The sequence below is a fragment of the Mercenaria mercenaria genome, chromosome 2, assembly GCF_021730395.1.
Source record: "Mercenaria mercenaria strain notata chromosome 2, MADL_Memer_1, whole genome shotgun sequence".
Taxonomy (NCBI): domain Eukaryota; kingdom Metazoa; phylum Mollusca; class Bivalvia; order Venerida; family Veneridae; genus Mercenaria; species Mercenaria mercenaria.
Genome location: NC_069362.1, coordinates 105,307,075 through 105,431,918, shown reverse-complemented (window position 1 = coordinate 105,431,918; position 124,844 = coordinate 105,307,075). Strand labels below are relative to the sequence as shown.

The 124,844-nt window shown below is 33.8% G+C and overlaps 5 protein-coding genes across 6 annotated transcripts; 2 read left to right on the top strand and 3 right to left on the bottom strand.

Annotated features, from left to right (window-relative positions):
• Positions 1-8,224: 8,224 nt before the first annotated feature.
• On the bottom strand, positions 8,225-15,680 carry LOC128548712 (solute carrier family 22 member 6-like). Of its 2 annotated transcripts, XM_053524094.1 has the most exons (5): positions 15,573-15,680; positions 15,190-15,272; positions 13,862-13,979; positions 12,165-12,237; positions 8,225-9,515 (listed from the first exon to the last, which is right to left on the bottom strand). In XM_053524094.1, exons 1-5 carry the CDS (start codon positions 15,587-15,589, stop codon positions 9,303-9,305), a joined length of 504 nt encoding a protein of 167 aa, XP_053380069.1. In that variant the 5' UTR covers positions 15,590-15,680; the 3' UTR covers positions 8,225-9,302. The 2 variants fall into 2 exon arrangements, with proteins under 2 accessions (XP_053380069.1, XP_053380062.1); XM_053524087.1 differs by lacking the exon at positions 15,573-15,680 and having other exon boundaries at positions 15,190-15,517.
• Positions 15,681-16,729: 1,049 nt separating this feature from the next.
• LOC128549886 (solute carrier family 22 member 4-like) lies at positions 16,730-26,835 on the bottom strand. The gene is made up of 4 exons (XM_053527597.1): positions 26,645-26,835; positions 20,616-20,917; positions 18,461-18,885; positions 16,730-16,952 (listed from the first exon to the last, which is right to left on the bottom strand). Exons 2-4 carry the CDS (start codon positions 20,907-20,909, stop codon positions 16,730-16,732), a joined length of 942 nt encoding a protein of 313 aa, XP_053383572.1. The 5' UTR covers positions 20,910-20,917; positions 26,645-26,835.
• Positions 26,836-72,758: 45,923 nt separating this feature from the next.
• LOC123564799 (uncharacterized) lies at positions 72,759-75,329 on the top strand. Its single transcript, XM_053527594.1, has 5 exons — positions 72,759-72,941; positions 73,452-73,580; positions 74,179-74,307; positions 74,478-74,597; positions 75,205-75,329. The coding sequence occupies exons 1-5, from the start codon at positions 72,809-72,811 to the stop codon at positions 75,327-75,329; spliced, it is 636 nt and encodes a 211-aa protein (XP_053383569.1). The 5' UTR covers positions 72,759-72,808.
• Positions 75,330-85,231: 9,902 nt separating this feature from the next.
• Positions 85,232-93,281, bottom strand: LOC123564800 (solute carrier family 22 member 6-like). The gene is made up of 4 exons (XM_053527590.1): positions 93,022-93,281; positions 88,380-88,514; positions 86,774-86,856; positions 85,232-85,353 (listed from the first exon to the last, which is right to left on the bottom strand). Exons 1-4 carry the CDS (start codon positions 93,030-93,032, stop codon positions 85,232-85,234), a joined length of 351 nt encoding a protein of 116 aa, XP_053383565.1. The 5' UTR covers positions 93,033-93,281.
• A 1,585-nt stretch (positions 93,282-94,866) lies between these two features.
• Positions 94,867-122,380, top strand: LOC123562423 (adhesion G protein-coupled receptor L2-like). The gene is made up of 20 exons (XM_053537427.1): positions 94,867-95,477; positions 100,913-100,999; positions 102,435-102,546; positions 102,825-102,932; positions 103,280-103,352; positions 103,728-103,827; positions 104,045-104,088; positions 104,737-104,848; positions 105,026-105,129; positions 108,806-108,908; positions 109,381-109,531; positions 109,992-110,061; positions 110,751-110,817; positions 112,777-112,862; positions 113,318-113,444; positions 113,675-113,716; positions 116,240-116,320; positions 118,113-118,173; positions 121,396-121,451; positions 122,242-122,380. The coding sequence occupies exons 1-20, from the start codon at positions 95,208-95,210 to the stop codon at positions 122,275-122,277; spliced, it is 1,890 nt and encodes a 629-aa protein (XP_053393402.1). The 5' UTR covers positions 94,867-95,207; the 3' UTR covers positions 122,278-122,380.
• Positions 122,381-124,844: the final 2,464 nt, after the last annotated feature.

The following is a 124,844-nucleotide window of genomic DNA, read 5'->3' as shown; positions in this document are numbered from 1 at the left end:
AGTTTTAATGTTTGTATTCACAGTTGTCTTTATATTAATCGTATTTTCATAACCATTATACATTATATATACATGTACATGTCTGCCGAGGAGCTGGATTGAAATTGTCGCGCAAACTTTCACTTGTCGACCCGAAATTAGCACGAAAAGTAAGAGTTTAAAGGAGCTTACTCTAGCTTTTCGCGGTAACATAATACCTTGAGAAATTGAGTTCGACATTTGTCGTGCAAACTTTGAACTGTCGACTCAACAGTTTAGGCGGAAGTAGAATTTTTAGCTAACGCAAAAACTTGAAGTTATCCTAGATTTCCGTGGTTTCATATGGGTCGGCAAGTTGACGTTTGCACGAGAAATGTCGCGTGAAGAAACTTTTTGACTTTTCGATGTATTAACATACTGCGAAAAGTCGAAGTTAGCTCCTTTAAATTTCTACTCTTCGACCAAATATCGGGTCAGCAATTCGAAGTTCACGCGACAATTGTGGAAAACAAACTTAAGTTTTTTCTACTTTTCGCGGTGGATTAGCAAGTTGAAATCAACATGCCTTATTTCAAGTTGTCAAGTGTCAAGCAGGCCAACAAATCGATGGTAGAAACAGGAATCCGTAGCAGAGTCAGCGAGTAGGACTAACTGCAGTGGACAAAGCGAGTTGCTGAAGGCTACTATCATTTTGCAGAAATATAATTATAAATTGATATAGGTGCCATCAGTTTTAGAGGAATAACATCAGAATAAATATACACTTGGCGGCAGGTATTTTTGATGGTAACAATGGCTTTTCCCTGTTTTTAGTCAGGGACAACACCTAATGATTATTGAAAGTATCCCGAAATTTTTACAACAACCTTTAATATTGTACTAAACCCATATTCAGTTGAAGCATATCTCGAAATTCCTCGATAAGTATTTGCAGATGAAAGTGATATCAAAATGTCATTCATAATCATCCAACGAAAAGTTTAGTAGCTGAATTCAGCGAATATGTGAATGATAGGTTTTAACGACAAATAATTTATTACACCAAATTATTTTAATGTAGATAAGACATAAGTATATCAAATAATGATATTTATTGTATATTATCAAGGGTTTAAATGAGAACCACGATTACAATTGTTTTCCATAACTTGTCCACCATTACGTGACTCCAAATGATTAGATTAGATATATTTTATTACATTTATATACATGTATATGCAGAATAAAATGCACTTTATCGAAAACGCAAATGGACTGGATCATTTTTGTCCAACATGAGCAGTCAGCCCTTTCCTCAACCCCTACACCTCTCCCCCTCCCCCGCCCCTCCCCCCTAAAAAAATGAATGTTGTACCCAAATATTAATGGCATCGTCATGAAGTGTGTCTAACAGAAATACATATATGGCAAAAATAACTGAAGTTTCGAGTAAAACTTTAGCAGGTTCTTCTAGCAGAAATCAAAGTTACTCCAATAAAACGACTAGTATCCAGTACCGTTCTATCTCCCGCCACTTCTCCCCCGCCCCCGCCACTACCCCCTAGTCACGGGTCAGGGGATTATAACGGCAATGACACAGCTTTGTTATTCAAAGGCAGAATACTAAAAAGTAAATATTACGCCGATTGTAATGTTAGGTAGAGTTGAAATATTTTGTGTTTCACGAAGCTGAAAATACACAGTGTTTAATCTATAATTTTGTTATCTCAAAACTCGAGTTACTCAGTAATGTCAAATTGTACAAAATTTGCGTTAAGTGGATGAAAGGCTCACGAATGTGCCGCATTCTCAATAGTATACCAACAATTACGTATGGGATATTCTCTGAAGCAGATTTTAAAAAGGTCAACGTGCAAATAACTCCAACTCTTTCTCAAATGAACAACTAGAACTGATCATAAGGTCCCTCTGAGTAGAAAAATCGAACATTTCATTCTTTATTCTTTATTCAAATATTCAATTAAAATGGTTCTAGAGCTAATAATAGAGCGTAATATGTAAAAACGGCTTTGTTTTTGATGCACTTTACATTGAAATTTGCAAATTAAAAGTCAAAACATTCCTAATCGTCTTAAACGGTTTAAATTCGCCACTAGATATAAAGTAGAAACCAAGATTAATCCCTTATGATAGGAATACTATACTAGCTGAGCTGGACTGAATGTCGTTGAAAATGTAAACAAACTGACGCTAAGACAATACAGGATCGATCAAGAGCTAACTTAATTACTGACAAGAATGCATGAAAATACTGAAACACAAATGATAACTGGAGGATGACGGAGAGCTTCCAGGACAGAAGGATTTATCTTTGATTTATTTTTATGTCAACAAGTGTAGAATAGTCAGATATCATGGAGCAACTGTTTACCTCGCAAAATAGTATAGAATACTCATGGATGACTCGAAGTAAGATAGGCATAAATATTGGTTAATATTAAAGAAGCCAACGGGCATCATTACCTCAAGTTGTGAAAACTGTATATACAACTGGTGTACAATACTTAAAGTATCTGTATAACAGAGTTCCGCTCAATCTGATAGAGGGTGTAAGAGGAGCTTGAAACATTTCATTCCCTCTCATGAACAGATTGATTCAAACATAGTCTGTTGTCCTGCTTTGTTGCGTTCTTAGCTTCCAAAGGATCTTCTTCACGTATTTTATTGATTTAATATTATAGATTTAAAGATCTATGGCAGATAACGACTAGCTTGGTACCAGGAAGTCTAGTTTAGTAATGATTTAAATTGAAGATTGTTTGCACTGGTATTGACCGTGGAATGATACCAATTTTTATCAAGTATTAATCAGCTGTTTGTGGACTTCACGTTATTATGCTTCGGTAACATTTCCTCAAGAAATAACCAACGTTTGACGTTTAATTTGAGATTCATCTTAGAAAACGGACGCCGGTGCTGTCTTGATTTCAAAGTGTTCTACATAGACAATCAACTGTGAACATGTGAAAATAGTTATATAAAACAAAACGCGTATGTCGAAACACGTGCCTTTTTGTTATCAATTTTAGCAAATGTATAACTATGTGAACTTTAAAAACGAAATTGATCAATATTTCAAACATTCCACGAGAATTTAGTATACATATGTCTAGTAGAGACCAAAGCATTATACTTTGTTTTTCGTCCGTTTTGATTTTCAAATGCAATCATTAATGTTTATAATGCTTATCCACGAGGTTATTCTACTATTTTGAAGCAAAAATCAAAAAGAGAAGATGACAATTAAAAGCCATATAAACCTTCAGCCGTAACACATTAATCAGTGTGCTATCTGACAAAAACAAATACCCGCTATCTTTCGAAATTGGGCTGATCATTCGAATTGTACTTTATTTCACAAATTTTATCATGTTTATATTTAACACTTACTTTTTATTTGTAAAATGACAGGACTTACAGTTTTTCTGGGATTAACTGTACTATGCCGGTATTATAATTTGATTCACTTGACTGTCAAAGTTAATAAAAACATTTTTTTAATAATTGTCATAACTTTCGTTTTATGAAAAGTTAGTTTAATCATATTTTATTGTATATATATATATATATATATATATATATATATATATATATATATATATATATATAATACACACACACATACAATAAGCATACATAAATACATCAATGTAAATATACAAAAGGGTTGGGCCAGAAGTTGTAACAACATTATCGGGGGCCCTCCCCTGGCAAAGCAGACTATATGTTATTTAGAAATACTGTCGTTATGTGATATATGTGAACAATCAAATCAGGAATTGAAAAAAAGAAAAGAAAATGAGAAGTTAATTGATATATCTTCCATCCACCTATGTCAAACTTGGCGAAATTTTAAAGAACCTTACAATTTTAAGCACCTAGTGACTTGTTACTAAATCTTGTGATCTCTTCTTTGAATATGAAAAATCAAAAATAATTTTTATTTTCAATTTACGTTTCCTTTCCGTGTTACCAGAGGCGTCAAATTTTATGTCGGGTTGTGAGTAAATTTGTATTTAGTATCGATGAACATGTACAAAAAAGACGCTTCTAAATTCACGCAATATCTCCGCTGCAGTCATAATGCATATTAAAAAAAATCATATGAAAACCTGGAATAAAAAGTTACACATCGTGGTTAGTATAGGTTAAATCCGAGTGGAAATAATGAATAATAAATGGGGCATTACCTGGGTAGCGTAAAGTGGCTGTTCCTTGAAGTAAAATGTTTTCAGTCGTAATTGAAGAAAGTTCTTTATAACCTGTTCGTCGCTAGCCATTTCGTAACAAAGGTATGAAATAATTTAACACATTTGACAGATCTGCTTCACACATACACATTGATATATGGCATTGTAATGGGAATAATACAGAAAAGATAAGATAAGATAAGTTTTATTTTAAGTCGACAAGACATATAACAATACAACATAAGCTCTGACTCAGCTAATGAACCGACTACTATAATGTAATACCTATTACGAAAATGGAATTGTTTACTTACACTGTATACAACAGCACCAGTCTTGTCTCTTTCTTGTGCGCTTGTGCTTTTATAATAACCAGACAGGAAAGAAAATCACACACAATTCTGTTTCAGCAGGGACTAAATGAGGTGCATAAAGGATCGCATATATATAGAAACGCATACATAGAAAAAGTCGCTGTTTATTGACGTAATCTGATTAGCTCAGACGTTCTGCATATTTTGTTAAATAGGGAAGGGCCCACAACAAATATAAAAAAAAAACTTATAGACACTGTTTCTTATATGTATATTCTTGTAGTCTGGACTATAATAGACATTAAGAATCATATCAATCCGATATGTACATATAAGTTAAACTGAATTCATGAAGAAAAAATTGACCTATAAATGTGTCGGTGCGACGTTAACCCAAACAAAATTAAATAAAAATAAATGGAGAAGTAACTATGTATGTCTCATTCACGTATTATCTTTAATTTTTGTTACTGATTCTTTCTATCCCGTATTTTTATCCTTTCTAGTTTGATATTGACGCTGGACACTTATCAAACATGACACTGATATTGGTTTAAGCATATTTTATTTATTCAAATCAATACATAAATAATTTGCAATAACAGTGATAAGATAATTATCATTATTATTATTATCATTATTATTAAACCAGGTTTATGTAGCGCCCTTTTCATGATAAACACGTTTAGTGGTGCTTTACATAATAGCAAACGCAGCCACACATGGCGCGAAATTCATCCTCTACTAGTACAGATACAGAGAGATCTGACCAGAAGGACAAAGTGAGATAAATCCGCCAGAACAGATAGAGAGAAATCCTTTTTAGATACAGGCCTGTCCGGCTAACTTAGCCTAGGTCTTTGCGAATAGACAGCCTGGTTCTTTTAACGTACCCGATGTATAGCACCGATACACGCGAAGCCGTCTTTCGTGGGAATATCAAGTACAGGCCTCTTAGGTATGTGGAAGACACTCAAGAGCATCTAACAAATTTCCAGCGCCTGGACTAGGATTCGAACCCCGGACCTCTGGATTTACAGTCAAGCGTGTTACCACTAGCCCACCGGCCCACCTACAGTAATTGGACTGAAAGCTTATTAGCCTTTAGCCTACCGTTGTCCTTTTCCTAATACTGATTTTGCTTAGTTTAAAACGATGGACAAACATACATAAATGTTATATGGAAATATATATAAATGTATTGTGTTTTCTAGTGTTAACAAATATTGAAGCTACGGGATTATTTTTGAAACCCGATTTTGTAAGTCCATGGCACGATATGAAAGCTCAGGCTGGTACTAACACCACCTTACTATCTGTTGCACATGGACTTGGAGAGGCACCATTGCTGGTAGACGTACAGGTCTCAGTCACTTCTGGTGGTAACAAGGGATACATCTTTCCAGGGTCAGGTAACCTAGTTTTAAATCAATGATTTAATTAATTAAAAACGAACAGTTTTAAAACAGTAAAACAATATTCAGGAAAAAACGTATCGTTTTTTTTTAAAAAAACAAAATAAGTAAAGTTCCAATACCAATATTCACAATGATAAATGACAGCGTCTTCCAATTTGATATAATGTTTTGCCAGTAGTACTGATTTCAAACAAGTACCGCTTGTTTTGTTTAAACTTGTTGATTTTGGAAAACTACGATACGTGTTAAATTAAACATGAAATTAGAATATCAGTAAAACAACAGAAAATAAACTGTCCATATGGCAGATTGGTAAATATACGCAATAACACTCTACGAGATATGTTACTTTCTTGGCAACTGCATCGAGTTTAGTTTATTTTGGTATAACCTATGAAATCAGTAAAAAGAAATAATAATGCAGATATTAAGAAAAATGAATTTAATTAATAATCCATTTAGAAATGTTTCTGTTACAGGTTGTCGTGCTAGGGACGATGACCAGGATGATGGATACGGCGGTATTATTTACATATACAACGATGTTTATATCAAAGTCAGTTCTCCAATTCAGGCCAATAACCACCTTGGACGTTGCGTATACACAGATTGTATCAAGAAGGTTTTCAGTCTTAAAGTTACCGCACAATCATTTGATTGTGTTGATTGTCTGAACAAAAATTTACAACAAATTTGATCCGGGGTTTTTGGACACATTAATTTTGTATTAATTTTGACACATATTGTTCCTACATTTTCAAAAATTACCCCGATAGATGATAAACATTTAAAAAAGACTTTGCAATGTCTAACAATTGTCAAATTACTCCCTCCCGATACCCTTGGCAATCAAGATGATTCTACTGACTCGAACTTTTATATGTAATGTCTGCAACTTGTTTCATATCACAGACTGTAATCTGCATGCTGGCAGGTTTACTATAGAGTTAAGATTATATACATATATATTATGTGATGACATTGATTAATAAGTTCATAAATTAAACTTTAGGAAAATCACCATATTGGGAAGGGCCTTACAGTACTGACAGTTACACAGCAAAAGTAAGTGTCCGTGCATGGAAGAAATCTATCTTGCCGTCTGCTGATTTCACTGAAACTGGTATCTTAATATCAAGAGGTAATACTAAGTTTAAATTAATTAAGCGCGGAACCATTAGAAAAATGTTTTACGTACAATAGTTTGTTAAACTTCTAAAACATATGTTGACATTATACACACTTTTACATTGACGTATATATGTTCTTGATGGTAAAACCATATAACGAAAAAGTTGTATGTAAGTGGAATGTATTTTGTTAAAGGTACACCAAGTTATGTCGAAAGATTACATGGTCTTGGTGACTATCCTACTTTAGTGATATCAAGAACCAAGTTCCCGGCGTCATTGAAAACAAACCCTGATTGTTATTCGGACTCTGTCGGTAAATGTTTTTATATACCTCTCAAATGTAGCATGTAGTTTACTTACAAATACAAAACCTTGTAAAAACTCCTATATGATACGGAAAAAGTTCAATCAGTGATGACGTAATAATTACGTTTCATCGTTCGACGCGTCAAAAAGTTTACTGTTTAAATCGAGTTTTCAATCTTAACTACCTATAGTTATAGTACATTTTGTCTGATATAACACTAGAAAGATGTACATACATTGCATATCTGATATAATTGTCATTAGAACAATACCTTGATCTCCAATGCTGCTCTGGCCGGATCACACTCGGCGCATGCAGACATTTCAAAATCCTCTCAAGCCAAATTCAACATTGCAGATCTAGGGACAATTTTGATTTGTTTTTAATAAGCTTTATAAAGTAAAAGAATAACATATATCATAATAAGCAAATGAAACGTAACAGCTTAGTTTGCAAAATGCAAAATTTGTTGTTCATTGTCACCGAGCTAGAACGTCAACGTTTTCTGATGACGCTGATGACATTTCTTTCCAAACATTTGTTATAATTTATGTATTGTAAGGTCAGCCTTATTTTACTGTCATAGAAAAGAAAACAAGCAACTTATCATCCTGTCAATTAATGGAGATGTTAAACTTGGATGTTTTGCTCACCAAGAAGTTTGCATCATATCACACTGATAGCGGGCTCATGCTGCTAATGTACGTTTAAATTCAGTGCAATTTTAATACAATATTTAATAACATAGGCAATACTTTAAATAATTAAGTCCATTACTGGCAATATTTAGAATACTAAAAGTTATATCATATTATGTATTGCAAGCATATGTATAGACACAGTTATATCCATCATATGAGTTATTCTGAAATAGTAGTAAAGTTTTTTTTTGCAACCTTTTATTGAATCTGTAACAATTAACAAGGAAGAAAAAAAAACTAGTTTAATGTCTTTACACTTTTCCCGTTTTGTAGTTTCTTGATTTTCAAGATACATTGTAATGATTTTAATGACAAGCCTGAATACATGTACACTAATTGACTAAAGTAGTGAGCTTTTGCGAGGGTCAATATACTTTCTTTGTGTGAATATCAGATCATCTTCTATAGCCCGTTAGTCAACGTCTGATTTATAACATGAATGAAGAAGATGGTGATAAATGGATATAATGACTGATGATGATGATGATGATGATGATGATGATAATAATAACCAACGAAAACAATGAACAAGAATGATGATGAATGATGGTTGGATGAAAGATGTGATTAATTCAAATGATGAATGTTGCTCATGTTGGAAAATGGGTGATGCTAATAATGAATGGTGATTGATAAGGGTGATAATAAATGATGAAACGGATGATTCTGAATAATTATGATGATACTAATGACATTAAATAGATGATGATAATGACTAAAGGAATGATGATTAGCGATCCTTATGATAAATGCATAATCTATGATGATGAATGATGGTAAGAATTGCTGCTACTTCTGAGTAATAATGATAGTTAATGATGACTGGATTGATGATGAATTATGATGATGAATGCTTATGATAATGGCAGATGGAGATAATGATGATGGTGATTATATTGAATTAGAGTGACGATTGATGATATGATGAATGATGCTGATGAATGAAAGAATAATGACGACAAGAACGAAAGATTATAATGAAGAAGAATAAAGCTGATGAATAAATGATAATAATAATATGAGGATGATGAAGAAAGGATGATGATGATGATCAATGAATTATAATAAATGGATGACGAAGATAATGAGGACGATAGATGAAAACTGATAACTGATGATGAATAAGCGAGTATTGTTTAAGTAATGAAAACCTCAGTATTTTTGAACTTGCATTCCGCAGGGGAATACTAAAGACAACGTTTAATATTAGCTTTTTTTTGTCAATGGTAGCTGACGTAGATGATCTTTTTATCTATTTATTTACAAATGAGTAATTTCACTAGATGTCTCTCCTTCTATAACTTCTGGTACTTCTGAGATATCATTCTTCGAGACTGTAGATACAAGTGCATTATGGTGTATCTTATCCAAAAGGTATTTATCTTTAGTCTCCGGCAGCAGAGATGTACCTATCACACACAGGACAGAAATGCCACCACAAAGATATAGCAGCAGGCCTGGCACATATGCATTCTGCAAAGAAAAGTGGATAGTTCTAATTGCAATATCTATTTAAAGCATTTATTGTTCCAGCTTTATAAAGATGTTTGCTTCTTTTTAATCATATGTAGAAAGTAAAGTTCAAACTCGTATCTCGAAATCCAAGGAATCGAGCGTTTTACTTCTAGATAACCAAATCAGACATAAAATTATAATAATAATTGCGCAAGTGTTTTCGGGATAGGAATTAAGAATGTATTCGAGATATTTTGAGATAAAGGGCTCGAGATATCTAGTTTCAATTGTATAAGGAAAGATCTTTTAAATCTCTGAACAGGCAAAGCTAAACTGATCACATATCTTATGTAAACAGCAAGATAAAGGTAAATTTAGGGATAACGCATGTTCTTCGAATATTTATTTTGTCACAGTATATAATCTGCGATTCCAGAAAGACTGGTTGGTGTCCGAGCCCGGTACGACGAGGGTACCAATTCTGAAGATGTCATAACACGAAATGAATATATGCTTAAACTATTCTAGCACAGAACATGTAAACACTAATAAATGACTATATTATCCACCAACTTCATTAAATTTCCACGAAATGTCCCAGGAATGTCTGCATTGTTTTATCAAGTTGACGTCTTTACCTTTTGAAATATCTGTTTTAGGGCCGTAATAGTTTCCGCTTTGACACGGAATGCGCATATTAAAAAGGTGTTTAAAAGCATGTGATCGCGAGAATCTGTTGACACACGTTACCCCCTGCTTAGACAGCCCCGAAAAGGGACAACAACAGCACTTTTATGGGATAGAATATTTCATTCATCATCTACCTTTGAACAAGGTTTCGTTGTAACCCTCTGTACCGTAAAATTCTGCGTTATTTTATAAACTTTCTTCTTTATTAGGGAACACTGTTACAGATTTAGAGAAAAAATAATTTTGTTTATTTTACCTTTTTGTATGATTTAGGAAATACAAACCGCTGTTAGTGCACATATAAGGGCACACGATTAATTTCAATCTGTTGCAAGGTTCCTCAAACCGGACATAATTTATGAAGTACTGTAATACGTTTTTGTATAGGAAGTAACCCTTTATGGTAACACTTGATGGTTTAGACGTTTTAGTTCCCTTTGTGACCTATGTCTTTTTGTAGTCATAATACTATAGATAGTTTCATATGTTAAGAGAGTGAACAGACCTTTCCAGAAATGTATATGTTTAAATATTTTCTGAATATTATATAAAAGAAACGAATCTTTAAATATTGTAACAAATTCTTTTTTATAAAAGATAATAGGTGTAGGTAGATTTCTTGGAAGCGCAGAGCACTAAAAACTCAGCCTTAGAGCCAAGCATTTGTAAAGTAGACCCACAACAAAAGAAGCTATAATGGAAAAATATTAAAGACGGGTTGATTCAAAAATCCAACAAGTGCATGTAAATTTTATGCAATATATAGATGATGCGAAGGAAAGAGTAAGGAGTAGAAAGGGGAGAGGAGGTCGAAGGGGAAAGTAGAACAAGGATGAATATAGAAACGAAATGCTACGTTCCTTAATCGGACTATTTTAATCCTGATTAAAATATTTAATTATACGAACAATTTATACTTCATTCAGGTAATAGTTAATTTGGTGGTCTCTTACCTTGTTTATAGATTACAAATTCATCGATTGGATTAACTCAATATATGTATCAGATTATCTCATTGGTTATCGATTCTTATATATCGGAAATTTCAAACTTCACCGGTTACTGTTTTTCTTTGTTTGGTCGTGTCAACACGTAATTTTAAAACATACTGAGTAGTTTTGGCGGGCTTCACAGTGCCCACAATTATTTATAACATAGAGATTTAAATTATGGAAAACATCAGAAGAGAGAAATGCCATAGACAACTTCTTCAACGCAACGTCGGGAAAAATCCAGTGTAGAATAGAGAGAAAAATTTTCAAGTAAGACATTTTAATAAACTTTGTGAAAAGTGTACTCGTATCACGGACAAAAAGTGATAAAACTGGACAATTGTAAGTTGTACGATGGCAGACAGCAATCAAGATAAGAGGAAGGAAAGAAGGGAAAGAATAGATTACAAGCGATTACATGAAGGAAAATCGGCTGTAAAGTTAGAATACGAGCCACAAAGTCCAGAAATCGCTCGAGGTGAAGTTAATCAAAGTTACACTACAAAGTAAAACACAATAGCGCAGACATACATGTACCAAAGATAAATACACACAGCCACATCCAACTAACATATTAATAAAAAGACAAGTTAGATACGACAATACTGTGGGGCACCGCCTAATTCACACAAGCACACAAACGCACACATATAGGCAGAAGAAAAAAATCGTGTACCGCTTTAAAACCTAAGGTATAAAACAAATGTGTATTTACAAGGAAGTATCTACGATTTCAACAGTTTTTAAACATTGGATAGAGTATAGCAGAAAGAAAAACTTATTGTATAAAGTATACTAGAGCTTTTTTGGTCTATCACATTTACTGGATTAAAAACACCAAAGGAATACAACAAATAAGTAGTAAATGGGCGATTATTCTGTTAATGTTCAAAGATCCTTTTCAATGAAAACAGTACTTGCTGCATATATCTAAATCACGTTATTTGTTACATTTTCCTTGAAATGAAATATCTTAATAACTTACAAGATAAACAAGCTGCGGCCCGATCACTGAACCAATTGCTCCGACAAAACTTAGCATCCCAATACCAATGTTTCTAGAAGTTAAGAAGAACAAGATATCATTTGCATTTTAAACGTGAATTTGGTTTATTTAAAATGAATGGCACATAAAATATATGCAAATGCTTTTCTGGCAAAACCATGATTTATAGTAAAGTGCACGTCATGTCAATAAGTCCGCATTTGAAGTTCTTTTTTTTAGAATCGGATAAGAAGGAAACGTTGATACATATATTAATCATTTAGTTGTTTATATGGTCGTATACCAAGAAATTAAATCAAAATATATCTATGTAAAAGAGATCATCGTGTGATGTATTGACATCCATGACAATTTATAAATTTGTTTCACGATTCAAACGGCTACTGCTGAGAAGTCATCATGGAAGCTTTACAATTTACCCATGTATGAACTGCAAATGAAAAGGCGCCAAAATTACAATAACGCTGATTAGTAATAATACGGTATTAGTTTAAAGGTGGTTAATCAGATTTTGGTCAACAAACAAATATAACCAATTCATTATTTACACTTATTTGTGTTCACTGAGTTCTAAATACACATCAGATTTTCACTGGACGTATCTTTGAAATTTCATTTTTCTATCCTGATTCCCTAAGTAAGATGGCGTTATTTCGGCATAAGTATAAATTTAACAAACACATTTTACCTAAGTTACAATAATATGAATATAATCAATTTTGTTTAAAATTGTCAAATACCACCGACTGGATGAGCTCCTTCATGTGAAGAATTTTACACCTTAAGGTATTAGGCCCCTAATAGTAATGTTTAAAAAATGGCATTTGCTTGGTATATTCTTACAGTTGACCGTGCTTCGCACTTATATGCAAATTTTTAAAAACTTTTACCGTGCCGTTTTTTATAAATTTTGTGTAATTTATGGTATTTCCTAAAGCTCAAGTAGCGACAAATTTCAAAGTAGTGGTCTTTATCCAAAACGTTTTCAGAGAATTTATTATTCCATTATTTTTTATGAAAGAAACATCAAACTATTGGTAAACAATCATAAACCTTAAAATTAAAACTGTCAATATCATTTTTTCTAGGGTACCTCGAGTAAACGGATTTAATCGGACAGAATTCCAACTCCAATATTGAAAAATTATGGTCGAATCCTGCGGGTCTTTTTTGAATTTTGCTAACTTCATTCAAAAATAACCTTGGGGCAGAAGTAAAACCTACCTACATTTCTTCCACAATATGTAATCTAAAGAATAAAGGCAAAATAGAGAACTTTTACCGCATGTAACTCAGTATTTTTAAAGATGTCTAACTCTACCCCTTCTGTTTTAGAGGTAAATTCACTTTTAACAGCAAGAAATCGCATATCAAATGATTTTTTTTCCATTTTTGTACAATAAATCAATAACAAGTCTTGAAAGAAGTAAAAACTTATTAGAAAAAAAGGAAAACAAGGAAAAAAAATTTTGGTCCCAGTAGGGCTTGAACCTACGCCCCCCTGAAAATTACTGTCAAAGTAGGTTTATGGTAGGAATTGAACACTCTTCAAAAAGGAGGTACTCTATTATGGGCCTAATACCTTAAGAGAAGCTTTGTACCCATATTGGTGACAGTCAAGTGATTTGAAGTCAGTGACCTTTATTGATATAATTATATTGAAACATATTGAGTACCTAATTACAGTTGGATACAGCTCCACTGTCATTGTCTGCACAGTTCCCCATGCCGCCATTATACTTGCGTTTGCTGTTATAGCTAGCACAGTGGTCAGTATCTCTTTGTATTCCGCATCTGTTTAAAGACAAAGCAATTAATTTAGTTGTCTAATGTCAAGCTTTTTAATATATTATTATGATATACCGATAATCATATCCCAACACACCTATCGTTTTTCATGATTTAATCATTAAACATTTTAACATGTTTTTCCACTGAAAAAAATTAAATTTGGATATACACACATTTCTAACATAATTATACCAAAACACGTGACTTTTATTTCAAATTTATGAGTTTTAAACATTCATTTAGTATTACACATTTCAGCCATTTATATACTTCCTTATCTTACACATGACTAGAGCAAAAATAAAAAAATCAAGAAATATCAAAGTACCACCGTGTACTGTGTGTCTCTATACATGTATGAATTAAAAGTGTAGTGTGCTCGAGTAAATTTTGTGTGTTTCAATTCTGAAGTTTTAGTTACTGGTTTTAAAGCCAGTAAGAAATTACATCAGAAATAAACCCACAAAACTAGTTTTATTTTCTGCTAAAAATTGACTTGTTGGTCATGTCAATGGCAACACGTCATTTTGGTTGGTACGCTCTTGCTGTAATTACAGATCGAACTATTTAATGAAAAATATTTTTTTGAATAGGCAATGATGTTTAGTACCCATCAAATAATAAACTGTTTGTGTAAAGCGAGTAAAGCAGTTAGCTTTAATGTCAACGTGCTATAATACTAAATAATAAAAAAAATAACAAAAGCTTGTATGCAGGCAACAGAAGTTGGTAAATAATCTACCAATACAGTCAGATAATGATGAATTTGCTTTCCGCACATTAAATGGAGGTTTTAGACTGCCCCTTCCACTCACTGGATCATAATTCGACAAACTTTTACTAAAGATGCTTAGATTCGTGGAGCACATTAATATCAAAGTTGCCACAAACATATTTGCATTGAATAGAAATTCCTACGTAAAACTGTTGATTAGGAGCTCTGTATACGGAATTCTTGTTAAAAGACAAGTAATGAACATCGTATTACATGTCTACTTAAAAGTAAAGTTAATTCAAAAGTCATCAAAAGGATTATAAATTATACATATCTCATACTCGTAAACAAACAACCAATATTCTTTCCAAACCTATTTACAACCTTTGACTAATTTTAAGCAAGAACGAAGAAAGAAAAAGAGTAAACTTTAAAACGTTCAGTGGCTTTTGTTACATAAACACTTGAAAATGCCTTCCGATGTTCATGTAAACTTACCTAATGTTTGCAAAACTCCTCCAGTAATACCTGCTATTCCCACAATGATAAAACAAATGCCTGTTGCTTTCTTGCGACCAAGTCTGTAATTTATAAAAAAAAAAAATCTAAATTGAAAATAATTCTTTCGTACTTGTACCTTGTAATACATTCATTGTGCATAACTACGTTATCGCGTTATAAAAATATACAAACGTATTATATAACAGCTAGTGCCAAGTTAATTCAGTGCCTTACATTACAATAGAACTTGATCTTAATAATCTTACGTAGTCATCATGGAGGAGATGATTTTAAAATCATCACGAAAATGGAGGGAAAAAGATAACACGACCCTTTCAGATATAAAGCCCAGATACTTCTTGAAGGATCTTAACAATTACCTATTAGTAAGCCACATGCCGATTGCTTTCGAAGGAATACTGGCTAGACTGAATAGAAAAAGGTTAAAGTATAAGTCTCCTGAGAGAGTCTGTATCCCAAATGATAAACCGAATAATAGTGTGACCAGTTAAAAAAGGTTGTGTAATAGTGGACGTTACTTCTGAACATGATTTGCTTACTGCTTAATCGCAAAACATAGATACTTAAAAGTATTTAAACAGTAAGTGCAAGACAATGCGAGGCAACTCATATGCAATTAAAATAAACAGTCGATACATGATTTTATTTAAATGTCTGACGAAATGTAAACTATTCCGAACTATAGATAAAATACCATGTAACGTTTTCGCGGTAAAATTAAAATAACCTCATTGCATGATATACAACTGTACAAACAATACTCCTTAGTATGTGGTTTTAACAGACATGGAAAGATAACACACGTGCTCCTTGAGCTTACTTAAATTTTGAATGGAAGTCAACGTTTGGACAACAGTCGTAGTACAAAAATAATTCTGTCACCATGTTGGCAGTTTTCAAAGCATACTTTTAAAACATTTTTCATATATGTTTTATTTTGGGTCTAATTCAGAAGTAATTCATAGACATATATATAACATTTTTGTAAATTTGTCTTCACTTGGCATTGACCTTTGTCAAAGCTGCCATTACTCGTGGTCAGGTTCATTTATATATGTTACTACTGTTCATACTATTGTTCATACAGTTTAATTAGAAATTTAATATGATATTGTAGGTTTTCCGTTACTGATATAAGATTTTTACGCAGTTTTCTTGTTTCTTTCTCATTAGATATACAAGGTGTTTTAACCTTCCCCCCCAAGCCCCCCCCCCCTCCCCCCACCCTCCCTTCCCCACACAACACACACAAAAGTTGCTTTATATTATTTTTTGCAACTGAACATTGAAAGTCGAAGCCTCATACTTCGCTTTAAAACATACCTGAATCTCAGAAACACACTTTCGAAAGTAGGAATAGGCATTTTTTTAAGATAAGGCTATGGTTGCTAGAAGGAATTAGTTCTTGCTTCGTTATTTCATTTGTTCAGTGCAGTTTTTGTTTTGTTTCTTTCTATATTTTGTTATTTGGATCAGTCTGATAAAACAAATACTGTATCAGAGTAGACGCAGTAACTTACCAATTAAGCATTGACAACAATGTTATTTTAGCCAGTTCACATGTTTGAAACAGGTTTAGTAACGTATATCGCTGTTTGGCTGACGATTCGGGCCTTCCAAGGGAAATGTCCGTGTTAAAAGTATTATTGCGGTTGTACTTGGCTATTGATTTGACGATGTATTTTGCTTTGTCAAACTTCTCATGAGCTATGTACCAGCGGAAACTCTCCGGTACTATACTGAAATCAAAACATAATAATAACATGTATTATGATTATCATTATTATCATTACTGTCGTAAAAAGTACCAACCGAAACGTCGATAAAATAAACAGTTTAATTATTGTTAATATCATTTTGATATTTTGTTTCATATTATTATTACTATGATTACTATTATTTGATCTAACTGACATCAAGTTTTGCATGGCACGTGATGAGCTTGTTGGCTAGGAATGATCTAAAATTTGTTAAAGGGGCAAGTGTTTTGTTGAGTACATCGCATTTGCGAATTTTCAATCAGCTTTATTAATAATAAAATGTATACAAGATTGTTCATTTGATGTATACCAGATTGGTCATAAAATTTACACTTAAGGGGAGATAACATATATAATTATGATATCGAACAGAAGTACATATATATATATATTCCTTTTTTTTAGCAATATCAGCACAGTCTATTCGACCTTTGTTCTAACTGTTCGACCTGTTTTTCTTTCTAGCAGACATGGAAATTGTGTTTTGTAAATTAAATCGCAATATCCAGAATTCATTTGTGCCATGATTTGAAAAGTATTTCAAGGGAGTGGAAATGTATTGAATGGACAAGCGTTTCTGCCTATAACGCATTTGTTTTGTATGTACGGATCTGAGCTTGAACGGACATTGTAACAAGTTAAATTCATGTTTGCCGCCTGTCGGTCGGTAACGTTCATACTAAGTACTACAAACAAACTGTGCGGTTTTAATGGATAAGAAATGCAGTCTTTGACATTTGATCTCAACTAAAGATCTTGACCTAAAATCGACATGACTTATCCCTTTATTTCGTACTTTTTATAAATATGGTAAATATTTAAATGTTTGTATCAATTTAATTGAAATTCAATCAAGAGGAATTGATACAGAGCCGACACGATTATGCAGGTGACGGAATATCATACGGATGGCCTCGTCCCCGCAACGTACAGATACAATTAATGCCGTTGACAATGATGATGATGATGATAATGATGATGATGATGTTGGTTTGTGCTACCTGATGTTAACTTCGCATATTTAACAAGCATAGGACGAAGCCAGGAAAACAATGTCAGACCCGGTTTCATTGAGTCTATACATGAGAGGTAATGAAATTTGAAACACTTTTCACTGGCTTAGGCGGGAATATATTATACTGATACAGTAAGTAGCTAAAATGATCAGACATAATCTATAAGAAGGTCTTCTGGTAACATAGTACGCAGCTAGGTTGTCTCATCATTATTGTCAATGCTATTGTGAAGGCATACATGAAAGCAGCAACGGTAGCTTTTTTCATAGCTGATGGATACAATACTTTTTCAAACCAATTGCAGATTGTACATCGTTTATGTGGTATATATCCAAACATAATTGAAACTAATCGCTACATGTTCCACAATCAAATCAATAGTTCCTAGTATGTGAAATTAAATTTAAGATTGTAAAACAAATAAAATTGACCATGTAATACAGAGAAGAAACAAAACAAATATCTACTTACAAGTAAGTCGCAAAGAAACATGGTATTGCTAAAAGTGATGTCATTAGTAAAAGATAGCGCCAGTCTCGAATCAACCAAGCAATTAGTGACAGCAAACACTGATGTAAGGCTAGTGACGGGAACCCTATTACCAAGACTCGCCACTTTGATGGAGTATACTCTGACATAATGCTATGTTGTGTAGTTAAAAAATCACCTCGTCCAAATCCAGTAAAGAATGTTGACACTGCAAACATTTTCCAAGAAACGGAGAAAAATCCAACTAAATTGAAACAGAATACAATAAGAATGGCGATAAGAAACGTTGGTTTTCGACCGAACCGGTCTGCTACATGTCCCGAAATGACATAGCTGGTCAAAGTTCCTGCCATTTGAATGGAATTAATCGTACTTGGAATAAAGTCGTTTGTGCAAATCAGTTTGAACTGAAAGAAAAAATGAAAAGTAATTTTACACAATTGTTACACAATCAAGTCTGTTTACACCATATAAAACAAATCTTAGTGCTTGAAAATAAAAGAGAGGATATTTGTTTTCTTTCAGTGTTAGACTGTGAAAATACCAGATAGATTCACTGAAAAGCATGTTATAAAAGATTGTTATCTTGTGTATATGGTTTCTGTATTATCGATAATGTGTACAGTTAATATATCATATAACTGTAATTTATACGTAATATTGGTTTCGCAATTCAACAGTTTAATAGGCTTAATAGTTGAAGCGTCAGGACATGCAAAATAAATTAATAACTTTCAAACATTTACAAAAGAAAGCAAATGTGTCATAATTTACATTTAAAGGCTTACTTGTAAAGAATAGTTTTACCTGAAATGTGTGCGTATTATATTACTTTAAGACACAAATATTTAGAGGTGTTAGATAGTATCGTTTTACTTTAGCTATGAAAGTATATTAGACATATAAAGTCCAGTTGAAAAGACAACTTTCGATTTTACTTCGGAATCTCTTTCGGAACTGCCGGACATATACCCAAAACTGTCATTTGCTGCCATATTTAAATGAGTAAGAACGTTTTTCAATTTTTATAGTAACGGTATAATTTGCTCCTTAAAAAAGAATTTCTTAGGCATAGAAATTCACAACAATATATGTAAAAAATATAGTTCATTTACCTAAACGGTAGAGTTTTATTATTTTATAGTAACGGTATAATTTGCTCCTTAAAAAAGAATTTCTTAGGCATAGAAATTCACAACAATATATGTAAAAAATATAGTCAATTTATCTAAACGGTAGAGTTTTATTATTTTAATGTATTAATACTGTTTTAAGATGTTCTGCATAAAAATAAATGTATTTCCATTACTGGATTTTTTTCCAGTATTTACAATCAAAAGTATAATTATTTGTTTTATTTTCAATCGACATGCAGTTAATAAACTTACGGTAAATAATTTTGCGTTTAATGCGTCTTTTTTGCCATAATGGAAGCAAACTGGTTGTCCAGATTTTAGCTAGTTTTGGTAAGTAGGCCATATTTTAATTGAAAATATTTTGAGAATGTATAGTGATGAAACAACAGTATCGTTTAGTCCGGAATTTAATTCTTCTCATATTTTTTTTTTTATTAAATTATTATCGTTCGTTCTCCAAATTTCAATAAGAATAAACAAAAAGAAGTTAATATATTAATTCCAAAATTTAGATAATTTCTGTGAAAGAACGTACAAAAAAATAACAACTAGATAAAAAACTATATTTTACAACAAAAATATATCAAAATCATTTACACGTACGTGTATACGTCCACGTTAGAAATCGCAATAACGCTTTCCAACTTATTAATTTATGCGTGTACCCGATTGATATGAGACATATTGTTAGTCATGTATTGAACTTTCCTCTGTTTTCGAGTCACTTAGCGGCATACCTTGGAGTGACACCGATACGAACTCGTAGCACCCTTTGTTTTCTTCTTTTTATTTTATTTTAGTTTATTATTATTATTATTTGGTTTTGAAACAGTATCGGACTAAATTAAACGTGACTATGCACAACTGACAACTAGTTATATTTTTGAAAAAGTAGTCAAATATTAATTTAGTTTTTCATTTAATTAGATCTCAATGAATAGCAGGGTTCTGTCTTGATTTCGATGTCAATATTAGTAATATACAGTTAGAAACTTTTTTACCTCGCTTACTATTGTATTGGTCCCTTCTTCAAATGAAAATGAATGACATTCCGTACCATTTGTAGTTGAACATGACTGTGTCCCAGACGATTCCAGAAATGTACCATTGTTATAAATGTTTTCTTTACACCACCATGTCGGCACCGACGTCATTATTACCAGGCTTGTGTAGCTGAAACTGAACAAGGTTTTCACCAGGTGGACAGTGACACTCAGCCGTATTTGGTACCTTCCACAACCTCCCAAATCCTTAATTACTTCATCTGGCTTTGATTGGTCTACTGAAGCGGACATTTCGTCTTCTTAAATATATAAATTTCGGAGAAAACGATACCTAATGGCAAAAATAAGCGAACAAACAATTTTGCATAACATCCCTTACCTCCATCCTACGTTCTTTAATTTAAAATAGGTGGACCTGTTTACAACACGTATACTTACAAAATTTGACCAGCGCTTCACGCTTCTTATACCACAAATATCGCAGAAAAATGCCTAAAAGGATACTCATATCTGTTGCACCTAGATAATGATAATACATGCTTAAATTGAAGGAATTTAATGAAATCTCATCTGAATTTATCGTTGTAGTGTATACTGATCGGCCTGAACGTGGTCATTTCATCCATTACTGCCATAAAATCATGGTATATAAAACATACAACTATGAAATCACCCGAAGTAACCATTTAATGTCCTCATGTTTATCTATGGCTTACCATTGAATGCTCAGTTATAGCAGATTTACCAGGCTGTCGATATAAAAATCTAATTTCATTGTATTTCACTTCAAGAATATTTTCAATTTTTTTTTAATTTTCTCTAAAGTTAAATTATATAATTTCTTTATTTTGCTTATTATTTAACATAGACTACTAGAATTCTTATGAAGGTTGAGTACTTACATTATCACAGTTTCCAATTAACATCATAATAATAATTATCCGTGCTATATGTTGCATCGGGCAACTGCTTTTCTCTATAATTTCAAATAAACCCTTTACCCTCTCCTGATAAAAAGAAAAGCACCCAAATATATATCATGTAATTTTGTAAATTGATCTCTGGTACTTAAAGAATTATGCATATAATGTATGCAATGATACATGAGGCAATTTTTCTCTTTATGTGGCAAGTAATTATTGATATCAATATCTTAAAGACCCACCACAGCCTTGTGACCTACTTTTGCCTTCCAAATAAGCTTCATGAAGGTCATCCTGACACATGAATACATGTATAATACAGCCATACTACAACATAGCGCCTTAATTTATTAATGTTTTCACAACCTCAGGTATATAGACACTAAATAGGAAAATGGCAGTCGCATATTGGCGGATTGAAATAGTTCTTTTTGATCTGTAGAGCTATTTTCTTTATTTTCATTACAACATAGTTTTGCTGGAATCTCATGACAAATCTAAACTTGTCATCTATTAGGTAAAATTTTCATTGTGCAAAAATAGCCATGGAATCTTAGTTTATATACCGCAAGTACAATTTTGTTATCATTTTAATTCATTTTACAGTCTGTTCATTCAACTGTAAATATTTTTTTTGCATCAATATGTCCCCCACTTTTCTTTTGCTTTCCATCCAGCACCGAAAATATTCTTGAAAAAAATGTATGTTAAAGACATTTAAAATAGGTCCTTGTGTGAATTGCAGCCATTCGGAATTTCTCAATTTCATTTAGAATAATTTAAAAGCCAGCTATTTAGTGCGTTTATGCCTTTATCTGCAAACTTACTCAGTTAGTCTCTTTTCAGTATGGTTTTAAAAGTATTTTAAGATAAATAACTGTCTTACACTGTAGAAACACTTATCTAGATACATCAATTTACACGGTACTGTGCATAGTACATAATGCTACATTACATAAAAAGTTAACACAATTTAAAAAACATTATCTTGGCCTAATAGTATATACATCACTGCCAGTTTGTAAATAGATACTTGTTTTTGTGCAAAACAATTACGGAAACACAAAACAATATAAATTTATTCTCTGACGGGTCTTTAAGGTTCCATAAGGTAGAGTGCCCTATATTTTGGAGACTTGACCTATATTTGGGTGACCGAAGTAATTATGTCTCCCCCACTATTAAATTAGAGGTTATTTGCTATCGACCCTTTTGACGTCCTTAAATGTCAAATCAGTGATAAATGCCAATAAAATTAAAGCAATTTCTGCAATTTAAAATCACCACAAGGCTAGCTTTTTGTAAAAGGGACCGTTTATTGCACTAATGTTCAACACAATTGAAAGATCTATGAAGTAAAATCTTTCATTCATTCAGAGCCTCTTCGGGTTAATATATTGCATTGGCTGGTTTAGCTGCCAAACGCATCTGCAATTGCTCGCGCAGAATGCAAGGTATGAAAATTCTTCATGGTATTCGAAAGCTTCGGTTTTATTCGTTGTTTTTAAACAAAATCCTATCGTAATACCGACCGTCGAGACGTGCCGAATTTACTCCGTGAACAAACTTGATATTAATTAAGATAGAACGCGATTTTAAGTTGAAGTTATAAGGTTCCGTTTCGACATTTTCTTTAATAATAAAATGCAGCAACCTCCTCCACCCCCACCCCCACCCCGCACGACACACACAAAAATTGCTCATTTTACATTTTTTGGTTTTTCAGTAATATTTTTCTCTGCAAAATTACCAAACAAGCCTATTGACGTCCATTTGTGATGAACCGTGATTTCATGTCCATCAGACTATTTTCCTATTTTCACAAATCGTGAAAATTGGTGAAAAATTTGTGAAGATCATTTTTACAAAAAAAAATCCATTTATATGTTAAAATGACGTCAGAGCGTACAAATATGACTTTGCACTTTGAATAAAAAGTTACCTTTTTTTCTTGGCTTATGTAAAACCCAAGCGAGAGAAATTTGCAAAAAACAAAAGGTTAACCTGATGATGAAAACTTTATTGTCTGTTGATTCCAGGAATATAATGATGGGGTCGTTGAAATATTTTTCTCGTAGATCATACTACGTTACATCTACCCCGAATTTACAAAATGGCTTAATTTAGTATTTTACATATATATCTCTTTTCAAGTCATAGTATTTTACATTCTCATTCATCAGAGGTTCTACATAGACGCAGAGCGAATCCGAGGTTTAATTAAAAAAGAGGTGTTAAGAATTGTAGACTTGTGACTCCAGGGTGAATTGATTTCAATGCAGAATGTTTAACATACGACGAAGCGACAAATGTTGCATTATGTTATTTTTGAAAATAGCTTTGAATATATTTTCTATATTTTAATGATGTTTTTTAAAATTTGAATTCAAAGTACATGTACCAATAAACAAGTTTTCCGTTGAAATACTCAGCTAAAAATGAAGTATTTATGCATATGCAATTGTGTATATAGTTCGAAGTTTTCACACTTAAAAAAAAATAAACAAGAACAAAAAGAACAGAGCAGAACAGAGCAGAACAGAACAGAACAGAAGGAATAATTTATATTCGACTTGAACCACTTGGTTCCTCGTCTATACACACAATCAATATACACAGTCAAAGTCTATAAGTAAACTATCGACATATATATATATATAACAAATAAAGGACATTTCTCAAAGGAGAGTGTTCAATTATTACAAATCACACTGGATTATTAATTGTCATCGTATTTCAAATTTTCAGAGCTTTAGATATATATTTTGCTAACTTATTTAAAATATTTTTATTTTGAACACTAAAAATTTACCAAAAAAAAATAAACAAGCATCATATTATTTTGACTCGGAGTTCCGTCAAGATATTACTCGAAGTGACTCGGTGAAATTCCGCTGAAGTAATAAAACTACAATTGCCGGTACTTTAATTTTGAGGGTATCTAATCCTTTTAACTTCCAATAAATGTTTTACTATTGTTATGCTTATCAAAAAAAAAGCTGAAGTCTCACACATATATACGTACTAGTACAAATCCTAATATCTCCTAATTACGAAGCCAGGGGTCGCAGGTTTGAGCCGCCGCTCCTCCGCACAAAATTACGACTCTTGAGTTGTCCATACAGAAAGTGGCAAATACAATTTCGCCCATATAAATAATGGCAATATACAATTACACACATATTTTCTGCCATGTTTAACTTTCAACCGCTGATAAATGACATCGAGTCTTAATCACAACCCCTATGTTTTTGTTTGTTGTTGTTTTTTTCTTTCTTTTACACCACCCGCTTAGCTCAGTATAAGAAGCGCAGAACTATGTATGCTAAGCTCGATCATCTAGCTAGTATCTGAGCAATTTTGTTCCAAACGTTGCGGTTCTGACGGAGGTGTGTCAGTATTGGTCAATCAGAAATAAATTTTCAAAATACCAAGTCAAGTCAAGTTTATTTGCAAATCGGCAGTTATCTGCATACAATTCGTACAATATAAAATAGTTTTAAAGCGTTAACAAAGAAATTTCATACGTTACATCGAACAAATTTGTCAACAGTTGGAAACGCTGATGGTATCTTATGAAGAATTCTTAAATCTCTATATACTGGACAACATAACAAGAAATGAAATTCATTTTCAACAAAATTCTGTGAACATAATTTACGAAGTCTATCTTGTCTGTCCAAACCACTTTCAATTTCTAAGGAATGCGAACACAATCTAAAATGAAACAACTCTTTACGTAACTTATTGTATCCTACATTATCTAAATATTTCTCAAAACAAAAAACATCTTTGTACTTTCTGTATAAATCAAGTTTCGACATATTTTCAATAGAGCCGTGCCATTTCTGTACGAATTGGTCACGCAAACGTTGCTTATAGAGCTGTGTAGTTAACATTATTGTCGAAGTGTTCCATAACATCTGTATATCCTAAGTTATTGATAAGGTTATGAATATTAGTAGCCCAGCAATTGCCTCTTACATTATTCAGCTGATCAATATAAATGTTGAATAATTGTGATGTGGGTTGTTTCTTAATCTTAATCCAAAATTTCAAGGCTCTTTCTTGACATAAAACGGACAATGGAAATCTACCCAATTCTCCAAAAATCGCATAATTAGGTGTTTGTTTTTTTACCCCTAACAAATATTTACAAAATTTAATATGTATCTTATCTACTTCACTACAGTTGTACACTCCCCAGATTTCAGATCCATACAATAGATTAGGTGCAACCATAGAGTCAAAAAGCTTTAATTTTGTTTTAATGTCAAAATCAACGCAGGAATTCTGATCAATGGCGGACAATGCAATCGAAAGACGGACGGAAAAATAAAAAAAGTAAATATCGAGTGTAGCAAAAGTGAGAGACCTAAATTTACATTTTTAGTAATATTTGTTAGTAATGACAAGTGAATTCGACTCATACTCGGCTGACAATTATATTTTAGTCCTTGTTTAGTACCGTCTCGCTGTGCAGCATTTCTATCTACATTGGACTTGCAGCAGAAAGGCACTCGTTTTCTGATAGATATTTCATAAACGGGAAGCGCTAGAGACTTTGAGTCGGTCTCATTTTGTTACTGAATGCAAACGTGACACAGAGATATACAGCTTGTGTAATTGTCTGGAAAATTTATTTCGCAACGGCTTGTCAAGTGAACCCATTGCTCGCAGGCTCGAATCTCGAGATTCTGGCCTTCAGTAGACACTACATATTTTCACTCATTGGACTCATTTAGAATGAAACAAGGGTTTTTATCAGTCTGGTCATATATTTTGTTCCAGATCCGATACTCGTGCCTGTGCTTGTTTATCATAACAATATGAAAACATTTTAACTTCATATTTGTAAAAATAACTAAGGCTTTAACTGTACGTAATCCACTAGATGGTAAAACTGTAAAGAACTAGAGCTTCCTCGAAAATAATTAGCTCACGTCAGTTATATGTTTTTAAGTAATCAAAATCTGCTTCCGCGTACTTCTAAAAACAAACATTGAATATCGTGCGCTGAACGAAAATAACAATAAATGCTTCTTAGTGATTTTCTTCCTATAGAATTTCAAGCATTTTAAAATAGAAAAGTTTCGTACTTACATGTACAGACATAAATATCCTTACGTATTAATAATCGTCCATTAATTTTTGTCCGAAAAATATTAATGAACTGCTTTTTTACGTAGATCTGTATGTTTCACAACTATATATTATATATTGTACGGCTACATGTAAATGAGGCAAATATTTCAGAAACCTATAAAGTTCATTGAAATAATGAATAATATCATGAACTAACGTCTACCTTTAAAAGTATTAAAAAACAACCTTATATAATAATGTCGTATCGAACCAATAAATTCATTTAGCGCGACAATTACGCTTGCCATTGAATAAACCAATACAAATAACTTTAGCTTATCAAGTTTTTTCTGAAGTATTCATAATTCATTATAGCGTATAGGTTATAGGGAAAAAAGGTTTCTTTTGTAAAGAAAGCTCGAAACTTTGCATATTATTATTTTGAAGTATGCTGAATCCATAAAAAAGAGGAGACACGCCGTTAGCACCTCAATCAGTTTAAAGTGAGGCCCTAAAATGGGACCTATGTCATATTCATTTTAATCTTATATTTTTGAAAGCAATTTCCTAAAACGTTTAATTTATGACCTCAATAAGTAATAATTGTTGGAACAATATTTATTCAGTTACATAATATACACGTTTGATATTTAATGATATCAAATCAGTATTTAAACACTCATTACATTTTGAGGTTCATTAAGGGTATTTCATAAAATATGTATATACTGTAATTCATAATATAATCTGCATTCCTGTTCTGTACACGTTTCATTCTCACACTAATACTGTACATGTAGATTTTCGTTTGAATATGATTATTAGGCAATACATTTACATTCAAAGAGAAGCTAAATAAGGGGTTATTTTGTGTTTTCTTGTATTGCAACATCTCATTTAAATCCCCTGTAAATAATATTATATAAAACATGATTTTATATTTTTTCAAGACAATTAAAAGGAATTCCTATAGTTTTTTATGCGCATCTTTCTGCGCAGCCGACACTTTCTATGGAAAACTGAAGTGAAGTCAACATTTTTTAAAACATGTGACAGACAACCTTAAATATGAGGAATCTTGAATGAAATAACATTTTTGATAAGTTTTAGCAGTAATCAAATGTTGATACTGGATTATGTTGTATTGACAAGTACCCTGCCTGACAGGTATCTTGCCATTTTTGTGGTTGTGTTTTCACATCACATTTTAGTACAAAGACAGTGTCGTTCGTATAATGTAAGGCAATTGACTTAGTACTGATAAGACAATATCACCTTTCAGATTATTTAGTATTCAATTATAGAAAGAATTAAGAATTTTTAAAACTTTTTTTCACTTCTAGCAGATATACATGTAATCAATTTGGTCAGGTTCGCGCCATTTTTCGTCCGAACATGTGTTGTATTCAAGCGGTCTTAACATAAAATTTAGCCCGGTGACCCATACATTTTTAGCCATTTTTATGCTCACAATACGATTATTCATAAACAAGAAAAACAGAAAAAAATTCTATGAAACAGTTTTTTCAAAATTTAAAAAAAAATATTCTTCGCTATGGGTATTTTTCATTGGAAAAAGTTCGCATAAGTGAATAGGAAACAAGAATTTTTTAATTTGTACCCATTATTGTAAGGATATAGTATTACAAATATGACTATGATATCAAATAAGTATATAAGAAAGTCTGTAAAAAGAATAAACTTTATTGTGCTGTCTTGATGTATATTTTGGTTGGTATTTATAAAAAAGCAGAAAATTATGAAAATGTTGAAAAATCGCTTGCAGTTTCAGCAACAGTTGGTGTGTTCAAAACAATTTTTCACAAAAACAAGCCTGCTGACCCATTATTTTTATTTGTTCATTGTTTTCAGCACATATTTTCCAGTCATATATGTGAATTTTAAAAAAATCTATGAAAGGAAAAAAAAAACTATAGGAATTCTCTTTAATGACTTCAAGCTAAAGTATACCATCATCCTAATGCTTTCTTTACAACGAAAGAAAATGGGATGTGTACTAAATGTATTATTGTATTTATTATTGTTAGTTTATACATGTACCATATTTAATGATACAAATGATTCAGATTCCAAGTGTTATAATTACCATAATCTAAATTCCGGTTTCTTGAAAAGAACACTGGTAACGTTTGAGATTGACTTTTGTACGGTTTGAACCAACGACCTGTGTATTGAGCTGGCAACATCTTTACTACTAGACTGCCTCTTCCACTGAACCCCTCCATAGAACCATAGGTTTGTGTTTATAATTATACACGTATTATACACGTTTCTAAAATGCAGTGATATACTGCAGACACCACACAAGAAATCAAAAAGTTACATATAAAATTTGCTACAGATGAATACAATTATATACAAAATGTAATACAGACATAAAAAGAAGCCATACAAAGATTTAGATGTATATCATTGAAAATAAAGATTAATTGATAAGTTAATAAACATTATCTCCTTCACCTTTAGACTGCTGTGGGCAAGTGGTTCTGCCTTTGCAACCAGTGCAGACCAAGATCATGATCTGCACTGTTTGCTATTCAGTCAGTAAATTTTCAGTGAACATCCCTTTGATAAACAAGTGGTACTGCCCAAATTACATGATGGACCAATCCATTTTAGAAATTTAGCAGGGTAAGGGTTAAGATAACTGATGTCTCCTTAAAATAGCTGAGTTACACTTATCCTACATAAGCCTTTTGGACAAATAAGGAAACTGTATTTTATTTTAGGTTCCAAATCGGCCTATATATTAATATCATGTCTCTAATAAGATTTAGTCAACAAACGTATATGTTATCCTCCTCTTTATAATAGTTAAATACAAACTTTCATGCTTTCTTCATAAGAAACCTCTTTTCACACTCATTTTAAAATTCAACATACAGTAATTATCTGATTATATCCTTTTTTAGTATAGAAATATTTTGGGATAAACTTTATATATTTGTCAATATCAAATGGTTGTCGGTCTATGTCAGTAATATGTTATTCACGTTAAGATAATATGAAACATTACTATATAGATAAATTTCAATTTAAAGGAAAATATTTTTTCAAGGCATTTTACCTCCCTTTTTTAAAATTGATTTGAGACTCTTGTAGGATTTGGGATCCCTTAAAGTAATTTCATGCACAATTTAGTGCTTTTTTCACAAACGAGAACATCTTTGCCATTTTTTGTTCCATATCTTATTCGCTATTATCTACCCGTAATTGAATATAGGCATTGTAAAACAAGACTCAGTGTTTGATGTCTAAGACTACGTAACTTTAAAATGTTAAATAGGATGGTATTTCCTTGAAACTTGAGTTGCATGAATGTTAAATTTTAGAGGCATTATAAGACGACATGGTCAAATGACTTTGATGACCTGTAATATTGTATTTTTCCATCATAGCAGATTGATGAGATGTGAAATTGCTGTTACTGTAAAAAAAAAACAAAAGAAAAAAAATCATTTTCACTAAATGATAACACTGGTATTATAGCCTTACCTCAATTTCAATATGGTTCTTTATAGCTAAAGAAAGGCATATGTCTCGCGCGTAGAATTGTTGAAAAAGCTGACTGTATGCGAAACATCCGCAATAGTCCTCGTTATCTACAAGACAAACGTATATCGTCTCAGCTTAATAATTCTACCATAGTGTAATGTTTTTCATGAGCCAAATACATAGCATATCTAAAGATTCATCACTTTATTTCAATATTTTCTCTTGATTTTATTTGCAATGTCCAGCAATTTACATTCAAAAAGTAACTTTTATACTGTTCTACTTAAAATCTACATTCTAGAGACATTCTAGAGACATGGGAGGTGAGTGATGATGATAATACTTTGCAAGTTACATTTGTGATGAAACGGCAGAAAGTTAATTAACATATCAACTGGAGTTCCACGGAAATTTAAATTTGAATTGACTTTGATGACATTGTTAAGATAATTGAAAATCTGAAGCCTACGAGTAAAACCGGTCGCATGTTCTCTGTTGACGTGCTCAGTTGCTGTATGGATAGAGATATTCAGGAGTTGTTTTGAAGAGTTTCACACTTAGACAGGTTTAAAATTTACCCTGATTGCATAGCCAAATAAATTATCACCATGTAGTGTTAAAGGTGATTAGTTCCATTATTTTGTACATGTATATTCTCTTAGAAATTTATTGAAGGCACAAAAAGGACCAATTTCCAACAGACTGATACTGGGATATTGCAACAATTTGAACCAAACGGCGTAGCTTGGTTATTAACTTGTTTCCATTTGGTTGCGAAACCAAGATACGCAAAAGGGAAACACAATAACAAATTTGCAATTCTAAAGAATTTCAGCTTAATATAATAGTTGTAAATGAGACTGTTTGACAAATGGTATTGACAAATATCAAACCCTTGCCTAAAATGTTTATCAAATTTATAATTCTGCTAAAATATCTTTATCTTTTTTGCGCAACCAGGAAAGAGAAATCAAATTATAGAATTATTCACAGCTAAATTCTGATATAAAATAAGCCCCAAATTATCATGATCAGATGTTAATAGACAAAATTTGTTCAACCATATTTAAAAGCAAAAATGTGTGTGACTATTTTTGTACGTGTTGGTCATGAGAATCAAGATTGCAAAAAGTCTGTCTTGGCTATCTTAAATGCAAGATTAAACGTTCTTAATTTTCCAGATGTGTTTGCTGGCACGGACGGATGGAATTTCAATACAGTGGAAAGTGGTAAATTGGAATTCTACGCCTGGAGCCAAACGTCACTAACTCCAAATATCACAGGAAACCTTACACTTGGTCCGTCAGTCATTGGTTGCTCTCTCAAGGCAAATTTCTCATATATCGGGAACACTACTGGAACATATACAAAAGCTTGGGTACAGTCATTTATAATATTCATTCTGGTGCCAAATCGCGTTTTACAAATAATCTTGTCTTTAGAAAAGTGTCTTCTATATGCCGGTTGTAGTTCATTTTGATACCTTGTATGAAATCGTATACTGTCAGTGAATTATGTTTTAAGGTCCAAGCTTTAAGTGGTACAAATTCTGGATTTCAATTTGTTGGTAACGGAAACCTCGCCTACGACGAAACAGCCACGGCTGCTGGATGCAGTTTTGGTGGCCTTCTTTACGCATATTATGAAACTTCGATTCGTTTTTGGCAACCTGGAGCAGGTAATGGGAAGTCAAATGGTGCTTTGATCTGCATAGCCATAGCGGACAACATGAGTGGTGGTAAAAATGTACAAGCTAGTTCTGGAGGCGCTGCAGTGTACTATTCCTGGACACTTGGTAGCATTACTTCGTATTAGTCAATTTATATAAACTACAAGCCGTTTTATTATATCGTAATGCTATCCACTAATACGTTTGGCCCAGTACAATCAGTGAACATCTTAGTATATTGAAATTGAAAGAAAACAAATGAAAAAAGCAAAACTCAATCAGGCTGAAAATATGTCAGAAACCTGATTCAGCAGAAAATGTTACCATATGTGTGCTATCATTGAATCTCATAAAACGTGCATGGAACATCCAGTAAGTGACGTAATGTTTCAGCTAACGTCATGTTTCAGCTAACTGACGTAATGTTTCAGCTAACTAACGTAATGTTTCAGCAAACTGACGTAATGTTTCAGCTAACTAACGTAATGTTTCAGCTAACTGACGTAATGTTTCAGCTAACTGACATAATGTTTCAGCTATCTAACGTAATGTTTCAGATTCTGACGATTGTATCACTCCGCCCTGCGAAAATGGAGGAACCTGTAGCAATTATGCTTGGGGATATGCATGTTCATGTGCCACAGGGTATGAAGGGTATAACTGCCAGACAGGTAAGCAGACAATATCACTCAAACACACAATATTTAACCTATGATCCATTCAACATTTCTTCTGTAGATCAGGTTAAAATATCTGTCTTCTTGTCTTGCCGACAGCTTTATTCCATTAGAACTGATTTCCATTTTAATGGATTTTATGTGTGTATAGCATTTGCAAAATCACGTGCAAATTGAACGCGATTTAATGTAGAATGTTTTATCATATATAATTTATGTGATATTTTCACTGAAGAAATACAAAATCTATCTAACAATTCACTAAAAGACTTATAATAATTAAATTATCTTTCAAATAACAAATACCCATACCCCCTTCGTAGACTGTTCCCTTGTGTACAAATCAGCTTTCAATGATATGATAGAAACTGTGTGTATGATGAATAATAAGCTTCTCATTCCATACTCCAAACTTTACAGTAATAAATGGTTCCCAACTCCCCGGTCGTGGAGTAATGCCTTGTTCCAAACTCCCGAACTTTGGCGTTGTAACTGGTTCCAAACTCCCACACTTTACAGCAGGGACTGGTTCTAAATTCCCAGAGTTTAGAGTAATGACCGGTTCCAAACTCTCAAACTTTTGAGTAATGGTTGGTTCCAGACTCCGAAACTTTAGAATAATGTCTGGTCCCAACCTCCTATATTTTGCAGCAATGGTTGGTTCCAAAGTCCCAAACTTTGGAGTGATCACTGATTCCAAAGTCCCAAACATTGGAGTAGTGACTAGATATATGCTTCGAAACTTTGGAGTAATAGTTGGCCTAAACTCACAAACGTTGGAGTAATGACTGGTTCCAAAGTCCAAACATTAGAGTAATAGTTGGTTCCCAATAAATACTTCAAACCTGTACGAAATTGTACAGCTGTTAAAGGCCTGTATTCTGTAATATTGTTCACAATTACAGATCATTTCAAATTTACACCTATATATTTTATATAAAAACTTCAATTTATAGCAGTAAAACGAAGAATTACATACACAAAATACAGCTGTAAAACACCTGTTAAAATGATAAAGTCACAGCTGTAGATATACCTAAAAGTTACAGCTGTAAGAATGCTACAGGTGTTAAAAAAGAGGGTAATATTATTTTAAGAGGCAAAGGCAAAGTACAAAATGTTTTAGAATGAAATGTAATGCCTTTGAAATTATAGTAATTACTATTAAAATGGCAAAATAAATGATTTGATAATTAAAGAACAATATGAAATATGATTACGGTATAGCAATTGCAAAATTCAAGAGTGTGATAGAAAGTAGAAACTATGCACCAGATCTTGTTTATATATGTTTCTTTGTCATGAAAACATATGAAAATCATAAAATTATTTCTTTCAAACTGATCATCTTCAAATATACTGTAAACAGTTGATGTATGTACTTAAACATATCATTTTACAGCTACTTTAGATAATTAACTATTTGCACTTACTCCAAAAATTCAAATGCCGTACATTGGTGTCTCTGAAATTATCTGTATTATTTTCAGTTATATTCCGAAAAAAAAATGCATAAAAGAGATTTGACCATTTTACAGCTGTCAACTGTATTTACAGCTGTAATTTTGAGACCTACATGCTTCACACCTGTAAATTTCAGCTGTATTTCAAGAAATTTTCCACTTACAGGTCTTTTACAACTGTAATTTTAAAAAAGAAGTCTTTTAAAGACGTTTTACAGCAGTAAAACATGTCTTATTTTCATACAGGAACCTCCGAAACTTTGGAGTAATGACTGACTCCAAAGTCCCAAACTTTTAAGTAATGGTTGGTTCCAAACTTCCAAACTTTAGTGTAATGACTGGTTTCATTACATCTTCACCATTTCTCATTAACTGTAGGGGTGGATAAGATCTGACATGAATATCAGAAACATTAATTTATTTTTCTATAAAAATCTCATTTATTGTTTTCCGTAATTCTTCAAATTCATATACTTTCCAAAGGCTTTAGCAGAATCCTCTCTACTACAGATAAACAAATTTCTTTTGTATAATCCGAACAAGCATGTATCATTTAATGAATCGTCACTCACCGATGTACCAAGTTACCTTGCAAGATCCGCCTCTGAAGATTCAGAATCCATTTTATTTTATATGGCGTTGTTGGAAAATCGTGATACATTCGCATTTATCCTGGCCTATGTGCGGACATAGCAGACGATAAGCAAGTTAAAAAACAAAGAAAAATATCAAACAGGGAATGCCACGCACCAAAAACGCAGCCTCCTCAAAACGAAACTCCCAGCACGCAGAAGCGTGCACCACACACACATACACACACACACCCACCCAAAGCCAACACATAAGGACAAAACGAACAACACACACGCACACAAAGCCAACACACAAGACGAAACGAACAAACAAAGAACACAGTGGGGCACCGCCTTGGAACGGTCAGTGGCAAAAACACCACTGGGGAGCTTACACCGGTTTATGGTGCACCTAACCTCACTCTTACCCCCACCATGTTCCAAAGACATGGGACAGTGTAAATAAAAGTAATCCCCTCCAGGTGAATCTCTTACACACGTAATGGAAACAAAAAGGCATGGCATGTAAAACACAAAAATGCTCGTGTATAAATATATAAAAAACAAACCTTAAGAACCAAAAACGCATGTACTCAATGCCTTTTCAGAAGACAGAGCAACAAGAGAAACCCCCTTTAGGGCCCGACGAAACAGGCCAGAAGACAAATATCAAAACAGTTCAGTCCTGGTAGGATTTAAAAACTGCTTATCATAGAGTCCTCCCCCTCTTCCGTCAGACGCAATCAAAGAGGGAAGCGTAGTGTCCAACTGTAAACGGGTTGAACACTAAACATGCGGTATGTCTCAAAACAGTTGGGTCGTAACCTCTTTTAATAAAACGTTTGATAATCTTTCCAAATACATTTGGAAAATTACCGTGACCCAAGATCTTACGAAGTTTGTAAACCACATCCCCATAAAAAACGGTTTAGAAATACCTTCTCGCAGAAGTGTCTTTAAATTACTATTGAATTTTAAAACTAAATCAGAATTACGATAATAAAATTTAGCAAAATATTTACGCAATTTGTAATAACGGTAGCCTTGCTGAAGAAGTTTACCTGCAATATATTGATTACGTTCATTGAAATGCTTGACATGACTACACGCTCTGGCAAACCGAATTAATTGAGAAATATATACCCCATAAGATGTAGCCTGAGGTACATCCCCATCCAAATGGGGAAAATTTACAATACTAAAATTAAAATCATCCGTCTTGTCATAAATTTTGGTATGTATAAAATTGTCATAAATAGAGAGATGTAAATCTAAAAATGAAGCATCAGTATCCGAATTGTTAGTTTTAATTAACTGAAGCTCCCTAGGATAAATAGTACCCACAAATTGACCAAAAAACGGATTATCCATATTAAGAATATCATCTAGATAGCGTGATGTATTATTAAATGCCGTTATAATATCTGCCTGCGTATCTGGAGAGAGGCTCAACATAAAGTCTCTTTCATAACAATATAAAAACAAATATGCGACAAGGGGTGCACAATTTGTTCCCATGGGAATACCAACAACTTGTCTAAAAACTGCATTCCCAAACCTGATGTAAATGTTGTTCAATAAAAAGGAAAGGGCTTTACAAACTTCGTCACAGGTGCACAATTGTATAATGTTTAATAATATTGTTAGTAAAAAAAGCTTTATCAAATTGCAAGCAATAAATGTAGCATTCTCTCTGGCAAAAGTCTTTTGAATTAGGGCAGTTAATTTGTCATTTATTAAGTTATGTGGTAAAGTGGTATACAAAGTAGAAAAATCGTATGTACTGACTGTAGATACCTTGTAATTATTAATTTTCAACTTATCCAGGATTTCACCAGAATTTTTAATCGACCAAAATAAGTGTTTACCAGAGTTTTCGTATACTTTATCGCAGTATCTTTCCACGTGGGCTTTCACAGCAGTTAGACATGATGTTAATAGTTTTGAAATATTTGTAGTTGTACAAGAGCTTGAATTAGCGATGAAGCGAGCTTTATATGGCTGTTTATGCAATTTAGGAATCCAATACATGGTCGGTAGTTTAATTTGGTGATCGTCTATACGAACTTTTAAATTAGAAACTTCAGTGATGTGATCAGTAATCAACTTATTTTCAACAGAAGGACTCAATGTATAAGTGTTAGTGCTATTTAGTTCGTTTTGTAAAACATTAATATAATGTAGGCGTCAAATGATGAGCGTTCATAATGTCAGTGGAAATTTGCGTAATTAGGTTAGAAATGTCATAGATTTATATAATGGTATCTGTATCAACACAAAAAAAGTTGAAGAAAAAAGCACATTTGGATACAAGATGTGGATGATTAGGCTGAACTATTACTGAAATAGACGAAGTTCATGTAGACCCGAAGGTTGTGTTCAACTGTAATATAGATGAGGATTGTGTACAGCTATGGACACATGAAGCATTGAATGAGGAATGTGCATAAAATGTTTGGCATAATTATTGTGGTAAGTTTCTTTTTCTAAAACACTTTGCTTTCGGTTTACATGTCCATATGTAGAACATTTTTCAGGATCATCGTATATTTTAAATCATTTTGATTTCGGTTGGTAATTTATCTATGGTTGCAAAATGACACTTCGGGACATGATATTACACCACAGATTCCCATTCATTTATTTTAGGTCATGGTTACAATATTGATAATAGTATTTAAATGCATTATTTAAACTTTAAGGAAAACACTGTTCACATACACTGAAACGCTATAGATGCTTTCTAACAATTAATCGCCAAAAGTTATAAAAACAAAATGAGCACAAACCTTTGACGTATAATGTTACTCTTTAACATTGTAATCGGCTCGTAGATAATTTAATGCTTATATCCCGATTTCCTGTCTGCGATAAATTCAATATCACATATGCACGGGTACTAAACAGTGCCTGCGGTACTGACTGTGCCGACGAGGATTGAAGGCACTTCGCTTCCTGTACCGCAGATACTTCGTCAATGTTTACAAAACGAACGAGATCGGTGAGTAAGTTTTGTCATTTTGTTACTGCATGGAGTATTTTTTCAAAAATCGGGGAATGTAGCGGGGTGTAGATGTATCTTATCTACATATCCATGCTAAAATTTGTGGCAAATGATCAATTTCCTAGAAACGTAAGGATAAATAAGTTGAGAATGAAACGTGACTTTTTCACATCAGTGACTGTTTAGACTCGATTTCTTTTCGCTGACCCAAACGATGTCGTAAATTATATTTAAAAATGACATGTGATCTGTTAAATCATAAAATGTGTCCAGGAAATTCAGAATTTGAACGTTATGCCACTTTTGGAAAAGTGCCGCAGGCATTTTGACGATGCCGCAGTCCCTTCTAGGTGCCGCAGGCACTTTCAAGTAGTATCTGGACATAAATTTGGCCGGAACTAGACAAACAGACAAATGGAAGAACAGAGAAACAACATTTCTTTCGAGAAAACGAAAAGAAAAAGGGGTGTTGAATAGTATGCAGTGGAATGCAAGTCAACTGAAGTCAGGTACCCTCATATTGCCGCATTTCAGAAAGCGGTCCGCAGAATAAAAACCCTACTTTCGTTTTCACGTAAAACAACTCGAAAACAAGCGAATATTAGCATGAAAAGTGTCCTATTTTATGTAAAATTCATTCCACGAGTGGAATGTTGCCCATTTGGCTCCCGATTTATGCGAAAATGCGCGAAAAATAGAAAACTTAAGATCTATTTATTAGGGACTTCTTTCGACTACACCTACACCACGGAAGCACATTTTTGACCAAATTACTGCATTATAACCTCTGCCACGAGATAGGTAGGTAGCTGTCACGATACTTCAAGAAATTATCGTGATAAAGCGAAGTTTTCTAATAAGAGTCTCAATAGTCAAAAGTTTCCTGTAAATATTATTGCGATGATTCACATTATAATCTCGATACCATTTGTATAAGAGCCCATTGTGGACAGCTGACATTTACTAGCTAGACAGTTATTACGGTATAAAATCAGAAAATATATCGATGTTTGAAATTTTCTGTAGTTATTTTAATAGCCTAACGTTTCCTGGAAATATTAAGTATATCTACAAAAAAAAAATATTTTAAAAATGTTTTCAGAAAAAAAGAGAACTTAATAAGTATATCTCATAAACGATCAAACGGGATAATTTTAATAGTTTTTACATGTACGTAAAAACCTATTTTATTCCCTGCAAACAAAACTTTGAAAAAAAAAACATATCGAGCAGCATAGGACGGGCAGAGAAGGCAATTTTCAAAAAGCATAATGTTTGGGAAATACAGTTTGCTTCAACTGACCGGAACAATCGCGTACTATAGTCAAGATTACCCGCGATGATAAACCGATTGCTAAACTTTTTATATTTGTGAATATAAAATGTAATCGTACGAATGCGATTTATTTGAGATTTGGTTAGTTATGGGCTTTTATGAAACTTTTCGAAGTGCCTGCGGCACCTCGAAGGGGCTGCGGCATCGTTGAAATGCCTGCGACACTTTTCCAAAATTGGCGTAACGTACAAATTCAAAATTTTCTGGACACATTTTATATTTCAGCAAATCACATGTCATTTATAAATATAATTTGCGACGGCAGAGACGACATCGTTTGGGTCAGCGAAAAGAAATGAGCCTAAACAGTCACGGATGTGAAAAAATCACGTTTCATTCCCAACTTATTTGTCCTTGCGTTTCTGGGAAACTGATCATTTGTCACAAATTTTAGCATGGGTATGTAGATAAGATATATCTACACCCCGCTACATTCCCCGATTTTTGAAAAACAATCTTCATGAGTAACAAAATGACAAAAATGACAAAAATCACTCACCAATCTCGCTCGTTTTGTAAACTATGACGAAGTACCTGCGGTACAGGAAGCGAAGTGCCTTCGATCCTCGTCGTCACAGGCAGTACCGCAGGCACTGTTTTAGTACCCGTGATATGAGATCAGTTATGTTGAAATCTCTCGGTCCTAATTATTTTGTCTGTAAAAGATGTTGACTTGGCTAATGTCGACTTTTTAAGTCTCAATGCATATAAGGGGTGATTTTACGACACAAATTGAATATTCGAAGGGCCATGTTCTAACGGGGTGATGAATCCATCTGAAGTTAACCACGAAACATGATATTTTTGTAAATTCATTCCAAAGTATTCAAAATTTTCAATTGATAATGAATCGCTTTTGTTTACATCTGAAACTCAATGTTTATAAGCAAGCACTTGGTTGAGGTGTTTTGATCTTTAAAAAAATCAACAGGAATGAAAAATTCTACATTTTTACTGATTTGATCAGCATCTTTGGCGAACGCCTTTATAACGACGAATTTTGGGTTATTTTAAGTTTTATAGTATTATTCGATGAAGTATTCAGTTATGCGAATATCGTTTTATATTTGAATCCATCTTTACCACGGCTTTCTAGCTTTCCAAGACATCAAATTCACTTAATATTTTGTGTTGGGCGCATATCTTAACACCTTCGGTTTGTAGTATTATACTCAATTTATTATGCTTGATTTTGTTTCGGTTTCGATATATGTATGAAGCTTTTATTCCGTTCTGTCGTTTTTCAACATCGTATCGTCGATCGGTTAAAATTTAATTTGGGGTGTGCGAAAAGGCAACAAGCGCATATGGCAGTACCTGTGTTTCGTATTAATCCATAAAACAGGGTTATCTAACCTTCTTATCTGAGCAATAAAACACTTTATAAATTTTAATTACTGTAACGACCTTCAAGCAAGATAACAAACCCCACCGTGTCTGCAAATTTTTACAAGGTACATGACACGGTGATATAACTTTCGGAAGAAGGAAGAAAAAATGGAAATATTATTCTTTTTATTACTATTTATTTTTGTGAATATAGGTAAGACAATTTGTTCTTTGATTAATGTCATTCAAAAAGTATAAATTATACAATAATTTAGTATGAGACCCAAATAGTTTGAATGAAAACATAAAAAATAAAGTATGCTATTACTCAATTTATACAAACTATAAATTTTCTAATGTCTTTAAAACGTTTTCTTTTAGGCTTTTCATTAAAAACTCTTTAGAAAGTAATTGATTTGAATAAAATAATTACAGTAAATTGTTATCAAAATTACACAAATTTATCCTAAATGCATAATTACAACAATTTTCCAGGCCTTTAATCTACTGATTTCAAGGTTAACCTCTATTTAGTTTGTTTTAAAACATTTAACATTGATGTGTAGTTTTCCTTAGTCATTTTATTATAATGCTAATACAGATTTGAGGTAGACGGTACAAGGATTTTCATATAACAACAGGTCAAATGTACTCTATGTGTCTTTATGAAACTGGTTCGGACATGTGTCTGTTCGGTGTTTGAAACTGTAGCTGTAGTGAAATGAAATAGTAGATTGCTAGAATGTAGTGCAGCTCGCAAGTTTTTCAAATTCATAGAAGAATTAATCTCCTCACTCAATAAAAACTAGTCCCTGGCAGTGTGCATAGATAGAGGCCAATGTTTTAAAGTAGGATTACCAAACGGAGGGGACGCTCTAAGTTACAATTTCATAAAATAGAGCATGTCTTCAGTCGATTGTTATCAACCTTTTAAGATAGAGACGAAAATGCAATTCACTTGCAGTTTTTATTTCAATAGGAACTATTTTATGTTCTTTTTATCTTTTTAGTTTTGAATTTAGCGCCTAAACGATTTTCCATATCAAAGGGGTATGTAGGATTTTCGAAATTTTTGAACGCTAAGGGTAGCATGTAAAATAACTTGCTTTTATAACATTGGTGTATTATTTTAAACATAGATCTCATGAAAGCCATGAACACCCTGTTACGAATTTTGTGAACGATCCAGTACAATTGATCTTAGTTATTGCTACGGCTTCCAAGATAATTTTTTGTCTTATAGACAAATGATTTTACGAAATGTTTTTTACATGTCGCGTTTGGTTTACAGTTTGTAAATGTATACGTATAGTTTGAAAAGTTTTATCCGACTTCGTAGAAGTACGTAACTGTGTGTTTCTAATTGAAATATTCTTTACACCATAATGTCATACGATACATACTCATTGGCAATTACTGTATCAGGGTATAACTTATTATCGTTAAAATTGTTTTTGGCAAGCTAATCTAAATCTCATTGATAAAACTGCTACGTACTAAACTAATAAATTGATGAAACTAGTCAGCCGAACTTCTAAACACTTGCGGCATTGTTTGCACGGACATTTAGCAAAACAGTTCATAAATAGATATTCTAGCATAAAACTGCTGTTCTTGTCGCTTTTCGGGGATGTTTTAACAGGAGAGAAAACGTGTGTTAACAGAGAGATTCTCGCGCTCGCGTGCTGTTATAACACCTTTTTACATATGCGCGTTCCGTGGCAAAGCGTAAACGTCATTCGGCCCCATAATGGATAATTCAAAACGAAATGACGTCAACGTAAAAAAAACAACTCAGACATTCCCGCGCATTTCGTGGAAATTTAATGACGTTGAGTGACATTGTATTCATGTTTTCAGTTTTTACGCGTTTTATGCTAGAATAGCGTTAGCGCATGTTCATTTTGTGTTATAACATCTGCATAATCCCTTGGGATTCTGCAGATGTTATAACACGAAAAAACATGCGTTATCCCTACAATTTAATTATTGATATTGCTATCATTATTTGGAAAAAGATGGATGTATTATATTGTCGCATCTTTCCCGCGCGGAAAAAAAGCAAGGGTGTCAATAACAGACATCCAGCATTTACAAGTCAAGTGCTTTTCGACTGAGCAAATTGAATTTACACAGGTGTTACAAAACAATTGTTATAAAATGCATGCAACATATTTATACTCTGTACTACCTAGCTTCAATGAAAATGGTCGACTGGCTAGCTGCCACATCAAGTTCAGCCGGGACGCGCGTTCAATACAACATAGATAATTCCTACAAACTACGTGCTTAAATCCTTATTTATATTATACAAAACAATTAACAAGAGTCCAGTGTACCGCAGAAAATCGTTTTAATGCGATTTTTAAATTATACAACATAAGACAAAACTATATAAATGATATTGAATTACAAATGTATCTCACAATAAACGGTGCGGAATATCATGGAGTCGACGTCGGGGTGAAAGAAACGTCAATAAAATATAGAAAAAAAACCTATTCATATTTTGTCAAACCTACTTTTGGGCAATACAATGGTAATTCAAACATTAGGTATTGGTCCTAAAACGTGCAGGTTTTGGGCCTTAAAAGTGCCCCTCTGGCAATTTTAGGATACTGACTGGGCCATAAAAGTGGCCCTCTGGCTGTCTAGAAGTTAATAATTTGTTACTAGTTTTTGATGCGGATGGAATATCCGGCCGAAGGGTTACTGTTTTGGCGGTAACAGGTCTCTACCGAGAGCCAGACATTCCAATCTGTATCTACAACCAGTGGTAAATTATTTTTCTTGTATACCGTATTTGTCCAAATTATTGAATAAATAAAGCATAACCAAATACTTTCTTTGTAGTACTCTTTGTTCTGGGGGTGGTCTGTAAACGGAAATGACGACATGATATTTCATTGACACACGAAAGCAATGTTCTGGTTTAGTTCAAACGTTATGGTTTTTTTTTTTTTTCGTTAAAAAGTCTTATTTTGAATCGAGAAATATATCAGGAACGAAAAGCAATGATCAAGGTTTTTGATTTTCACCGCATTTTACATGAAAATATATAATTAACTCAAATCGCTAGTTGTCATATATTGCACTGGAGTTATCTACCATGCGGGTGCCAAATTGGTTTTGCCGGCATACTATATTAAGTAAAAATCCCGAAAACCCCAGTCCGGCCTGGAAGAAATACAAAAGCATTATACAACTTATACAATTCAATATTTATTTTTAAATTTTAACACTTACTATTTTGTTTATTAAGCATCTCCTTTTGATATGCTTTTATTGTTTTACAAATAAATATCTCCCATTTTCTGGTAGACAATGCAATCTTAGATTTAGTATTATTCCGCAGTTAATGAATAAATTGCAATTATGTAAGGAATCGTATTTGTATTTTATTGGAAAGACTTTAATAGATAATGTAAAATAGGTATATCGCGTATCAAAATTATTTTTATTTTCTCGCATATAATCGTAACAAAAATGGGCAATTCAAAATTTTCTTACAAATTTTGCAATGCAAATGTTCCTTCTAGAACTTGTCAGAAATGAAAAAAGTACGTATCGAATACGGAGGACGGCATATTCGAATCATGGTCATTTTTAGCTCACCTGTCACATAGTGACAAGGTGAGCTTTTGTGATCACCCTTCGTCCGTCGTCCGTCCGTGCGTCCGTCAACAATTTCTTGTCTGCACGATAGTGGTTTCATTTATGATTTTATTTTAACCAAACTTGCACACAACTTGTATCACCATAAGATCACGGTTCCTTTATTGAACTGGCCAGATCCCGTTATAGGTTCCAGAGTTATGGCCCCTGAAAGGGCCAAAATTAGCTATTTTGACCTTGCCTGCACAATAGCAGCTTTATTTATGATTTGAATTTTACCAAACTGGCACACAACTTGTATCACCACAAGATCTTGATTCCTTTCTTGAACTGGGCAGATTCTATAATGGGTTCCAGAGTTATGGCCCCTGAAAGGGCCAGAATTAGCTATTTTGACCTTGTCTGCACAATAGCAGCTTCATTTATGATTTGATTTTAACCAGACTTGCATACAACTTGTATCACCATAAGATCTCGGTTCCTTTCTTGAACTGGCGAGATTCCTTTGTGGGTTCCAGAGTTATGGCCCCTGAAAGGGCCAGAATTAGCTATTTTGGTATTGTCTGCACAATAGCAGCTTCATTTATGATTTGAATTTAATCAAACTTGCACAAAACTTCTGTCACTATAAGATCTCGGTTCATTTCTTGAACCGGCCAGAGCCCATAATGGGTTCAAGAGTTATGGCCCCTGAAAGGGCCAAAATTAGCTATTTTGACCTTGTCTGCACAATAGCAGCTTCATTTATGACATGATTTTAACCAAACTTGCACACAACTTGTATCACCACAAGATCTTGCTTCCTTTCTTCTTCAACTGGCCAGATTCCATCTTGGGTTCCAGAGTTATGGCCCCTTAAAGGTCCAAAATCAGCTATTTTGGCTTTTGCAGCCATATAGAGACTTCATTTATGGTTTTATTTGATACAAACTTCCAAAATATCTTCAGCAACAATAAATCTTCGATTCCATGACAAATCAGATCCAATCATTTGTTCCAGAGTTATTTTATATCTGATTATCTCCCCTGATTGTAATCAAAATGGATTTATATCAGTAAGTACTTACAGGACATTTAAAATTTCATTATTGTTATAAGTTGGACTGAGACAATCAGGGTCGATAATATGGATTGATTTTATGTCAAATTACCTCCCTTTAATTCAGATTTAAATTGTTATATCTCCATAACTTATGAAGATACTGATCTGAAATTTCATTTATGTCAACATATTTATTTGGCAGATCCTTCTTTTGTCCACTTACAATATATTTATTTTAATTACTTCCCTTTTATGTTACTATAAATAGCTTATTTTAGTAACTTTTTTATTACTGGCCGTAAGGAAAATACAAGACCAGTTTTCTGTGGTACAACATGGATGGTACCTCCAATTTTTAGGTGTATTTTAACATATCTATACCTTGTAAGATTTTTTTTTCTTTTTGGTTAAATTCCTTCCCTTTGTTGTTCCTGTCCTTTGGACTTAGATATTTTTTCTGAGGACCTTCTTGTCCTCAAGTGCAATGATAACAGGTGAGCGATATAGGGCCATCATGGCCCTTTTGTTAGTACTTTCATTGGAAATTTTCGTTTCATTTCTTTCCGTGAGATGTGGTCAATGTTTACTTTGCTATTGTTTTCATGCGTAGTATTTTTGTCTTGTTGTCACATTATATGATAAATGCAGTCAATGAATACTAAAATTGTACATAATACAATTGCCGAAAAGCTGCAATTGACATAGTATTTCAGATTTTTTTGCATTTCTCCTTGGTCCGTCAAGTATGTTGTGCTTTTTTCATTTTGACAAAACAAGGTGCGAATCGATGATTTTGGTAAAGCCTAATCTTCCCCACATGAATAAGAGACATGGAGGATAAATAATTTCAGAAACATTGTCTCTCAGAATATTGGCCTTTACCAGGGATTGAACTCACCATCCTGTGATCCATAAATCTGCGCTCTCCCTACTGAGCTTAGCGGGCGGACTTCAATTTCTAGAGAATAGTGGGGTAGAGGGTATACGTTCTGAAGTATATTCAAAGTTTGTAAATTTTCAAGAAAAGAAGCTTCTTAACAGCTTGTCATTTTGGCGCCGATCCTGTTCCATCACCTCAGCAATTATAAATACTTGTGATTTAAAATGTTACGAGAAAAACAAGACGGTTTCTGAAAAAAAATGATGTTTCAAATTTAACTTATCAAAATGTATGCTCCCCGGAATTTAAATGTGTGCTTATTGGGAGAGGGGAGCGGATGCAGGTGCCCCTGTCCCCTCGCCCTTGAAGCCGGTCTTGATTACGTAACATACAATTTAACAACTATTAAGAAGTACCAGATATTAACTATCCTTCCTACGCTTAAAATGTAAATTTTGTCTTATAAATTGAGATGCTTTCAAATTGATATAGTCATCGCACCTATGTTAGAAAAAGTCATCTATTAAACACAATTTAGTTTAAAGCATATATGAATACACTTTTGTGCTTATCCACGAAATATTTGTACAAATGTGAACAAAATGCCACGTTTTCTTGCTTATATGTGCTTTTCTTGCATGTCTGACAGGATTTTTCTGAGTTATTGCCTATGCTAGAAAACTCGTCTTACACCAGGTGTAAGGTGACTCACGAATGAATGCATAAATTCATACGCTACTACACTTAACAACCTTTCTACGCTACCAGTAGCCTTTTCAACTACCGAAGATAATTCCGTGAACAGTTAAAGGAATATAGAGACATAGTTTGATGGAAAATTTCCGTAACTTGAAGATTTTGTATTTTATTTGATGTAGACCCGATGATTTACACAGTCACAAAATTTATCCAATAAATACAATTAATACTGACACGAACGTCAACGTTCCAAATCTTGAAAAATTCCATTTGATTGCCACCAATATAATTCTTAGTCGATTTGATAAACATGTAAATTGTTATCATCATCAATGTAAAATTGCAACCATATGACGCGTGATATTCAGACGCATGAAATGATACAACACGCCGCCTGTCGTGTATTACACAATAAACTAAATTTAGTACGTATACTGAAATTATCAACTTTAAAACTTGTTTAAAGCTTGACTCTGCAAAAGGGCGTATACGTAGCGCCCATTACGTACAGTACGCACGTGCGTAATGTAAAAACATATAAGTATGTGTGTTGCAAAAACAAGCGTTACTAAATTATAGCATCTGTCGCGGGGAAAGCTATGAGTGTTGTCGCGCCCATCACCGCCTGGAGAGACCTTTGGAGAGGTCGAAACAGTTTATGTCATTGTTAATATTTCTCATAATCTTATCCACACTGGTATTTTCAGCGGTTAAAATTTTCGAAATATTGACCTTTTAAGAGTCCGAAGTCTCCTTGAATTATATGTCACAAAATGCATCAGAATGCACCATATGCTCCCCCGCACGGCACTTCAAAGCTCTGGACTATGCAGTGCATTATTGAATATTTAAAAATAACCAGTCTTGTATAAAAACTACTTTTTTCACAGGATCCGCCTATGTATCAAAGGGAGAAAAATCATGTGCAAACAAGAAAATTCACATGCTGTTAATACATGATGAGGACGTATGTGTATTTCTGCGCAGATTTACATCCGGTATCTGCGTCTTGTTTCTTCCATAATAACCTCTTCTTGTAGCATAAATATGCAGTTTAATCCATAGTATGTTTTGATGTATCAGTTACCGGCCCTGACAATGTACCTACTCCCTTTTTAAACTCGGCATCGTTTCAATTTTTGTCGATAACCGCGAATATATAAGAATCGCGTGTAATTTATACGATTGTTTGTTTAAAGGAATCATATTATGATTTTGGTAAATATCAGTCGGTTTGTTTTTGCCTAATTTCTCGGAGAATTGAAAGCATGTCACTATGTTCGTACTCATCCGTACTCGAAATGTGTTCGTACTCAAAATAACTCGAATGTTAAGTTATTATTTTTGAAAATGTGTTCCTGTTTACCAAATGTGTGAGTAATATGAAAAATTATGTAATATCATGTATGTAATAGCAACAGATAAAAAGGTCGTTTAAAAACCTTCATATAAATGCTATTGGTAGTGTTGTTGATTTCTGGGCCCTGGTTATGGATATTTAAAACATGTTTACCGTTTCAAAGAACAACAGAATGGTAATTAAAAAATGTACCGGAATCGTTAGATCACATATGAAAACAATACATTTAGTCGTCATATAATGTTTTTTATGCAAGAATAGCGACAATACACGTTTGTTTTGTGTATTAACGTCTGCAGAAGCACTTCGGCTATGTTTGTGACCTCGGTCTTCGTTGTCGGTCACAAACATTCCCGCGGGCTTCTGCAGACGTTAATACACAAAAAAGTGTATTATCATCTAGAGTGTTTCAATCACGTACTACCAGGATTAATTTAACTTGAATTAATGCAGGTGCGTCAGATTCTGTGGAGCTTTTCTTCTGACAGCCTTACCGAATACATCACAGATATGCTCAATCGGATTTAGGTCCGGTGAGCGGGATGTCATTGTCAGAACATTTACCCTGTTTGCAGCTAGAACAGCCGCTGTGCGACGTGCGGCGTGACAAGGTGCCCAATCCCGCATCAATCGCATGCCCCTATAATTCTGGGAAGCAAAATCTCATTTATGTACCTGTCAGCATTTACATCACCGCGAGTTCTGACAGCAACAGATTTTGTGTTCACTGATATCCCTTCCCAAATCAAAATGGAACCCCCACCAAATGTTTTCTTTCTGATTACACAGATATCTCTGAGTCGTTCATTTCTCATTCGGTAAATTCGTACACAACCATCTTTGTCGTACAAATTAAAGTGTGATTCATCAGTTAACAATACTACCGCCCAGTCCGCTCTGGTCATCCGTAAGATACGACCGGGTTTGTTTGTGCTGATCAGTTAAGATTATCCCATGAAATGGGCGTCTGCAGCGCACACCATTTTCTCTCAACATTCTGCGCACAATCTGAGCGCTTATAGGGCGATCATGCTTTCCAAATGTTACACTTGATTATCAGTAGCTCGACGTCGCCTGTCTTGAAGGTGTATATTCAGAATGTTTCTGTCCTGATTTCTGGAAGTAACACGTCATCTGGGTTGGTGTGGCAGGTCACGGATAGAGCTCTGTATTTACACAGCAGACGTATTACTGAGGTGCAATGCATGTTCAGCATTCTTGCAGCCTGGAAGCGTACAAAATATACAAATTTCTGATAAGTTAGATTTTAGATTTTAAAAAATCCGATCAGAAACAAAATAATCATTACTGGCGGAAAATAAGTAACTGAACACTTACAACATTTCAACTCGCACCACCTTCAACTAGACCCATCGCTCTTGCTCTTTCATGAATTGACATTTTCGCCATTTTTTAATATCAAGAAACTTTGCTGATAATTGCTTCAAATGTCAAAGAAGTTAACCGTTTATATTTTTTTATCTAAAAAAATACATGTATAACTTACCAGTCATCACTCGTGTCACTTGCACCGCGCCTCATCTAAAAACAATTTCTCGAAAAAATAAAGCAATGCTTTCATGAGCAGTTAAACAGTTTTTATCTGTATTTGGAAGCATGCATATAAATCAACACTAAAACTTTAATTTACTGACAGAAATTTAATGTATTATAAATTTGCAAGAATACGTTAACTTTTGCGTTAGTTACTACTGTAGCATAATTATTGGCTAAATTTGCGACTTTGCAAAACAGCGAGTTCGTCGAATTAGTAACAAAATCTGTTATTTTTAGACTTATTTCATTGTTTATTTTGCATCAAACGATGTCTTATATATTGTTCTGAATTGAAAAAATTATTCAGTCCTCTTTGGTAGTTTTAAAGTTATTGCGAAAAGGCTACAGGTAGCATTAGAAAAGTTGCTGAGTGTACATGTATAATAAATTAGTGCTTAAAAGAAACGCATTCGTTTAACATTATTTCTTTTATTGAGAGTAGAATGTGGCATTCAAGAAAAAGAATATATCACCAGTTGAAAGTGCGGATGGAGCCTTGTTACCGTCTAAACAGTTAGTCTTGAGCAAGATATTTCCATCCACAACTCCAACCAGTGAAAGTTTGTTACACTCTATGTTACTCTGAGTACAATGAATTCCAAATGTTTATAGGTTCGTCATCATCCTCAACAACATCAGCTTCACCTAGAACGCAAACGTCAACCTCGTCTACTTCGCCATTTTCGACAGTTTCAAGCCTTTCATCTAAATACCCCGATACGTCATTTTCTTCGACTGTGTCTAATTCATACACGACATCAAATAAAACAGCAAACGAATCGACAGTTTCAAGCTGTTCATCCACAATCTCCGATACATCATTTTCTTCGACTGTGTCTAATTCATACACGACATCAAATTTAACAGCAAACGAATCGTCAGTTTCAAGCCGTTCATCTACATATCCCAATACGTCATTTTCTTCGACTGCGCCTCATTCACACACGACATCAAACATAGAAGCAAATGAATCGACAGTAACAAGCCGTTCATCTACATACCCCGATACGTCGTTTTCTTCGACTGCGCCTGGTTCATACATGACATCAAATATAATAGCAAATGAATCGTCACCTACGTATCAGCTATCGTCTGCTAGTCCTAAATCTGAGTCAACTACAGTATCATATTTTCAACAACGTCAGTGACAAGCCCAAAATCTACATTTGGCCCAAATACAACTTCAGCTATGTCAACACTATCATATACAGTAAATACAACAACATCGTCGAATGGTACTAGTACAAGTTTACCTTTAACAAATTTTTTCTCAAACAACGAGCACTATGTCCTCGTCATCCACTACATTTTCATTTTTTTCTTCTACTTCTGTATCACCCATTTCAGCTTTTAATTCAAAGACAGAAGCACAACCTGATTCAACGGCAGCATCTGTATCATCGTCACTACTACCAACAAATTCTTCAGGATCGTCACAACCATCGACAACATCTACATCATCAACACGACCATCGACAACAATTATATCAACAGCAGAGACATCGACAACATCTACATCTTCCATACAACAATCGACAACATCTGCATCGGGAACACAACCATCGACCAAATCTACATCAACAGCAGAGCCGTCGACAACGTCTACATCCTCAACACAATCGACAACATCTGCACCGGCAACACAACCATCGACCACATCTGTATCAACAGCAGAACCATCGACTACATCTACGTCTTCCGCGCAAACAACGACTACAGTATCTACAGGACTATTAACATCTACATCAGCGACACAACCACCGACGAAATCTACATTATCGACACAACTGTGGATAACATCTACATCTTCGGCACAGCCATCGGCAACATTGACACCAGTGTCATCAGCTGCACCAACCACACCTATACCTGGTATTATCTTTGCTTTTACCTTTTATGTTTAGTTATAGTCTTTTTGATTTTTTGAATGCTAATTTGTGAGTGTTATGAACAAATAAGGTATGGTATCAGTTTTAGTATAACATCAGAACAATTTATAATTAATTTAACTGTTTTATTTACTCAACTACAGTTTTGTTTCATTGTACGTGACTGTATCGTTCGAGACGATTACCTGACAATCTTTTACGAGTGATTTCAGTAAAAATATAATCGAGATTTAAATTGTGCACACTTGGTTTTTATTTGATAGATAAACTTTCGATATAAATTGTTTGAAGGGATACATTTGAATACAGAATAAAACTTATGTTTTTTTTTCACGTTGAGCTACTCCAACCTGCACGTGATTATAGATAGCATAAATGTGTATTTAGGAATTGTAACGGTCGCTTACTCATAGCTTGTAAGTTACAACTAATCTCTGACAACTGCGTCAGGCAGTTGGGATTTTCATCATAAAAAATCTTTCCTCTTTAATTTCTGAGTCGTAAGATTGGGGCTCGTCCGGGTGGAAAGCCAGTGACCTAACCACTGAGCTAAAGAGTCGACTCCCTGACGCAGTTTTCAGAGATTGGTTTTAAACTTTCAAGTTATCGATAAGCGACTGTATCAGAATTAAATTAATATGTAAAACGGAGCTGGTTCTTCTTTTAACCAATCAGTTAAATATGATTAAAAGTTAATGCCTCGACTGAAAAAAATTACTGATGCTCTTAAAGCAGCGAAATATTAATGTAATATTTTATATGTGCACACGTTTAAAAAAAACAATTTCGAGAATGAATAGATTGAAAGCCAAAAGAAGTTTAAAGTAAGAATATCCATGTCAAGTCCGCATTGGCAATAAAATAAAAACTGTTAAGTATTATTTTATCATCCAAGTTTTTCTGTCCATTATTGTACACAGTGATTTGAAGCATTTTGATATGAATTATTCAGGACAACATTTGAGCATGCAAGAAATACGAGCAGAAACCATTTTGGCCAAATCTTCATGGTCTCTTGTTATAAGAAAATGCGCGAAACGTCAAAAAATTGTTCTACATATCTTTGCTATTTAAAAGAGTGCGGAGATCCACCGTTACTTGAACTCGGCTGGAGAGAATTCAATGGAACAAGTGCCGGATCCATCGCCGAATATTTTTGCCGTCCAGGATATAACATCACTGATACTAGAGCAATTACCTGCCAGACAAACGGCAAGTGGGAAGCATTACATATTGAATGCCTTCCGATCGGTAAGTACGACAAGAGTAGGACTTTTATACTTCGATCATCTTGGCCATTTATGACATTCTTTTGTCGAATCGCCGTAAAATCCTACTTTTTCCTTATTCCTTATACACTGAACAGATTATGAAGTCTTTTGAAAGAAACTGCTTTTTCAATCCGTTGGCAGTATAGCTGTCCTACATGAGAACCAGTATTCAATAAAAAAAAATTATTCACTTTAATTTAGACTGCGGGCGTCTGAATTTGTCAACCAATGGCAACCTCACATATATTCCAAAACATACAACCCACTTTGGAAGTGTTGCAGTATTTCAATGCAGACCTGGATTTCTGATTTATAATAAAGATAAAAGTACGACATTTCTTTGCTCAGAAAACGGATTGTGGAGTGGAAACTTTTCATTAGAGAAAGCCTTTATGTAAGTACATCAATTTTCATTTCAGGATTTATTCAAGGATTAGTCACATGCCTTCTACGATGTTACTTTATTTAAAGGATATGGCTTATCAGATACGTGTTGTCTGTTTAAACATGAATTTTTTTAATTACTTATACATGAAAATAGAATGAAGTTCAACATTATAAACCGCCTCGTTAGCCTGGTTGTAGAACACCCGCTTCGAATGCAGGAGGTCGTAGATTCGCTCCCTAGCCGTGTCATACCAAAGACGTGAAAATGGTACTAGCTTCCTCGAGTGGTGCTCAGCGTTAAGAGGATAGTACTAGTACTAGTCAGCCCGGTGTCAGTATTATTTGACTTTGTCGGGCATCGTGTCAATTGTCTACGGTCTTATATTGCAGAGAGACAGTGCCATAAAGCTGGGCATTATGCTTACAGCTACAATATACACCTTCGTTTATATGACTGGAAAATTGTTGAAAACGATCCGAACCCGAACCCTATAAAACATTGTCGTCATTTCGTTCTTTCCTTGGCACAAGGATTGTAAAATGAAGCTTGCAGAAATCAACCATAATATGACGTTTCCGCGTATTTAATATGAAAAATTGATCTCTCAAGGTTCTTGTAAAGCCTTTTGAAACCTTACCTCAGGTGATTTTTTGTTTTAGTTTTTTAACGACACATAGGCCTTGGTTAATTATGAAGAATATCTAAGCTGTTTATAATAAGTAGGAAAAACTTTCAAGACATGTTATTTTCCATTGAGCAGCACATTTTGTCCTATATCACATGAACTTTCAAATTGACTGTTCTCGTTCTACTTTGTAGCAGATCTCAAACATCTCTTTAAAAGTATTTTATCATTACTTTTATGATTATTGTGCGTCTAAAATATTCCTCCAGTTGCTCCGAGCGTTGAAAGTTTAACAAAAGATAATAAGTAAGGGTAGATTTCTCGGAAGCACAGAGTACCACAAACACGGCCTCAGAGTCACGCATTTGCGAAGTAGGTTCACAACAAAAATAATCTGTGACGGAAAAACATTATAGACGTGTTGCTTCAAACATCCAACAAGTACATATTAATATTATGCAAAATATAGAAAATGTCGAGGTGGGGGTGGGGGGGGGGGGGGGCGGGGGGGGGGAGGGGACCATGTGCATTAAAAACTACAAAAAATGCGAAATGAATGTAAAAGAAGAACTGTCAAAATGACAAATGTCGCAGTGCATGTGTTGTAAGCCAAATTACAATCGAACAAGGTCACCTCTATAGGAAGTATTTTATATTCCCTCTTAACAATTCTTTATATACATGAATATACGATATCTGTCGCAAAGTACTGCGTTTTCATTTCAGATTGTGAAAAATTGACTTCTCCCATTAATGGTGAGATGACAGAAGCAAATAATGCAGTAGGATCGGACGTTACGTTTGAATGTGATGACGGTTATACACTGCAAGGATATAAATCCCGTATATGTCTCACTTCTGGTAAATGGAGTGGCAGAAATCCAAATTGCAAGCAAGGTAACTATTGTACCAGCATGACATTCGTATAATTTATTTGAGAACATTGTTTTTTTCATAACTTACTTCTTTTTGTTAAGACGATCGATTCGGGGGAGTAAAAACTCTGTATTTAATTTTATATATTCGATTATGTTTTCTACTAAGTATATCAAAATCATTTCATTTCAAATTTATACATCTTCTCTCATAAAATAAAATATACCGGTTGGCCGTTTCGTTTCCACATGTTATAAATACGTAAATTTGTTTTCCTTTTTCAAAACTGGACTATACACTATTATATGGTGTAAAGGCAACCACTTTCATACTTATCGTAACATTGCGTCGCAACTTAATTTTTAGCTCACCTGTCACAAAGTGACAAGGTGAGCTTTTGTGATCGCGCAGCGTCCGTCGTCCGTGCGTGCGTGCGTGCGTGCGTCGGTGCGCCCGTGCCTAAACTTTTGCTTGTGACCACTCTAGAGGTCACATTTTTCATGGGGTCTTTATGAAAATTGGTCTGGATGTTCATCTTGATGATATCTAGGACAAGTTTGAAACTAGGTCACGTGCGGTCAAAAACTAGGTCAGTAGATCAAATAATAGAAAAACATTGTGACCTCTCTAGAGGCCGTGATTTTCATGGGATCTGCATGAAAATTGGTCAGAATGTTCATCTTGATGATATCTAGGTTCGAAGTTCTAAGTTCGAAACTGGGTCAACTGCGGTCAAAAACTAGGTCAGTAGGTCAAATAATAGAAAAACCTTGTGACCTCTCTAGAGGTCATATTTTTCATGAGATCTGCATGAAAATTGGTGAGAATATTAAGCTTGATGATATCTAGTCAAGTTCGATACTGGGTCAGGTGCAGTCCAAAACTAGGTCAGTAGGTCAAATAATAGAAAAACCTTGTGACCTCTGTAGAGGCCATATTTTTCATGGGATCTGCATGAAATTTGTTCAGAATGTTCATCTTGATGATAGCTAGGTTCAGTTCGAAACTGGGTTAACTGCGGTCAAAAACTAGGTCAGTAGGTCAAATAATAGAAAAACATTGTGACCTCTCTAGAGGTCATATTTTTCATGGGATTTGGTTGAAAATTGGTGAGAATGTTCATCTTGATGATATCTAGGTCAAGTTCGAAACTGGGTTAACTGCGGTCCAAAACTAGGTTAGTAGGTCTAAAAATAGCAAATCCTTGTGACCTCACTAGAGGCCATATTTTTCAATGGATCTACATGAAAATTAGTCAGAATGTTCAACTTGATGATATCTAAGTCAGATTTGAAACTGGGTCAAGTGCGGTCCAAAACTAGGTCATAAGGTCAAATAATAGAAAACCCTTTTGACCTCTCTAGAGATCATATTTATTATGGGATCTGCATAAAAATTGGTCAGAATGTTCGTCTTGATGATATCTAGGTCAAGTTTGAAACTGAGTTACGTGCGGTCAAAAACTAGGTCAGTAGGTCAAATAATAGAAAATCCTTGTGACCTCTGTAGAGGCCATATTTTTCACGGGATCTGCATGAAAATTGGTCAGAATGTTCATCTTGATAGTATCAAGGTCAAGTTTGAAACTGGGTCACATGTAGTAAAAAACTAGGTCAGTAGGTCAGATAATAGAAAAACCTTGTGACCACTCTAGAGGCCATATTTTTCATGGGATCTGTATGAAAGTTGGTCTGAATGTTCATCTTAATGATATCTAGGTCAAGTTTGAAACCGGGTCACATGCGGTCAAAAACTAGCTCACTAGATCTAAACAGAGAAAAACCTTTTGACCTATCTAGAGGCCATATTTTTCAATGGATCTTCATGAAAATTGGTGAGAATGTTCATCTTGGTGATATCTAGGTCAAGTTCGAAACTGGGTCATGTGCGGTCAAAAACTAGGTCAGTAGGTCTAAAAATAGGAAAACCTTGTGACCTCTCTAGAGGCTATATTTTTCATGAGATCTTCATGAAAATTTGTGAGAATGTTCACCTTGGTGATATCTAGGTCAAGTACAAAACTGGGTCACACGCCTTCGAAAACTAGGTCATTATGTCAAATAATAGAGATACCTTGTGACCTCTCTAGAGGCCATATTTTTCAGTGGGTCTTCATGAAAATTGGTCAGAATAAACGACGTCATACTCAGTTCATGTGGAAACAGGTGAGCAATTTAGGACCATCATGGTCCTCTTGTTTAAATAGTTTCTTTATTGCCAAAACTTCATTTATAGCAATTTAAATCTAATAAGTAGTTACATTAAAGCTCAAGCACAACCAGCTAAACCATGCCCACAGAGTAAGGATAGTCATGGCTTGTTATGGAACGAAACAGAACCTGGACAAACTATCACTGTATCCTGTTCTTCCACAAGTAACAGTGAAGGTGTGTGTTCAATTAACCATTTACCATCTGCCAAAAATAATTGTATCAATCATATTCACTTTGACGCTTTACATAAGAAATTGAAAGCCAAATTGAAGAATTCTTGGCAGACATATTATACTTTGCATTAGCTTCAACAATTGTGTCTGTCTGCTTCTACGGCAAACACAATTTATTGCTACAGAGGAGAGAATACAGGTAACACGTAAATGCAAGTAGCTTTCTAAATAAAATAATATTTTACTTTTGGACAAATAGATGTGCTTTAAAGGAAAAATGAATATATAATTTACAGACCTATCAGGAGAAATAACAAGAGAATGCATAGTAGATGGAGTGGATGGAGTGTGGTTACTTCCCCATTATAACCGTGTACGAAATGAATTAGAGTCGATAAAAGAAATGGTAATTTACCTTAGAATTTTACCCCAATTATGTGTTACTTTTGACGCCAGCAATTCATTTTCTTGTCCTCGTCTAGTTACTAGTAATAAATGATGAAGTGGACTTCAAGAAAGGTACAAGATAAATAATGACTATACAATATTTAATGCTGATTATTTATCCTTATTCCCTTTTTCGCATAGCTGTCTGAGCCAACTGCTGACCTACTTAAAGAACATTCTTCAACCAATAAAAACAGCGGGACTTGAAGAAATGAATACATGCATCCTTTCAATTGGCTGAAATTAATACACTTTTTCACGAAAAGTTTCGTTACATTTCAACAGAGTATTACATAGATACAGTACTGTTTCTGTTTCATATGACGTTTATCTGAGAAGCACAACATATTAGTGTAGACAGGGGGTATTTATACAAGTAATATTCGATTTTTACCCGAATCATGATTGTTTTAGCACACGAACTTGTATAACTGTTTATGTATAGTGTAGTTGATGGTCGGGATGAGCTCGGCCATCTGTAAAGTTTAACTCTGTAAGGTACTTGTGGATTGATTTCCACCGCTTGATTTAACTAGTAAAAGTAATAAATGCAATTGGTTAATATGACTTTGAACCACAGAATACCGTCTATTTCCTGGTGTATATACCAAAAAGTGCCAGAAATGCAGTATTTAGAATTGCACAGGAATATTCTAACTCTTTTGTAAAGGGTCATAATTCTTTCAATTCTTATGGAAACAACGTGTGGGAGAGACTATTCTTTATCTATACTGCAATCCAACATGTTCAATACATTAAGTTACTACCAATGCCGAATGTCGTTCGAAAAGATATTTCTTGTTACATCTTGTATTTCTTTCTACTAACGTACTTTAACACGTATGTCTTTATCTAATTCACTCACGGTTTCCTTGTGAAACTAGTGCAATGTCATAATTGAGCCGCTCCATGAGAAAACCAACATAGTGCGTTTGCGACCAGCATGGATCCAGACCAGCCTGTGTATCCGCGCAGTCTGGTCAGTATCCATGCTGTTCACTAATGGTTCCCTAATTGCAATAGGCTTTGAAAGCGAACAGTATGGATCCTGACCAAACTGCGCGAATGCGCAGGCTGGTCTGGATCCATGCTGGTCGCAAGCACACTATATTGGTTTTCTCATGGAGCGGCTCAATATTATAAAGATTTGCGGTCATGACAAAAGAGTTGACCTCAGTGGCCGAGTGGTTAAGGTCGCCGGCTGACTTCGAATCAATTGCGACTAGTTAGTGTGGGTTCGAACCTCGCTTGGTGGTAGGAATTGACAAAGCCCCTCACGTAAAACGTTGATACTTAGCACGTTTAAAGCACAAACAGCTTTTTCATATTGAGTTATTTTCTTGGTTTTCATTCTTAGCTTTTACAAGAAATAATATGTTTTATTTTTCCTTTTCCTTTTTTTGTCTCTGGCTAATCGAAACATTTGCCGTTGAATAATTTGCATTACATATTTATGCTTTATCGGATTTACTCTATGTATTAGTGTATTAGTGCTACAGAAATCTTTAAATATTAATTTGATATTGTTTTCATGTTTTATCTGTTATCATGAATAGATATAATATCGGTCATTATTTTAGATGATGTTTTTCAAAAATATATGGATCTGTAACTGGTAGATACAGGTACTAGGATTGGGATAATGTGATTTTTGATTCCTTCCTTAGTTCATAAATGCATACTAATTGCATTGAGACTACAGAGAATACATGTGCTTACATACACAAGCAACGAAGTAATTGCCAGTTGTGTTATAGTATACTTTCATCACTTTCATTTATTATTGAGGCAGTTGCCGTTCATGTTATGATATCTTTTCATCACTTTCATTAAGCAATATTGAAGTAATTGTCTTTCATGTATTGTACGTTTCAATCTCGTATGTTTTCCTCACATTCATTACATTCTTTTAAATAACTATGAAGAATTTCAAACACTCAAATAATTCATTTAGCATGTTTTTGAAAACAAGTTTAGTTTTACTTGTATTCAAGGTCAACACCATCAAAGATAACCCAACGGCAGCAACTGTAGATGATGTTCTCAGTCAACTGTCCACACTAACAGAACAGGAGGAGCAGAGTACCTATAGCGGTGAACTAGAAGTTGTTACTTCAACTTTGGCGGTTATAGCCTCTATCGATTATACAAATATAACGCTCACCGAGACGCAAAATACAGTTAGTATTGATACAATATATGGCATCAACGAGCTGGTACTTTCCTAACTGCGCCATTGCTCTTTGTTAACGGAACTGTGTATAAAGTCTTTGACGTCTATATGCGTACGTCAACGTGTAAATAAAAGCATTCCTTATACGATTTATTCAGTTATATCAAACCGCAAACGTACCTTGATAACTGATAATGACGTTGACCTGTTTCATAGCTTTGCCAAAACTAATACTCAAAATCAAACTATAAGACAAATTTCTTGAGCCGTAAGTGTTCTTAGAACAATAGTCCTCAAACCAAAAGCTATTTACAAAACTTAAAAACACCATCTTTTAATAATTTAAATATTTGCGGACAATAATGAATCTATATACGTAATCCCTCTCCAGTTTGCGGTGTCTGAAAACAATAATTATTGTTTTATGATTGTATTTTGTTCACCAATTAATTGAAAAACAATGTATGCTGAAATACGTCAGATAGCTTTGATTACTTTAGTTTTACATATGCCTTCCACATGAAAATAAGAAACATGTCTACTTAGATGTATCAGTATAGGTAACAAGTTATTTAAAAGTCAAATGGAGCAATATAAACCAGGATGCAATGTTTATTGAAATGTGGTAAAGCTAAGAAAAGATACGTAAGATATTAGATTCACAGTTCAGATACAGTTCACTTAATATGCCACCTTGGTTTTGTCGTGTTGTTTAACGAATTCGTGTTATTTTACAGGCCTTCTTAGAGACGACAAGTAATTTACTCGATCCTAAAAACGCCGAGTCTTGGCAAGCAATAGATGAACAATCGTCAGAACCAGGGGTCCGTATTTCAACATTTTAGTAAAAACTGTAATATACAAGTAAAAGTATCGGCTCTAAAAACATTGAATGTAATGTTATTATTTAGGTTGTATGTGATGCTGTATTCTCCACATGATATTCAAGTATTATCTTATTCTGGTGAATTAGGCCGCAATCAGTTTACCTTTCTTCTGGTGAATATCACTTCATATCAAATGGCTTATGTGTGAACTATTATTGTTTAATTGTACAAGGGCATATAGTAAGAATCGAACTTCAACAAACAAGTTACATCAAGCTTTTGGATATGGGAATCAACTTTATTTTCAAAACGAAGACAGCATGTAATGCAGAAAAGCAAATGTTCTATTTTAGACCTTTTTCGCAGGGAAACACTTTTGCATATGTCATTAATTCTGTAAGAAATGAAACAAAATAAAATAACGGTTAATTTTTGTATTGGTTAGTATATTTTTCTGCAAGTTTTCCGACTGAAAATTGATGTCGTTTCAATTCAGGCTAAAAATTAATGTAGTTTCAATCTCCACGGCAAACATTTTACAAATATAGTTCCTTCTTAATACTTCATTCCGAACACTATTTTAAGAAATAGAAATTACGATATAAAACTTATGTTTAGTAAATATACATTATATTCATGAATATAATTTTACAGACTTTTTCTCTGAAGCCTCTGTTACTGTAAAAGATTTTCTTGCACACCGGAATGACGTTTCTTGTGATTTTACCCATGCCGCCAAAACCTGGTACTTTCCATACAGATGACTCTCGTGATGTTAATGACAACATACGACTCGTGCATTGATTATATACTGTTAATGTAACATTCAATAAAAATGTTTTACCTTGATAGTTGATTTTTGTATATTTCTCAGTTAAAAAGTATTTTACGAAAAAAAGCATAACCTCATGTTACAAATGGTAAAACTGTAGAACTGTGTTGTTAAGAGCCTTTGAAACGTCTTGACATCATTTCTGTTTACTACAAGAAAGAGCGATAAAAAGTATTTTACTTTATTTATATTTATTCTATTATTTGTAAAGTACCCAATGAAAGAAAAATACGGGAATAATCGGATGTCGGTAACTGTTCTGCGAACCAGCCAAAACAGTTACTTTCGACCCGGATATACCTATCTACACATACAGCAAGTATATATTTTATTAGTTTAATATTGATTGATATTGGCACTGTTTTATGTATCAAATCATGTTTATTGGCCAATTTATAATTTATTTTACAAAGGAATCTTCAGGAGCCTCAAAAATTCTTGATGTTGTAAGTACATATACAGATGCAATTTCAAACTCATTGGACGAATCTGAACTGAACAGAACTATCTCCGTTTCAAATATAGGTGAGTTAAATAAAAATTCTGGATTATACACTTGCATAATATCACAATGTTACGCTTATAACATATCTATAAATACAAATTTGCTTTAAAGACTCACTCAGTGTAGATTTATGAAAGATTGACATTTGTATATCTTATGTGCAAGGTACTTGTTTTCTTCGCTTTGACTGGCAATATAAGTATGGGTGTAGCATAATTCATATCAAGCGTGTCATTGTGTCCATTATTAGTCTCTTAGGTATCACTGAATATAAAACATTGTTATTTTTATACAAAGTGCTGGAAGTGCGAAAGCTCAACAATTCTAAAGATATAGCGTTCCCATCTACTGATGAGTTTGAAAATATTTCTACTGCCTTGGCTTTGTCTCGGGCTTCTCTTAAAGGTAGAGTGTGATTTACCAAAATGTATGTTAAAATCTTTATTCTGTTTAACATGCAAATGTATATCGTATGTATATATGCCCATTTTGCGGCAAACTTGCGAAAGGTTGTTCTTCGGTAATTTCAAGAAGAGCACTTCCTTAAATCCAAATAGAAAAAGTGGAAACTCCAAAGTAAATTTTCTTTCATTTCTGTTAAAAGAATTTAAGAAAAATTGAAATGTTGATGTATGTTGCGTTATAGAGTCAAACTGAAGGCTGCTTCTACGGAATTGAAAATTATAGTTTTTTAATATAATGCTGCCAATATTGATGGAACAGGTTTGTTATTTCGGATTAGTTTTCGATTATTACATATCTATTTTCAAAGGTTCGACAAAATATTCAGCAGTTGTATACAAGAATCTCACAGGTGTTATGTCAACCAACGCATCATATAGTTCGTAAGTGAGTTTGTTATTTAGACAGTTATCAAAGAGTCTCAGCTGTATTTTGAATGATATCTAATGACGGTAACGTTATTACATCTGCAGTTAAGTGTCAGCAAATATAATACGATAAACACAGACTGTTGATTAACTAGATGAATTTAAAAAAAAAAAACAATCTTCTTTTTAGCAGATCATATAAAACTGCCACTGTGACAATACATTTTTATACATTTCCTGTTTTCGTTTATCATTGTCTTTTTTACATATGGAGGTCATTAGAATGAAATTGCCAACATTATCTTTTTATTTCCATTCCAGTATAAACACGTAGTTTTTCAATATTAAGATATAATGAAAAGGTTTGTTTTCAGACAAGACTTGGAGCTTGGCTCGTCGGTAATGTCAGTAAAACTTGACCAAAGGAAAAGTGTAACTGGATTCAAAATAACAATTTCATTTCAACACTTCCAGGTATTTCCGAAATATTTAAAATACAATTACCATACACAATTGTCAGCAACTGGAATGCACAAATGCCTCCAATCTCCTTTCAAACGGTCATAGTAGGAGATGGACATTTTTCGTCAGAATGATTAATTGATTATAGCTGTTCATTTAATGTGTTTAATGTGTTCTTTGCTACAATGTAAAGGATGAGTGTATTAAAAAGAGAAAGGTTTTTTTCGAAAATATATTTAATACTACTTTTTTGCATTTTCAGACAAGGCAACTGTTAGCAACATGTAGTTACCGCAACGAGAACAGGTAATCCAGTCGCAAAAGGGCACTTACACAGCGTACGTCTTAAAAAAGTTTAAAATATTAGATTGAGCTTAATTGTTAAAACAGTTATTAGTCATGTTCCAATTAAAGCAACAGGAGGCAGGAACTCAGAATGGTTTGATACATCATAAATACAATAAATGAATATAAAATGATCTATGTAGGAAGTATAATGTATATGTTAGAATTAAGTAAGGTTTAAGCCACTTTTTTCTGAGAACAATACGCCGCTTTTCATGGAATTGCACTCTGTGCATCACTGAAGGTTCCATGTGCACCGCCGTATGAATACATCTGCGGATGTTTCTAAATTATATTCTGGTACTTATAACATGTGTAAATGTTGAATTCTGCTCAATCCGGGGTTAGAAGGCGTGGACGGTTAACCCTAACCCTAACCGAGCCTGCAACATTTTCATTTATGTCTTGTTGGGCGACCGGTGGTTTTCCACTTTTTTATTTTAAGTAAAGCGACTGTTAATTTATTTCAATTTACCTTGTACACTCTTATACACCAACATGATTTAATTATTTTTAAACAACAAAACAATTTAAACAGTATTCTTCATTATCCCGTATTCCAAGAATCAAATTTCTAAATTGAAGGAACGTTTGGGAGAAAGACGGTTGTCGTGTGATGCATTCAAATTCTTCAGAGACAGTCTGCGAATGTGACCATCTCACGAATTTTGCTATTTTAATGAGTCCGTGGACGGAGGTAAAACATACTCATATTTTTTTAAATGCAAATTCATCATAAAGAATAAAGTTTAATTTTCAGTCTACAAATTTACTTATAAATTTACTTACGTATGAAGTTACAGGCAACGAAAGTCATATAGATAATTATGATTCAAGAGCTTTTGTCGTTAAATAAGTTAATCCAATACTATTAAGTATTATGTTTACAGAACAATGTCGACACTGAAGCAATACGCATTTTATCTATTGCTGGATGTTCTGTTTCAATGCTGTGTTTGGTTGTAACGGTGCTTACACATTTATTCTACTGGAGGTGAGTACGTTTTGATATACATGTTTTAACACAGTCTCTTAACATCGTTGGTGCCTTAATTTTACTTTAATTAGGTTAAGTATATACTTCTTTTATGGATAATTTATCGATTATTAGTCTTTTTTACGATGTCCACGATTTAAAAAAAAACGCGAAGCTCCACGATTTATTGCATGAATTTTGTATTAATACGCTTTCCTACGATTTCTTACGCTGTCAGTACGTTTTGTTACTATCTGTAGCGTTTTGTTACGAAACCAACACGTTTCTGCTCAAGATCTGCTACGATTTTCATCACGTTCTCTCAAGTTCTCTTACGATTACCACGATATGCAATCACGTTTTGTCACGTTCTGATTAGATCCCTCACGTTATCAAGTTCTGTTAGGCTCTCCTACGATTTATGACTACGATTTGATCAAGATTTCACGTTTTGAGCACGATTGCAGTATATATTTGAGGCATGGGTCATCCTCTCATTCTCTCCAGAGATTCCAAAGAGGAACGAACTGTGCTAAGAAGATGCTGAATTGGCAATATTCATGTATACCTACATGTATATTGTTACTCGTCGGTAGCAGCAACAAGGGACGGAACAGGTCAGGATAGAAGAGAGAGGAAGGAGAAAAAAACTTTATTTTACAGAGTCAATTAAGCAGCATGATAGGAAGCTTAGAGAGTAATTAAAATGTTGTTTAATTTATTTCAACGAGCACGAATTAATCACAAAGTTTAACTTAACTTTTTCTTAGTAGTAAGTCTACTCTCATAGGTTGCTTTATTTGGAGAGTTTCGTCTTTGTGTTTTACTGAGTTTTAATGTTTGTTTTCACAGTTGTCTTTATATTAATCGTATTTTCAAAATCATTATACATGATTGTATATACGTGTCCGCCGAGCAGCTGGATTGAAAACTTTCAGAGTATAAATATTTTGTTTTAAATGAGCAAAAATTAACCACAAACTTGGCTCTTTTTTTTAGATTTTTATAGTAAGTATACTCTCATAGGCTGCGTTACATTTATTCCAAGTTAAACAACATCAGTTTTTTTAATACTTTTATTGATTTTTAACTTTTGTAGTCACAATTTTCCATACATATTTTCGTATATCAAATCAGTATTTTACAAAAAAAGAAAGAAGAAGTAATAATAAAAATATAATTAAAAAAATCCTCATGTCTGTTGGACCACCAGGTCCTAACTCTATGCTGCTTCATTTATAAGAAATTCAGGCAACATACATTACTGAGTACAGAATCCTGTTTACGCCATCGACTTGCTGACCTGCTTGACACGCGACAACTTGAAATTCGGCATAAAGTCTAGTTTTGAGTTTTTTTTTTGAGTTTTTGACTCGACAATTGTTGCGCAAACTTTCACTTGTCTATCCGAAATTAGCACGAAAAGAAAGAATTTAAAGGAGCTTACTCCGGCTTTTCGCGGTAACATAATACTTTGAGAAATTGAAGAGTTCGACATTTATCGTGCAAACTTCGACTTGTCGACTCAACAGTTTAGGCGGAAGTAGAGGTTTTAGCTAACGCGAAAACTTGAAGATATCGTAGATTTTCGTGGTATCATTTGGGCCGACAACTTGACGTTTGAACGAAAAATGTCGCGTGAAGAAACATTTTGACTTTTCGATGTATTAACATACTGCAAAAAGTCGAAGTTAACTCCTTTAAATTCTACTCTTCGACCTAAAAATTGGTTCGACAATTCGAAGTTTGTGCAACAATGTCGGGTCAAAAAACTTCATTTTTTCTCCTTTTTGCTGCGGGTTTACAGCACGACAAGTTGACATTAAAATGCTTTATTTCAAGTTGTCGAGTGTCAAGCAGACCAACAAGTCGACGGCAGAAACGGGAATCCGTAGCAGAGTCGGTGAATAGGACTAACTGCAGTGATCGAAGCGGGTTTCTGCAGGCTACTATTATTTTGAAGACTACTTTGACCAAAAAAAATTACTAAAAAGATCATTTCTGTGTTAAAGCAGTTATTCTCTTGAAATATAATTATGAATTAATTTAGGTGCCATCAGTTTTTGAGGAATACCATCAAAATAGGTATTCGCTTGGCGGCAGATATTTTTGACGGTACCACTGGCTTTTCCCTGTTTTCCCCCAGAAACAGCACTACTGATTATTGAAAGTATCCCGAAACATTTTACAACAACCTTAGATATTGTACTAAAGCCATATTCAGTTGAAGCATATCTGATAAAATATTTTAACATCATTGGAATGTAGACAATAAAACGCAAGGTTTAGGATCAAAATTCCTCGATAAAGTATAAGCAGATGAAAGTGATATCAAAATATCACTCATAAACATCCAACGAAAAGTTTAGTAGTTGACTTCAGCGAGTATGTTTTAACGACAAATAATTCATTACACCAAATTATTTTAATGTAGATAAGATATAAGTATATCAAATAATGATAATAATGATTATATTAATTGTACAGTATCAAGAGTGTAAATGAGAACGACGATTACAATTGTTTTCCATAACCTGTTCACCATTACGTGTCTCCAAATTGTTAGATTAGATTTATTTTATTGCCTTTATATATAAATGTATATACAGAACAAAATGCACTTTATAGTAAACGCAAATGGGCTGGGTCAATTTTTTTCCAACATGAGCAGTCAGCCCTACCCCACCAGAAAAGTTAAATAAATGCTGTACCTAAATATTAATGGCATCGTTATGAAGTGTGTCTAACAGAAATACATATATGCAAAAATAACTAGTTTCAAGCAAAACTTTAGCAGGCTCCTCTAGCAGAAAGCAAAGTTACTCCAATGAGACAACTAGCACCCAGTACCGTTCTATCTCCCGCCACTTCTTTCCCCTCCCCCTAGTCACGGGTCAGGGGATTATACCGGCAATGACACAGCTTTGCTATTCAAAGGCAGAATACTAAAAAGTAAATATTACGCCGATTGTAATGTTAGGTAGAGTTGAAATATTTTGTGTTTTACGAAGCTGAAAATACACAGTGTATTATCTCAAAACTCGAGTTTGTCAATGTCAAATTGTACAGTTTGCGTTAAGTGGGTGAAAGGCTCACGAATGTTAGACATTCTCAATAGCATATCAACAATTACGTATGGGATATTCTCTGAGGCAGATTTTAAAACAAGAGGGCCATGATGGCCCTATATCGCTCACCTGTTATCATTGCACTTGAGGACAAGAAGGTCCTCAGAAAAAATATCTAAGTCCAAAGGACAGGAACAACAAAGGAAAGAAATTTAACCAAAAAGAAAAAAAGATATTCTTACAAGGTACAGATATGTCAAAATACACCTAAACATTGGAGGTACCATCCATGTTGTACCACAGAAAAGTGGTCTTGGTTTTTCCCTACGGCCAATAATAAAAATGTTATTAAAAATAAGCTATTTATAGTAACGTAACAGGGAAGTAATTAAAAAGAAAACTGTTGTAAGTGAACAAAAGAAGGATCTGCCAAATAAATCTGTTGACATAAATGAAATTTCAGATCAGTATCTTCATTAGTTACGGAGATATACCCATTTTAATTTGAAATAAAGAGAGGTAATTTGACAAAAAATCAGTCCATAGTTAATCTACTCTGATTGGCTCAGTCCAACTAATGACAATAATGAAATTTCAAATAAGTCCTATAAGTACTTACTGATATAAATCCATTTTGACTACAATCAGGGGAGGTAATCAGATATAAAATAACCTACGAGTGGATCTGATTTGTCATGGAATCCAAGATTTATTGTTGTTGAAGATATTTTGGAAGTTTGTATAAAAAAACCCATAAATGAAATCTCTATATGGCTGCAATTTTGGACATTTCAGGGGCCATAACTCTGGAACCCATGAATGGAATCTGGCCAGGTCAAGAAAGGAACCAAGATCTTGTGGTGATACAAGTTGTGTGCAAGTTTGGTTAAAATCAAATCATAAATGATGTTGCTATTGTGCAGACAAGGTCAAAATAGCTAATTCTGGTTATTTCAGGGGCCATAACTCTGGAACCCATGATGGGATCTGGCCGATTCAATAAAGGAACTGAGATCTTATGGCAACACAAGTTTTGTGCATGTTTGATTAAATTCAAATCATAAATGAAGCTGCTATTGTGCAGACAAGGTCTAAAGAGCTATTTCTGGCCCTTTCAGGGGCCATAACTCTGAAGCCCATAATGGAATCTAGCCAGTTCAAGAAAGGAACCAAGATCTTATGGCGATACAAGTTGTGTGCAAGTCTGGTTAAAATCAAATCATAAATGAAGCTGCTATTGTGCAGACAAGGTCAAAATAACTAATTCTGGCCCTTTCAGGGGCCATAACTCGGGAACCCATAATGGGATCTGGCCAGTTCAAGAAAGGAACCAAGATCTTATGACGATACAAGTTTTGTGCCAGTTGGTTAAATTCAAATCATAAATGAAGCTGCTATTGTGCAGACAAGGTCTAAAGAGCTATTTCTGGCCCTTTCAGGGGCCATAACTCTGAAGCCCATAATTGAATCTGGCCAGTTCAAGAAAGGAACCAAGATCTTATGGCGATACAAGTTGTGTGCAAGTCTGGTTAAAATCAAATCATAAATGAAGCTGCTATTGTGCAGACAAGGTCAAAATAACTAATTCTGGCCCTTTCAGGGGCCATAACTCGGGAACCCATAATGGGATCTGGCCAGTTCAAGAAAGGAACCGAGATCTTATGGTGATACAAGTTGTGTGCAAGTTTGGTTAAAATAAATCATAAATGAAACCACTATCGTGCAGACAAGAAATTGTTGACGGACGCACGGAGGCACGGACTGACGACGGACGAAAGGTGATCACAAAAGCTCACCTTGTCACTATGTGACAGGTGAGCCAAAAAAGGTCAACGTGCAAATGACTGCAACTATTTCTCAAATGAACAACTAGAACTTATCGTAAGGTTTCTTTGATTAGAAAAATCATCGGTACATCTCGAACATTTCTTTCATTCTTTATTCTTTATTCAAATATTGAATTAAAATGGTTCTAGAGCTGATTCCTTTGTATAGGTAGGCCAAATAAAAGCTTTTGCCAGATTTCAATTACCTAGTTTTCAAACAAATGTGACACAAAAAGGCTTTTTAACAACTTTCAAACTGCTGCTAGGAGTGGTTTTGAAATTATTGTCATCCAGTTAGTGCATCATTTGTTGCTCTACGAGGGGTATTGCAAAACATTCACAACAACTACAAAAACAGACATATTTTCCCAACCATTTCCGTTATTTTTATTCTCAAATTGTTTGTAATATGCAAAGACTGCTTTGTTTTTATCATTTAACAGTGATGCATTTTACATTGAAATATGCAAATTATAAGTGAATTCATTCCTAATCTGCATACTCTTAAACGGTTTAAATTCAACTCTAGATATAAAGATTAATCCCATATGATAGGAATACTATACTAGCTGAACTGGACTGAATGTCGTTGAAAATGTAAACAAACTGTCACTAAGACAATATAGGATCGACCAAGAGCTAACTCACTGACTTAAAAGTATTCACAGGAATGCATGAAAGTACTGACATATCAGTGATAACTGTAAGATGACAGAGAGCTTCCGGGGCAGCAGGATTTATCTTTGATTTATTTTTATGTGAATAATTTGTATCAACCACTGTAAAATAGTCAGATATCATGGAGCAACTGTTTACCTCGCAAAATATTATGAAATACTCATGGATGACTCGCAGTACAGTTAGGCATAAATACCGGTTAGAATTAAAGAAGCCACCGGGCATTAATATCTCAAGTTGTGAAAACGTTATGTTCAACTGGTGTACAATAGTTCCATTATTTGTATAATAGAGTTCCGCTCAATATGACAGAGGTTGCTAGAAGAGTTTGAAATATTTCATTCACTCTCATGAATAGTCTGAAACAGAATCTGATGTTCTGCTGTGTTGCGTTCTTAGCTTCCAAAGGATCTTCTTCACGTATTTTATTGATTTAGTATTATAGATTTAAAAATCTACTAGTTTTGGTACCAGGAAGTCTAGTTCAGTATAGATTTAAATTGAAGATTGTTTGCACTGATAAACTTGATCTACTTAAAGAAATGGTACGAATTTTTATCACAAGTATTAATCAACAGTTGGCGGACGCTTCCTCATGTTTGATACTCTATGATAGTGCCATAGAATCAACAGTTGGCGGACGCTTCCTCATGTTTGATACTCTATGATAGTGCCATAGAAACTATGCGTTTAACTCATCTAGTGTAGTTCCCCACGAAATAACTTTAAATTAATCAACTGTGAACATGTGAAAATAATTATATAAAACAAAACGCGTATGTCGAAACACGTGCTTTTTGTCAAGACCTGCATATTACATTTCGTTATCAAGTTTAGCAAATGTATAACAATATGAACTTTAAAAACGAAATTGATCAATATTTTAAACATTCCACGAGAAGTTAGTATACTTTTGATAACGGCTTGGAGAAATTACATTATAGGTTAAGAACACATAGTAATACGTCTAGTAGAGACCAAGGCTTTATAATTTGTTTTTCGTCCGTTTAGATTTTCAAAAGATCATTAATGCTTATAATGCTTATCTTATATGAAATTTGAAAATCTTCTCTTAACATTTCTAACTTAACCACGAGCTTATTCCACTATTTTGAAGCAAAAACAAATCAAATAGGGAAAATGACACTTAAAAGACATATAAAACTTCACGCTTAACAAATTATTCAGTGTGCTATCTGACAAAAACAAATATCCGCTATCTTTTAAAATTGGGGTGATCATTCGAACTGTACTTTATGTCTCAAAGCATGATAGCGAATTTTATCATGTTTATATTTAATAGTTGCTTTTGATATGCAAAATGACAGGACTTATAGCTTTTCTGGGATTAACTGTACTCGGATTTGCCAGTATGATAATTTGATATTTTTCACTTGACTGTCAAAGTTAATAAAAGCATTTTATCATAATTTTCATAACTTCCGTTTTAAGAAATGTTAATTGATATATCTTCCATCCACCTATGTCAAACTCTGTGAAATTTTAAGCATCTGACGATTTTAAGTACCTAATGACTTACTAAATCTGATGATCTGTTCAAAATCAAGAATAATGTTTATTTTCAAACTACATTTCTTTACAGTGTTACCAGATGCCTCAAATTTTATGTCGGTTGTGAGTACATTTGTATTTAGTATCAATGAATATGTACAAAAACATAACCCATTTCAAAATTCGCGCAATATCTCCGCTGAAGTCATAGTGCATATTGAAATAACATAAGAAAACATGGGATACAAAGTTACACATCATGGCCAAGACTAAACTTGTCAAGTATAAAAATAATTGTAAAATATTTAGGTTAGATCCGAGTTGCAATAATGAAATATAAATTACCTAGGTAGCTTAAAATAGCTGCTTTTCGGAAGTGCAATCAGTATCGAATGACTTTTGCAAACTTTCAATCGTTATTCAAAGAAGTTCTTTATAACCTGTTTGTCGCTGGCCATTTTTTTAAACAAAATTATGAAATAATTGAACAAATTTGACAGATCTATTTCACACATATGCATTGATATATGGCGTAGTAATGGGAATAATGCAATTACGAAATTACACAGTATACAGGTGCACCGTGCTTGTTTTTTCATTCAAACAGCAAGATCACATACAGTTCTGTTTCAACTGGGACAAAATGAGGTGCGTAAATGATCTCATAGATAGCAACGCATATATAGAAAAGTTGCTGTTTAATAAAGTAATCTACATAGACAGCTTTTTTCAACAGGGAAGGGCCAGCAGCAAATATTAAAACTTTGAACATACCAGTAATATGTTCAAAAGCTTATGACAACATTCTAGCAGCCCAGTTATCTCGACTATGATGTTAAAACTGAGTAGGGCATTTAGAATATAAACCCGATATGTACACGTGTGTTAAATGGAATTCATGAAGGGATCATAAACGATAGAACTACTAAATATTCTATAGGTTCTCTTTGCTATATCACATTCACGTTTTATCTCTTTTTTTTTGTTACTCATCCACTCTATACTTCCTAGTTTGATATTTGACGCTGGAAGCTTTCTAAATCTAACACTGATTTTTGTTTAAGCATGTTGTATTTATTCAAGTCATTGCATGAATAATCTGTAGTGACAGGGATAATGCAATTAGACAGAAAACAAATTAGCTTACGGTCATTGTGGGACGTTGAATTCTTCATGTGAGGAAGCCATCCAGCTGGCTTACGGAAGGTCGGTGGTTCTATCCAGGTGCCCGCTCGTATTTAAATAATGCACGGAGCGGCACCTTGGGTCTTCCTCCACCATCAAAGCTGGAAGGTCGCCATATGACCTATACTTGTAACGATCGATGTGACGTTAAACCCAACAAAAAGAAATGTCCCTAACATTGACTTTGCTTCTCACCCCTCGAGTATGTTTAAAACGAAAAATAAACATACGTATATACGAAAATTCTGGTCAGAAAAAAACGGGAATATATATATCAATATGTATTGTATTTTCTAGTGTTACTAAGTATTGAAGCTACGGGATTATTTTTGAAGCCTGATTTTGTAAGTCCATGGCACGATATGAAAGCTCAGGTTGGTACTAATACCACCTTACTAACCGTTGCCCATGAACTTGGAGAGGCACCTTTACTGGTAGACGTGCAGGTCTCAGTCACTTCTGGTGGTAACAAGGGATACATCTTTCCAGGGTCAGGTAACCTAGTTTTAAATCAATGATTTACGTGTCTGTATTGTGAAACTGACTACCCCTTAGTGCAGCAAACTAAATTAAAAGACGAACAGGTTTAAAACAGTAAAACAATAACCAGGAAGAAAACGTGTCGACTTTTTAAACCAAAATAATTAAGTTCTCATATTCACAATGATAAATGACAGCGTCTTCCAATTTGATATGTTTTGCCAGTAGTATCGGTTTCGAACAAGTACCGTTTGTTTAAACTTGTTGATTTTGGAAAATTACGATACATGTTAAATTAAACATGAAAATTAGAATATCAGCAAAAACAACAGAGTGTACAAGAAACTGTCCATATTATGGCAGATTGGTAATAATACGCAATAACACTCTAGGAAATATGTTAATTTCTAGTCAACTGCATCGAGTTTATTTTGGTATTTCCTTTGAAATTTGTAAAAAGAAATAATAATGCAGATGTTAAGAGACATGAATTTAGTATTTTATTTAGAAATGTTTCTGTTACAGGTTGTCGTGCTAGAGACGATGACCAGGATGAGGGATACGGCGGTATCATTTACATATACAACGATGTTTATATTAAAGTCAGTTCTCCAATCAAGGCCAATGATCACCTTGGACGTTGCGTATACACAGGTTGTATCATAAAGGTTTTCGATCTTACCGCACAATCATTTGATTTTTCTAAACAAAAGTTTACGACAAATTTGTGGACACATTTGTATTAATTTTGTCACACATTGTTCCTACATTATCATAAATTACCCCGATGGGTATTTTAGAGACTCGTCCAATGTGGGAAATGAATAGAAGTTTCGGTGGACCTTTTGGTCGTTTATTTTGATGGAGGCAACCGACGGAATAAAGAGAGAAAACAGCTGGAAAATGTAATATTCTCTGTATAACAAATACATGCTAGGCCTTTTTTTCATATAGATTAAAAGTACAAAAATGTACATGGAGTTACCGTGATATTGCAGGTGTACAAATATGGTTTTTTGATTATACTAAACATTTGGAAAAAAAAACTGGGCAATGTCTAACAATTATCGAATTATTCCCTCCCGATACCCTTGGCGACCAAGATGATTCTACTCGCTCGAGCTTTTATATGTAATGTCTGCTACTTGTTTCATATCACAAAATGTAATCTTTATGCTGGCAGGTTTTCTATAGAGTTAAATTTATACGTATGTGATGACATTGATTAATAAGTTCATGAATTAAACTTTAGGAAAATCACCATATTGGGAAGGGCCTTACAGTACTGACAGTTACACAGCAAAAGTAAGGGTCCGTGCATGGAAGAAATCTACTTTGCCGTCTGCTGATTTCACTGAAACTGGCATCTTAATATCAAGAGGTAATACTAAGTTTATATTAAGCGCGGAACCATTAGAAAAATGTTTTACGTACTATAGTTTGTTAAACTTTTAAAACATATTTTCACATTATACACACTTTTACATTGACGTACATATTTGTTTTTGATGGTAAAACCATATAACGAAAATGGAATGTATTTTGTTAAAGGTACTCCAAGCTATGTTGAAAGATCACATGGTCTTAGTGACTATCCGACTTTAGTGATATCAAGAACCAAGTTCCCGGCGTCATTGAAAACATACCCTGATTATTACTCGGACTCTGTTGGTAAAATTTAATGTTTTTATCATATATCTCTCAAACGTAGCATATGATATGATATGATATGATATGATATAATATAATATAATACAAAACCTTTTAATAACTCGTATCTGATACTGAAAAATGTTCAATCAGCGATAACGTAATAACTAATCAAAAAGTTTACCGTTTAAATCGAGTTTTCAGTCTTATTTATCTAAAGTTAGAGTAAATTTTGGCTGATATAACACTAGAAATGTGTGCATATATCTGATAAAATGGTCATTAGAACAGTACCTTGATCTTCAATACTGCGTTCTGGCCGGATCACACTCGGCGCAAGCGGGCCTGTCAAAATCCTCTCGAACCAAATTCAACATTGCAGATCTAGGGACTGTTTTATGATTTGTTTTAAATTAGCTTTATAAGGTATAAGAATAACATGTAACATTTATGTACATGAAATATAACAGCTTAGTTTGCAAAATGCTATAAAGAATGACATTCAACACTAAAATATTTAGTCATACAAAGATCAATAGTGCCTGAATGCCTAATAAATTCCTTTACATAACCTTTAAGTATAGCAATTGTTAGGATGCAAAATATACGTTTTGTTTTCCATATCCAGGTGCTTCAATGGGAATGTACGACGGTACGTCAACCCAAAATGCTTTTGTTGTCTACGGCTTTAGCAAGAACAACATCAGAGCTTGGGCACCCTCGGCCAGTACTGACTGTAAGTTGTTATTATGATCTACTATTTTGTAACATGTTTCCGTTAATTTCTGATATTAACTTCAGTATTTTCCATCTTTGGCGACCGGTTAGTAAAATTTAAAATACATTATGCTATCAAGTCGAGTTGGTCAAAATACTAGTAGTAGAAAGTGGCTAGAAGAATTATTGCATACAAATGTATGTAATGATAGGAAGCTTTTAGCAATTTTGCGGACAAACAATGATCTCATTCTTAGGAATAAGAACCAAATCTTATGTTATTAATGACAAACTATATGAAGGGAAAAATCCTGAATTTAGAAAGTGTGCCAAATTTAGGAATTACAATGCTGCTGTGGCTTAAGGCCGTATTGGCATGGAATCAGAGGTATTGGCCTGAGGGCTTAAGCCCTGTTTTGTAACCTTTTTTATTAGATATGTTCCACTCAATGTTTAATTTTTAAAAAAAGAGTTAAACAATATTGCTGTTCATTGTCACAGATGTTCATTTGATGCACTGGAACGTCAGGGTTTTCTGATGACGATGACGTCATGTCTTTCCAAACATTTGTGATAAATTTATGCATTGTCAGCCTTATTTTACCATGCTAGATGAGGAAACAAGCAAAGCCATATCAGTTGTATTAATTCATCATTTTTACTTATGGAAAATGAATGTAAGTTCATGTTTCTGTCTTTCCTTGTGTAGCTACCTAAACATGGGGCGTCCTTGGGCGTTGTTTTTTTCTTCTTCTGTGTCCAACCCAAGATAGAATCGCCCTAATTACGCGAACAAGGCACAAGAACATTGTTTTTGGGTCAGACTTTCATACCACCTCCTAAGCGGGAGGACCGCATACAATGCAAAAACAATATGGCGGAATGAGAAGGTACAACTTTAATGTCAAAGAAACATCGTAGCAAAATAAACATATGATAAAGTTATGACTTAATAAAATATTACTTGAATGAAGAAATTACACTACTTTTGTAAAAATGTTGGTTTACCCCCGTCGGTAATGTAAACAAGCGCCGTAAACAAGGCTGTAAAACTCCACTTCCTGTTCCCGGTGTTAGAGCGTTTAAATCGAGGTACGTGATCCGACTCGACGCAATTCCGTCCGAGGAATAAACGTCAAAAGACGTCCTACATTATTAAACATGAGCGAAAACAACATTGAATCGTATGTGATCGGTCAGTTTATTTTAAAATGAGGGCATTTAACAAGGTAGCTGTTAAGGCTATCATGGACTCTAAGCTGGATGATTACAGTGATCTGCAATAAATTTCTGCTTTTAGAGGGTGAAAAAAACCTTGTCATATTTTTCAAAGGTTGCAAAAATGTTTTTCTAAAGCCTGCATATCCCGTTCGATATTTCGTAGCTGGGTTTCATAGCTAAGGGAGGGTAGGACAAGTGTGAGGGACATGTCTATGTATTGTTTTATATGTAAATCGGTCAAGCGATCACTTTATCTGCAACCATGGGATCATGACATCGACTGGACATTACATTCAGGTGGTACAGGTCTTGGTGTTTCCTGCTAAGCTTAAATTATACCTACATATGAACGGGTATTTTGTAATTCCAATATCATTTCAGAAGCAATTATGTATTTCTTAAACACGCCTTGTTTCTGTTCCAGTCTTCCAATCTAGGGAATACTACGTCAAAACGCCTGTAGAGTGTGAATGTTCCTTCAAGTGGAAAAGTGTTGTTTAAACTTATAAAGCCACCTTTAACGTTGAATTCAGAGAGAAGGATAAAATATAGTTGCCATTCAGTGAAGAAACTTAAAAGTGTATTTTAAAGAAACTTCAGTAACAACATAAACGTCTCCCAATACTTAGCCCTTTTGGTTTTTTTTCAAAACAGTCCCAATAGAGGATTCATTACGACTGAAGGAGTGTAAAAAAAGCGAACGCTTCTTAGAGTTGATCTCTACACTTACCAAACTGTGAATTATTTTAATAAGATAAAAAGTTCAGTGTATTGTTTTCAGTCGAAAATACGGGTTCAATATCTGTGCAATTTTTTTTTTTCAAGAATTTAAACATGTTGTCTACAGTACAATCAGGTTGTCAGTCAATATTTCTGAGGACATCCTGTAATTCATGAATCTAAATCTTTGCTATTCTTCCTTAACAGTGGACGTAATTTAACCTTTAACCTGTAAATTTTCTAAAATGGAGTGGTCCATTATTCAATTTTGGCAGTGCCACTTATTACTCAAAGGGGTGTTTACTGAAAATTTACTGAATGAATAGCGAACAGTGCAGACCATGATAAGCCTGCACGGATGTACAGGTTGATCTTCGTCTGCACTGGCCGCACAGGCAGAATCACTTTCCGCTAGCAGGCTAAAAGTTAATGGTTTATTTGCCTCGTAGTTCAAGCTCATTTGCAAAATTTTAATAAATGCTAACGACGTTTATCATAGCAATTTCCAGATTCAGATTATTGAAATAAAATAGATGTTGTCATGTGTTAATACACATAGAGACAATATAGATTGTATATTTTGTAAAATAAATGTTTTCGAAATTGAATACTACATAATTCTTTTTAATATTTCCCTCGTATAATTATTTCAAATGACTGTCGACATGTTCATGTAGTAACAAATTATATTTTAACTAATCTGAGAGCCGTTGAAGATGTTCAAAAGCTGAAATAGTAGTACAATTTTCGCAAACCTTTTATTTAAAATGTAACAGTTGAATAGGATTATTAACACTTGTTTAATTTTTTTACATTTTTCCCGGTTTGTAGTTTCTTGATTTGCAAGATACATTGTAATGATTAAATGACGAGCCCATACACAATATACAATTATTGACTCTTGAGCCATTGGATATGTAGCCGAGGTCAATATCGCTCCCTTCCGGTGAATATCACATCATATCCAATGGCTCAAGAGTCAATAACTGTTTTATTATATGGGTTCAGGTTTATGAATATAAACAAATGAAGTATTTGTTGCAGCATATTTAATGTTTGAAAGTAACAATAACTGTGTGAAAACTTATAAAAGGTTAATTAAATGAAGACACTTAAAATTCCTAGAATCATTCAGTGTGTATACAGTTTCTTAAATTATGGCTGAAATATATTGTAGTTGATTGTATTCTGAGAATTTTGGTCAGTGGAGTCTGTAGCTGATTTTCCCACTATTCATATTGTAACTAGAGCAACATGACAGTTCAACTTCCATTCTGTTTTTAGAAAGTAATGTTTAATGGGAGAAAATCCACTAACCATTAAACATGAAATAAATTTTGAAAGATGATGAGCGTTTTCGGCCAATGGAATAATTGGAATTCATGTTATTTTTAGAACATATAATAAGTACAATTATTGACTAGTGAGTTTTTGCGAAGGTCAATATACTTTCTGCCTGTGAATATCATATCATCTTCTATGGCCCGCTAGTCAACAATTGATTTATTATATGAATAAAGAGGATGATGAAAAATGGATATGATATTGACTGATGATGATGATGATGATGAAGATGGTGATTCACGAAAACAATGAATAAGAATGATGATGAATGATGGTTGGATGAAAGAGGATGATTGATGCCAATGATTAATGCTGCATATGTTGGAATATGACTGATGGGTGATGCTAATTATGAATGGAGATAAGGGTAATGATGAATGATGAAACGGACGATGCTGAATAATTATGATGATAATAAGTATGATTGAATAGATTTTTTATTTGGGTTTGACGGCGCACCAACACAGTATAGGTTATATGGCGCCAAACAGGACTACAAATTTTGGTTCCACATCTCATTTACATCGAAATAAAAACACGAGGCATGGAATCAAAATTTGTATACCTGCTGGAATCACAGAGTTACAGCAAAACCAAGTGTTAAGACCCTATTAGTCACCTCTTACGATCATGCAAGGGTAAGACAGTGGTTCCAATTCTTTTCATACACAGATCGTCCCAGAACCACATGGGGCGATTAAATAGATGTTGAATATGGCTAAATGAATGATGATTATGGATGCTGATGATAAATGCATGATTTATTATCCTGAGTAATGATGATAGTGAATGATGACTGGATGAATGATGAATTATGATTATGATGATAAATTCTTATGATAATGACAGATGCGGATAATGATGATGGTAATCATAATGAGTAAGAGTCATGACGATTGATGGTTGGATGAATGATGCTGACTGATGAAAGAGTTATGACGACAAGTGCGAATTATTACGATGAAGAAGAATTAAGATGGGGAATAAATGATAATAATTATATGTTGATGATAAAGAAAGGATGATGATGATGAATGAATTATAATAAATGAAAGTTGATGATAATGATGATGATAGATGAAAAATGGGATAATGATAATTGATGATGAATAAACTGAATTATATATAAATATTGTTTGATTAAGGAAAACCTCAGGTCTATTTTGAGAACTTGATACCACAGGAGAAAACTAATATTACATTTATTTTTTGTCAACGGTAGATGTTGTGACAAATGGGACGTAGTCTATTTACAGAAAATATAACAACTGTTGCTTTAAATATCTATTTATTTACATATGAGTAATTTCGCTAGATGTCTCTTCTTCTGTAACTTTTGGTTGTTCTGAGATATCATTCGAGACTGTAGATACTGGTGCATTATGGTGTATCTTATCTAAAAGGTATTTATCTTTAGTCTCCGGCAGCAGAGATGTACCTATCACACACAGGACAGAAATGCCACCACAAAGATATAGCAGCAGGCCTGGCACATATGTATTCTGAAATGAAATATGGATAGTGCTAGTTGCAATAACTATTAAACGTATTAATTGTTCCAGCTTTATAAAAATGTATGCGCTAAAAGATTTGTTTCTTTTTAATCATATTTAGAAAGAACACATGTTTAGATTAAGCCTATATATATTGGAAAGGTCCTTTAAATTTCTAAGCAGGTAAAGTTGAACTGATCACATAGCTTATGTCCACAATAAGATAAAGATAAATTTAAGGATAAGGCATTTTCTTGTTATAACATCTGCAGAATCCAGAGAGTTTGGTTGGAGCCCCATTTTGAATATGTCATAACACGCAATAGCACAAAACATGATGACTATATTGTCCCTCAACGTCATTAAATTTCCAAGAAATGCGCAGGAATGTCTGCATTGTTTAATCACGTTGACCTCTTTTCCTTTTGAATATCTGTTTTAGGGCCGTAATATGTTTCCGTTTTGACACGGAACGCGCATATATAAAAAAATGAGTTTAACAGCACGTGAGCGCGAGAATCTCTTGGTTGACACACGTTTACTCTCCTGCTTAAACACCCCCGAAACATGACGACAACATCAGTTTTATGAGATAGAATATTTCCTTCGTCATCAATCTTTGAACGAGGCTTACATCATAACCCTCTATAACGTAAAATTCTGCTTCATTTTATAAACATACAAGGGCAACTTGAATATGTTGCAAGTTTCCTCAAGCCGGACACAATTTATTAAATACTGTATATTACGTTTTTGTATAGGAGGTAACCCTTTGTGGTAAAACTTGATGGTTTAATCGTTTTAGTTCCCTTTATGACCTATGTTTTTGTCATAATACTATGGAGAGTTTCATATGTTTAGAGACTCAACAGACCTTTCCAGAAATGTATATCTTTAAATAATTTCTGAACATAATATAAAGGTAACCAATCTTTGAAGAATTTAACAATTTTTTTTTTATAAAACATAAGGCATAAAACAAATGTGTATTTGCAAAAAAAAGTATCTAAGTTTTCAACAGTTGTTTTAAACATTTGTAATGCAGTATAGCAGAAAAAAATCTTTTTGTGTAAGGTATACTAGAGCATCATTTGTCAATCACATTTATTGGATAAAAACACCAAACATACACCATACAACAGATAAGTAGTAAAAGGGCGATTATACTGTTAATGTTCATAGTTCCTTTTCAATTAAAATAGTACTTGTTGCATGTATCTGAATCGCTTTATTTGTTGCATTGTCCTTGAAATGAAATATCTTAATAACTTACAAGATAAACAAGCTTTGGCCCGATCACTGAACCAATTGCTCCGACGAAACTTAGTATCCCAATAGCAATGTTCCTAGAAGTTAAAAAGAACAAGATAGCATGTGCTTTTTAAACGCGAATTTGGTTTCTTTAAAATGAATGGCACATAAAACATATGCAAACGTTTTTCTCCGCATTTGAACTTTTTCAGAATTGGATAACTTAAAGGAAGAAACGTTGATACATATATTAATCGTTTAGTTGTTTATATGGTCATATACAAAGAAATTAACTCAAAAATGTATCTATGTAAAAGAGGTCATTGTGTGACCGGAAAAAGGTATGACAGCCATGACAATTTTTAAATTTGTTTCATGATACAAACGGCCGCTGCTGAGAAGTCATCATTGAATTATGTATGAACCGCAAATGGAAAGGCGCCAAAGTTACGATAACGCTGCTTAGTAATAGTGATTAATCAGATTTTGGTCAACAAATAAACTTAATCAATTGATCATTTACACCTATTTGTGTTCACCGAGCTCTTGATACACATCAGATTTTCATTAGAGGTATCTTTAAAATTTCAGTTTTCTATCCTGGTTCCCTAAGTAAGATAGCGTTAAATTTAATTAACACAGTTTGCCTAAGTAATAATAATATGAATATAATCATTTCTGTATTTAAATTGTCAAATATTTGTACTGAAAATTACAGATTTTGCCAAAATTCATTACCAAGTCATTATTACTCCCTTTGTCTATCTCGGTTGCGCAATCAAAATAGATTAAAAAAAATATAGAAGAATTCTGAAGCTAAACTCAGTTTTAAAACTTGCCTTTTGCTTCAGGTAACTTTATTAAATGCAAATGTAAAGCTAGAAATTATACTGCATCGAAAGAAATAGTCCACGTTTCAAAACTTTTATATTTTAAGGAGATAATTACAAAAAATCGTAAAATGTAATAAAATTTACATTTCCAATACGGATCTTACTCTAGGTAATGCGTCTTCCTGTTTGTTGCTTAAGTAAATCTCTAACATAATATATGAAAACTAAAAAAGTTATAAAAGATTACTTAAATGTGATTAATCACCTTAAACAAATTAAACATGCATCGCTGGCGCTATCCACGGATCTATCGTTCATTTCTCATGAACACCGATAAAAATCATTTCTAAATTATACTTTATACTATTCAAATACAGAAAATGCACTGCGTCCCAGCGAAATTGCCACAAGAATACAAGAATTAGGAAGTCTCATTTAATTTTCATACATGTATGTGTTGAGATAGTGACATATTCAGATAATAAAACTCGTCAAACACAATTGATATGCAATATACTATGTTGACTTGTTACCAAGTAAAATCTACTCTACTAATATTTAACATTGTAAAATATTTTTATTGTCTTATAAAGCACTTTTGAACTATTTATTATCTCTAACACTTCTTTACTTTGTTTTAATGTTAAGTCGTGGTTTTATATTAATATACGGATGTTCGTTTGTTTCTTGAAAAAAAAAAGTTTGTAAATTCCAAAGAAATGCAGCTTACCTTAGTTGACGTGCGCAGTACCATTTTTGTCAGGGAGGTGTCAAAATATTAACTTTTAATATGTGTAATGTGTTCTCATTCTTTCTGTGCAATACATTTTTAAAATCTCCAGAACTGATCATTTTGTTAAAGACCTTCCTGCACAAAATGTTTTCAGCAGGTGGGTAGGCTTTACGAGTATAGTACGCCAATTGTTCAGTAATTACATGAACCCAGGTTCACGGTCGAAAAACTAGGATTAACGATCGATAAACCAGGAATACGACCGAAATTCAAAGTTCAATCCTAGTTTATCGAACATAAACCTGAGTTCACGAGTATAAACTACGGTTTACGCCCGTTATGTTATGTTTTCGCCCGAAAATATAGGTCAGTATGCGAAAAACCTGGTTTTACATTAGAAAAACCTAGTGTACCGCTCGCTAATCCAATTATCCAATAATTACGTGAACCCAGGTTCACGGTCGAAAAACTAGGATTAACGATCGATAAACCAGGTTTTTCGAACGTAAAACCAGGTTTTTCGAATACTAACCATTTGTTCGAGCGAAAACATACAATAACGCCGTAAACCATAGTTCACGCTCGTAAACGTAGGTTCTTGCTTGTAAACCCAAGTTCACGGTCGTAAACATAGGTTCACGTTCGTAAACTATGGTTTACGAGCGTGAACCGGGGTTCACGAGCGTAAATATAGGATAACGACCGTAAACATAGGATAACGACCGAAATTCGTAGTTCAATCGAGAAACCTCGTTTATCAAACGTAAACCATGGTTAACGGTCGATATATTAGGATATAAAAAACTACGAATTATGGTCGTTATCCTATATTTACGCTCGTGAACCTATGTTTACGAGCGTGAACCTATGTTTACGAACGTGAACCCATGTTTACGACCGTGAGCCTAGGTTTATGATCGTGAACCATAGTTTACGGACGTGACATGTATAGCAATTGTCCAATAATTACGTGAACTCAGGTTCACGGTCGAAAAACTAGGATTAACGATCGATAAACCAGGTTTTTCGAACGTAAACCCAAGTTTTTCGAATACTAACCATTTTTTCAAGCGAAAACATAGAATAACGCCGTAAACCATAGTTCACGCTCGTAAACGTAGGTTCTTACTTGTAAACCCAAGTTCACGGTCGTAAACATAGGTTCACGTTCGTAAACTATGGTTTACGAGCGTGAACCGGGGTTCACGAGCGTAAATATAGGATAACGACCGTAAACGTAGGATAACGACCGAAATTCGTAGTTCAATCGAGAAACCTAGTTTATCAAACGTAAACCATGGTTAACGGTCGATATATTAGGATATAAAAAACTACGAATTTCGGGCGTGAACATGGGTTTACGGCCGTGAACCTATGTTTACGAGCGTGAACCTACGTTTACGAACGTGAACCTATGTTTACGAGCGTGAACCTACGTTTACGAACGTGAACCTATGTTTACGAGCGTGAACCTACGTTTACGAACGTGAACCCATGTTTACGACTGTGAGCCTAGGTTTATGATCGTGAACCATAGTTTACGGACGTGACATGTATGGCAGTTGTCTAATAATAACGTGAACCCAGGTTCACGGTCGAAAAACTAGGATTAACGATCGATAAACTAGGTTTTTTCGAACGTAAAAGCATGTTAACCTATTCTTTCGAGGAAAAACATAGGATAACGTCGTAAACCATAGTTCACGCTCGTAAACATATGTTCACGTTCGTAAACCCAAGTTTACGGTCGTTAACATAGGTTCACGTTCGTAAACTATGGTTAACGCTCGTGAACACAGGTTCACACCCGTAAACATAGACTCGTGGTTTACGCTCGTGAACTTAGGATAACGACCGAAATTCGTAGTTTAATTGAGGAACCTAGTTTATCGAATGTTAACCTTGGTTCACGAGCTTAAACTATGGTTTAAGCCTGTTATCTTATGTTTTCGGTCGAAAATATAGATTAGTATTCGAAAAACCTGGTTTTATGTTCGAAAAAACCTAGTTTATCGATTCTTAATCCTAATTTTTCGACCGTAGACATCAGGTGCATAATTCCATCATGGGCAGGTAACATGGAAGAACCATCGATTTTCCGTAGGCCACCTGAATAAGCTCCCTCATGTGAAGAATTTTACACGCTAAGAGAAGCTTTGTACCCACATCGGTGACAGTCAAGTGAATTGAAGTCTGTGACCTTTTTTGACATAATTATATTGAAACATATTGACTACCTGATTACAGTCTGTGACCTTTATTGACATAATTATATTGAAACATATTGACTACCTGATTACAGTCTGTGACCTTTATTGGCATAATTATATTGAAACATATTGACTACCTGATTACAGTTGGATACAGCTCTACTGTCATTGTCTGCACAGTTCCCCATGCCGCCATTATACTCGCGTTTGCCGTAATAGCTAGAACAGTGGTCAGTGTCTCTTTGTATTTGGCATCTATTAAAATACAACAATTAATTTAGTTGTCTAATGTCAAGCTTTTTAATGTATTATTACAATATAACGATAATCATATCACAATACACCTATCGTTCTTCATTATTGTATTGCGTAATAACATTATGACATGTTTTACCACTGAAAAGGTAAATTTGGATATACATACATTTCTTACAGATACCAAAACACATGACATTTTTTATCAAATATATCAGTTTTAGATATCCATATACACATTTCAGCCATTTATGCACTTCCTAGTCTTACACATAACAAGAACAAAAAATCAAGAAGAATCAAGGAAACATTGTGTATTGTGTGTTCTATACATGTATGAATTAAACGTGTATTGTGCTCAAGTAAACCTTGTGTGTTTATATTGCTAGTAAGAAATTATATCAGAAAAAAAAAACACAAAAATAGTCGGTCTTGTCAATGGCAACCCTTCATTTTGGTAGGTACATTCGTGCTGTCGTTACAGTTTTTTATGAAAAATATTATTTAAAATAAAGAATGGTATTCAGTACCCATCAAATAATGATTTTTGTGTAAAGCAAGTAAAGCAGTTAGCTTTAATGTCAACGTGTAATTATACTCTACAAACCATATTATTTTGTGTTATATCAGATAATAAGAGCTTGTATGCAGGCAACAGAAGTTGGTGAATAATCTACCCATTACAGCTAGATAATGATGAATTTGCTTTCCGCACATTAAGTTGAAGTTTTAGACTGACCCTTCCGCTCACTGGATCATAATTCGAGAATCTTTCGCTGAAGATGCTTAGTTTTGTGAAACACATTAATATCAAAGTTGTCATAGACATATTTGCATTGAATAGAAATTCATCAGAAATGCCAGTTTTAAAGACATATAATATTAAATTTCTGACATTTACTGTTTAGCTACGCGAGACTCTTGATTTGGAGCTGTATACTGTAAAATCATTTAATTTCTTGGGCACGAAATTTCGTGGTTTTGGTCAAAACGACAATTTCGTGGGGATATGAATTCGTGGCTTTCAATTTTTTAACATAAAATGAATGGAAATTTTACTTGTTCATTGGGATTAAATTTCGTGGATTGACTCAACCACGAAATCCACGAAAATTTGTCCCCCACGAATATTAATGATTTCACAGTATACGGAATTCTTGTAAGAAGACAAGAAGTGTACATCGTATTACATGTCTGCTTAAAAATAAAGATAATACAAAATTCAACATAAGGAATATATAGTAAACAAACAAATATTATTTCCAAACCAAGTTACAACCTTTGACTAATTTTTATTTAAATGTGCCAAATCTGCAAGAACGAAGAAAGAAAAAGAGCAAGCTTTAAAACATTTACTGGCTTTTATTACATCAATACTTCAAATACATCAAAATGTGATCAGATGTTCATGTAAAATTACCTAATGTTTGCAAAACACCACCTGTAATACCTGTTATACCCACAATGATAAAACAAATGCCTGTGGCTTTCTTGCGACCAAGTCTGCAAATTATAAATAACATTCTAAATTGATAATACTTCTTTCATGCTTGTACCTTGTAATGCATTCATCGTAAATAACAGCGTTTTTATCTTATGTAAATTTAAATAAGCACTCACGCGTTATAAAATTAAATAAACGTATTATATAACAACTAATATCAAGTAAATTCAGTGCCTTACATTACAATAGATCTTTATTTCATTAACATAACCTAGAAAGTTATTGCAGTCATCACGGACGATCAGTCATCTAGGAAATTGGGAAAATTGATAAAATAATTGAATGAAGTATTGCCATGCAATACAAAGTCCCCTACTAGAAGGCACCCAATTTTCTCTTTTTTTTATTTGTAGTAACAACAAAGGGAAGTTAACTCTAAAACAATCTGTATAATGTAAGTCTACACATAACTCTTTACCAGGTAGAGATAAGTCAAAATAACCTAAACTTGGATGTAACATGTCTGTTGTACCACAGAAAAAATGGTCTCGATAGTAAAAAAGTTACAATATAAGCGATTTATAGTAAAAACAGAGGAAAGTTATTCTAAAAAACAAGGGTGCCTCATGGTGATAAACAATTTTGCCAAGTTACATCAATATCCCTCCATGCATGAAGAAGAAATGCTACGGACAAAGTCATTCTTGAATGTGACCTTTGACCTCTAATTGTGACCTTGACCTTATACCTAGGGACCTGGCTCTTGTGAAAGACAATGCCTCTTATAATGCTGAACATTTCAGAATCCCTTCATGCATGAAGAAGAAATGCTCCGGACAAAGTCATTCTTGTATCTGACCTTTGGCCTCTAAGTGTGACCGTGAACTTAGACCTAGGGATCAGGTTCTTACGCATGACACTTCTTTCTATTGTTGTCAACATTTGTGTCAAGTAATATTAAAATCCCTTTAAGGATTGTTGAGTTACAGACTGGACAGGAAAAATGCCCCTTTGGCCTTTGACCTGGACCTTCCAGCTAAGGGCCCAGTTTTGTTCTTAACATCAAGGGGAATATTTGTTTCAACTGATATTTATAACCTGTTTGGCATGACAAAGTTATAGACCGGACAAAAAAAAATTCCTATTGACCTATGCTCTCCAAGTCTGACCTTGACCTTTAAGCTAGGGTTCTGGGTGTTGCGCGTGACACGTCATCTCATCATGGGGAACATTTATGCGAGGTAATATTGTTATCTCTTTATGAATAACAGAGTTATTAACCGGACAGGAAAAAACTCCTGTTGACCCTTGACCTCGAATTGTGACATTGACCTTTGAGCCATGGGTCCGGGTCTTGCGCATGACACGTCGTCACATCATGGGGAACATTTGTGCCTAGTAATATTAAAATCCCTTCATGAATGAGTTATGGATCGGACACAAAATTGCGGAATGACGGACGGAAAAGTGTATTCCTATAGTCCCCGAAACTGGTTTTCAACCAGTAGGGGACTAATAATATAATAACACAATCCCTGTCAGAGATAGAGCCCTAATTTCTCTACAACTTCTGAACAGTTACCTATTAGTAAGCCACATGCCGATTGCTTTGGAAGGAATACTGGTTAAACTAAACAGGAAAAGATTAAAGTATAAGTCTCCTGAGAGTGTCTGTATCCCAAATGATAAGCCGTATCCAACGACGCCTAATGCTATCCTGAAATATACATTCAAATTATTTCTCGAAAACAATGATTAGTGGAAAAAATCTTGTCATATTTGAATACCTTTGAATTAGTCCATGAGCCAGACCCAGAAATTTTGGCTAGCGGTACCATCCGAGGGGATTAAAGTTCAATGCTATTTTTGGATAGGTAAACATCTGACAATTCAGAAACCGTGTGATAGCATTGCAGTGGTGGTAGCTTTTTGTGCGTTATTAGCCATGTAGTAACACCACCCCAAAATAGACTTTCATCAAACTTCCGTTTCAAACAAGTTCAAACTAATGGTTCTCTCTTATTTTGAAATATATTTACTTGGAAACTGATAGACAAACAGCTCAGTTTATGTATTTTATGTATTTAATAGAACTGTAATTAAAATATTGCCTCTTTAGTGTTTAGTGGTTGCAATTACAGACAAACATAGACCAGTGCTTAAACATAATTAAAGAACACAAATATTGTTTCATAATATGCAGTTAGAAAGGTATTTTGCTCATTCTTGAACTAATATTAAATACATAGAGTATAAGGTAGTAGAATTCTACATATCACAAAACCAAGTTGTCTGCCATTGGCTGTTATGGCGCTTGTAACTTACGGCATATAAATGTGCGTAACCTATTTGTTTGAAATTAATTAATACTTCTATACATGATATAGAATAGAAAAAGTATGAATATCGTTAAATCAAAGCAATTTCTGAACTACTTTTGATATGTTAAATTAACAATTAGACAGTTATTCGCAGACCAATAATTTTTCATATCAAAGCCTCCTTGTTGTTATTGTAATTTACGTGAAAATACACGTGTAGACGGAAAACACAAAATGTGTTGTTTAAACATGATGTTTTACTGTCTGATCTGCCAAAAAGGTGCAAATTCATGCCTACTTCTGTATCAATGTTCTTATGCTTAAACAGTAAACATTTTTTGGCTGAATAATACCAAATGGTACTTTTATACAGCAAAATACGTTACCATAAAATCAAGATTTTCATAATATTTCATATAAACATGTTAAAGTCGTTGTTTTTAGTATTATGTTTAAAAAAGAAATATTTTAACTAATCAATAAAATCATTCTTCGGTTAGATATCAAATGCCATGTTAATTCATTGAATGTAAAAGTGTAATTTACGTTACAATATGTTACCTTAATCGGTAATATGCTACCGTTATTATTTTCAGTCTTTATCTTTCTATATCATGTCAAGTTTATTCTTTGTTTTCAATAAACCACATTTTCTATCATGTATTCAACATACTTGAACATTCTTCGTTATGACTCTTCATTACTGTCTGAATCTTAAGATATCGTCAATATTGGTACGCGAATTATCTTCATCAGTTTCACTGGTTTCGTTTATGTCAACAGATTTATCAGGAACGATCTTTTTGTCACTCAAGTTGTTCACTAACTGTTGTTCATCATCAAAGTCCCAGCAATTTATAACAACACCTGGAAGATAAAGACTATTCTCATGGGCATTTAGTCAAATATACACCTTTAAGAAAAGATCAAGGTTGTTTGATTTTGATATAAGGCCGCTAGTGCCAATTTCTGCTTTGAATGGACACATGCCTTTTTCTACATCTGTCATCACTTTTTTACATCCGCATAATCGGCTTTGATCTGCGCAGGTTCAACTTCTTTGTGTGTTGATTTGTCTTCTGAAGTCATGTCTGTTTTCTGTTGTGTAGCTTCAACACATTTAGCTCGCATGTTCTGTGTCAAACAAAACCTGTAGTATGATAAATATTGTCACTTGAAGCTTATGATGCTTCCCTTTTTCTTGGCATGAAGTCTGATAGTCTGTTCTATAGTAATTTACACATTCTGTGATGCTGTTGCGGCTGATCTAGACACACTGAAGCGAAGCCACGAACCCTCAAAAGCTTTTCTGCACAAGGGTGGGTTAATTCAAGATTTATTATTAGGAGCAGATAGCGGAGCGGTGGTCTAGTGAATAATGTGTCGGCTCAATCCAGGAATCGTAGGTTCGAGAGCCCCACTGCGGTCACAACCATGTCTTTTCTAATGACACCAGTACTGGTTTTCCAGGAAGCGGTTTCGAGAGATACCAATATGCTTGAAGCTTTCATCACAATCGAGCTAAAACAAATTAGTATAAACTAACGGACAAGCAGGTAGATACATTGCATCGTTCAGATGATTGGACGCAGATAATAATGGGTACAACTTGTACATCTGGGTCGCTGACATTTGTGGCCTGTATTAATGCCAGTATATAATGAATAATATCAATAAAGTATAAACAGAAGTGTGCCCTTTTCTGTGATCTCTCTCTCTCTCTGACACTTTTGAAGTGTTGACTTGAATTGTCAGCAAGTTCCTTTACTTGTTTACATAAACATCGGTTGAAGGTCAAATAATTAAGGTTGAATATATGTGTCATCTGTTAATAAGTAAGTGTCAGGAGAATTTGAACATTTAAACTAAGAATGATTCTGTCCCTATGTAGCCATGGTGTTCCAGTGAGTATCTATTTGTTTTCTACCTGTTTAAGGCGCATTTCTAAAATGTATTTCAGTATACATCCATGTATAATTATGTTCTTAAACATTTATAATTGGTTTGTACAGATGTTATTGTCACGTAAAATCCGCACAACTATTAAAATGAGATGGTGATTCACTGCATTCTAGTAAATATCTTGTTCAACAACACAAATTATGTATAGTTATTATAAAATCTTATAATTTTTTCCCGATCTGTGCAGGACATATTTTTCACTTCAAAAATTTCAGTTTTGTACATTTTGGTAACATAAAACTTATACGGAGATTACATCATGGGAAAGTTCCTATCACTGCAGAAAAATAGTTATAAGAAACACTATTCAGTCTGTACTTTCAATTATATTGAAGAATCATAAACATCTTGGTCATTGGGTTATTAGTACAAGTAGAATATCTATAATGTTGGTAATAAAATCACTGTTACGTAAATTACACTAATTAAAATGTTAACGGGTACGTGAAAGATGTATTGTTTAAAAGCACACTCAGTTCATTGTTATACATGTATAAGAGTGTTAATAAACTACAGACTGCACTTTTTCTTAATCATTGTGTGGCAAAATTTCATCGTCTTAAATGTTTTTAGGAAACATATTAAATGTCACGTAAGTTACAAAAGCCCTTACGTTTAAACGGCATTCATGTAGGAATAAAAAGCATTCGGTATGTACTTTCCGAAAGTCATAATGTTAAATATTCCTTGATTCCTTAGGGAAGGCAGGGGGAAATGGTACCTCAAGGCGTAACATTTATTGGAAGAAAATCTAATTATGAACTATAATTATGCTTATTAGTTGTCCATGCCATTAAGATGTTCTTCATAATCATTATTTTAATTAACATTTATTCAAAAAGGAGCAAACCAAAAAATGTTGAAAATTAAGGAAAAATTTTGTTTGTTTTTAAATATTTGTTACAAATACATCAATTATTCAAACTGAAAAACATATGTTTCATAATTCCTATGTCTACATTGGATATATTTTAGCTCACCTGAACTTGTATCTAAGTGTAGGGATATAACAGGATGATATCACACCAAAAGCTACCATCGATACATTGCTATCACACATTATCTTACTCCAGGGTTGTATGTCTTTCCAAAAATCGCTATAAGATATATCCCTCCAGATGGTACCAATTAACCCTATGGCTCATGTACTAAATCGGAAATAACTTGGAATGGGACATTTGTTAACTAGTCTTCAGGTTCATTTGTTTATGTTACTGTTCTTGTTCATACTTTTATACGCCTTAATAACCAATAAAATAAAATATTGTAAGAAAAATACGTTTGGATGATTTCTTTAAGTAAACTTTATAACATTTTATAGGTCAGGATTGCTGTTACTGATGTGAGAGTTTTACTCTCCACTATGGTGTATTACTACGATTCGTTTACGCTATGTTAATTGAGATAATTGTGAAGTTGAAATAAGGTGAACTATTTTAACTACTACTTGCTTTTATTTTTCGTGACTGAACATTCAAAGGCGGAGCCCTAATTCTCAACGTGTTATTAGAGGGAGTATGTTGTTGTATGATTGACGTGTCTCCTCTTGCGCTTAACATTTACTCTGCTAAATTCCTATAAAAGACTGGTCCATCATTAAATTTGGGCAGTTCCACTTATTATTCAAAGACGTGTTCACTGAAAATTTACTGACTGAAGAGCGAACAGTGCAGACCATGATTAGCCTGCACGGACGTATGGTCGCAAAGGCAAAATAACTTGCCGCCAGCAGGCTTAACATTAATACATTTTACCTTTAAAATTTCATTTGTTGCTGGATATTTCATTTTTCGAGGTGGCTATGGTTGTTCTAAAAGAATTTGTCTTTGTGTCGTCGTTTCCTTTGTTCAGTTCATCTTTTTGTTTTGGTTCTTTATCTACCTTGATGTTGATGTGTCAGTTAAAGAAAAAAATTACATCAAAGTAGAGGCAATAACTTACCAATTAAGCATTGACAACAGTGTTATTTTTGCCAGTACCCATGTTTGAAACAGGTTTAGTAACGTATATCGCTGTTTGGCTGACGATTCGGGCCTTCCAAGAGAAGTGTCCGTGTTAAAAGTATTATTGCGGTTGTACTTGGCTATTGATTTGACGATGTCTTTTGCTTTGTCAACCTTTTCATGAGCTATGTACCAGCGGAAACTCTCTGGTACTATACTGAAATCAAAAAAAATACTAATAACATGTATTATTGTTATTATTATCATTATTATTATCATTGGCGTCGTACTAAAAAAGTACTAACCAAAACGTCGATAAAATAAACTGTTTATTTATTTTTATATCATGTTGATCTCTTATTACTATAATCATTCAATGCTCAAGTGATATTTAAGTTATGTGAATTCTACATACGTAGCAATTAATCTCACCGATATTAATGCGACAAAGCTTTGCAACGCACAAAGTGAGCTTGTTGGATGCAACTGGTCTAAAATTAGTGAAAGGGGAAAAGATTCTGTTAAGATCGTTCTTATTTTGAGCAGAATGTTCGGCTGACTGCTTTGTTTTGTTTATTTGATTACTTTTGATGGTCTCATCCTCGTTGCAGCGCTGGCCTTCCAGAATCTCATCCTTATATTCGCCATATAAAGACGTCGGACATTCCATCTGAGTGTGTCCTTCTTGTAAACAAGAATGACAAACGATATCACGAGTACAGTTTTTTCTCTCATGGTCATGACTTTTACAGTTAAAGCATTGCTTTGTTTTTACAACGGAACTGTATGTTGGTGATCTTTTGTCCCCCTCTGCTTGCCTGTCTGAGTGTTTATTTGGACATCTGAAGTAGGCATGATTGGTTTCGCCACATATTTTGCATGCCGTACGGTTATTGTCCGCAAAAAGGCGGAGGGTAAACCGACCTATTTCCATTGTGTGGGGGAGAAGTGGGACACAGTTCAGTATTTTGACATAACGTGTTCCATTTTCTATGTTCGTGTTTCGTATCTTTCCTCTAATAACACTGCCATTTAAAACCTCTCCGAACTGGCAAAGCTGACATAATATTGTAGTATCTGCCATTTCAAATGGAACATCTTTGATCGTCAAATTTGTTATTATATTGTCAACATCAGACAACGTATATAACGGTTATGTAACGTGAGTCCGCTCAGTATGAGACTTTGTTTCATATCTGAATCAGTCACAGTTATAATGCATTTTTTCTCAGTTATTTGGATCGCTTTAATTGTAGTAATTGTACCTTTTCTTGTACAGCTTCCATTACTTCGTCGTGTGTAAGTCTATTCAAATACTTTGTGTTGAAACTTAAAGACATCGGCCTTGACAAAATCCCTAACGTATCTTAATACGTATGTCCTTATCTAAATCACTCACGGTTTCCTTGTGAAACTAGTGCTGGTGTCATATGAAGCTTTACGGTCATGGGAGCTGGCCGCCGGCGTCGAATCTGTTGCGTCTAATAAATGTGGGTTTGAGCCTTACTTAGTGAGTGGAATTCTTCAGACGAAAAAAAAATATTCAGCTAACTTGCGGAAGATTGGTGGTTCTACCCAGGATGCCTGAAACAATGCAAACAGGTCTTCTTCCACCACTAAAAGAATAAATAGTCATCGTATGATCTAAATCATGACTATGTTACTCTAAACCAAACCAAAAGATGCGTAAACCCATGACAAAGCCGCAACATTTTTAATATCTAGCACGTTTAAAGCACTTACAGCCTTTTCATATTGTGTTATTTTCTTGGTTTTCATTCTTAGCTTTTACATGAAGCGTATTGTTCTATTTTATTTTTCCTTTTCTTTTTTTTTTTTTTTTTTTTGTCTGTAGCTGATCAAGACACTTATCTTTTAATAATTTGTTACACATGCCTCATCGGATTTTATGTAAGAATTTTCTCAATATTGTTTCCATGTTTTGTCCGTTTAACATGAATAGATATAATATCAATCATTATTTTAGGTGGTGTTTTTCAAAAATATATGGATCTGTAGTTGGTACTAAGATTGGGATAATGTAATACTTGATTCCATCATTAGTTCATAAAATCATTCTAATTTCATTGAGACTGCAATAAATACATGTACTTTCATTAAGCAATGAAGTAATTTCCAATTTTGTATCTTTTCACCACTTTCATTACATTCTTTTAAATAACTATGAAAACTTCCAAACACTCAAGTAATTCATTTAGCATGTTTTTGAAAACAAGTTTAGTTTTACTTGTATTCAAGGTCAACACCATCAAAGATAATCCAGAACTTGTAACGGCAGCAACTGTAGATGATGTTCTCAGTCAACTGTCCACGCTAACAGACCAGCAGGAGCAGAGTACCTATAGCGGTGAACTAGAAGTTGTTACTTCAACTTTAGAGGTTATAGCCACTATCGATTATACAAATATAACGCTCACCGAGACGCAAAATACAGTTAGTATTGATACAATATATGATCCGCGCCATGAGAAAACCAACATAGTGGCTTTGCGACCAGCATGGATCCAGTCCAGCCTGCGCATCCGCGCAGTCTGGTCAGGATCCACGCTGTTCGCTTAAAACCTGTTAGAATTGGAGAAACTGTTATCAAACAAATAATTGCGGACAATGTTGAATCGATATAATCCCTGTCCAGTTTGCAGTGTCTGAAAACAATCATAATTTTATTATTGTATTTTGTTCACCAAATGATTTAGAAACAATTTATGCTGAACATCAAATAGCTTTGATTACTGTAGTTTAACACATGCCTTCCAAATGAAAGTAAGAAACATGCCTACTAATATAATTCTATGTAACAAGTTAGTTAAAAGGCCAATGGGGTGATATAAACCGGGAATGATTATTGACAAGTGGTAAAGCTAAGAAAGGATACGTAAGATAGTTCAATATATCTGGAAATTGACGGTGTCTTTGTCTAAATTGACATCTGAATTTATGAAAAAGTGCCTGTTTTTCTGAAATAATCTTTATGCGAGACCTTCAACTGTTCAGTCTTGTTAAGCTTTATTAGTATTTCATACTGCGATTTTCTTCACTACTTTATTTTAACGCTATAGTTGAAATGACCAACATTGCATGATGTCACAGAAAATTATTTTTCGTCATTTTTCTCGATTTGTATCAGGTAAACTGGTATTACATAGTTCCACAGATTATTTTTTTTTGTTACGGCAAAAATTTATTTAGCGATTGAATGATAACCATGTTTCAGTATGCTATACAAACTGGTTTTGTCCAGTTAACATATAGGGGAATATTTTGTTTATCATGTTTACTTGTATATAAATGTATATAGAGGATTGAATAATGTGCATGTATACGTTCATATGTATTATATCAATTTACATTTGTAATTTGTATTTATCCACATTGACAACACTTCTTTTCATATTCGCACTATGTCTGATAATACGTGCCTGTTTATCTCTTACAAGGGACATTAACTTGTCAACAGTTTTTTTTCATTCTAACAATAATTACCTTTCTTCTAAAGATTTTGTAATTGATCTCTGCTTTTTCCTAATATAAGCTACAATTTTGCAAAAAAAACCAACGACTTTTGTCTCTCGCAAATTACACTTTTCATTGAACTCCATATTATATCAGTATAAAATAAGATATAACAAATTTCTAACTTCTATTTACTACATTCCATAAGAGTTCCTTGGAGTTATTTCTGGGTTATTTAATTTAAATTATTTTTAAATTTCAATTTGGTAAAATAAGGAATATGAACTCTGTTTTGATATTGTGCTTCTTGTTGTGGTGTTCCGATGTGCTGCCCGACCGTCCTACGCTCCCGTTTACCCCGATTCGCGTACTGTTGTTCTGCGATTAGTACATACAAATGCTCTCATTAACCGATTTTCGCTCCGATTCTTTATTCCTGTGATGCTATACCCAAATGGGTAACGACTTAAACTTATGGAGAGCGTCAAGCGGTTTGTATTATAACAGGGGGCAGTGTGTCACAAAACTAAGCTCGTTCAGGCTAAATTGTTTTGATATTTTGGTGTTTGCGCAGTATGTGTTTAAATTGAGGTCAGTGATTCAAATACTCATTTTTCACCTGTGTGAAATTATTCTAAACGTGCGCTTTGCTCTTGTCACATGTTTTCTACTCCAAGATTGTATTCTAACTTCTTCCTCGAATGAGAAACTAACGCCGAGTCTTAACAAAAACTCTTACTACCTTACCGAAAACTTAAATGTTATGTACTTCTTGAAAATTTTGCTTTATCTATCTGGCGATATCGAAACAAATCCAGGACCGGATAGTTTTAAGAATAAATTTGAGTACATCAAAGATAATTTTCTAGACTTCGACATTCTTACATTTACGGAAACTCATCTCGCGCAAGAGATTTCTGATGTAGATATAGTGCTTTAGGAGTTTGACAAGGTATTCCGCAAAGATGTTTCATCTCATTCTGGAGGTATCCTTACCTATTGTCATTCAAGTCTAAAACCAAAGCGAGTATTCGAACTGGAACATATTTTACCAGAATCTTTAAATATTCAAATACACTATAGAACAAAGTCCTTCCTTATCTGTACAATATATCGAGCACCAAACCTTAAAGTTGAATTCTGGGATAGACTAAATGTATTTATCGAACAGGCATCTGAAATCACAAGTAGTATTATTCTGGTGGGGGACATCAATGAAGACCAACTTAATATATCAAATCATAAACTCCGTGATATTCTTCTTTTGAATAGCATGAATAATATTATAACAGAGCCTACTCGTGTAACAAATAACTCAAGTACGTTGTTAGACCCGATAGCCATTTCCAGTGATATTATCCCTCTATACTCGGGCGTTTATTACACACAACGCGACATAAGTGATCATTATGGAACCTTTGCTTATATTAAAAGTGATTTTATATCTTCTACCTCTTATAAACGGAGAGTATGGAATTACAAACAAGCTGACTTCCAAACATTGAATAATTTGGTATTGTCGACAGACTGGTCTTTTTTATATTCTGGATCAATTGATGATGCAGCTCACCTCTTTCATCAAAAATATTTAGAATTAGTCGATTCCTGTATCCCTTCTCGTATAGTAACAATACGGCCTAACGATAAACCATGGTACAACTCTGAAATTCGCCGTACCTCGAGACAACGCGACCGTTTAAAACGAACCGCATTAAGATCTGGTAAAAATTCTGACTGGTTAAATTTCAAAACAATACGAAATAAAGTTAATAATATGATAAAGTACTCAGAAATATTCTTTAACAATTTAGAATTCTCGATGAATTAAATCAGTTCTTCTAATACTCGGCAATACTGGAAATTGGTAAGAATGTTAGTAAAAGAAAACTCGAGCAATATTGACTACATTCCGCCACTTTTAAATGACAATAATGATTATACTAGCTCCGACGAAGACAAAGCAAACCTTCTTAATAACTATTTCGTCTCTATTTCAACGCTTGATGACTCACAAACTGGTCTTCCAGAATTCAGTCTTAAAACCAATAGCATCCTCAACAACATTGTAATAACAGAACAAGATATAACGGACATTTTATCGAATTTAGTTATTAATAAGGCTAGCGGCCCGGATGAAATAAGCCACCAAATGTTAAGACAGACGTCAAAGTCAGTATGTTTCCCGTTAAAAATCTTATTTAATCGATCACTATCTGAACAAATATATCCGAATCCATGGAAACTAGCAAATGTTATGCCAATCTTTCAAAAGGGCGAAAAATCTTCGCCTTCCAACTATAGACCTATTTCCCTAATAAGCTGTTTAGGTAAAGTAATGGAAAGAATCATGTTCAAGAATATATATAATCATCTCCATTCTAACAACCTTATATACAAACATCAGTCTGGCTTCCTACCTGGCCATTCCACAGTCTACCAACTTATTGATATCTATAATCAAATATGTAAATCCATTGACGAAAAACAACCGACATGTGTGGTATTTTGTGACATATCTAAGGCATTTGATAGAGTTTGGCATAAGGGGTTAATATTCAAACTTAGACAGTATGGTATCTCGGGCAATATTCTCAGCTGGATAGATAACTACTTAAAAGACCATTCTCAAAAAGTATTCGTCAGACAATCATTTTCCGATACAAAATATGTGAATGCTGGGGTTCCTCAAGGATCAGTGCTTGGTCCCTTACTATTTTTAGTTTACGTTAATGATATTGCTGAGTCACTTGTAAGTACTACTCGTCTATTTGCCGACGACAGCTCCCTTGCAGTTTCTACCAACAACATTCCTCTCATGGAAGAAATGTTAAATTCTGATCTTGAAAAAATTTCTTCTTGGGCAAAGCAATGGCTGATCAAGTTTAACCCAGCTAAAACAGAAGTGATGTTCTTCGGGCTATCTAATTCCATGAAACCATCCCTTATTTTTGAAAATACACCGCTTAGTTTTGTCGACCATCATAAACATTTAGGAATTACTTTCAGCCAAGATGGCAAATGGCATGACCATATCAATAATATTTTGGCATCAGCATCGAAAGTGCTCGGATCTATGCGTCAATTAAATACAAACTGAAACGCGTTACACTAAATCAATTTATATAGCTTACTTAAGACCTCTTATTGAATACGCATCAATTGTTTGGGACAGTTGCACGAATATGAAAAGAACTCTCTGGACAAAATTCAATATGAAGCTGCCAGAATAGTGACAGGTCTCACGCGTTCCGAATCAATAGAACGTCTTACACAAGAAATAGGTTGGTCTCCTTGTCAGATCGTAGAAAAATTCAAAACTGAATCTGATTACAAATATAGAATGGTCTATTGCTAGAATACCTTAGGGAACTTTTTCCCAACTCTGTTGAAGATTCGACTCCATATAACTTAAGAAACAATTCTGAATTCGTCACGCTATCAAGACGTACTGAAATGTACTTTAAATCTGTCGTCCCGTCATCACTGAATCTATGGAACGAACTCGATAATAGTATCCGTGAATCACCGACGCTTGCTTCTTTCAAATCCCAGTTAAAAAATATGTTCAAACCACCAAACGTACTAAATACTTTTTATACGGAGAAAGATTACATTCAGTTCATCACGCACGCATGAGAAATAGGTGCAGCAACTTAAATTTTGACCTTTTTACAAACCATCTCAGAGATGATCCTATTTGCGCATGTGGAGATGGAATTGAAGATACAGAACACTTCTTTTTCAAATGTACCCGTTTTCGAAATGCAAGACTACAACTCTTTCAAAGTATTCGCTCTTTTCATCCATTAAGCCCACGCAAACTTCTTTTTGGTGCGGATACTTTGACTGATTCACAAAATGAAAAGATCTTTAATGACGTACAGGTATACATAAAAAATACAGGACGATTCCATCAACAAGTATAATTATAGCGCTTCCTGGTCACAGATTAAATGTAGTACCTAGTTCAACAGGGGGTCGAGCATTGGGGGGGAAGGGGGGGGGGGGCGGTCGGTCGCGTTGGTGGCATTGTAACAGAAGTACAATTTTTGTACAATCATTTTTTCCCTTTTTTGTTTCCACTTTTTTTCTTTCTTTTTTTTTGTATAATTGAAACATTTTTCTATGTGTTTTTCCTTATTTCTTTAAATTATAAAAATCGCCATTAGTTTAATCTACAATTATTTGACGCAGTGGGAGGGCTGCTTATAATGTTGGTATAACTTAAAGTCCAACCCATTTGCTATTTTCATACTTCTGTATTAGATATGTGTATATTATGTATATAATGAAAATATGCAATAAAATATGATTAAACTAAGATAGCTCAGATACATTTCACTTAATATGCCACCATGGTGCATATATGTATACGTGTTTTTTCTTGTTGTTTAACGAATTCATGTTATTTTCAGGCCTTCTTAGAGACGACAAGTAATTTACTCGATCCTAAAAACGCCGAGTCTTGGCAAGCTATAGATGAACAATCGTTCAAACCAGGGGTCCGTATTTTGAACATTTAGTAAAAAATGTAATGTACAAGTACTAGTATCGACATTGAATATAATGTTATTATTTACGTTGTATGTGGTGCTGTATTGTCCACATGATATTCAAGTATTATCTTATTTTGGTGATTAGAACGCTGTCAATTTACCTTCCTTCTGGTAAACATCACTTCATATCAAACGGCTTAAGTGTGAACTACTATTGTTTAATTGTGTAAGCCTAAGGGCTTATAGTAGGATTCGAACTTCAGCAAAAACCTAACATTAAGCTTTTGGATACGGGAATCAACTTTTTTTTCAAAAATAAGACAGCATGTAATATAGGAAAGCAAATGTTCTATTTCAGACAGTTTTTCGCAGTGAAACATGAACTTTTAAAATGTCATTAATTCTGTAAGAAATGAAACAAAATAAAATAATGGTTCACTTTATGTATTGGTTAGTATATTTTTCTGCAAGTATTCAGACTGAAAATTAATGTCACTTCAGTTCAGACTAAAATTAATGTTATTTCAATCTCCACGGCAAACATTTTATATATATAGTTCCTTCTTGATACTTCATTTCGAACACTATTTTAACAAATGAGCCGTGCCATAAGAAAACCAACATAGTGGTCATGACCCATGCTGTTCGCTAACAGTTTCCTTAATTTCAATAAGCTCTGAAAGCGAACAGCATGGATGCTGACCAGACTGCGCGACTGGTCTGGATCCATGCTGGTCGCAAAACCATTATGTTGGTTTTCTTATGGCACGGCTCAAATAGAAATTACGATATAAAACTTATGCTTAGTAAATATACATAATATTAATGAATATAATTTTACAGACTCTTTCTCTGAAGCCTCTGTTACTGCAAAAGGTTTTCTTGCACACTGAACTGACGTTTCTTGCGAATTTATCTATGCCGCTAAAACCTGGTACTTTCCATGCCAGATGACTCCCGTGGAGTTAATGACAACATACGATTCATGCATTGATAATATATTGTTAATGTAACATTCAATAAAATTATTTTACCTTGATAGTTGATTTTTGATAGTATATTTCTCAGTTAAAAAGTATTTTACGAAAAAAAAAGTGTAACCTCATGTTACAAACGATAAAACTATAGAATTGTGTTGTTAAAGAGCCTTTGAAACGTTTTTTACATCATTTCTGTTTGCTATAAAAAGAGCGATAAGAAGTATTTTCCTATATCTATATTTATTCTATTATTTTAACATACCCAATGAAAGAAAAATACGGGAATATCCGGATGTCGGGTACTGTTCTGCGAAGCCTTTTTACCGTAAAACAGTTAGGCTTGACCTGGATATTCAAATCTGCACAAGTATATCTTTTATTATTTTAATATTAATTAATATGGACATTGTTTTATGTAGCAAATAATGTTGACTGGCCAATTTATAATTTATTTTACAAAGGAATCTTCAGGAGCGTCAAAAGTTCTTGATGTTGTAAGTTATTATACAGATGCAATTTCAAAGTCATTGGACGAATCTGAACTGAACAGAACTATCAACGTTTCAAATATAGGTGAGTTAAATAAAAATTCTGGATTATATACTTGCATAATATGACAGTGTGACGCTTATAACATTTCTATAACTACAAATTTGCTATAAAGACGCACTCAATGTAGATTTATGAAAGATTGATATTTGTATATCTTATGTGCAAGGTACTTGTTTTCTTCGCTTTGACTGGCAATATATAACTATAGGTTAAGCATAATTCATATCAAGCATGTCATTGTGTCCCTTATTAGTCTCTTAAATATCTCTAAATATAACACATTGTTATTTTATGCAAAGTGCTGCAAGTGCGAAAGCTCAACAATTCTAAAGATATAGTGTTCCCATCTACTGATGAGTTTGAAAATATTTCTGCTGCCTTGGATTTGTCTCAGGCTTCACTTAAAGGTAAAGTGTGATTTTCCGAAAGGTATGTTAAAATATTTATTCTGTTTAACACGCACATGTATATCGTATGTATATATGCCCAGTTTTCGGCAAAATTGCATAAGATTATTCTCTGTTTTTTTCAAGAAGAGCACTTCATTAAATTTAAAGTAAATTTCCTTTCATTTTTGTTAAAAGAATTTAAGAAAAAATGAAATGTTGATGTATGTTTCGTTATAGAGTCAAACTGAAGGCTGCTTCTACGGAATTGAAAATTATAGTTTTTCAATATAATGCTGCCAATATTGATGGAAAAGGTGTTGTTATTTCGGATTAGTTTTCGATTATTACATTATCTATTTTCAAAGGTTCAACAAAATATTCAGCAGTTGTATACAAGAATCTCACTGGTGTTTTGTCAACAAACGCATCATTTGGTTCGTAAGTGAATTTGTTATTTACATAGTTATCGAAGAGTCTCAACTGTATTTGAATGATGTATTATGACCTAGATAACGTTTTTACAATTGATTGTAGTTAAATGTCAACAAACATAATACGATAAACACAAAAGGTTGATTAACTAGATGAATTTTAAAATCAATCTTCTTTTTAACATATCATATATGATATAAAACTTAATTTTTTGTTTGCCACAATACATTTTTATAAATTTCCTGTTTTCGTTTCTCATTGTCATTTTTACATCTGGAGGTCATTAAAATGAAATTGCCACCAACATTTTTTTATTTCCATTCCACATATAAACACTTATTTTTTTCACTATTAAGATATAATGTAAAGGTTTGTTTTCAGACAAGAATTGGAGCTTGGCTCGTCGGTAATGTCAGTAAAGCTAAACCAATGGAAAAATGTAACTGGGTTCAAAATAACAGTTACATTTCAACACTTTCAGGTATTTCAGAAATATTTACAATACAATTACCATACACTATTGTCAATAATTGAACTGCATAAATGCTTCCAATCTCCTTTCGAACTGTCACAGTACAAGAAGATAGACATTTTTCGTCAGACTGCTTAATTAATTATAGCTGTTTATTTCATGTATTTATTTTGTTCTAGAATGTAATTTTCAAAATATATGTTATACTACTTTTTTGCATTTTCAGACAAGACAACTGTTAGCCACATGTAGTTACCGCAACGAGAGCAGGTAATCCAACCGTAAAAAGGGCACTTACCCAGTTAACGTCTTAAAAAATAAATATTAGATTTAGCTGCATTGTTAAAAGTTATTAGTCATATTCCAATTGAAGCGATAGGAGGCAGGATCTCATAATGGCTTGATACACCATAAATGCAATAAATGAATATAAAATGGTCTATGTAGGAAACATAATGTATTATTTAGAATTAAGTAGGGTTTAAGCCACTTTTTATATGAGGTCCATATGCCACTTTTCATGGAATTGCACTCTGTGCAAAATTGAAGTTTCCATGTGCACCGCCGTATGAATACATGCGAGTGTTTCTAAATTATATTCTGGTACTTATAACATGTGTAAATGTTGAATTCTGCTCAACCCGGGTTAGAGGGCGTGGACGGTAGCTTGCATTTCTACTACCGTCCACAAACCGGCTCAATCAAACCGAGCATGCAACATTTTCATTTATGTCGTGTTGGGCGACCTGTGGTTTTCCACTTTTTTTTATTTTAAATGAGGCTTCTGTTAATTGATTTCAATTTACCTTTTACACTCTTATACGTCAACATTTAATTCAATTATTTTTAAACAACAGAGCACTTTAAACAGTATTCTTCATTATCTCATATTCCGAAAATCAAATTTCTAAATTGAAGGAGCGTTTGGGAGAGAGACGGTTGTCGTGTGATGCATTCAAACTCTTCAGAGACAATCTGCGAATGTGACCATCTCACGAATTTTGCTATTTTAATGAGTCCGTGGACGGAGGTAAAACATACTCGTTTTCATTTAATTGCAAGTCATCATAAAGAATAATGTTAAATCTTCGGTCTATAGATTTACTTACAAAGTTACCCAGGCAATGAAAGCCATTTAGATAATTATGATTTTAGAGTTTTTGCCATTACATAAGGTAATACAATACTGTTAAGTATATATTTACAGAACAATGTTGACACTGAAGCAATACGCATTTTATCTATTGCTGGATGTTCTGTGTCAATGCTGTGTTTGGTCGTAACGGTGCTTACACATTTATTCTACTGGAGGTGAGTACGTTTTAATATACATGTTTTTAACACAGTCTTCAAACATCGTTGATGCCTTCACTTCACTTTGAAACTCAATTCTATAAGTTGTTGACGAACTTTAATTATGTTGCATCAGCAGCTTAGATAATATAGGCGTTCTTAGGGTGTTCCTCGGATGCTGAGGCACTGTCGTATCTGTACTATAATGCACAAGCAACAATTTGATAAAGTCAACTTGTAAAAAAACTCATCATGGCAGCAGTAGAGAGCAATGTAATGGGTTATTTAGTAACTGACATCCTTTAATTTTGAATGTATCATTCATTAACTTTCATTAAACAAATTAACATTCTGTATCTTGAGAAAAAATTGTTTATTGTATGATGTAATGTGTACAAGACAGGATTCAAATTGGAAAAAAAATGAGCGACGTTAATTAGTCTTATTACATGCCTAAAATTATTTTCCATTGAGTTTCAATGGACCGCGATCGTGCAATATTTTTCCATATTGACGTGGAACGCTTTCATATCGGACGTGGAATGTTTTCTTAACGTTGTAATAGAAAGAACTGCGTGACGTTCATGACGTCCACGCGCACGTTGCGATAACAAGTTGACGTCATTTTCGCGAAAAATATTAATGCGCGTCAGTTTGATTTGTTTATTACATTTTTGGAGAAAGTCTTTTCGTATTTCTCTTGTCCTGTACAGAACGATAATTTAGACATAAATTAATTATTTCATAGTAGGTATGTAATAAAAAGGTTATCAACTTTGTATGTGGATATATACACTCGTTCTTTCGCGGATAATATTGCGCTCCTAAAGTCACGCAATATAACCGCTGCAGAACTCGTGCATATATCCACATACAAAGTTAATAACTTATAAATATTGCACTGTGATATATTGTGATGTTAATAGAGAATATTAGGTTACTGTCTTTCTTAACTTAAGTTTATCCACCGAGTTGGAGAAAGGTTTATCCACCCGAGGCTTGCCGAGGGGGATTAACCTTTCGGAGACGAGATGGATAAACTTAAGTTAAGAAAGGCAGTAACCTTATATTCTATTTATCCTACAGTCGATAAAATCTGTGTATAACATATATTTACTTTCAAAATGTTTTTTTCTATACAAAAATAATCCAGAATTTCACTCACTTGTGAATTCCTACGCCCTTCAACCCATTATCTGCTTGATCCAGTTACACACGATTCTTTAAAATAAAACATTATTTCATACCTCATACTTTGCCTTCTGAAGTTCTGTGTATTATAAATCATCGGTGCTAACAGGGCATTCGCGTACAAAACAAGCAGAATGGTTTTGACTCGGATAAAATACAGCCGAAAACCACGCTTGAGATGAATTCAAATGCCCGCAGTCTTAAATTTACTCCATTTTCGTACAAGACAATGTGAGGTAATGAAATTCCTTCCACTATGAATGGTTTAGATCCAATAATTACAATAAACGACTGCTTAAATCTGGTTATTTGTGTAAATTTCTAACTAAAATTGAGTGAACGCCAAATTATACAAAGTCAAGGTCGATTCACACAGACTTTAAAAACCGTCACCGTACCATTCCGTATGGAGGTTTACTAGGATAGAGTGAACCAATTTTTTATTTTTTATTTTTTTTTACCGTGGCTGTTCTCATAAAATGATGAAATGTTTGAGCTTCGAACTCTTGGCCCAGTTTACATAGCTTATAGCACATATACTTGAAAAAATAGTCCGTCAGTTGCATTGACGGTATAAACCTGCATTGACTGAATAAACCTCTAGTTTACACGGCAGGCAGATATCGGCCTGATAAATGCATAGTGGTAGGATAAAACGAATACCCCTGTTCCCCTGTAAATCAAATTAACGCTTTTTTCACCAAGCGATTGAGACGTCTAATTAACATGCATGTGACACATAAAACATTACGTTGTGTGTTACGCAGTTGACATGTATTATTTGTCCGTGCTCATTTTCAAGCCGAATATTTTCTACATGATGTTATCATGTAATAAAAGAATTTATATTTGCCCAGTATGCAAACGTACAAATGAACCTCATTGTCATGTCAGTTATTTCCATTATCGGTGTCTCTATCTTCAGTGTAGTTGTTCAATTATTATAATAACATCGGTAGTTAAGTGCGATGGGGGCGACTGTAAAACGTTGCAACGTACTTGGACTCGGTGCTGTTACTTTTAATAGTCATTTTAGATCATGGAGTACATGTATATTACAAGGAAATTCATTGATGCAAGCATCAAAGACGCTGCCAAGTGTTGTGTCTGAAGTACATTTTTTGCAATATGAGAAATCACCTAATTATTAGTTTGGTTAGTCTGACTGGCTACAAATTATCAACATTAGCACATAATACAATATACGTTAAAAGCATGAAAAATAAGCAAGATAGAAAAGTATTACCATGCAATACAAATCCTCTACCTGCAATGACATTGACATTGCGAGTAGGTGGTCCCTTTACATACAAAATTAAAGTAATTATTTCACCAACTAAGGTCAGCACCTGTGAAAATTAAAGTTCTTATATACAGGAGTATGTGTATGAAGTTTCACAGGAATGCAGTTTGTTGGGAAATGAAGAAATGTTGAAAGATAATTATTTCAAAGTTGTGGTTCACAGAAACCATTATTTTTATTATCATATAATGTAATAAGTGTTTTCTATTTACTGATGAAGTTTCATGGTCCTTTGTCACCTACATTATAGAATATAGTGCATATTATATACAGTTTTCGTTGCCAAAACAACCAAAAAATTTGTCCAAGAAAAGAATGATATAACATGAATAATCTCTATATATGCCCCTGCGTTGCAGTATGGTATATATGCGGTGTGTTCTATTTATAGAAAGTTAGATAAGTAAGTAGGTCATGCCAAGGTCAGAAATAGAAAACTTGACTTACAGAGTAACCTCCCTTATCAATAAATCGGATCAACATTTTGACGAAATTGTAAATAAAAAAATATTTTCTGCTCTACAAATAAGGAGAGGAAAGACAGATAACATTGTTTTATATCACATAATAAGTTGCATTACATACATTTCTTATGTTTTCTTTTTGCCATTTTTTGTTTGTTCACTAAAATCTATCGTGCAATATCGTGGGTCCTTTTACAAACTATTCACTGTGTTCAGTTTATCATTCCGAAACTATTCATTACCATCTTTACATGGTCCAAAATAAAAGTGTATCCCATATACTCGACACCGCCTCCTGGCGGCGTCGAATAAATGCTCATCGGTGTAGGAGTTTCAGTTACAAACTTTTGCCAGGGGACTAAAGGAATGTTGCATTATTCATTAATTACCACTCATGAACAGGCTCTTAGGAATTATTTTGCTGTGTTGCGTTCTTCTACTTTAAAGATACCTTCTTCCATCTTAAATGAGTTTTTTAGTTATACACTGCATTTACATATTTCATAAACTGTCGGTATGCAGTCACAATGAAACAGTATTTCACACATTCTTCATCATTATACAGTAGCCTCTTGAGACAACTGAAAACATAAACTTGAAGATATTAAAGACAGAAACTTTAGTAACATATTATAGTAAGTTTAAGGCAACATATTAAGTTTGATATTAGATCTGGTGGCACAGACTTAGATTAGTTTTTTTCAGGTTGTAATAGTTTTTCCTTTTAAAAAATCAGGTATGTGAAATCAGATCGTGTTAAGATACTGATGAACCTCTGTATTGCATTGCTAGTTTCATATGGCGTATTTCTCGGAGGTGTTGACAGAACATCAAATCAAGTAAGATCAAAAATTCAATTTTCATTGTCATTGATACAAACTAACACTATATTGTAGGATGAAAATGAATTTTAAATTTAGATATAGATGTCTAATAATTTGTTTTGTTTGTATTGGGTTTAACGCCGTTTTTCAACAGTATTTCAGTCATGTAACGACGGGCAGTTAACCTAACCAGTGTTCCTGGATTCTGTACCAGTACAAACCTGTTCTCCGCAAGTAACTGCCAACTTCCCCACATGAATTATCAATTAAATCAATAATAAGTCTTGAAAGAAGTAAACAATTACTAGAAAAAAGGAAAATAAGAAAACAAATTTGGTCCCAGTGGGGCTTGAACCTAGCCTCCCTGAAAATTGCAGTCAAAGTAGGTTTATGGTAGGAATTGAATACTCTTCAAAAAGGTGGTACTCTATTATGGGCCTAATACCTTAAAACCTTTCACGTCTAAATCACGTCTGATATATTACAGGATGTATGCACAACAATAGCAGTGCTGCTACAATATATCTATCTCGTGGTCTTTTTCCTCATGTTAGCGGAAGGCATAGAGATCTCCGTTGTCGTATTATATGTGTTCACTACCAAATCTAGATTGAAATGGATTCTACCGTCCGCGTGGTGTACGTAACGTTGTTAGTTGACATATCTAATTAGTGAAGTAGAGATTATAGTTTTTTTACTGGAATGCTTAAAATATTTAATTGTAAAATATAATTTACTATGTTCATTATTAAAATTTTGTAGAATATGCAGGTTCCTGAGTACTTTGATTTGTTTTTCCCTTCAAAATGGAATTAAATATTGCGGATAAAGTTGATTATTTAAAATACAAACAGGAAAATGATCGTATGTAAGCTATTTCTTTAGATTTCTAAATTCATTATTTATAAATAACACACAACGCAGGTTTAGATAAAGAAATATGACAGTAAACTGTACTTAAACAGCTGAATTTATAAACTTAGTAATAAACGATAGCTAAAACTTTTACATCGTATTAAATTATGGAAATATCAAGTATGCGTTTTAATCAAGCATATTTAAATCGGATGATTCATCATCTGCCGTTATTCATTTCAGTATTTCCGGCTTTGATAGTTGGTATTTCACTCGCAGCTACCCAAACTAAAGGCTACGGTAACGAAAAATCGTACGTATTTGTGGCTTTATCAACACATTCATGTATCGATTTATCAATTTATCTGTAATTATATTTTTGTGCCTGAATGGTTTATTGAGTTTTCCCGTTAGGACAATAGCCGGATATTTTGATCTAGAAACAAAATAACGTTCTTGAAAAGTCGAAACAACCAAACTAAGATGGTGAGAAGATTTATCAACATTTTGGTTTTGTTATATTGACCTTTCAACATAGTAGTTTCCTTCTTACCATCGTAAGTTCTACTTTTCCCCAATTATAGTATCGCGTTCCTGTTACATATGCACAAAATATTCAAAACAATGGATGAAAACCAGAGTAACAGAGTACCTTCCAGACGACATAGTTACATTCTACCAACAGATCTGTGCGCATGGGCGACAGAAAGGCAACCCTACGATGCTGAAAACTCGAAACCCCAATGGCGAAAGTACGAAATATATTTGACTTTTACCATCGTATTTTCATCGTGTCAACTTTTCAGCATTGTAGTATCGTGTTTTCATCATCGTGGTTTCAACTTTTCAAGATCGTAGTATCATACTTCTGCTGTTTTGAACTAACAATATGCGGCGATACCATACTGGTTACGAGCAGGAGCATGTATGCTATTACTTGTAGATAAATAGATAGTAAGTGCAGATCAATTTGCTAAAATATGCATAATTTTCCACATTTAGCTGTTGGTTATCCATTGACGACGGTGTTATCTGGGCATTTGTAGGACCAGCTCTCCTCATTATTCTGGTATATAATATTTCGAGTTATTTATTTATATATATTCGAATATTATTCACATTACATAGTGCCAGAAAAGAAATTACGAATTTGATTATATTAAATACATGTTTAATGTCTGCACCTTGTATCAATTTGATATGTATTAATTGGTCATTTCAAGTCAATGGCAGTGAACGATGTACTATCTTTCGCTTATATGTTTCATATATTAACTTTAAATGTAGAAAATCCACATCAAATGTAATATAAAACTCACTGTTTATGTTAGAACTGCTTTCGAAGTTAAATTTCTTGTAGTCTAGTACTGACGCTTGTCCAAATTGCCAGTTTTGTGGCCGAAAGGTTAAGGATGCTGACTTCAAATCATTTGCCCCTCACCGATGTAGGTTCGAGCCTCTCTCTGGTCGTTGAATGCTTCATGTGAGGAAGCCATCCGGCTTGCTTACGAAAGGTCTGTGAACTGTGGTTCTACCCAGGTGCCCGCTCGTGATGAGATATAATGCATGGTCTTCCTCCAACAAGAAAGCTAGAAACTCACCATACGACCTATAATTGTGTCGATGCGACGTTAATCCCAACAAAAACAAAAAACAAGAAGTTTTGTCAGCGGCAACACAAATTCATATTGTGTCCAGTTATACATTTGTTACCTTACCTTAAACACAGTTAATACACACAAATATGATTATCTCGTGTTACATAAATGATGTGTTAGAATTCTTTATTGCTTTCAAACATGAAATATGGGCAAAATCCCTTTACCTAGTTTCTGCTTGTTAAATACTAAATCAGCTTAAGTGTATATATTTAAGTCTTTAATACTTATGTTTAAAAAAACATAAGCATCAGTTTGATCATTTGTAGGGAGAAATGCTGACCTATCTTAATAATCTTGATAAATTAAATGGAGAGCGACATTACATAACTGACCTTTGTAAGGTATATCAATATATGTAAATACATCATCACAGTAAAAAGTTCTCTGGGGTCAGTCTACAAATGCCAGCTTTAGCCAAACTGACACAATTATTCATTTGTCACTCAAAACAAAAGTTCTAGCTGTACCTTACACCTAAAAATTCCGAGGAACATAATAACTATTAATTAATAACTGTGTCGATCCACTGGAACTTCACAGTACATGAAATAATAATTTCATACATCATTTTGCAAATATTTACAAAACAAAATTTCAGTACTTTTATTAGAGCATGCAGTAAGTTTTCTCAGAAGCGATATAACTCTTTTATAGATATACATACAGGAATAAAACCAAGTTCGCCATAATATATCATATTTGACGGTGTTCATTTCTCAAGTTTAAGGAATATATTAATAGTTTTCATTGAATATAGAACACCAACATTTCCATAACCAAAAATTTCAAAAAGAAAATACCTTAAGACTTGTTTTACCATTTTGTAGTTCATAAGGTTTATGGGTCTGAATTTCTTCAACAAAGAAAACAATGCCTTCTGCCCCTGGTCCACATATTTTTGTTTACTGTAAAAAAGGATCCATCCAAAGTTAAATAAATGCTAAGGGACTTTTGTCTTTGACAATTTATACCTGACTCTTTTAAGTATAAAGGCACATTTCGTCTAGTTATCCCTTTCAAAATACAAGTTGTTTTGTTTTATCATAAAAAGATAAATAGATAATTTTCTAAAGCCTTTAAAACCTTAAGAATTGAAAAAAGAATTGAAAACTTTCCTAGTACTTCGACGCGAGTGTTGATATATTTTCTAGTCATTTGAGACTTTGATATGTCCAATACCTCAACTACTATTTTAAATGTGTTTTGAACTTCTGAGAGAAAATATGTTTAAACTTATTTAAACTAACTTCTGTATGAGCATCTTTAAACGGTGTTAAATATGTCTGGATTGCCACAAAATGTTGGGACGTTTTTATTTACATGGTCATTACACAATAAGTCCAATACCGTTTTCTTTTGATTTTCAGGTAAATTTCATTTTGATAGTTCTTGTGATGAAAGCTATTTTCAAGACGAAAAATCTGTCGCAGAAATCAAACAAGGAAAGAACAATGTATGCTTTAGATTTTTATCAGTTGCATTTATTGATATTTGTTTTCTTTAATTTCAAACAAGTATCCTCAAAAGACAAACCAAAAACGTTAACAGAGCCACCGACATATTTTTAAAGAGCCACAGGACAGATGTTTGGATTTCGTAAAAAAAAATTTTAAGGCATCTTTTTTCTTAAATTTCAAATGTTTTCTTTATTATTATGTCAGTAAAATTCAAGTTGTCCATAGCTGTTATCAAAATGTGTTTAGGAAAAGCTGTCGAATTACTGTTGTTTAAGCAATGTAAGCGTGTCAAGGATGATCCGAAAACCCTGGGAGAGGAAAATGATATCAACTTTATTGTGGCGGTTACTCCAAATTCATTTACATTCCGAGTATGTTATAACTAGACTGTAAAAATGTGGACTCGATTGTTGTCTCTGACTAAAATGTTAACATTAAACTTCTGTTACAGAGCGGGTGTTCGTTGTCTTTGTGTGTTGCTCCCTCTGGTTGGTTGCACCTGGGTTATCGGTATATTTTATGTAAATGAGGATATGGCTTGGATACAATACGTCTTTGCAATTTGTAACGGGCTACAGGTATTATATTGTCTTTCTCTTTTTAAACGGTGAAGCATTTTTGGTATTGGCAGCGAAAATATCAAGTAATATGATCATATGCTCATGATGCAGAATGTATAAAATCAATATTTCTATTTCTGTACGTGTTTGTCTATATGGATAATTTAATTAGTTGTTATTAAATAATATTTCATTACATATGCATGCGCAATGTTTCTTAGGTTTTTAATTTTATCTATTTGTTTCAGGGAATGGCGATATTCATATTTCACTGTGCACTTAACACACAGGTAAAACACAATTACAACAATTATGCCTTTTTCCTTTGCTTTTGAACTACTTTATTACCATACGACATTTTACAATACCTTTGGTTGTTTGATAGAAAAAAGTGGCCATTTATGATTCCATAAAAACATGACTGACCCCGTCGGTTGTTCGTTCGGTCCGTCCGTCTTTCATTCAAGTTTATGTCCATATCTTCTTAACCGACGCGAAAACTTTCATAAAACTAACAACTTATTGAACCTCATCCAGACGAAGTGCAGAGCGTACAACACAGGCCACTTGGTTCAAAATCAAGTTCACACCTGGAGATCAAAAGTCACATAGTTTTTCTAAGATTTCTACAAAACTAGTATCAGTTATTCACATCGTGAAAATGACGCGTATAGCGCGCAACCCATGTCCCTAGGTCCAGTGTTAAGGTCATGCTTGATCAAAGATCAAATAGCAAAAATTCTCGTCCGATCTAAAGCGTTTAAACTGCTTCGCAGATTATCATATGTTTGCCTCGTCAAGACGACAAGCAAAGCATATGACCCGGGAAACAAAGTCCAGTTTCAATATCAAACTTAGATGTACAAGATCCACCAGCTTTAATTCGTGTTCATAATCTTATAAACCAGTGAATTGAATTTCATGAAAATAGCATCAATTGTTAATTTCATCCAGATTGCACGAAGAATACACAATCCAGGACGTTAGGTCAGAGGCCTAGGTCACACATGGGGCTCAAGGTCAAATAGCTTAAAATTGTATCCGCTCCATATCTTCTTAACCACTTGAAGGATTTTAATGAAACCATCAGTTGTTAACTTCACCATGCCGACATGTTGTGTGTTCTTAAGGGATGACACCTTTCAAGGGACCTAGAACAAAAAATAAATGTATGCTTGTGATGATATACATGCACTCTCTTATAAACGCACATCCTCTTATTAACCTCAAAATTAAAAAAAAAAAAACAATACTTACTTTTTCATATTGTTTAAAGTACGATACACGTACTTCCGTATACAGCACTATATGTTGTTCGAATATACATGCATTACTACTATATTTCCGAATATGAACAAACCCTCTCTCTCCTATAATAAACGCATCTTCTCCTAAATAGTGTTTATTCCATGTAAGAAATAAATATAATAGGTAGCTCGATCTGGAATGCTGTATTCGCGGCTCGAGTGGATTTTGCCAGATCGGATCTCACGAGGCGAGCATGCGCCGAGTGTGATCCGTCCTTGCAAAATCCACGAGATCCGAATACAAAATCTCAGATCTAGCTACTGTTGTAATAACCCTTTTATTATATACCTCCATCTTTTTGTTTGTTTATTTGTAATTGAAATGAAATGAGTGATGTTTTTGTACGCGCTGTTTATACATAACTGTGTCAGCTCATGCATATTAATGAAAGTAGTCCGGCAACACACAATACGGAACGTACAATACGGGATTTTGGAAGGCACAATACGGGATTTTATTCAGCCTGTTCGTATTTCCTTGTGATATGCAAGCTATATTTTTGAAAGAATTTATATAGGTATATAATAAATTCACGACTACTGTACACTGCAGTATATTTTGTAAGGGTATACATGTAATATTGTATACCCCTCTCCCTCCATCCCTTCTTAATAGCGTTCTTTTTCATATTGTCAATATATGCAAGTTTTACAGTGTACTGTATTTTATATTGTCAGCGTATATAAGTACTGCCATATACCCATTTATAAACGCACCCTTCTGCTATTTGCAAAAAAAAAAATACTTTTTTCATATTTCAATTTATTCTACCGTATACACCAAAAACTACCTTTTTATATTAGTAAGCGCACTTCCCCTCTCCTCGTAACCAAATATTTTTACTGTTATTTTAATATATACATGTAACTAGCTCTATATTAACTTACGCAATTATAAAATAATAGTCTGGGTCTCTAAATAACAACTCCCTTTTGAAAAATGCAAAAAGCATATGAAGCTGCAGAATGTAATTGCAGTGTCAGCGAGATGAACAGTGTGAAGGACTTTACTTATTTATATTTCTTAAACATTGCACGTACTGAATAGACTTGAATTAAACTTAATATGCTAGAAACATAACTCTCTTTTCTATGTTTCTAAGTCTTATTCTTTCATGTCCTGTAAGCAAATGTTGTAGCACCTCCCATGTCCAGGATATATTCGGGGAGCATGTACCAGTTTACTGACAGGGATGGTTCATAGAGTGAAAACATTGAAAACTGCCCGTTTGTACTTGAAAAAAGTTAAAGTGGAATCATAACGATAAATGTCTATGTTGTTTGATCTTTAGTCATGGTATAACGTTTCCAAAATAACATACAGATTGAACTACTTACGCGTGATTTTACAAATGGTTTATATAAAATATAGAAACAAAGAAAGGAAAGCAAAATTCAATCATTAAATAAATTACATGATTTGAATTCTTACTACGAAGATGAAAAAACTTCCAAGAGCACTACTGTAACTGTCTATAACTCATATTGTATTTTGATGCTTTACAGATAAGGAATGCATTCAATAGAAAACAGAAGTATTCTCAGTCAGCTTCTACCACAAGATCGACATCAAACCCACTTCTCATTGTAAGCAATTGATGGTTTTATACATTGGATGTTGCGCAGTATGCTGGTCTTTTTAACTTTTAGGGTTGAACTAATTCCAACATAATTTTTTTGGTGCGGAATAAGTAGTATGTAAGGGAATGAAACATAGGAATAAAGTCCTTAAAATATCATGGCACATTTTTGAGATATTGCATCTGGAATTCTGACACAGCCTCTACATCTAATACTGATAGTGACTTGCTGTGGACCATAAGCTGTATCGTTCTTCTACTGGTAATCTACAGCATGTTCTTTGAATATTTTAAGATTTCTAGCACTTACTGGTAGCTTATCTTTAGTATATTACCATCTTTGTCAAACAGCTTCAGGGTGTCAAAATTCAGAACATAGGTGTAAAAATTCAGAATAGACTTTTTAACCAAATTTATACACTATATTGCTAAAACAAACTTGTTGGCATTGGGGTTGGAAAATGTTTAAACAACAAACATGTGTATCTCAAAGTCAAAAAAGAAGAAAATAACAGTGATTGAGGATTCGTGAAGAATCAAAAATGAATTCACATTGTTACTGCAGATGGTGGGAACCTTGATAAAATCAATACTTGCTCGAAATTGATAAACAGACAATTATTTATGCTTCTTCAACTGTTTTGTTATTAAATGCATGCACGTGGATAAAAATGATACATATATTTTGTGCTGCCCTTAAATATTATCTAATTTCCAGAGTTTGGCTTTGATTTTTGAGGACTTTTTCTAGTATTGTATACCTAACAAAAATTATAAATCAGTAATAAAAATCCATGTTGGAATTAGTTTGAGGTGCTGACATTTTTGCTAGTATAAACCGGCCTACAGTGTTTTAGGGAATAAAACAAAAATACATCAACAAATATTAAGTTGAAATGACTTTATTCAGTGAAAACTGAAATGATCATTAGATTGGTTTATTGACATCATGAAATAGAAATGTTTAACAAGTGAATTGACAACGATTTAAGATCTATAATAATATCAAAAGTTAAATAAAATGAAATTTAGTTCTGTAACCGGAAAACATGACTACCGTTTCCTGTTCGAATTGTTGAATATGATATAGGTATATATTTCAATGAAGAAATTCAGTTTCAATGTTCAAATTGTTTGTACGTTATGAAATCAAACTGAAGAATCAAATTTGTAAAGACCGACACAATTTTCAAACAACCGCGTTACTAAACGTTTATTCGTCAGAAATGGCTCCTCTTTTATATCTAAATCCTTTACGTATTCATAACATCTTTTATGTGTTCCATTGAGTACAGAGTAGTCAGTTTTAAAAGCAGAAAAAAGCTTAATGTTTCTATGAATATTTAAATTGCGACTGCTTACACTCTAAAAAGCATCAAAGAGAGAAAATGTTCTCATTTTCACTCGCGCTACGGGCTCTTATATATTTAAAATTTTCTCACTTCTCAGTAAGAGCGGCGTGCCAAGAATTTCAGCCTTGTTTTTCGCCCGGACACTTTTACGCTATCCATCATGTTGTCGCTGTTTTAATATAAGAATTACATTCAGTGCATGCTTATACAGAATACTATTGTTGTAAATGAGTTGTTGTTGTTTTAGTGTAAAACCCCAAGTTGATAATTTTGCGAAGGTATACAGTATGTGCGGTGTAAAAAAAATTAAGGTCATTCATAAAACAGTGAACAGATCTATACGCTTATCAATTTTACGATGCGATTTGCTTACTAGTCATAGCTATGTCTTGCATTACTTGTGTATTGCTTTCCATCCATATCATATGTACGTATTTAACATTTCAGCCCAGGGCAAAACCTAACTTATCTTCAACTGATTTGTATCTCAGCACTAGCTACGGAGAATGTACGTACCTATTAAACCTACAATAGTCTCCGGGTATACTGTACAAAATGCAGTATATTTATAAAGGCTCAAATACAACATAAATTGTACGATGTCATGCAATAAGTTCTGTCACAAATGGGCTTCCGTAGTTTTATCTCCGGTATTTTAAAAATACTTTATTGCTTTATTAGTGTCTGTCTAATAGCTAACGATATCCGTGTATTTCGTGCACTTTGCTTTTCAAATGACCGAGTAATTTCAAATTGAAATGCATGTAGTCATAACCACTGACCAATCATTTGTAACATTGTAAAATGGACGAAAAGACTGATATTCATAGCTATATTAAATGCCGCATTAGGCTTGATATAGATATAAAGCAGATATTTGATGAAATGTGTTTCATTCATTGACCTCAGGCCATTTCAGTGCGCACAGATTTTAGGTGGGTTAAACCTTTTAAGCTGGGAAATTATCTGTGGAAGATGATACTCGTTCAGAAACGCCTAAAACCTCTCTTTCCAAGGCAAATTTCGCTGTTGTAAGAACTGTGGTCGAATAGGATGCGCGATTGTCGGTCAAAGATATAGCCAATAGTACTGGCATATCAAACGGCAATGAACAAACAGTTCTGAAAAAGCATTTGGACCTGAGAAAGGTTTGCGCTAGGTGGGTACCTCATTCGCACACTGAGGAGCAAATGAAATAACGCCTTAAATGATATAAGGATAATATCTAACTTACTAACAGGTGACAAAAACTTGATGCAAATGCCACAGAGAAGAGCTGATTATTAGCAATTGAAGCGAAAAGATCAAAAACGCCCCTGTATTGCCAAGATAACCATAAGTTCAAAAAATATGTTGTACGCAGTTTTCTTCAATTCTAGAGGGTCAGTCATTCAAGTATCTTGTCCATCTGGACATACAGTCAATGGATGATTCTACAAGAGCTTAATACCAGAGAAAGTAAAACAGTTTAACAATAAGAAACGTTCAAATAAAGGACGATCAGGAGTCCATGTTATGTACGGCAACGCCTCCTCTCTCAGAAGTGCGTTATTGTTAAGTCTTTTCTGATCCGTCGGGATCATTTATTTCAGTTCATTTATCCGTTTGTTTTTTTAGCTCACCTGAGCCAAAGGCTCATGGTGAGCTTTTGTGACCGCTCAATGTCCGTCGTCCGTCGTGCGTCGTCAGTCGTGCGTCGTCAGTCGTCCGTTGTGTGTCCGTCAACATTTTCTAAAAAAATCTTCTTCTTGAAAACCACTGTGCAGAATTACACCAAACTTCACAGGAATGATCCTTGATGGCCCCCTTTCAAAATTTTTCAATGAATTAAATTCCATGCAGAACTCCCATGGCAACCGAAAGGAAAAACTTTAAAAATCTTCTTGTCCAAAACCACAGGGCCTAGGGCTTTGATATCTGGTGTGTAGCATCATCTAGTGGACCTCTACCAAAATTGTTCAAATTGTCCCCCTAGGGTCAAATATGGCCCCGCCCCGGGGGTAACATGGTTTATATAGACTTATATAGGGAAAACCTTGAAAATCTTCTTGTCCAAAACCACAGGGCCTAGGGCTTTGATATCTGGTGTGTAGCATCATCTAGTGGTCCTCTATCAAAATTGTTCAAATTATTCCCCTAGGGTCAAATATGACCCCGCCCTGGGGGTCACATGGTTTATATAGACTTATATAGGGAAAACTTTGAATATCTTCTTGTACAAAACCACATGGCCTAGGGCTTTGATATTTGGAATGTAGCATCATCTAGTGGTTCTCTACCAAGATTGTTCAAATTATCCCCCTAGGGTCAAATATGGCCCTGCCCCGGGGGTCCCAATTTTTACATAGACTTACATAGGAAAGAAAGTTTAAAAAAATCTTCTTCTCTGAAACCACAACACTTAGACCTTTGATATTTGGTTTGTAGCATTGTCTTATGGTTCTCAACCAAAATTGTTCAAATTGTACCCCTGAGGTGAAAAGAGGCCCTGACCTGGGGGTTCCAATTTTTATATAGACTTATATAGGAAAAAACTTCAAAAATCTTCTTGTCTGAAACTATATGACCTAGGCTTTTGATATTTGGTGTGATGCATTGTCTAGTAGTCTTCTACCAAAATTGTTGAAATTATGCCCCTAGGGTTAAAAGAGGCCCCGCCCTATGTTTACTTAGTTATTATGTGAGTTATACATGAAAAAATACTTTAAAAATCATCTGATCCTATTTCCAAGACTGTTTAATTATAATTACCTGATGACCCCAAGTAATATGATGTCACTTGACTGTGACCTTGACCTACTGACCTACTTTCTTGTTTTTTTTTAAGATACAGCCTTGAAATTTTGATGACATACACAGTTTTGCACATCAGTCGTAAAACTGAATTTCATTAACCATGAATATGACCTACTGACTTTCTTAATATTTTATCATCAGTTTGACATTTGAAACATGTAGCTCATATTACTCAGGTGAGCGATCCAGGGTCATCATGGCCCTCTTGTTTTTTTGCGATTGGGTAAAATGGTAACAAAAATTGTGTTTTTGGTAAAGTGGGAATACCTTAAAGGTTTGTAATGAAAACAGTTTTGATACAACGTAGCACTTAAGATATCCGAACCCAATGACAGAACTTTTTGCTGGACCCTCGTATCTTCATAATAATTTCGATAAGCTTGTTTTGCACATTTATATTTGCTAGAGAAACTACAAATTTTAGACTATAGCAAGCACTGCAAAAAGAGACCGGAAATCCGGTTGAAATGCGATTAACAAAGGCAGAGGTATGTGTAGACAACCCAAAATGAACTGGATCAGGATTCTTAACAACAGGCATCGAACGATATTTGGATATATTTCTACATTTCTATTAGCCTGGGTGAAAACTACTGGCACTTTCAAAAAATATCAGGATAACACTGTGTATTAGATACGAAACAAATATATATATTTATCGTTTCTAATAAACAAGTAACTTACTGGATGTACTTTTTATTTTCAATTGTTTGATAGCTTTATAAAATATTTTTTTATGATATTAATAAATGTTGTTATCTTTGATAATTTAGGGTTAGGGTTGCTATAAATATCATTGATGCAGCTTTGACTTCGAATCAGGGAAGTACATAATGTGCTGCGGAAAGTTATCTTTATATTTCTTTATATTTTGAAAACAAAATATTACAAGATTGTGTTACATGCTTGATTTATATATTACACATCTATTTAGCGATACATCAGCGCAGAAGACGGAATGAGGATAGAAGGAATGACAATTTAGAAATGGTGAGACGCAATATAAATTTTATGTAAAAATAAAATTGCATTTTCCGTAAGATGTTAAACATTTAGATTAATCCATCTTCGTTAAGTTATTTTTTCGTAAAAAAGAAACATAATAGAAAACACATTATTATCATATTTTAATACTGTGAAACATGAGAATGAGCACTTAAAAGTTTGTGTTTGATTTTACGTAAATTTCCGCTTTTATTTCGTTTCCAAACCGAGCAAAACATATTCAAGGGCAGCATTTTGAAATAGCATGTCATAAATAGTCAGGGACTAATGCAAAAAAATAGCAAAATCGTTTGGAAAGGTTGAAATTAAGGCGAAAGGTGGTTTATGAATATATTGCAGGTCTCTTAACTAAAGCACCAGGTTTGACTGAAATATTAACGCTTCATCATTTATAAATGAACATTTCTAGAACATGTGTTAGATATCGGTATTTGCTATAGTCTACGATAAATAACTTTTGGTCAAATGTTTACTATCTCTAAAAAAAACCTGGGAGACCGCCGCTGAAAAACTATACAACATAATATACATAAAGATATCAATCATACCGTTATTTTGTATAAACGGTCAATGTATAAGTTTCTTGTATTGTTTACTGTTGCTTTGATATTAAACGTATAAAAGTCGACAGACTGAATACAAGGTAATGCTATTTAGGATATTGATAGAATGCAGATTTGTTGACTGCTTTATGAGTAAGATTTTTAAGAAAAATAATTTCCCCAACAGTTAAAATAATTTCCCCAAAAGTTGACAACAGTTCTTTTGTTTTCAGAAACAATATTCTTACACCTTAGACTACTTCGACTGATGATACGATCCAATGTTCTCCAGTGTTACGATTTCTTATTTGATCAACAGGACGGGTGATCCTTTCGGTCACTGTATTTATTCAGATGTTTATTGAATCAGATGTTCCTGCTTGACGACATAACCTACCAGACCTCACAGAAGAATTACTTCAGTGTTTTTTGTGCTATTATAACATTTCAGTGTTTATAGACTACAATATTTTCACCTTTAAAACATTTTTCCTTTGATGTGGTCAAATATACTTTTGTTTATGCCACAGACAAAGGTACAGTTATTCTATGTAGAATGCTAGAAACATTTTTTCAGATGTGTATTCTGGCAATAGTTCATAATATTTTCTTTCAACATAACATGTTGTTTAGTAGACTCTTCAGCAAAGATAAACGCATTTTGTCATTAGATACAATAAAAATGCACTTATACCACAACCATGACTACGTCCCGAAAATATAAAGCACCTATATTTTAAGATTTAATACAGTAACAGTATATTCGGACTTGCAGTGTACCATAAGTAGCATAAGAACTTTAGACAAAAATGTTTTTGTGTTCAACTTTATAATAAAATGCTTGTATTATTGTTGTAAACGGGTCGCAATGAAATGCTGAGTCTTGCCATTCGTTCAAATTAGACTTTAAAACCTGGTGTTATAAACAGACGCGCGTATATGAACATGTCGTCAGACGTGTTGTGCCGTTAGAATGACGCACACGACATAAAGTTCCATTTTTCTGCATAACGTTATGAAATTCTCATTAAGTAAAATAATTTGAATAAGGAAATATACTGTAAAGAACAAAGTGCGACTACAATTTTTATCCTGTTTTAAGCAAATAATTAAAAAGGTTATACACAATGTACAGGTAGATCGGCAAAGCTATACCATTTACAGCGAGTGATATGCAGTGAGTGATATGATTTATATCTCACTGATAAAACACAATATTTCATCAGTTAGCATGAAATAAAACGATATATCAAATTTAATTTGAGAAATTCATACATGTTGTAACTGGTAACAGATATTCGTTAAAGAGATACAAACATGTTTCAGACATGTGAAACACTTTAAGACCAGAACTGCACAACATGAAATCATTAATGTAATAATATTTTTCACATTTTTTATACAATTTTGCTTATTACATGCCATACCAGAAATAAATGCAGGGTCATTCATAAGGTAGTGGATCATGACAACCGGAAATTTCCGGAAGGAAGATATCAGTTACCATTCTTATATGCTTGTTTCTGTTAAAAACACGCTGATGCTAAAATGACGTCACGTAAACGTGCGATGACGTCATTGTTTTTGATGCGGCCAAGAAAGAGCATATTAGAATTGAAAAAAATGTATAGCAAAATAGAATTGAAAAAATGTATAGCAAAATCGTTTCCCTAAATTAATACACTCAAAATCGGTTATACGTCACCAGAATAATTCACTCGGGCTACGCCCTCGCGGACGTGTAACCTCTTTCCGTCAATTAATAACGTTAAAACACGGGTTTTCTATACACTATTTCTTAATAACGGGTCTATTACTTTAACTCTTACCCTGCTAAGTTTCTATAACGAACTTGTTTATACTTGAGTTTGGATAGTACCTTTAACTGTTAAACATGTTAAAAGGGGGACCAGCCATAAAGATACAAACTGGTTGGCGAACAGTGCAGATCTTGATCAGATTGCATTGATGTGCAGGCTGACCATGATCTACACTGGTCGCAAAGTCATAATCAATCGTGTCCAGCACAGTTATATACAAAGAATGGAAACATTGTAGTTAATGTGGTTAAAGGAAAGTATCAATAGTTATGTATCAAAGTTGACAAGGAATGACAAGAAGCATTTCATCCAGTAGGCAGTCCTTAAAATGGATTGATTTGTGCTAAGCAGTTTTCTTTATAAACATTTTTGTTTGCATTAAAGATTATTAGATTCTGAAATGTGTTGTTGTTGTTGTTATTCTGAACGTTAAGTATTACTATTTTCTGTCAAAATGTGTTGCTTTGTCTTTTTTATGCAAAACAAACTTTTCTGAAGTAATTTTCTTTACTTTGTGACTATATTTGAATGCAAAATTGTACTTCTGATTAGGAACTCCGGATCCCATGCAAATCATAGTCCAGAAATAGTCCAGATCTTGCCAAACATAGTGACACATATCAGGTAGATTAGGGCGTGCAAAAATCAAAGCACTGAAAGGACTGATAGCCAATGCTTATTGAGTGATATTTCAACCGATACACCTGAAGAATCAGTATTTCATTGTGCATAGACCGGTCATGATTTGAACAATGTATGTAGAGGTCCACTAGACAATGTAACATATCAACTATCTAAGCTCTGTGTATTGAAGATTTTTAAAGGTTTTCCCTGTATCACTCTTTGTAAAATTAAGTTTGCCCCAGGGTGGGGTCAATTTCAACCCTAACCCTAAACCGTAACCGTAACCCTTACCAAGGGATTCTGAATATTTCGAATGTGAATATAAAGTTCATAATTATTCTAGAATCCGTTGCTGCTTGTTTCTGTTTTTTTAAAACAGTAGTCCTCAGTTG

Excerpts from the sequence above, each read along its gene's own strand:
- LOC123564799 (XM_053527594.1), top strand. The coding sequence starts at position 72,809 with ATGAAAGCTCAGGTTGGTACTAATACCACCTTACTAACCGTTGCCCAT. Across the intron at positions 73,581-74,178 it reads TGGACGTTGCGTATACACAG|GAAAATCACCATATTGGGAA; the intron begins GTTGTATCATAA and ends ATTAAACTTTAG. Across the intron at positions 74,308-74,477 it reads TGGCATCTTAATATCAAGAG|GTACTCCAAGCTATGTTGAA; the intron begins GTAATACTAAGT and ends ATTTTGTTAAAG.
- LOC123564800 (XM_053527590.1), bottom strand. Across the intron at positions 86,857-88,379 it reads GGCATGTGGCTTACTAATAG|ACTTGGTCGCAAGAAAGCCA; the intron begins GTAACTGTTCAG and ends TATAATTTGCAG. Across the intron at positions 85,354-86,773 it reads TGGTGTTTTGCAAACATTAG|ATGCCAAATACAAAGAGACA; the intron begins GTAATTTTACAT and ends GTATTTTAATAG.
- LOC128548712 (XM_053524087.1), bottom strand. The coding sequence starts at position 15,340 with ATGTATTACAAGGTACAAGTACGAAAGAATTATTTTCAATTTAGATTT. Across the intron at positions 13,980-15,189 it reads AGGAGTTTTGCAAACATTAG|ATGCGGAATACAAAGAGATA; the intron begins GTAAGTTTACAT and ends GTCTTTAAACAG. Across the intron at positions 9,516-12,164 it reads GGCCGCAGCTTGTTTATCTT|AATGCATATGTGCCAGGCCT; the intron begins GTAAGTTATTAA and ends TTTTCTTTGCAG.
- LOC128549886 (XM_053527597.1), bottom strand. The coding sequence starts at position 20,909 with ATGTCCGCTTCAGTAGACCAATCAAAGCCAGATGAAGTAATTAAGGAT. Across the intron at positions 18,886-20,615 it reads CCAATACAATAGTAAGCGAG|TTCAAACTGATTTGCACAAA; the intron begins GTAAAAAAGTTT and ends TTTTTCTTTCAG. Across the intron at positions 16,953-18,460 it reads TGTTTCTTTGCGACTTACTT|TATAGTACCGGAGAGTTTCC; the intron begins GTAAGTAGATAT and ends TTTTGATTTCAG.
- LOC123562423 (XM_053537427.1), top strand. The coding sequence starts at position 95,208 with ATGAAAACTTCCAAACACTCAAGTAATTCATTTAGCATGTTTTTGAAA. Across the intron at positions 112,863-113,317 it reads TCAAACAAGGAAAGAACAAT|AGCGGGTGTTCGTTGTCTTT; the intron begins GTATGCTTTAGA and ends CTTCTGTTACAG. Across the intron at positions 118,174-121,395 it reads CAGCACTAGCTACGGAGAAT|CGATACATCAGCGCAGAAGA; the intron begins GTACGTACCTAT and ends ACATCTATTTAG.